At 38.8% G+C, this 144,179-nt stretch overlaps 2 long non-coding RNA genes across 3 annotated transcripts; one reads left to right on the top strand and one right to left on the bottom strand.

Moving 5' to 3' along the window:
* Positions 1-79,420: 79,420 nt before the first annotated feature.
* Positions 79,421-140,914, bottom strand: LOC123454785. Its single transcript, XR_006633481.1, has 4 exons — positions 140,592-140,914; positions 139,813-139,922; positions 84,064-84,166; positions 79,421-79,476 (listed from the first exon to the last, which is right to left on the bottom strand). It is a non-coding gene; the product is annotated as an uncharacterized LOC123454785 (long non-coding RNA).
* Positions 85,606-92,984, top strand: LOC123454786. 2 transcript variants are annotated; one of them, XR_006633482.1, is made up of 3 exons: positions 85,606-85,751; positions 86,332-86,437; positions 92,236-92,984. It is a non-coding gene; the product is annotated as an uncharacterized LOC123454786 (long non-coding RNA). The 2 variants fall into 2 exon arrangements; XR_006633483.1 differs by lacking the exon at positions 92,236-92,984 and adding an exon at positions 87,593-88,250.
* Positions 140,915-144,179: the final 3,265 nt, after the last annotated feature.

Here is a 144,179-nt window from a genome sequence, read left to right as displayed (position 1 = left end):
ACATATGAGGCTCATGTCCCTCTCCCCATTTAGACTTTGGGCTTTCACTTTGCAACTTGTAAAATATTCTAACTTCTTCTTCATCCTTCTACCCTAATCTTGAAAATCCAACCCAAACAGAACTGTCTTAAAGAGCCCTCTTTTTACTGCCATGTAATGTATGCCCTTGCCCTCTCTTCTCTTAACTATTAAGACAATTATTATGTATTGCTCATCAGGAGGAGTACTTACTGATAATACCCTTAGATGGGTCATCTAGCTATAATGCATGTATATGGAAATCAGGGCCTTGGCACCATTGTAGTCCTTGAGTCCTGCCCCAGGGGAACTGGTGATATGATGGGAGTTATGCTAATTTTTGGAAATGTTAGCCAATAAATATTTGCTAATTATTGTCACTGTGATTGAACCAGAATGCTGGTATACTTGCATTATGAGAACAGTTTTGTATTTTGAAAATGTGTCATTAGAAACTATCCATTTGCAAACTCTGCAGGGAAAGGAAAAGAATGTGTGAAGTACTGCATGAATCATAGCACTGAGATCCAAAATTTTTACCCCTCTCTTCATGGAAATATCTCCAAAACAACACCAACAGAGAATATCAGAGCATTGAGTAAAAGGTGTGGATGGAGGCATATTTTGGTTTAACATGTCCATTTGAATTTATTCAATAATATATTTTTCTTCTCCTTTTCACATCATTGACTTTTAGTTCAATAGTTTTCAGTGTGATGGCAATTTAGACATGACCATAGACAGATAAAAAGTTTCTTTGCCTTTTTATCCCATTCCTATATTTTACACAAGGTCAATAACAGGCTCCAGTGTTTTTACAATTACCAGGAGGATGGGATTTGTTATTGTGTGCAGATAAATGTGCTGATGCCGCCATTATTTATGGGATGAGATAAAAGCCATGCAGCCTTCTGAGACAACGGCAGGTATATGTTTTATATCTGTGTTTTTGATGAGTTCTCTCATAGACATTGTACCTTTCATAGCCCAGTGACTACCTAATGTAAATTTCAGGTGAAATAAAGCTGTCAGCATTTAGTATTTTTTATGGCTTGCATTTATGTAGCAAGGGAACAAACATCTTACTTTGAAAAGCTGTAGCAGGTGCAATGAAATTGTGTCATTTGTGTGTGTGTGTGTGTGTGTGTGTGTGTGTGTGTTTATTTCTAGTATTGATGGTAAAGAAAAATGGTCCATTTTGTGGTCATTTCTGAAGTAGTTTTAATGGCCTATGTGGGAAAGACTATCCTCCATGATTAAAATTCTTCTGTATTTTTTTTTTTTTTGAGGTAAACCCAACAGACTGGCCTTTTTTATGCAAAAGAGAGATGGGGGGAGAGAAAGAGAGCAAGAGAGAGAGAGAGAGAAAGAGAGAGAGAGATTAGCATGCCAGGATCTCCAGCTACTACAGTCAAATTCCAGACACGTGTGCCAACTTTTGAGTATGTGCAACTTTACATGCTTGTGTCACTTTGTGTGTCTGACTTACGTGGGATCTGAAGAGTCGAACATGGGTCCTTGGGCTTCGCAGGTGAATGCCTTAACCACTAATCCATCTCTCTAGCCCATAGAATATTTTTTAAATAGAAAGTCTAAATTCATAATTTTAGAAAATGGAGTAGTTCACCTTCATTTTAAAGCAAACAAAATATTGCTTGTTGCCAGTTACCAACAAGAATAATATTTTTGACTAATTTTTAGCAGTGACTAATCTCACTCCACACAATTTTTTTTTTTCTCTCTCCTATGGTAAATCAGGGTACAGAGATGGCTGTAGGGCAGAAAACAGGTATTTGTGTCTTAGAATTTTGTGTCTTCCCTTGTAGGACTTGTTTTCTGATTGAGAATTCCAGGTCTCCAATATCCATAACACTAAGGTTATTCATCTGAGAAATGAGAAATAACTCAGTTGTTCTTGCACTTGAGCAAAGAAGCTTATAGATTGCAATGTGTTTTGTTTACTATCCAGGCTATCTTTGCCATTAGTGTTGCCCAACCTTTTGGTTTCTCCTCACCACATTGGACAAAGAAAATTGAGTTAGAAAAAAACATCTCACCGAGGGTGATGGCACACGCTTTTAAAACCAGCACATGAGGCAGATTTAGGTTGATCACTGTCAGTTTGAGGTCACCCTGAGACTACATAGTGAATTTGAGGTCAGTCTGGGCTAGAATGAAATCATACCTTGAAAGAAATGAACAAACAAAAATCTCATAATGTTTAAACTCAATTTTTCAGTCTTGTATTAGACACAATTCTGTGCCTATCCTAGGACACAGTGAAGGAGAAATAAAATGTAGGTAATTTTTAGAAAAGCAGTCACCTAGGTAAAAGCCCCAAAAGAGAGAGTGTGGGGAGATATCACCCACCTGCCTTGGCAAAGTAGAATTCAGCAATTGATCCCCCCTCATCCCACAGCGACAGTACCAACTACTTCTCCCCTCCCCCCTGTTTTTTTTCTTTTCAGTTTGTCAAGGTACAGAGTTGCTCTAGCTCAGGCTGACCTGGAATTCATTGTGTAGTCTCAGGGTGGTCCTGAACTCATGGTGATCCTCCTACCTCTGCCTCCCAAGAGCTGGAATTAAAAGTGTGTGCTACCACATCCAGCTCTAACTATTTTTAAAACATTTATTTTTAATTGCTTTATTTTTAGAGTGAGAGAGAGAAAAAGGGAAAGAGAGAGAATTGTCCCAGGGCCTCAACCACTGTATTTGATCTACTGAAGCTTGCACCACCTGGTGGGTGCCTGGCTTGCATGGGATCTGATGAGTTGAATATGGGTCCTTTTGCTGTGCAGGCAAGCTCCTTAACCACTAAGCCATCATTCCAGCCCTTCATCCCCAGCTTGACATACCTAGGTATACTGGCCCCTCTTGGGTCAGTCCCTTAAAAACTAACCAGCTCTCAATCTGACCATAAAGACCACCCCAGTGTGGAGGCTTGCTGTGGGAAGGTATGAGTGGGGTGATAATCTGGTTTTGGCTGCTCATACTCCTTCTAACACCTGAACCTTGGGGATTGTTGTTCAGGTAAACCCTTCCCCCACTCCTGCCAGGCAGAGAAGGGGGAATTAGATTTCTTGTTTTGCTACTTTCTTGTAGGCTATGGGACCGTTGATAACTGATATCTCAGCTATTTTTTTCTAAAGTGAAGGGGAAAGGTTTACACCCTTCTGCTCCACATCCAGTGTGTGTGTGTGTGTGTGTGTGTGTGTGTGTGTGTGTGTGTGTGTGTTGTTTAAGCTCTGGTCCTTTTAAAATTTTCCTGGAAGTTCCCTTCACATTTCCCTTTACTCCCATGCTCAGCTTTCAGAATAGACTCTCAGGTCCTGTTCCATGTGGGCTGGCACTTTGTCCTCCATGCTCCACATTCCTCATGGAATGTCAGCAATTCTTTTCTCTCTCTCTCTTCCTCTCTCTCTCTCTCTCTCTCTCTCTCTCTCTCTCTGTGTGTGTGTGTGTGTGTGTGTGTGTGTCTGTTCCAGTCTTTCTTTACCTGGATACCAATTTTCCACAAATAAGTCTCACAATCAATAATTTAATTCTATATGAGTCCATTTCCTCAATTCTTTGATTTATAAATGGACAAGTTGGGATTTACAGGACAAGGGGGGGGGGGGAAGTGACACTTGCAATAAAAAAAAAATCCCAAAAGCAAGCTTTTTTTTTTTTTTACTCAGTTGCTACTTTTCCATTTCCTGAACTTGTCAGATACAACTAGTGTTGTTCTTATACTAATTAATTGTCCTGGAGAGGTACATTCAAATTCCTAGGGCCTAATAGAAGTTAATACTCTTACCACTTCCTAGACAATAATCAGGAATATAGAAGTACATGAATTATTATCTTTTATTTGTTTCTGTCTGGTACGTAAACTGTCTTAATACTTATGTACCATTATTTCTTCGGGTTATTTATTTTTTTATTGTTGTTATTTGGTTAAGCAGTATTATTTTGAATTTAAACACACATTTATACTTCTCATTTGTGTTCTTAGCATCCCAAATACTGGTGTTTTGTCTGAGATCACTTTCCTTCTATTTAAAGAAATTATTTTCATATTTCCATAGCAGCAGTCTCATGAGAACATATTATCCTAGATTTTATGTTGAAATATCTATTTTTATTTATTTTTATTCTTGAACTTCTTCTACATGTATGTTTCTAGGTTAGCAGTTTTAGCATTTTCCAGTACTTTATTGAAAATTTGCTTTCTGGTTTTATTTCTCTCTCCCTTTCTTCTCTTCTTTCACTTTGATTTCCCTCTCCCACTCTATCATTCTCTCTCCTTCTTTCTCTCTCTCTCTCTCTCTCTGTCTGTCTCTCCTTCTCTGTAGCCTTATTGTCATTACTCAGAAAATTCTGATTCTGTTTGGTTTCTCAAGACAAAGTGTCACTATGTAGCCCATGCTTGTCTAGAACTTGCAATCCTCCTTCCTTAGCCCCCTGACTGCTAAGATTACAGCCATGGACCATCCTGCCCCAGTGTATTTATTATTTTCATTGGGCTTTGAAGATCTCTAGCATCTTTTAATGTTTATTGTTTTGTTTTCCTGTTTGTGATTTCATTCATTTTATGAGCATGTGTCTGTGTGATTTTTTTCTTTTATTATTGACAACTTCTATAATTAAAGACAAAAAATCATGATAATTTCCTTCCCCTTCTTTCCCCTTCACAACTCCATTCTCCATCATGTCCCCTCTTCCTCTCAGTCAGTCTCTTCTATTTTGATGTCATGATCTTTTCCTCCTATTATGATGGTCTTGTGTAGGTAGTGCCAGGCACTGTGAGGTCCTGGATGTCCAGGTCAATTTGTGTCTGGAAGAGTACACTGTAAGGAGCCCTGCCCTTACTTTGTTCCTTACATTCTTTCCACCACCTCTTCTGCAATGGACCCTGAGCCTTGGGAGGTTTGACGGAGATGTTCCAGTGCTGCACACTCCTCTATCGTTTTTTCTCAATGCTATGGTGACTTTTGAGTCATCCCAGAGGTCATTATCATCAGAAAAGAGAAGCTTCTCTAATCAAAAGAGAGAGTAGCATTAATATATCTGTATGGACATTAAAAGGAGTGCTTACCAGGAAGTTTAGTGAGGATAATGTTTGCATTGAGCCAGAACCAGAAGACATAACACCCCTACACCTCATGACATACTCTGTCATAGGTTTTACAATATCAGGCATGTAATCCCTCCTGTGCAGCAGGCCTCCAGTCCAATTAGAAACTGGTTCATTTCCCCCATAACACATGCCACTATTGCACCATGGGCTCATTTGGCCTGACTGGCTAAACTTAAGTCTTGCAGTGTTCACTGTTGTTTATCTCCACTGATAACTTCTCTCTTTCCTGTGGAACTGTATGCAACATAACTTTTTCCAGCTTTCTGTCACCTGGTCTACACAGAAAAGGTTTTCAGCTCAGCTTTAGCAAGAATTTTCAGTGATCTTGCAGCCCAAGTATGTGAAGTCTTCAGCAATGGGGTCTTACCATCTATTCCTGGTGGGAAACCAAGGGCCTTAGCAATGGTCTATAATGCTTTGGGATCATTAGGAACTTCCTTGGCGAACTAGTCACTGGAAAGTATCCCATTCTTGACACTGAAAGTTTTCTAGTAACAATTTATGGCTCCTTGGTGCACCATTGTCCAAAAAAGTAGGTTTCCATTTGAGTTATTCATAACCTGTTAGATTTTCATTAACCTTCCCTCCACCCTTCCTTTACTCAATCTCTTCCCCTGACTTCATTTAGGCCTTTCCACCCCCAGAAATCTGTTCTTCTATTTACATATATACAATGCCATTCTCTTAAGTTCTCCTCTCTCCTCCCTCCCATATAGCCCCTTTCTAGCCTACTGGCCTCTGCTATTGAATTTTATTCCAACTAGTATGCAAGTCCAAATATTTATAGCAAAGATCAATATATGAGTGAGAACATGCAGTGCTTGGCTTTCTGGGTCTGGCTTATCTCATTAAGTATAATCATTTTCAGGTCCACCTATTTCCCTGAAAATTTCACAATTTCGTTTTTCTTTACCAATGACTGGAACCCCATTGTATAAATGTGCCACATCTTCATTGTCCACTCATCAGTTGAGGGATATGTAGGCTGGTTCCATTTTCTAGCTATTGTGAGTATAGTGACAATAAACATGAAAGTTCAAGTGTCTCTAAGGTAATGTAATGAGTCCTTAGTCCTTAGTAGTGGTAGAGATGGGTCATATGGTAAATCTATTTTTGTCTGTCTCAGGAACCTCCTCACTAATTTCCACAATGGCTGTACCAGATTACATTCCCACCAACAGTGTTGAAGCATTCCTCTTTTTCTGCAACCTCACCAACATTTATTATCATGTGTTTTCTTGATGATAGCCATTCTGACCAGAGTGAAATAGAATCTCAAAGTAATCTTAAGTTGCTTTTCCCTGATAGTTAAGAATGTAGAACATTAATTTACTCCTTGATTTCTTAGATATAATCATTTTTTGAAATCTTTTCAGAGATTTTATCTAAAACTGTCTCACTGGAGGTCATTTCTGGTGGATTTTTAATTTTTGGTGGGATTATATTGTCTCAATTTTTTTGTTTCCTGTATTATAATACAGAGATTTCTACATCTTGAGTTAATTTGAATCTTGGGTTTTCTAATTATCTGCAATGCTCTTAGCCATGTAAATACCACTTTATATATCTTCAGGATAGGAATTTAAGTTGCCATGTTTAGCTCTTATACTCCAAGAGAAATAGCAGAAGTGACCTGACATGTTGAGTTTGGCTGCTATTCAAATATTTTAGTAGACCAGGTGGAGCAATTCACTGGCCAGTTTTAAAATTCAACTGATCAGTATACACATACAATCAAAACCAGCACAGAGCATTTATTCAGGAGTGATATTGAGACAAACAAATAATCTAATACAGCTGATGCCCCTAAGAGTGTGTGTTGCCCCACACGCTCCATCCTGTTGACTGGGAGGTTGAGATTCCTGGTCTCATATGGGTTCCAGTTCAGCCTGGGGCTGAGTCAGACCCTGCCCCAATCATGAGAAGAAAAAGACAAAGGCCTTATAAATCAGGAAATGTCAAAGGCAAAAATAGTCAACACCAAAATACAGCATATTTGAGAATGGTGAAGCCAACTAAGAATATGTAACACATAACCTGCTCTGACATAGGAAGAGAGATTAGCACTTCAAATGTAAGTCTATGCACTTGCCTTTGGGTAAGTAGGCCTGTTACATTTTGGATGGCTTCCAATCTCACCAATACTGAGGACCCACCTTGATCCCGCTCTGTTGTGCTGTGGATCTGGTGTTATGATCAGCTGTGCTGTATGCCATGTGATTGGGGGGTGGTTCACTGGCAGCTCCATGGCACTGACAGTTGAGGGATGGGAGACTGCATGTTGTCTGGAGTTGAACTGCATCTGCTCAGCTGGTCCCACTTGTGATCTCTTTTAGCAGCTGCTCAGCTGGTTCCTGTTGTCTTCCCCTCCAGGTTTCTTGACTTTTCTAGGAGGCTAATGTACGTGGAAAATCCCTCCACCTGGTTCTGCTCCTGCAACATGGTGCCTGCTTGGTGGGTGGGTATGCAGATTGGTGCATGAATGGGGACGAAAGTGCCTCCATGGGACTCTGGCCAGTTTCCTCCTTTCTAAAATATCTGAGTCTCTCCTTCTCTTCTGTGGTTGATAATAACTTGTATACCTTCACTCTTCAGTAAAAGAGTGTATTATGCCATTTTTCTGCTTATTTCCCTTTCTAGGCTGATTTGAGATGGGTACTATGCTGTCATCTTAACCGGAATTATTGATTTTGCGGAATTATTGATTTTGCTGATTTTGCGGAATTATTGATTTTGCTGCTTTACTATAGTTTGTAGTTTCCCTCATCTTCATTTGTGAAAAGACCCTGCTCCTTTTCTTAAGCAAATATTACCTTTGTTCTATTATTACTCTTCTTCTCAGTACTTTCAAACATATTTGTATTTAGGTTGTCTATTTTGTTTATATAACACTTTCTCTATTTCTCATTGCTTTATCTCTTAGTGCCTTCACAACTATCTTCAACTAACCTTTCTTGTTTACTAAAACTTGCTGGTTTTGTGTTTAGTCCATATGTTGAAATTTAAATTTCTTTCCTTTTAAGTTTTTAAATTGATCATGTTATTTTGTTCATTAAAATGCAGACTAGTTCTCTGGAAAAAAAAGATGTTTCATGCATAATAATCATCATTGTTCAAAAATCTCTAACTTTGGGCTGACAACATGGTTTAGTGATTAAGGTGCTTGCCTGCAAAGCCAAAAGACCCAGGTTTAATTCCTCAGTACCCACGTAAGTCATATGCACAAGGGGCACATGCATATGGAGTTCATTTGCATTGGCTAGAGGACCTGGAACACCCATTCTTTCTCTGTCTCTCCTCTCTCTCTCTCTCTCTCTCTCTCTCTTTTTGCAAATAAACATAATAAAATAAAACTCTATAATTCTCAGAGCTGGGTCTTCCTCAGTTACATAGCAAGTTCAAGGCCTGTCTGGACTACATGAGGCAGGCCCTGTTTTAAAAAAGAAAAATCTAAATTATATTAAATACTCAGGATTTTTTGTTTGTTTGTTTGTTTTTCTTTATTTATTTGAGAGAGACTGACAGAGAGAGAAAGAGAGAGAGACAGAAGTAGAATGGGTGTGCCAGGGCCTTCAACCTCTGCAAATGAACTCCAGATGCATGTGCTCCATTGTGCATCTGGCTTACATGGGTACTGGGGAATCAAGCCTCAAACCAGGGTCTTTAGTTTTCACAGGCAAGCACTTAACCACTAAGCAATCTCTCTAACTCTAAATCCTCAATTTTAATTCCAATATATGGATCATGTATGGTTTGGTTTTCATTATTTAATTTGGAGGCATATTATGTGGTCCTGCATGTGACTAGTAATTTATTCAGTGCCAGGTATGTGGATTAAAACAAACAAACAAAAAAAAAAAAAAAACAGAAATCAGAGCCGGGTGTGGTGGCACACACATTTAATCCCAGCACTTGGGAGGCAGAGGTAGGAGGATCACAGTGAATTTGAGGCCAGCCTGAGAATACAGAGTGAATTCCAGGTCAGTCTGTGCTAGAGTGAGACCCTAACTCAAAACCAAACAACAACAACAATAAAAAATTAGAAATCAAGCCTGATGTGTTGGGGCATGTCTTTCATCCCAGCCGTTTGGAAGCAGAAGTAGGAGGTTCACTGTGAGTTTGAAGCCAACCTGGAACTGCAGAGTGAGTTCCAGACAGCCATACCACCCTGAACATACCCAATCTTGTCAGAGTACATTCCAGGTCAGCCTGGGATAAAGTGAAACCCTGCCTCAAAAAATATTGTATAGGGCTGGCGAGATGGCTTAGCGGTTAAGTGCTTGCCTGTGAAGCCTAAGGAACCCGGTTCCAGGCTCGGTTCCCCAGGTCCCACGTTAGCCAGATGCACAAAGGGGCGCACGCATCTGGAGTGCGTTTGCAGAGCCTGAAAGCCCTGGCGTGCCCATTCTCTCTCTCTCCCTCTATCTGTCTTTCTCTCTGTGTCTGTTGCTCTCAAATAAATGAAAATTAAAAAAGAATATATTTGGGCTGGAGAGATGGCTTAGCGGTTAAGTGCTTGCCTGTGAAGCCTAAGGACCCCGGTTCGAGGCTCGGTTCCCCAGGTCCCACGTTAGCCAGATGCACAAGAGGGCGCAGGCATCTGGAGTTCGTTTGCAGAGGCTGGAAGCCCTGGCACGCCCATTCTCTCTCTCTCCCTCTATCTGTCTTTCTCTCTGTGTCTGTCACTCTCAAATAAATAAATAAATAAATTTAAAAAAAAAGAATATATTTTATAAATCTTGTAAGCAGTCAGAATAAAGGCAGATCTCTTCAGTCTACTTTGTTTGTGATCATATTATGATGAAGATTTTCTTTTTAATTTTTTATTTATTTTTTTGAGAGCGACAGACACAGACAGGAAGACAGATAGAGGGAGAGAGAGAGAGAGAATGGGCGCGCCAGGGCTTCCAGCCTCTGCAAACGAACTCCAGACGTGTGCGCCCCTTTGTGCATCTGGCTAACTTGGGACCTGGGGAACCGAGCCTGGAACCGGGTTCCTTAGGCTTCACAGGCAAGCACTTAACTGCTAAGCCATATCTCCAGCCCAGATTTTTTTAATTCTATAATTGAAAGAGTCTCTGGACCCATGAAGGAGCAAATACCCTGAGTTCTTGGCAGAAGGCCAAGCTTACCCTACTTAGCTCATTCATTCTCATATATTAGCCAAGTTCTGACTGCCACAAACTTCTCTTGGTACATTACAATGTGCTTTTTTATTTTCAGCTTTTCTATATGGTGTTCTTCTCAACTGCTGCAGCTGGCTTTAGCCACAGAGAACTCACTGGATTTTTGCAAATTTCACTAGAATGTTTGCTGATGAGTTCTTCAGAACTAGGATGAACATATGGCTGTCATATAGAATTAGATCTGGTATAACATCTACTTCTTCAGTCTATAGTTTCATATTCAGAAACTGGCATGTAAGCTGGGTGTGGAGTTCAAGAAGCCTATAATCCCAGTATGCAGGAGGCTGAGAAAGGAGGGTTGCCTAAATTTGAGTCCAGCATTAAATACATAGCAAAAACCAGGCTAAACATGACTAGATCATGTGGTATGACCCTTCTCAAAAATCAGAACCAGATAATAAATAAGTAGATAATTAAATAAATTGGCATATGTATATCTGATTATCAGGCCATGAGAATATAAATTTCTGGCTTATATTTAGGAGGAATTAGACTCCTAATCCTTAATGAGGATATTTCAAGTTTCTAGGCAATCAAAATGAATAACAAGGGGAAAATTTATATGAAATAGAAAAAAAACATCTCCCACCTTAGAGTTTTAAAAATAGGTTACATAAAATAAATTGTATATGATTTTTCATAAAATTAAAGCAACTGTAGGAGTGTTTGATAAATGACTGTCATCCCAGCATTTGTGAGATCAAGGCAGGAAGGCAGGAGTACAAGTACTTCAAAGTCAGCTTTCAGCCACGTTGCAAATTGAAGGTCAACTTGGGCTACAGGGGATCCTGTCACAAACAATTCATAAACAAGGTAACATGTCTCATAATATTCCTAGGAACTTGCTACCACACAAAACAATTCATGGAAGCAAACATAGAGCATATAAATTTTCTTTAAGCAAATCTTTTAACCTAGAAATATGAGTATATAATACAGCTACAGAAAAATTTTTTCAGAAAACTTTCATTTTAGCTAAGTTTATTGTGCAGAAGCAATTCTTTGTATTCCTAAAATGTAATAGGCTTTGAGCTAAAGAAACGCATTTTTTACCAGCTATCTGGCCAGATCTCTTACTTAGCATTTGTAAGACAGTTGTCTTGCTCTCTGTTGTATTAACTTTCTTGCCAGGCAGCATCCTTTCTCCAGTTTTACTTTTAATAGCAAAAGCAGTCTGGTTTATTTGGGCTGATGGCCACTACTAAAATCTACATATCTCAGCATCCTTGGTAGTTAGACATGGCCACTTGACAAATTTGAACCAATGAAATTTGAACAGAAACTAGATATGCAAATTTATCCAAATCATCCTTTAAATACAATTGTTTGTCATAAACTTTGCTTTACTCTTTTCCTGAACACTGAAATGTTGATATGGGTTTGACTCTGTAACTCATATTTAACCACAGGGACAAACACAAGACTTTATGGGATGGCAAAACCATAAATTGCAATAGACCAGTCTCTCCAACCTGGAAAACCCTGTCTTGGATTAACTTGAGAATGACTGTGATTCAATCCATCATCTTATGAGATCATACAACAGCTAGGTCACAGCCAGAGTGGCTGTCAGGAGCCTGGAGTGTCCATCTATCAGAACTCTGGGGTGTCCATTTCACAGTGCTTCTGATCCCCTGGCTGCTATTTAAACCCATGTTAATAACAGGGAGATTTCCTTCCCACTTCTTCCCCTTTGACTATAGCCTTCCTTTTATGTTCTTACTACTTATTGCTGTTACCATTTTCTCAATCTCACCCCAAATGTTAATAGCAAATTTAACCCATTTTCCTCACAGACTGCTTCCTTTTATATTTCAGAGTAAACCTTGGCATCCTTTTAAGCTAAAAACTAATACATAATTAACTACAAAACTATCTTCATTGCTCTCCCCTTCCTCTATTCCTCCATCCCTCCCTCTCCATATCTACTTCCCCTCTCCTCTGTTCCCCTCCCCTCCTCCCCTCCTCTTCCTCTTCTTCTTCTTTTTAGCATTATTATTATTATTTTGGGTTTTTGAGGTAGTGTCTTGTTCTAGCCCAGGTTGACCTGAAACTCACGATTTAGTTTCATTGTGGGCTCGAACTCACAGTGATCACCTTACCTCTATCTCCCAAGTGCTATACATTTTTTGTTATGTATTCTATGTTATTTAAATTTTGAGACAAAGTGTCACTCCAGTCCAGATTGTGGTTGAACACATTATGTAGCCCAGACCAGCCTTGGACTTGTGATCTGCCTGCTTCCAAAGTAGCTGTGATTTTGCATTACTAGGCCTAGTTGTTTTTATTTCTTTGAAAACAAAAATAGACCCATCTTCAAATCATTCCAGACTTTAAGGGGGGAATAATTATAGATAATCTTCTGGTATGTCAAAAAATAGAAACCAATGGGCTGCAGAGATTGCTTAGTGGTTGAGGCACTTGCATGCAAAGCCTAAGTAAGGACCCAGGTTTGATTCCCCAGTACTCACAAAAGCCAGATGCGCAAGGTGGTGCATGTGTCTGGGGTTCATTTCCAGTGGCTGTAGGTCCTGGAGTGCCCATCCATCCTGTCTGTCTTTTTTTATATGCTTTTCTTTCTCTCAAATAAGCAAATACATTAAATATATTTAAAAGGGCAAAGTAAAATGTGAATCAATGGTTTTCTGTATTCAAACGGATGTCATAGCTTTCTAACTCCATGAGTTCTTTTGGATGCAGAATTTAAAGAGCATATTTCAACTAAGTAATTCATAAAATTGAATGGTATGTATCTTCTACCAGTCACTGAAAGAATCCAACAGTTTCCTAATTTCCACAGCACATTTAATAGATTTCATAAAATTGCAAATTGCTAGGGTGGGAAGGGATGTGATGGCTCATTTGCTTTGATTTCCTTGTTTTCAGGTCAGAGACCTGCAAAGAGCCCTGCAAAGCAGATTGGTTCCATGGGTTACTCAAGTTTGATTGCTCTGGTAAATATGGCTTCTCTTGCTTGCTACTTATGAAGTATAAAGATGTAACATTTGACTTCTAATATTTAAAAAAATATCAATTTATAATGCCAATACTGAAAAAGAATACAGGAGTTGAAGGTGTTAGCTTGGTGGTGGACTTGCGTGAAATGTGTTCATTTTTTAGTACCAAAAAGAAAAGCAGAAAAGGAAATTTAAAAAGAAATAAAAAAGAAGAAAATCAAAGAAATACCATTCAAATTTCTCTGGCTTTTATGATAACCAGTAAGTAAATAAAATTTTTCATTGTTTTATTGCACAGTAGGGTAACTAATGGTATCAATAATCACACTGTGTGCTATAAATACAGGCTACTATTACCTGTCATTTAGATTTTAAAAATCAAGAAAATAATTAACTTACTAATTAACACAGTTCAGAGGGCTCAGTTTATAAATTCTGGGGCTTTGAACTCTTTGCATTGTAACCATATCTCTTTAAATATGTGAACTCTTTAATTCACTGGGGCAGTGCATGCATGTAATCCTAACACCTGTGAGATGGAGGGAAAAAGATCAAGAGTTCAAGGCCAACCTATGCTACCTGGGGTGATGTCTCTAAAAACAATAAGCAAACATAATCCCTACACTCTTTAATAAGGCACTTAACTAATTCCTAATAATAATAATAAGAAGAAGAATTAATATATTTGAAATTCACAATCTAGCTTCATTTTCCTTTGTTTTCTTCTGCATTCAGTCAGGAGAATATACATTGGCTAGAAACATTTTCTATTCTTTATCTAAAGTACACATTGCAGACTTCACACCACGTGTCACTTTTATTTGTCTGTAAGAAAGCAGTAAAGATACTTTGAATCCTCTTTTCAGAACCTTGCCAGTTGTGGTAGCACAGAGGCCATCCTGTGGCCAGGTGTTTGCAGCGATTTTCTGTATTAGAGACCAAGGCTCCAGCCTGATTGCTTGAATATTCAGAGTGCCGACATGTGCATAATCTTATCTGTAATAAGCAGACCTGGCATCTTTTTTTTTTTTTTTTTTTTTTTTTTTTTTTGCCTATCCACACTTGAACCTAAACAACAGCAAACATCACTTGGCCAATTCTATTCTTTTTCTTTTCATCGCAATCATTTGCCTTTCATTTCCCAAGTCATTGGTTTCCCAGCACTTGTGAACCTAATTCAAGAGCGTTCTGAGACCATGTGCCTTACCCACCATGCTTGAATGTGTCCTTTATGAAAGCAGAAGACATACATCTTAAGATTCTTCTGCCAAGTGTTTTGTCACAGCAACAAAAGAAAAGTGACCAACACAGCCTCATTATGTAATGCTTGTTTCATCCCTTCAGGGGAAAACATAGGTAACTGTAAAGTTTGTACATCCATTGTCCACATTTCCCCAGAACTTCACTTTAACTTCTGAATAAATTAAAATCCTACAGATAAAATTAAAGTCTCTGTGACTACTCCCCTGTTCTCATCACTTACCCTCCTTCCTGAGGCAGCCTCTATCAAGGGGGAATTTACTATCATGCTGTCCCAGTTTCTATATTCGTCAAACTTAATGCTTTATTTATTTTGTTGTTTAGGACAAGGATTCATGTAGCCCAGACTGCCCACAAACTCACTCTGTTCCTGAAGATCACCTTGCATTCCTGATCTGCAGAGATTACAGCAGTGTACCACCCAACCCAAACTATTTATTGTATTTATTTTCACTTGTTATTTGGTTAAGCATATGTATACAATATTTTTATTTTTGTTAACAAGATATAAACAATACATTATTTTAGTTTAAAGATTTGTATTTTCCCAAATGGATATGTGGGATAATATCTTGCCTTTCTGTCTTTCCAACCATGGTGTTGACATCAATCTGCTTTAAAATATAAGCTATCACGTCAGCCATCGTATTGTGTGGTTCCAGCCAATTTTGCTCAATCATTTTTCTGTTCATACACATTAATGGTATTTCTGTTTTTTACTGTCACTGTGGCTCTGTAGTGAATGCATTTAAGTACACACATTTTTGAACATGTGATTCCCTAGTGTTTGTATATACAAGTAAAATAAATTGGCAATGGGATCTGAGATTTTCAGTTTAACAAGATATTGTCAAATATCTTCATAAATAGGTTATCAATTATAACTTCTATAAATTGTATATTGGAAAAGCCAATATAATTTTCAATATTAAATGTGTGAACAAATAAAATACAAGTTACAATTTGTTAAATATTTAGGTATATCAGCTTCCTCTTAGATGTAAGAAGGTCTAATTAATTCCTTCCTACATTTTTGTTTACTATATTCCTTTCAAATTTCAGATATTGTACCAATTTTTAAAAATAGAATGCTACGCAGTGGACCTATGCCCTTATAGGAATATAATGGGAGAAACAGATGCCCAAATGCGGTCACAATAAAGTCAAATGAAAGCTACCACAGAGCAAAGTTACAGATGGTACTGAACATTAGGAATTCTGAGGCAAATGCAGGTAGGAAATAGCCAAGAAGGATGTGGAGACAAGGAAGATGAAATTGATAAAGACTTGGGCAAAACTGACTCATATAGAAGATTATTTACAGATGCCTAGGGGCTTAATGCAATAGCAGACTCTATCTTTGTTTGCCACTGGCTAATTTGATCTTTTATGAATAATACAGAAAACTATTACAGGATTTTAAATAAGAGTGACATCTTCAAAATGAGGTTTAGGAGCAACAAGTTGGGAAGCACATAGGAGGAAGAGAAGAGAAGAGACAAGTCTACAACTGAGAAGAGACAAATTAACAACATTCACGAATGTACATTGTGAGGCTGGAGTGATGGTTTAGTGGTTAAGGCATTTGCTGTAAAGCCTAATAACCAAGGTTTGATTTCCCAGTACCCACATAAGCCATATGTACAAGGTGGCACATGCATCTGAAGCTCATTTGCAGTGGCTTGTGGCCTTGGGCTTGTGGCCCATTCTCTTTTCTCTCTCTCAATCTCCCCCCCACCTCTCTCTGTTTCTCATAAAAAAAAATTAAAAAGAAAATCCATTGTAAAAAGATTTAATGGAAATAGAATCAAACTCTGAGCCTTCACTTTGAGTTAGCTGCAATTCTTGCATTCACAATATTTTAAAAAATCTTCTCTTGTAGAGCTTATGAGAGTTGTAATCATTCTTTCTGTTGATTTCGTGAATGAAATCTGTGATACTGAACGTACTTTGGGGTTCAGATATAGTATAAGGAGGCTGAAGGATATTTAAGAATCATGGCCTCCTTAGAGGATACTAGTAAAGGCTCCAAGAAACCCAGAAAACTTGCTCTGGTGAGTAGATGCAATTGCCAATCACACAAGACTAATAAAGTAAGTTTGGAGGAAAAAAAAAATGTCCTTTGAGATGCTCCTAACTATTTTGTGTGTTACTTGTCAGCCTTTAGTCCTTCGTAGGATTTTTGCTATGCATGAATAGTCAATTGTGTGAAGGGGACAGACTGAGAGTGTTCAGAGGTAAGTGGATGGAGCCAGGCTGGACTGACTTCTGCTCCATGAGCTATATATTCTCATTAGGAGCTCAAGAAAATGTTTTACTGTGTTTTAATAAGAGGAAAAACTAATTTTTAGAACAAAGAAAATTTTCAATAATATTAATATATTCATTTATATGATGATTCTTTTTAGCTGAGCAGATAAGGAAATGGCTTGATTGGTAGAGTGAACAGAGACTTCAAATTGTTTCTTTCTTTTGGGTATTCCAGGCTTAATAAAATTAATCCAAGTTGTTGTCAATAACTATTGTCAAAATCCTCACATAAAGGAGCCCATTTATATATATATATATATATATATATATATATATATGTATTATAATTCCAAATACTTACCTATGTTAAAAGTGGTAAAGTCTTCTTACACATTTACTTTTTATCCTTATACTTACCAGAAATTTAGGATGTTTGGTAACATTACTGTTCTAGTCCTTAGGTATCTCCTCATGTGGCTTGATCACTTAAAATAAATATATCTGGGCTCTGTTTTGGTATTTAATTTTTATTCATAATTGTAAACTTAATTCTGCAATCCAAATAGCCTTGGAGGGGAATAAAGAAAATATGGAACCCAAAGATCTGCAGTGAGAGCACCAAGATTATAGCATATGGTGAGAAGATGGGGTGAAGGGCATGCTCCCAAGCTATGGAATGAATGGTCTGGTGGTAATTGAAATGTGCTAGAGTTCTTGTCCACAGTCAGTGATGCTGACATTCTTGCTAGTCTTGCCATCCCTGAACCTAAGGCACTGCATTTTTTCCACAACTTTCAGATCATCTTTCACTTTCCCAAAGACCATATGCTTGCATCTAACCATTTAGCCTTGGCAGTACAGGTGACCAGCTTAGAACTATTTGTGCTTGGGCTAGTATGTGCCATAGACAAGATCTCAGATCCTGTATGTTTTGGGATGAAGCTCTCATCCTCAAATTTCTCCCCACAGATGGACTTGCCATCAGCTGCATTATGTTTGTAAAGTCACCACCCTGGCACATGAATTCTGGAAAGCAGAAACCTTTATAGGTAAATCCTTTCTTTCCAGTGCTCAGAGCATGAAAGTTTTCTGTTGTCTTCAGAACTTTGTGTGCAAAACACTCAAACAGATGTGGCCCAAGAGCTCATCATTGATGCTGAAATGTACAGTTGGGTTTATGATGGATGAAAACAAGAACATACTGAGGACAGTAGTTCCTACAAAGCCAGGGTTCTTTATAAAAATAAACTATTATTACTGAATCACTAATTAGGAAATAAAGAAGTGACATCATTTTCCACTTCAGAAAAGATCTTTGTCCTCTTTTTTTCCTAGGCAGGATGGTCCAACTCACTCTTCAAATCATCTGGGAACATGTCAGAATGATATTGGGCCCCATTGAGTCCTAACTTGATTTCAATACACTAACTCATCCATTCAAACAGCAAGAATGTATGTTTCTGTCTACAGCTATGCCTTATGATGTTACCTAGGAAATAAGATCTTACCACCTTCTAATGTCCAGCTTAAAATCAGAGCATTTCCTTTTTTTGTCATAGTATATGGTAATCATAATATGTTACATCTTTCTTTCTCACTCCTCTCTAAAATCAGAGCTCTAAATAGTTACAAATCAAATTTCAGAATTAGCTTCTTACTGCTTGTTTGCATCCCAGTGTTCATCTCTAGTGAGTTCTTCTTTATAGATGGAATTGTGAGCTGCTTTTTCCATGTGTAGGTGATTTTAACTTTCAAAACCTGAACTGAGAATTTGGTACAATAATCTTTTAGAAAATCACTGTTCCCTAGCAATGGATAACCATTTAGGGATGTGGTGCTTTAAAACACATTTATCCATTCATTTTCCAAAATGTATTTCTTCTTAATGAGACAATGTAGTAAACAGGGTCCCAAATCTAGCAAAGGTTAAACTGTTTATCTTCATTATTTCAAGTCCTGAGGAACTTAATAGCCCTCAAGGCACATAGCAAATGGTTTCTGTCCTATATAATTGAGAGTACTCTACTTCCCACCAAGATAAAATCCTCAGGATATTTTTTAAAGATATTCCATGAGTGTACATTGTATTTTTAGAGGGTTGATTACTCTTGGGACTATCACTCTTTTCTGAAAATATAACATCATTTCAGATAAGTGCTCAATTCGTCCAATGCAAAATGGAAGGATTCATGTTAGCTTAAATTGAGTAGTGAATTATGCCTTGATGTTGTACAAGCTAAAAACAACTTCATTATTTTTTCTTATCTTAGTAATGATCATGAGCTGCTTTTCCTATTCAAGATGAAGATGAGACTGAGATTTGATTAAATCCAGTACAATTTTCAGGGATCTTTTTGCCCTATAGTGATGTGGAGTTCCTGTAGATGGACTCCTCTTCTTGTATAATGTGATATGTATTCCATTGCCGGTTGTGAGGAAGGTCCAGTTTTAGATGCAGATAAAAGGTGAATGACCTTCAGCATGGAACTTTTACAAAGCAGGTATCACAGGCAGTTGTATGACCTCATGTTGAATATTGGACTTAATAAAATATCCTACTCACTAAGCAAACGAGGTGGACTGACTGATATTGTTAGTATATCAATTTTGAGATGATGCGATTTTTGTAGACTCTAGATCAAATACAAGTAATCCAAGTTGTTAATAAATGCTGTGTAAAAATCCTCCAACACTGGGGACACTTGCTTGCACTTGGATCACCAAGGGCTCTTTGTGGCATCTATGTGGATGCCCTCCATGTACTATGCTTTTAGTCTGTCTGACAAACAGGAAAGGTAGGCTTTAAAGAAAATTGCATTATCCAAGAGATGATATATTCTGGAAAAAAAGGATATCTGAGGGCCCAGCGGGGTGGGGGCAGGGAGGAGGGGAATGATGCTACCAACATTTGATGTCTCCATACAAAATTTCAAATTAATAAAGGGAAACCTTTAAAGACTATATCTCTTCAAAAGTATAACAGGGCAGCTGTTATCAGCATTATCAGGAAATAATTCTTTCCAAGTCTAGAAAAATATACCTGTAATTGCAGCTACTTGGGAGGCTGAGGCAGGAGGATCACAAAATAAAGTTCTGTCTGAGACAAAAGTGCATTCATGGCCAAACTAAGCAAGTTAATGAGATCTTTTCTCAAAATAAAAAGGGAAAAGAGAGCTCATGATATAACTCAGTGGCAGAATGTTTTCCCAGCATGTGCAAAGCTCTGACTTCAAATTCTAGTACCACAAATAAATTAAAAAAAAAGAATAAAAAAAAAAGGATAGAAAAAGGAGTTTGTCCCAGGGCTGTACATAAAGGTATTTTACATAATATAATAAACCATAACTAAACAAGATTCTCCCATGGAATTAGCAAGAGAATCTAAAGGTAATGATTTCCTGGAAACACTCTAGTCATGAGTAGTATGGAAATTCAGCAATTTCAGTTTAGCTGTCTCAACATGTTGTGATACCCTTAGATCTTAGATTTCTTGTCTCTAGAACAGCGATGAGATAAAGTTCCGCAGTTTACATTTCCCAGGCTATATGGCATTTTGTTGTTTTGTTGTTTGAAGGCAGCCAAGGATGTGCAATATGAGAAGCGAAGCAGTCATTGATGCCAGGGAGGGATCAGGGAGTCAGTGCAATGTATTGAGGATCAGAGGAGCCTGTAGTACATCCATTGCTAATAATCATAATGGCTGTGCATACCGGGAACCCTAGCACTGAGCGATGCAGGGACAGGAGGATTGCTAGGGCTCACTGGTAGGCCTGTCTAACAAAATAAGAAGAAAATCAATGCACTCCAGATTTACCAAGATACCTTTCCAGAAAATAAGGACAAAACAGCTATACAGGAAAATACCTGACAACCTCCTATGACCTTCTTGCACATGCAAATGTGGTATGTGTATGTGCACACACATGCATATCCCTCATGCATGTGCACACACACAGAGTAAAAATAATATAAGTCATAAAACCTTTTGTGGCCTAAGTAAAATATATCCTGGGACTTGGCATATCACATGTAGTCAACAATTTTTAAGCTTGTTGCTGGGGCTGTTAACAATTACTTATTGTAAATCTGTAGAAAACCATGTGGCCATCCAATCATCTTTCCCTCTTATCATATCACTAATTTATGCACGTATATTTGCCTTGAGTATCCAAAAGGGATCAATTTGAATGATTTCCAACAGATATCAACATATGTGAATGCTCAATCCCTTATATAAAATGGTGTAGCATTTGTATATAACCTATGTATATTTCCCTACATACAAACATGCAGATATACTTTACTTATAATACCTCATACAGTGCAAGATCTTCATAAAATGGTTGTCATTTAGGGGATAATGACATGACAAAAAGTCTATACAAGTTTAGTACAAATGTGTTTTTATATGTGATTGGTTGAACTTACATATATAGAAAATACAGTTATAGAAAACTAAATTTGTAAACATTTTTGTACAAATAAAGTTGATCTTTGGGTTGGAGCAATGGCTTAGCAGTTGAGGCATTTGCCTTCAAAGCCAAAGGACCTGTTTGATGTCCCAGCACCATGCAAGGCAGATGCACAAGGGGGCGCATGTCTGAAGTTTGTTTGGTCTGGCTGGAGGCCCTAGCATGCCCATTCTTTCTGATTCTTTCTCTCTCTCTCACAAATAAATAAATAAAAATATTTAAGTGTTTTTTTTGAGTTGATATTTGCTATTCTGTAAAGGAAGACTATCTTAAAATATGTGATATATAACTGCCAGATCTTGACACTCTGTGTATACTGAAGGAAGTCAGAATAGCTACTCTTTAGAGTATGTCTTGCTGACTATTCCATCTGCAAATGTGGTGCCATGATTACAATCAATCAGGATAAATCACACAGCTACTCAACTAATCCATCCATAAAGAAAACTGGTAATTCAACAGTTGAAGCCATTGAGGCTGAAATCAGATACTCACAGCATCTGCATTTGTGACAGTATTCAGCTAGAAACTTTAAAAACAGCTATCTCAGCATTACTCACTACCGTACATGCACAGAATCCTCTATAATTTTCTAGGTCATACTACCAGTTAAAAATGCATTATTTTATTTTGGTGATCATTTGTAAGTTGTATGAGCTCCCTATAGGGGAAGTGCTAAATAGTGTAGCTTCTGCTGCTTGCATGTCTAAAAGCTCCGTGTTTGAGATTCCAACACCTGTGTCAGAGAATCCATTCTTGTTGGGGATGTTCTGTAGAATTCCCTGATGTAAACCTGTTAGATGATCACTTTTTAAAAATATTTTCATTTATTTATTTGAGACAGAGAGAAAAATCAGATGGAGATAGAGTGGGAGCATGTCAGGGCTTCCTGACAGTGCAAACAAATTCCTGATGCATATGGCTTTATGTGGGTACTGGGGAATTGAACTAGGGCCCTCAAGCTTTGCAAGGAAGTGTCTTTAATTGCTGATGTTTCTCTCCAGCCCCAGATGATTACTTTTTTTTATTATTCCAGTACCATTACTATTAATGGGGTTTAGGATTTATTTTAGGTTACGTGGGGAAAAAATAAACACCTTTCTCTTTGGCATGTGGCTTTGTTGTCCTTTCCTAGAGGTTTCTCAGTAACTGCCTGTGGTCTCAAAGCTTTTCAGTCTTAGATAACTATAAAATGTGTAATTACTTTTCATTTTGTGGAATATGTGTATCACAGATTTTGGGTTGAAGCCTAAATGGTACAACCTGGCAAAGCAGGTTAGCATAAAGGGCAATTTAGCGACCTGGAACACAGTTTGGCTTGAATAATAACCATACCCTTCTCCGTCACAAACAGATAGGTCCAGGATTGGACCATCATGAGGCCATCCAGCCTGGACTGGTTTGAGGTCTGTGGGCAGTAAGGCAGATCCCCTCCTCTGAATGAAGTTTTAGGGAGAAACCCCCTATCAACTGTTTTATGCCAATGTAGAACTGGGAATACCTATTAAAACCAGATGCATCATGGGAAAAACATGTGTAGTAGAGAAAACATCATATACCTAAGGCAACAATCAAAGCACAGTATCAGGCAAGCTGTGCCCCTAGCAACCGGTCCATCTTTCCATAAAACTCCTTTAAAGAGAGGCCCCAGACCACTTTCTGGGGCCCATAAGCACTCTTCACTCAAGTGGATGCTTCCTCTTTGGCAGTGTATTCAAATCTTTACTATTGCTTTGCTCTTAATAAAGTTTCTTGTTGCTTAGCTACTTGTGTGGGCCATTATTCAATTCTTTGAGTAAGATGCCAAGAACTTGTATATATATTCATGATCCTCCATCTGCTCACACCAGTTTGTCATTCTAGAATTGTCCCTTGTTTACGAGATTCTTTTATTTTATTATTTAAAAAGTATTTTATATGTTTGTTTATTTGTGTGAGAAGAGAGAGAGAGAGAGAGAGAGAGAGAGAGAGAGAGAGAGAGAGAATGGCTATGTCAGGGCCTACAACCACTGCAAATGAACTCCACATGCATGTACCACCTTGTGCATCTGGCTTATGTGGGTACTGGGGAATTAAACCTGGGTCTTCAGGCTTCACAGGCAAGCATTTTAACCACTAAGCCATCTCTCCAGCCCTAATTTTATTTTTTATTACTATTGGCTAGTGCTAAAATGTACTCAATAATTTGTGGAAATGCAGGCTTTTTCTGTGAAATTGCAGGTGTCCATACTGTCACCTGTTATGTTTTGACACACTTTGATTGAATGTTTCATTAAAATTTTAAATAACATTCTAAAACAGTAACACTTTAAAATATGTTGACTTCTCTGATCTCATCTTCTCTTGGCATTCCAATAATAATTCAGTTCATATGTTGTACCTTTTGAAATGGTCCTACAATTCTTGGATATGCTAAGTTCTTGTTTATATTTATTCCAGTATTTGCTGTTACAGTTGGAAACTTTCTTTTGAACTTTTTGAAGAATCACTGAGTCTAGTCTACTGTTGACTCTTCACATCCTTGTCAGATGTTTGTGATTTCTAGCACTTCCTTTGCTTTCTTATAATTCCTATCTCTCTGCTTTCATTGCCCATCTGATATTCTATGATGCTTTCTATTTTCCATAAGATTTTTAAGCCACCTAAATAGAAATCTTGGTGATTCTTTGACATATAACCTATGTACATATGTATTTGCATTTTCAAGGAATTAAGTTATGGACATCTTTGAAAACCATTATTCTGTGTCAAATAGATAAATAATAAATGATTGATAGATAGTAAACACATTTTTCTCTCTCATCAGTAAATTATACCAGGAAGAAAATTTTAATATGAGAGTTAGTAAATAGAAACACCTATATTAAATAAGCTTTTATAGAGAAATTTATTAGTAAAATCTAGGCTATTTGAATAGAAAGAAGGCACACATTCAACTAAACCAGGTATATTCAAACAAGTTTCATTGATGTGGACAATAAAGACTTCATAGGTATGAAGAGATGAGATGAAGTGATGAACAGAATTGAGAAAGGAAATCACATGTAAATATAGGAGTAGAACCAACTCTGTAGCAATGACTTTATTATTCATTGCTGGGACAAAATACCGAACCAGAAGCAGCTTATGGGAAGAAAGGGTTTATTTAAGCTTTACAGGGTCTAAGGAAATTCTACTCAAGGCATGGCTGAATAGAAGCTGGGCATCATATCTTGTCAAATCAGGTGGGAGGTAGTAGTAAGAATGTACCAGCTCTGGTAAGTGGGACCTGGACTATGTACACCGAAAAGTTTGCTACAAGGGATGCACCTCTTCTATCAAGGCTCCACTGCTCAATGGCTTCAATAGCTGGGGCCTAAGTAGGAAGTTTAATCACAACACATGAGGCTATAGGGGACATTTTACATTCAAATCACCACATTCCATTCCTGACCCCCATAGGACTCATGACCATATCATGCTGCAAAATACATTCAATCCAACATTAAAAGCCTCTAGTTTTTTTTCTTCTTCTTTTTGAAAAAGTAATAGCACTGTTCAAAAATCCAAAGTGTCATCTGAAACCCATAAAATCAAAACACAAGTCACATACTTCCAACACATAGAGACACACAGTAAACATTTTCACTACAAAGAAAAAAAAAAAAAAAAGAGTAACAAGAAAAGACTGGATTAATGTAACATAGAAAACCAGCAGGGCAAATATCAAATCCTACTGCTCCATTCCCAGCACATAAAACTCATGAGGGGTAGAATTTGGACTTGGGCTTCAAATTCCATTCCTCCAGACTTGTATGCTTTTTTTCTGGGCATATCCACTTGAGCCAGAGTAAGCAAGTTTCCTTGATGAACGTCCCATAGTCACAGCATCTCCAAAATCTGGGGATGTCTACTGCAACCCAGTTTATCCTCAAGGCTCCATGCCTTGGTCTCATAGGGCTTCCATGCAGGGACTTTAAGTCTGCATTGCCCAGTGGCCATCTCCATAAATACACACACTTCCTGTATCCTCTTTCCTTTTTCATATTTCAAAACCAGTTCCAGCTGTGCAAAAATGTCAAGTTTATAATCCCAGGGGAAATAAAGTCTGTGTTTGAGGAGTAGGAAATGCCTTAGAATTCTTCCTTCATGCTTCTCCTCACAAAAAATATCAAAATTCCTGCTATTGTTCCACTGCAAAGCAGCTGACCCATCCAGATTGGTGGCAATTTCTTTGCAAAACCAGCACTAAAGCTGCAGTCTATGTGCAGAGAGGATTATCTGCTCACATTTCCACTACCACACACACCAGTCCATTACTTTTTAATTTGACATTGTTAAGTCTTTTGGGACATGGAAAGAAATGGCAAGTGTATCATATGAACTGCTTCTAATTTAGTTCTGACAGAGTCTTCCCCTTTGAAATCTGTTCTCTCTACATCTAGTTCTTTTATACTCTCAAAAGAATGGTCCATGAAATTCTGCTTACCGTACCATAAGACTTCTCTAGTAAAGTTCCAAATCTTTCCACATCCCTCCCTCAATCCAGTTCCAAAAGACAAAGCTATATTGTCAGGTTTATAGCATTAAGGACCCCACTTCCTGACTTTGATTTTCTGTTGTAGTTGTTTTTTCATTGCTGGGACAAAACACTTGACCAGAAATAGTTTATGTGTGGAAATGGTTTATTTAACTTACAGTTTTACGAATGTTTGGACTTGTTTGTGAATTGTAACAAAATTCAGTAGAAGATACCAGTAAGTAAGATAGAAAAGGGCTATAAGGGAGGGAGAAGAGGGAAGAACTTAAGGTATTGTGTGTGTGTGTGTGTGTGTGTGTGTGTGTGTGTGTGTGTGTACATATATATGTGTGTGTGTATATATGTGTGTGTGTGTGTGTGTGTGTGTGTGTGTGTGTGTGTGTATAGGACTTTTTATAGTATACACACACACACACACACACACACAAATTACTGGGGGTACAAAGGACTAAGTGAGATCCAGAGAAGAGATCGAGTAAAGGAAGTGTGTGAGGAAAGAGTTAACCAAAATCTAAGAGGGCATAAATAAGTCATATGGAAACCAACTTTTTTTGGACAATGGCACACCCAGAAGCCATAGATTGTTAGTAGAAAATTTTCATTGCCAGAGATGGGATATCTTCCAGTGAGTTGTTGGCCAATGAGGTCCATGATAGCCCCAAAACATTTCAGGCCATTGCAGATACTCTTGGTTTCCCACCAGGAATTGATGGTAAGTCTCTATTGCTGAAGACTCCACATGCTTGGGCTGCAAGTTGTCTGAGAAATCTTGCTGAAGTTGAGCTGAAACCTCTTTTATGTAGACCAGCTGACAGAAAGCTGCAAAAAGCTATGCTGCATGCTGCCCCATAGGAGAGAGAGAAGTCATCAGTGGAGGCAAACAGCAGTGAATACTGCAAGCCTTAAGTTTGGCCAGCCAGGCCCAATGAGCCAACAGGTGCAATAGTGGCATGTCTGCTATGAGCGAAAGCAACTGCTCTGTAATTGTCCCGCAGGCCTGCTCCATGGGAGGGAATACGTTCCTGATACTGAAAACCTATGTTGGGGGAAGTCATGAGAACTAGAGGTATCATACCCGGTAGTGTCTGGCTAAATGCATACATTATGTTAACCAAACAGCCCAGTAAGTACTTTTCTTAATATTCATACCAATATATTAATGCTACACTCACTTTTGGTTAGAGCAGCTTCTCTTTTCAGATGACAGTGACCGTGGGATGACTCAGAAGGTATCATAGTGATGAGAAGAAGTGATAGAGGAGTGCTCAGCATTGAAATATCTCTATCACACCTTCCAAGGCACAGGGTCCATTCCTGAAGAGGTGGTGGGGAGAATGTAAGAGTGAAAGGAAGGATAGGACTTTTTATAGTATACTCTTCCAGACAATTGGCCTGGAGATCTATGACCTCACAGTACCTTGCACTACGTACAGAAGACCATTATAATAGGTGGAAAAAATGATGACATTGAAATAAAAGAGAGAGTGATAGAGAGGAGGAGAGGATATGATGGAGAGGGGAGTTGTGAAAGGGAAGGTCATGGGGGAGGAAATTATCATGGCTTATTGTCTATAATTACGAAAATTGTCAATAATAAAAAAATTAGAAAAGACTTACAGTTTTCAGAAGATTCATCAAGACATGGCCAAACAGAGGATGCATGTCACATGTTGTTACAACAGCTGAGATGTAGCAGTGAGAGTGAATTAATTCTGGTCAAGGCGTACTGAGATATATAAACCTCAAAGCTTGCCCCTAGTGAAGCACATCTTCCATCAAGGCTCTACTTTCTAAAAGCTCTACCATCTGGAGACTAAGTATGAAGCCAAATCACAAACGCATGAGGGGAATTTCATATGGAAATAACCACAAACTTTAAGGCATCATAAGGTCATGTTGGTAAATAGTGGACATGATTGGGCAAGCAAAAGAAATAAAATTCTCATTACTCATTTTTTCTTCCCAATGCTAAATTAAGCCTAATGTATGCTAGACCAGCACTCTACTATTAAGACATGTCTCTAATCGCTTCTTCTCTCCATTATTTCTTATTTTAATTTTCATTACTTTTAAAAAATATTTTATTATACTTATTCAGAGTCTCATGTAGCCCATGATGGCTTCAAACTCCATATGTAGCTCTAGATGACCTTGAACTTGGCATTGATCCTTTTGATCCATTTCCCAGTGCTGTGATTGCCAGCACATACTGTTTACGTATGTATTTTTTTTACTTTGATTGACAATTGTAATGTATGTACATACTGCATTTTGATCATAATCCCATCCTAATTCCTTCTTTTGTTCTCTTTCCCTTCATGCTTCCACTCAATGTCTTATTCTTTTCAACTATTTCCTCCTCTACTTTGACATATTTTTAAATTTATTTTTTACAAGGAGAAAGAGATTGAGAGAGAGAGAGAGAATGGGCACACTAGAGCCTCTGGCCACTGCAAACAAACTCCAGATGCATGCACTACTTTGTGCATCTTGTTTTACATGGATACTTATATTTGATAATCAAATGCATATCATTAGGTCTTGCAGGCAAGTGCCTTAACTGTTGAGCCATCTCTCCAACTCCTATTTTGACATGTTTTATCATCATCATCATCATCATCATCATCATCATCATCATTTATTTGTCAGGAGAGAGCAAAAAAGAGAAGGATGGACACACCAGGGCTTCTTGCTACTGTAAATGATCTCCAACTGTGTGTACCACTTTATGCATCTGGCTTTACCAGGATATTGGGGAAATGAACTCAGACTATATGGCTTTCCAAGCAAGCACCTTTAACCAGAGTCATCTTCTAGGCCCATTGACATTTTTTAATTTACTTATTTATGTGTGTGTGGATGAGAGAGAGAGAGGGAGAGAATGGGCAAGTCAGGGACTCTAGCCACTAGAAAGTAACTTCAGATGTATGTATCGCCATGTACATCTGGCTTACATGGTTCTGGGGAATTGAACCTGGGTCCTTAGGCTTCACACACAAGCACCTTAACCGCTGAGCCATCTCTGTAGTGTTTGTTTTTGTTTTGTGTCCTCCTCTATCATCTGTTGGAGAATATTGATGGGCCCAGGTCTTGTGCATGAAACAGCAATTGTTGTGAGGTCATGAATGAACTGCTTCATCATGTCCAGAAAATGGCATTCCAAAGTACTCTTCTCTCAACTCTGCCTCTGACATCCTTTCTGTCCCCTCCTCTATCATGTTTCCCAAGCCTTGTAGTGCTGAGCACTCAACACTCATTTATTTTCAGTACTTTGATGAGTTTCAAATCTCCCCAGTGGTCACCAGCATCATCAAAAAGACACTTCTCTGACCAAAGGTGAGAATAGCACTGACCTGCGCTGAGTTGTACAGGTAGAGCTCTTCCAGTGATCTCACAACTTGTCTAAGCTGGCTAAGTTGGAGAGTTTTTTTTAAATATAATTTGAGATAATATATCTATGAACTTGAACTTGAAATTCTCCTGCTTCAACCTACTAAATAACTAAAATTACAATCTTGTAACACCAGGCATAGCTCTGGTCATACTTAAGTAGATAGGCAATTCATTTGTCTAGTAATATAAACAAATCAAGTGAAATATGTGTGGATTATGCATTTTTGGTTTGTGTGTAATAATAGTAGTACTATTATAGTCTGGTGTATGAGGTGTGGTGTGTGGTATGTGTTTGTATACTGTATTAACATGTGTGTGCAGCTACACACGTGTGCCTGGGGTCCACTGGCTGTGCCCTTCTCAATTATCCCCCCTCTTCCTCTTGGAATCTACTATTTCAAAAGTAGACTGGCTGACCAGTAAGCCTTAGCACTTCTCTTGTCTCTGCCCCTCACCACAGAACAGGGGTTACAGGAAGGCAGGGACATTCCCAGCTTTTTTTTAGGTTCTTGGGTGCTCAAGCTCATGTCTTCACAGGTCCTCATGCTTATACACCATGGGAAGATATTATTTCCAGCCATATTAAGTAATTTAAAAAGTCAAATATGAGTGAGTTGTGCTATTGACCTTAGAACATTTGTGGATACTCATTTCTTACACATGTAGAAGAGGCTTTGCCATGATCTGAAAGTTGTTCTTACAAACTACCACAAGGGGGTGGTAAGGAATCATGCTTGATGTCTGCACACCTATGGAATGGTGGCCTTTTGCTTCAGACTCAAAATAATATATATATAAATAAATAAATAATTACTAAACTGTATCACAAGATAGAGATTTGGAGAGTCTTTCCCTTTTGTCTTACTGTTCTGCTTAAAACAGCATTGTTTGGCACCCTCGCTGCCAGCTAACATCAGTAATTCAGGGAACGCCAGTTATAAGCACATTTCTACTGCAGTGTGTTTGTGCACGTGTGTGCGAATGTGCTTAAAATGCAGAAGACCTCATATATAAATGATAAGCCCATGGTCCCTGTCAAAATTTTAATGCATGATGATGAATTAAAAAGAATTTTAAATGGATAAATCTCTCTTTTAAATCCAAACTCTTCTCTTGCTTAGGAAATGAAATGCTGAAGTGAATGTAAGGGAGTGGTTCTGTGTTCCTGGCTTACATGCTAGTCAGGATCTACTGTTTACTGTTCTAAGTGACCTTGTTCAAATTGCTCAGCCCAGCTGGGAACTGAATTGTGTGCTTAGAGGATTAAACAGTGCTGCCAGACATTTTAAAGTCAGTCACACCTACCTTAACTTGTTATGACATTAATACAGGGTTCCTTCTAACTAAACTGGCAATCTCTACCCTGCAAAGGGGAGGTCTCCTGGGCCAGAAAGGATGCTTACTCCATCTCTCATGTATTGATTTCCTTTTTCTTTCTTTATTTTCCTTCTTTATAGGTTGAAATTCCCAAATGTACTAATAAAGATCTATTTAATTTCTCAAGACTCGTTGTTATAGCTTCACCTGTTTCTATGAATACATTTCTGCTTGTAATTATGCATATGAGATATGAGTACATTTGAGTGCACACACACACACACACACACACACACATATATATGTGTATATATATATATAATATATATAGAGAGAGAGAAAGAGAGAAAGAGAGAGAGACACAGAGACAGAGAGAGACAGAGAGAGACAGAGAGAGACAAAGAGAATGTCTTTCTTATCTTAGAGTTAGCATGTATTTTTGTATAAACCTTACATGTGCATTATGTGTGAGAGGGTTGCATTTATAAGTGTGTGTTTGTCTGTATGAAGTAATTGTGTCATATATACACATATAAGTGTACACAGTATGTGGGATACACTAGCGAACTTACATGTTCACATATGTAAGCTATATGTAGCAGTGTGTTCACATGTGATATATGTGCACAAGTATGTAACAGTATGTGTGCTTATACATGCATGCATAAGTATGTGTATGCTGACGTGTATATTTGTGAAGCTTTGGGAGGTCGATAGATTCAAATGCTGTTTTCACGTATGTGCAGGCTTGCACAAAGACAAAGAAGTGGACAATTTGTCCTTAGAACCTCATTCTCAGTTGAACACCTCCTTCTGAGCAAGAAGGCTGTGTCTGGCTCACACTCCTTTGAGTTCAAAAGGAACAGCTTAGAACTCTTGTGCCTGGGAACTTTTATTTTGCCCTCCTCCTTTCACCCTACAACACTTCTCCTTTTTGTATAGTTTCAGAAAACATTCTTAAGTTCCAACCCTTCCTTCCCTTTTTACTTCTCTTCTGTAAAAACTTTGAACTTAGAATTTACAGCAGTTCCAAGAAAGTGTTCTGCAGAAAGATAATTGTTCATCAATGACAACAATCACATAGTTATTCTTCACACATCAACTATTCAGTTTGCTATTATTTGGCAGTCTTTGCTCTTGAATAATAATGTGAATGGCAAAGTTTCACAAAGATGTAAAACATCCTTTAAAATAATCTTTTTACTAGTATGTCCATTACACCAGCTTCAGTAGTTTCTTTCAAAAAGAAACTATTTCCAGCTATCTTTTTAAACCCCATTTTATTTGCATCTTTAACGCAACCTTAGTATCCTTTGGAAAAGATGCCAGAGTAGACTCTGCAAGTGCTTTTTTTTTTTTTTTTTTTTAACTTACATAGGGAAAATCGATGACCTTTAAGGTTTGTCTTTAAATGTATTCCTTATTGTTTGGCATGTAACCATTCCTCTTCTTTCTCCTCCTCCTTTTTTCTTTTCCTGCCTGTCTTTATTCCTCTCCTTTTCTTGGTTATCTAAGCTAGTTTTTCTAGTTTTTAAGCAGTGTCTTTGTGGTCAGAGAGGCCCCAACTCAGAGTAGAGGCCAAACTCACACCAGGTTCTTGACCAACAGCATCTCCTAGACTTGACAACTATTTACTCTTAACTTCTGAACAGCTATAAAATTTTGACATATTATACAATTAGGACCCTAATTATCTATATTATTTGTGTTTCTTTTCTCTCCATTTTCTTGTGAATGGGTGAATTTGGCTTCTTGATTTTATTATTCAGTATATACATTTTATGGACACACCATGAGTTGGTAACATCCTTTCCCTCCTCCCTGCCCCCATTCCACCGAGGGTCCTTCTCAGTGGGGCTGCTTGTATTCACCATGGGCTTGTAGGGTATGAGTTATGAGAACACCAGTCAGTCACTATGGTGGGATGGCAATGCCCCTGGATATTCCCTCCCTGCCTGTGGCTCTTATGATCTTTCCACCCCTTCTTCCCCAAAATTCCTTCCTTCATGGTGGGTGTGTTTTAAGTCTATTTCAATGCTGAGCTCTCAGGAGCTTCTGAATTTCTGATTTTGTATGTGTTGAGTATCCTCAGTGTTTTCTCCTTCACTCTGGCACAGGTTGTCAGGCTCCGCATGGAAGCAGCAAGCTTGCTTATCTCACTGCTTCCTCCGTAGCTTCACCTGGGCCCTAACTGATGTGGGAGGGTGGCTCATCACTAGACAGTCAGCTATCTTTTCTTGACCTGTTGATAGACTTTTCTCATCCTCAGTTCTCACTGCCTTCTGAAACAGAAAATCAGATTCTCCAATGGAGAGTGAGATCAGCATAGGCTTAAGGGGATAAGCACTGTTAATTTAGCAAAAGTTTTTGATGGAAGTGGCCCCTCTTGTTGCCAAAAACTAGTGGAATCTTGTCGTTGAAAAACCATAATCTTGGTCTCCATAGGATTCTGGCCTGGTTTCTAGTTACAGCTATGGATTCCTTTCCACTGGACTGATTTCTTAGCCAACCAAAAATCCACTGGTTACCCACCAATACTGAATGCCACCACTGCACAGGTATGCATGTCATGCCAGGCTGGTTGATTTTGAATAGCAGTGTCCCCTGATTTCTCACAACAAGTTTGGCCACTTTTCCCCAGCAGCTCATGTAGCACTTTCCAGGTCTATATGAGCTAACCATCTCAGAGCTGGCTTCCTTCCAGTTTCTAGACAGATCACTCAGTGTTCTGTATTGGCAGCATGCAGTATCTTCAGCAATAGAGTTTAAACTTTGTACTCTGCACAGCACATTGCACGATGAGTTTTGCATGAACTCTTACTAATTTTCAATAGATTTTCATGAAAGAAACCAAACATGATGGTTTCTTGACAATATCCAGTGCCCCATATTGATGTAGGTGATTTGCTAATAAGAATCATAACATAAAGGGTTCCATATTATCCAAAATGGTAAGATTTGTGTCTCAGAATAACAGCAGTGGCCAGAATGGAAAGAATAGGCACAAAGATATAGAGTTCAAGGCCCTCCTTGGCTACACAGCTAGCTACTTCCATCTAGTCAGATAGAGAATGGGAAGGGGGGAGATGGAAGGAAGGACCTTCATAGGTACTTATTTTTAACCTGTATTCACACCTACAATACTTACTGCAAGTTTGAAATTAACCTAGGCTATATAGACATTCAGCCAAGTTTAAGCTCATATTCAGTAAGTTCATGGGATGCCACTTTGAAAGAGAGGCTGGCTGATTGTACTTAGTGGTGCATGTCAAACACAAGACAGTGACATTAGAATTATTTGCTGGTTGCCTCCATATTCACCATGACTTGTTCTTCCTGATCTGTAGCTTTTCTCTCCTATCTTTTTGTCCCAGTTTGTGACTTGTCACGAACAGTTTTCTCCACCTTGAGATTAATTTATCCTTGATCTAACTGTTGTCTTTCTTTTTTGTGTGTCTTATGAAAAAAAATGCTTTCAAGTGTACCATAATGAAACTGGCTTTGAACTCCTAATTCTTCAGCCTCTGACTCATGAGTGCAGGCACTAGAGACATGTGCGGCCCTATCCAGATGATCTCATTGTTTTCTCACCCTCTTACCCTATAACTAATCTGACAATGAGCTCTCTGTGAAGGGGAGGCTTAGGGGACATCTTTGCACGGGGGAGATTTTATCTTGGCATAGGGGAGGCTTAAGGACATACAATGGGAGTTCTATTTCCTATACTTAGGATGGTGAGAAGTTCTTAGTTGTAAACAGGTAAACAATATGATCTGTAGGCATCAAATTAACTATCTTACCCTAAGATTCAGCTATTTAGAATAATAATCAAATGTAAAAATGATACTTTTAATAAAAGAAAAAAATCTACCTAACAATGTTGTTACTATTATATCTCTGTGCCTACACAGATTAGCTGATCAAAACAGGAGTAATTGTAATTAGTGAATGCTGTATGCTCTTGTGTTCATCCAGTCAGAGCTAATGCTTCTATGTCATTACTTAGCTCAGATGAGACCATGACCTTGCATTATATTCAGTCCAGTTTTTTTTAATGTATTTATTTATTTGAGAGCAACAGACAAAGAGAGAGAAATAGGCATATATAGAGAGAGAATGGGCGCGCCAGGACCTCCAGCCATACAAACGAACTCCAGTCACATGTGCCCCCTTGTGCATCTGGCTAACGTGGGTCCTGGGGAATCGAGCCTCGAATCGGGGTCCTCAGGCTTCATGGGCAAGCGCTTAACCACTAAGCAATCTCTCCAGCCCTTCAGTCCAGTTTTTAAAGAACCCTGCAAACAAGCCACACATAGTGGCTCATGGTTCTCATGTTGGCCCTTGGGAGAGTGGGACAGGGTGATTATTACACCTTTGATGCCAGTCTGGCCTACAGAGTGAATTATAAGTTAGCTTGAGCTGTAGTGTGAGTACAACTTGGCTCAGACACACAAAACTAAAATACATGCAACTAACTTAAAACAAATTTTCTTCTATTTTAGAAATGGAGAGGACAATGGGAAACATTTTAGAGGGTGTAAATATAGTTGCATGGTATATTTTCTCGAAAAAACAATTTTGAGAGTAAACACAACCAGAATCAGTAATATGCATAGAGATGTGTGTAGAGATGCATACATACAAGGGCACCTTGACTGGATTTTCTTGCCTTTGCTCCACACCTGCTTTAGCCTTGCGTTATTCTTGCTTTAGATATAACCAGTTCCATTTGGTACCAATCCACTGAGCAGCCTTGAGATGTTCAATCCTCTAATTCTTCCTTAAGGCAGCTAATGAACTATTGGATAGTATTTTAGTATTATACAATTAATACTTGATGTTAGCACCTGATCAAAAAAAAAAAAAACTGAAAGAATAAGTAAAACCATAGTTTTTTCCACACACAGATATGTCCTTATTTTGTTCCTTACTGAATTCTAAATCCACGGTTGGATGTTATTGCATTGTCAACGCTTTTGTATTTTTTCTTTGAATCATAATCTTTTCCCATTACCTTATTTTGCCTCTACTCCTCCATTACCCTACCACAAAACCCCTCTTCTTTTGTTCTCCTTCTCCATATTTTTTTATTCCCTGAGGTAGGGTCTCACTGTAGCCCAGGCTGACCTGGAATTCACTACGTAGTCTCAGGGTGGCCTTGAACTCATAGTGATTCTCCTACCTCTGCCTCCCAAGTGCTGGGATTAAAGGCATGCACCACCACACCCGGCTCTTGTTCTGCTCCTCTATCATCCATGAAAGAGTGTTGATGGTCACAATATCATGGAGGCCTTAGAATATAACAACCATTGCTATTAGGTCAAGAATGCAATGGCCACTTCATGTCCAGAAGACAACATTTCAAAGCACTCCTCCAAATCCTCTGATTCTTACATGCTTTCTATCCCCTCTTTTGCAATGTTTTTTGGCCTTGGAGAACATGATAATGATGTCTCATTTTGTGATGAACACTCAATTGTCATTTTTTTCTCAGCACTTCGGTGAACTTTAAATTTCTCCACTAGTCATTGACATCTGGGAAAAAAAAAAAAAAAAAAAAGCCCCTCTGGCAAAATTGAGAGCAGTACTGATCCATGGACAATGGCATAAATATTTGGAGGGAAACTTGTTGGACACAGCATATTCTTTTTGCCAAATCACAGTAGTAGTTTCCCCATTAGGGCTTATGATCTTCTAAGCCATACAGATTTGATGAAGTTTTCAATAAGAGGTATGCATTCCCTCCTATGGAGCATGCTTCAAATCTACTCAAAAAGCTGTTGTGATGCCCATGAGTCATGACACTTTTGTACCTGTGGAAACATCTTGCTAGGAAAGTTGCTTGTATAGCTCACAAGGTTCACTTTTGCTTAAGTCTGTTGATGACTTTTCTCTCCTACATAGCATTTCCCAGAACTATGACAACTAGTCAGCACAGACAAGTCTCCCAGTTCAGCTCCAGCTCAATTTCTCAATGTCACATAACCAAAGCATGTAGTGTCTTCAACAGTAGGGTCTTACCATCTGGTTCTGATGGGCAGCCAAAAGCATAAGAAACAGCCTGTATTGTTTCAGGGTCCTTGGGAGCCTCCATGACCAGGAACTCAGTGGAATGTATTCCACACCTGGCTGAAATTCTAATTTGTGTTGCCTCTCTACACATGCTCTGCCTATATTGCATGTCTAATTTTACCAGTATCCTCTGAAACTTTTCATCTTGCTTACTTTGCCCTTACTACTTGCTAGCTCCTTGATACATAGAAAGAATCATATGCCAGGATTTTTGGGCACAGCACATAAATATCTGCATCACTATTCATTCACTCCCTCAGTTTTGGAAGAAGTAAATATCTGCAAAGTGCTGAGCTAATCTATGCCAAGGGGCATCAGGACCAACAAAAGGAAAGTGAGAACCACCCAAACTAAGCCTTGCTGGAAGACTTACACAGTACATTATATGAATAGTCATTCTTGAAGGATCTAAAACATCCACACATTAGGGGAGTGTCAACTGCCCAATTCCTGAAGGTGATAACTTTATTTATTTAGTGCACATATGTGTGGTATGTGATGTTTGTATGTATAGTGTATGCATGTATGTGTGTGTGCAGATATGCACATCCTGTGTGCACACATGTGAACCTAGAGGAGAATTCTATGTGTCTTCCACTATCACAATTCAGTTTTTGTTTTTCCTTGATGTAGAGTCTCTCACTGAACCTGGAGCTGTCATTTTTTATCACATTGGCTGAAAAGCAAGCTCTTGCCATTCTCTTGTCTCCATTGTGATTACAGGCATGTGTGGCCAAGAACAGTTTTTATATGAGTGCTGGAGTTTGAATTCCACTAAGCCTTTATGCTGACGGGGCAAGTATTCATACTCATGAATCCATCTTCCCAGTCCTGAATGATATATCTTTTCTATTAAGTTAAATAAGTTGAAAATCATCATATTGGGTGGCAGAAATAATTTAAAATACAAAAACTGGATATGGGAGATGGATCATAGGTTAAAGGTGTTTGCATGCAAAACCTATGGGACTGGGTTCAATTTCATCCCCCAGACACTCATATGAAGCTGGAAAGATATTTGTTTGCAATGGCAAGAGGCCCTGGTACATATCTCTTCCCAAAAGTACATAAATACAAATAAATAAATAAATATTTTTAAAAAGAATATTATAATTAAAACAAAGAGTTCATTTAAGACATGAATGAACTCAAACTGAGCTACTAGCATTCATAAGAAATTTTTCAAGTACCTGAGTTAAGTGGGGAGCTAAGTATGAGTTTAATTTACTTGTTTGCATCTGTAATGTGGTACCAAATGTGTTGCCAAGGTTTTCTTTCCTTTGTAGTTCATATAGTTCCACTGAGTATGTAGCACCCTACTCAAGGTCATTTCAACTATCACCCACAGCCATAAACTCGAAGTGAACATCTCTGAAATGAATGAAAGTTTACTTTGAAATAATTCCTATTTCTGCCAGACTTTGAAACATAACAGGAACCCAATCCTGATAAACCACTGAGAACTTGACTTCATTATGAATTTATAGTCACCAGTTTTTCCTGGGAATGACATATAAAACCTCTCATCTGCAGAAAATGAGGCAGATTAATGTTGCATAAAACAGACAGTCTGGATTACAAAATCACAAAGGCAATCTCTCCAATAGAGAAGATTCCCTTTATAGATGCCTGTAATTGTAAGAAAAATTTCCCCATGGCCTAATACTTCCTACTTTTATAAAATGTCATTGTTACCTAATGGAAAGAAGCCTTGAAATAAGGAAATTTAGCAAATTGTGCTTGCTAGAGAGGAAACAGTAGTATAAATTATTTTGATTTACCCAGTTGAACACATATATTTTATCTTTAAAACTAAGATTTACTCAAAAGATTCTCAGAAAAGAAGGACTTAGAAAACTGCAATATATCTTTGTCAGCAAAGAGTAGTTTAAAAGAAAATTTTGGAGTGGATGACATTTTAGTAAAATCCCTGCCCAACTTGTGCAGGGAAAGTTGCTGTCCTGTAAGGCTGGTATGTCCTCCACTCATTCCCTGCCTCCCATCTCCTCACCTTTGCAACTGTCTCTAATCACCTTGAATGTTGTTTTTACTCTGTCAGTCCTCTACCAACATTTTTCTTACTTTGCTGTAAGGTCAGATTCTGACCTTCTCCTTGTGTCCTTGACATCTTTCCAGTTAGAGAACTGGTCTGGAAGATCAACTCTTAATGGATGAAAGTGTAAGTACAGACAATAAAGGGTTGCCTCTATCTGGAGCCACACACATGGACAAGCAATGCAAGATCTGCTTCCCTGCCCCCTGGTAGCATTAAGGATAACTAGAAAGAGAGTCTGGAGGACATTGCTGGTCATATGATCTTTCCTTCCCCCCACTATCTCTGGGCAGGTTCTATAAGCAAGTAAATGCTTCCTATAGGCAAGAAACAGTAGGGGACGAAAAGACTTCTTTATAAGCTTTTGATCCTCAAAATGTATATCCATCTGTCCTCAAACAATGAATGGGTCTTAAATAAAATAAAAATCCAACAAGACAAAGGAATTTGGTAAAGGAACATTAAAGTAAGCCATAGTATTTTGAGGGAAAACTCCAAGGCAAACTATCCCAGAATGCTGCATAATTTCAAAGACATCCATAGATACAAATTCAGTAGGGCACTTAAAATTTGTGTCTAGCTATGGTTGGGATGCTTAGGAAGGAGGATTGTTACAAGTTTCCTGTCAGTCTGGGCTACATAAGTGAGTTCCAGGCCATCCCAGTCTCCATACTGAGACCCTCCATGCCACTACCATCAAAAATAAATTACATGGAAATTTGGCTATTTGTTTTAATTAATATTATATTTACTATTATTTCCTTCTTTTCATCTATGGAAGATTCACTCTCAGAAATATGACTTGAAGTAGCAGAAAGGTAGCGCTAAAACCGGATAAAACGATGGGGAAAATTAAGGAGACATGGGAAGGAATTAGGGTCCCCAGCCCCATCCCAAATGGGACTGGCTGCAAGTTAAGAATATTTCTAGAATTTTAACAAAATTTACCAGTCTGTTATAAATAGGGCCTGCATTGAGACAAGAGTCTGTTTTGAGATATAATTCAAACAAAACTGTTAAACCAGCTAATGAAGCATGTTTAGGCCAAAATTGATGTGACCTTTGAGTTTTATGTTATCAGTACAATTTTGTCATTTGTAATTCTGTATTTTGTTAGGGGGAAAAAACCTCACAAACAAGATTTTGAAGCATGTTTACAATCAAAAAATGTCTTGAACTTTCTGTGACATATTTAGACTGAAAATTCCTTTGATGATTTTAAACCTGTGTTTTATCTTATCAACATTCCTTTTCTATCTATAAAACTGTGTAATATCTCATAGAGGACTTTACAATCTCATTTACAAAAGAAAATTTCTGTTGATGAAAATATAGCATACTAAAAACATTTCTACTCTTTTTTATATTGTTTTTTCCAGTTTATATTTTTTAATTAAAAATTTATTGGCAACTTCCATGATTATAAACAATATCTCATAGTAATTCCCTCCCTCCTCCCACATTCCCTTTTGAAATTCCACTCGCCATCATATCCTCTCCCCTTTTAATTAGTCTCCTTTATTTTGATATCATCATCCTTTCCTCCTATTATGATGATCTTCTGTAGGTAGGGTCAGGCACTGCAAGGTCATAGATATCCAGGCCATTTTGTGTCTGGAGGAGCATATTTTAAGGAGTCCTGTCCTTCCTTTGCTTCTTACATTCATTTTGCCACCTCTTCTGCAAAGGACCCTGAGCCCTTGGAAGGTATGATAGAGATATTGCAGTGCTGAGAATTCTTCTGTCACTTCTTCTCAGCACCATGGTGCCTTCTGAGTCATCCCAAGGTCACTGCCATATGAAAAGAGAAGGTTCCTTAGCCAAAATGAAAGTAGCATTAATATATGGGTATGGACATTAAGAGAAGTGCTGTTACAGTCCGGTTTACATTGCTGGTAGAAATCACACAACCAAGAGTAGCTTGTGGGAAACAGAAGTTTATTTTGGCTTACAGGCCTGAGGGGAAGCTCCACGATGGCAGGGGAAAATGATGGCATGAGTAGAGGGTGTACTGATCACCCACTGGCCAACATAAAGTGGACAATAGCAACAGGAGACTGTGCCAAACACTGGCATGGGGAAACTGGCTATAATACCGATAAGCCACAATACCGGGTAGGGTGCCAATTTGTTAATATAGGGGGGAATAAAGCAGACATTGAAGAACAGGACACTCCTTGAGCACTCAGGCCCCTTTGAAAGAGTCTGCATTCTTCCTGTAGCTCCAGCGCAGGTCAGCTGGCCCAATCTCAAAGGTTGCAATCTCTCAATTGCAGCTGAATGGACAGCAGTTCACCCAAAGATTTTTCTTTCTGTGCCATATCCCTCTGCTCATACCAGTTCATTTTTACACAAAGCAACCCTACACAACTTCTCAGGACACGGGCATAACAGCAAGCTTCTCACACAAACTGCTAGCCCAGTCCAAGCAAAGCTCTTTCTCACCCTCACAAGCCAAACCTCATAGTCCATAGTTCTTACTGCATCCAGGTCTTTTAACTCAGACCGGAATAGTCCATCAACCTGTACTTTGCAAGGCATCTCTGAGGCCAAGGTTTCAAATCCTTGCACATTTCTCTTGAAAATCAATTCCAAAAGGCCAAAGCCACACAGTCAAGAGTCTAGCAGCAACCCCACACCTTGGTACCAGTTTAATATTGCAGTCTGGTTGGCATTGCTGGTACAAATCATCCAAGAGCAACTTGTGGGACAAAGCAGTTTATTTTGGCTTACAGGTTCAAGGGGAAGCTCCACGATGGCAGGGAAAAACGATGGCATGAGCAGTGGGTGGACATCACCCTCTGGCCAACATAAGGTAGACAATAGCAACAAGAGAGTGTGCCAAACACTGGCAAGGGGAAACTGGCTATAACACACCCATAAGCCCGCCCCCAACAGTACAATGCCTCCAGCAGGTGTTAATTCCCAAATCTCCATCAGCTGAGAACCTAGCATTCAGAACACCTAAGTTTATGGGGGCACCTGAATCAAACCACCACAAGCGCTTACTGAGCAGTTTGATAAGCAGAGTATATGCATTTAGCTAGACTGCAGCAGACATTACAACTCTAGGGCTCATGACTATCCCTGTTGTAGGTTGTCAGTATCAGGGATGTATTCCCTCCCATGTAGTGGGCCTCCAGTCAAATTAGAGGGCAGTTGGCTTCCCCCATAATAGACGTGCCACTATTGCACCCATTGGCTCATTTGGCCTGGCTGGCCAAATATAAGGATTGCAGTGCCCACTGTTGAGTATCTTCGTTGGTGATTTCTCTCTCTCCCATTGAACTTCATGCAGCATGGCTTTTTCCAGTTTTCTGTTAGCTGGTCTACATGGAAGGGGGTTTCAGCTCTATTCCAGCAGGATTTCTCATGCAGCCTACGTATGCTGACTCTTCACCAATAGGCTCTTACCATCTATTCCTGGTGGGAAATCAAGGGCCTTGGTAATGGCCAGTAATGTTTTGGGGGCACCAGGGAACTCCCTGGCCAACACCTCACTGGAAAGTATCCCATCCCTGGCACTGAAAATTTTCTAGCAACAATTTATGTTTCCTGCATGTTCCATTGTCCAAAAAAGTATGTTTTCATATGATTTTTTATAACCTCTTAAATTTTGATTAGCCATCTTTCCATAGCTCAATCTCTTGTTCTGACCTCACTTAGGCCTTTTCAGCCCCATTAATCTGTTGTTCTACTTACATATATACAATACCATCCTATTAAGTCACCCCTACTCCCTTAATATCTCCTTTCTAGCTTACTGGCCTTTGCTTCTGAGTTTTTGTCCCACTCACACAGAAGTTCAATCATTTGTAGTTAGGAGAGAGAAAATGTGATATTTGGCTTTCTGGGCCTGGCTTATCTCACTTAGTATAATCCTTTCCATATCGATCCATTTTCCTGAAATTTCATAACTTTATTTTTCCTCACAATAGCTAGGAAATAGAACCAGCCTAGATATTCCTCAACTGATGAGTGAATAATGAAGATGTGGCACGTGTACACAATAGAGTACTGCTCAGTTTTATAGTCTTTTATTATTTTTTTATTAACAAATTCCATGATTATAAAAAAAATCCCATGGTAATACCCTCTCTCCCCCCCCACATTCCCCTTTGAAATTCCATCCTCCATCATATCCCCTCCCCATCTCAATCAGTCTCTCTTTTATTTTAATGTCATGATCTTTTCCTTCTCTTATGATTGTCTTGTGTAGGTAGTGTCAGGCACTATGAGGTCATGGATATCCAGGCCACTTTGTGTCTGGAGGGAGAACTTCCTTTGGCTCTTACATTTTTTCTGCCACCTCTTTTGCATTAGACCCTGAGCCTTGGAAAGTGTGATCGAGATGTTACTCCGTACTCCAGTCATTTCTTTCCAGCAGTATGATACCTCCTGAGTCATCCCAAGGTCACTGTCATCTGAAAAGAGAAGATTCTCTAAACAAAGTCAGAGGAGCGTTAATATAAGGGTATAAATATTAAGAGAAGTGCTTACTGGGCAGTTTGATAAGCAGAGTATATACATTTTTCCAGACATCAGCAGATGTTACACCCCTAGGGCTCATGACTACTCCTGTTTTAAGTTTTCAGTATCAAGGATGTGTTCCCCCCATGGACTGGACCTCCAGTCCAATTGGAGGGCAGTTGGTTTCCACCATGACAGACGTGCCACTATTGCACCTGTTGTCTCATTTGGCCTGGCTGGTCAATTATAAGGCTTGAAGTGTCCATTGTTGAGTATCTTCACTGGTGGTATCTCTTTCTCCCATTGAACTACATGTAGAATGGCTTCTTCCAGCTTTCTGTCAGCTGGTCTACATGAAGGAAGTTATCAGTTCAGTTCCAGCAGATTTTTTCAGTGGCCTTGCAACCCAAGTATGGGGAGTCTTTAGCAATAGGGTCTTACTATCTATTCCTGGTGGGAAACAAAGGGCCTCAGCAATGTCATATAATGTTTTGGGAGCATCAGGGACCTCCCTGGCCAACAACTCACTGGAGGTATCCCATCCCTGGGACTGAAAATTTCCTAACAACGATCTATGGCTCCTGAGAATTCCATTGTCCCAAACCAGAGGATTCCAAGTGATTTATTTGCATCCTTTTAGATTTTGATTAGCCCTCTCTCCATCTTTCCTTTGCTCAATCTCTTCCCCTGACCTCACTTTGGCCTTTTCACCCCCATTAATCTATTCTTCTACTTACATACATACAATACCAACCTATATAAGTACCCTCCTCCCTTCCTTTCTCTTCCCTTTATATCTCCTTTTTAACATACTGGCTTTTGCTACTGAGTTTTTTCCTTCTCACACAGAAGCCCAGTCCTCTGTAGCTAGGTTCCACATATGAGGGAGAACATGCAGCACTTGGCTTTCTGGACCTAGGTTACCTCACTTAGTATAATTCTTTCCAGATCCATCCATTTTCCTGCAAATTTCATAACTTCATTTTTCTTTACCGCTGAGTAGAACTCCATTGTATAAATGTGCCTTATCTTCATTATCCACTCATCAGTTGAGGGACATCTAGGCTGGTTCCTTTTCCCAGTTGTTGTGAATTGAGCAGCAATAAATGTAGTAGAGTATGTATGTCTAGGAAATGAGATGAGTCCTTAGGACATATGCCTAAGAGTGCTATCGCTGGGTCATATGTTAGATCAATTTTTAGCTGTCTTAGGAACCTCCATGCTGATTTCCACAATGGCTGGACCATTCCCACTAACAGTGTAGAAGGGTTCCCCTTTTTCCACATCCTCACCAGCATTTAGGGTCATTTGTTTTCATGATGGTAGCAAATCTCATAGGAGAGAGATGGAATCTCAATGTAGTTTTAATCTGCATTTCCCTGATGACTAGGGATGTAGAACATGTTTTTAGATGCTTATATGCCATTCATATTTCTTCTTTTGCGAACACTCTATTTAGTTCTATATCCTGTTTTTTAATTGGCTTGTTTGATTTCTTATTATTTAATTTTTTGAGTTCTCTGTATATACTGGAAATTAATCCCTATCAGATGTATAACTGACAAAGATTTTTTTCCCATTTTGTATGTTGCCTCTTTGCTTTATTCACCATGTCCTTTGCAGTACAAAATCTTTGTGATTTCCCGAGGTCCCAACAGTCAATCTGTGGCTTTATTGCCTGAGCAATTGGAGTTATATTCAGAAAGTCTTTGCCAAGACCAATATGTTGGAGGGTTTCCCCTACTTTTTCCTCTAGCAATTTCAGAGTTTCAGGTCTGATGTTAAGGTCTTTAGTATATTTGGATTTAATTCTTGTGCATGGAGAGAGAGAAGAAGCTATTTTCATCTTTGTACAGATACATAACCAGTTTTCCCAGTACCATTTGCTGAAGAGGATGTCTTTTAGCCAATGCATATTTTTGGCATTTTTATCAAATATCAGGTGGCTATAACTACTTGGACTTGCATCTGGGTCCTCTATTCTGTTCCATTGATCTACATGTCTGCTTTTGTGCCGGTTCCATGGTGTTTTTGTTACTATGGCTCTGTAGTATAGGTTAAAATCACATATAGTAATACCACCAGTCTAATTTTTGTTTCTAAGTATTATTTTAGAAATTTGAGGTTTTTTGTGATTCCAAATGAATTTTTGGATTGTTTTTTTTTCTATTTCCTTGAAGAATGCCATTGGAATTTTGATGGGGATTGCATTAAATATGTAGATTGCTTTTGGTAAGATTGTCATTTTCACAATATTGATTCTTTTGATCCAGGAACAAGGGATGTTTTTCCATTTCTTAGTGCCCTCTGCAATTTCTCACTTGCTTTAAAGTTTGCATTGTAGAGATCCTTTACTTCCTTGGTTAGGTTTATTCCAAGGTACTTTATTTTCTTTCATGCAATTGTAAATGGGAGTTATTCTCTGATTTCATTCTCTTTGTGTTTGTTGTTAGCATATATGAAGGCTACTGATTTTCAGCAGTGAATTCATCTGGGCCTGGACTTTATTTGTTTGGGAGATTTTTGATAACTGCTCAGATCTCCATACTTGTTATAAGTCTATTTAAGTTATTAATCTCATCTTGATTTAATTTAGGTAGGTCATATAAATGAAGGAAATCATCCATTTCTTTCAGATTTTCATACTTTGTGGAGTATATGTTTTTATAGTATGTCCCTATGATTTTTTGAATTTCTCTGGTGTCTGTTGTGATGTTGCCTTTTTCATCTCTAATTTTAGTAATTTGTGTTTCTTCTCCTTTTCTTTTGGTCAGATTTGCTAAGGGTTTATCAATCTTGTTTATACCTTCAAAGAATCAACTCTTTGTTTCATTGATTCTTTGGTTTAGTTTTTGTTTGTTTGTTTCTATTTCATTAATTACTTCCCTAATCTTTTATATTTTTTCCTGTCTACTGATTTTTGGTTTGCCTTGTTCTTTTTGCAAGGCTTGAAGGTGAACCATTAGGTCGTTTACTTGTGACCTTTCTAATTTCTTAATGCAGGCACTTAAAGCTATAAATTTACCTCTTAGGACTGTCTTCATTGTGTCCCAGATATTTTGGTAAATTGTGTTTTCATTATTGTTTGACTCTATGAATTTTTTTTATTTCCTTCTTGATTTCTTCATTGACCCATTCATCATTTAGTAGTGTATTGTGTAGTTTCCATGATTTTGTGTATGATCTATAGCTTTTCTTAGTGCTGATTTGTAGTTTGATTCCATTGTGGTCAGATAAAATGCAAGGAATTATTTCAATTTTCCTGAATTTGTTAAGATTTGCTTTGTGTCCTAATATATGGTATATTTTAGAGAATGTTCCATGTGCTGCTGAAAAGAATGTATGTTCTGCAGCATTTGGATGAAATGTCCTGTATATATCTGTTATGTCTATTCCTTCTATGATCTCATTTAATCCAGATGTCTCTCTGTTTATTTTTTCCTAGGATGTCCTGTCAATTGATGAGAGTGGGGTGTTGAAATCCCCCACTACCACTGTTTGGTGTTATCTGTGACCTTAGTTTTAATAGTGTTTGTTTAATGAATTTGGGAGCCCCCATGTTAGGTGCATATATGTTTAGGAGTGTAATGTCCTCCTGTTGGAGTGTGTTCTTAATCAATATAAAGTGACCTTCCTTATCTTTCTTGACTAACGTTGGACTGAAGTCTACCTTGACAGATATTAGGATAGCAACCCCTGCTTGTTTTTCAGGCCCATTTGCTTGAAACACCATTTTCCAACCTCTCACCCTAAGATAATGTCCATCCTTTGTAGAAAGGTGAGTTTCTTGGAGACAACACATTGTAGGATCCTGCTTTTTCACCCAGCCTGCAAACCTATGTCTTTTGGTTGGGACAATGAGGCCATTGATATTAAGAGATATTATTGAAAGGTATGTATTTATGTTTGCCTTTTTTTTTTTTGTAGTTCTGATTCTACCTTTGCTCTCTGTGTTAACTAATATTTGAGTATTGTTTGTTTTTTCCAGGTTCCTTATATGTGTGCTTTTCCTTCTCTTCAGCATGGAGGATTCTTTCAAGTATTTTCTGTAGAGCTGGTTTTGTCTTCAAATACTCCTTTAGCCTGCTTTTGTCATGGAGTGTCCTTATTTCTCTGTCTATTTGAATGGATAACTTTGCAGGATAAAGTAACCTTGGTTGACAGTTGTTATCTTTCAGAACTTGCTATACATCACTCCAAGCTTTTTTCTTCTTTGGCTTTTTCTTCACTAGGCTGCTTTGGTGTGGTTCCTAAGCCGTCATCTTAACCAGAAGTCACATTTCTACTCCTTTTTAAGCCAAATATAAATTATCCTTTGAATAATGCAACTTAAAAAGCCACAAAATCATTTATATATACATAGCCATTGTTAAAGACACATTAGTGTATCCATCTTTCTTCATGCCAAAGCTTATACCCAAGTGTAAACTGCTTTTCTTTAGTAACTCCAACTGTGTTTCATAGTGAGGCAACCTGAAAGTCTTTTCTGAGGTTTAAATCAAGATCCTGGGTGGAGGGGACTAGCTGGGCCTCCTCAGAGAAAAGAGCCTGCAATGCAGAGTTGCAGCTCCTATTTCCATTGGCAGTGGTTTATCTAGGAAACACAAAGTTAAAGAAAATGACAATGACAATGCATCCTCTTCAACCTAGATACAACTGAATCAAATTTCCTCCTCAGCTATTAATATTAACACATATGACAAGTGATAAATGAATTAGAAATAAATGGGTGGGTTTATAGATGTACATATGTATGTGTGTGTGTGTAAACACAATGTACTCTCAAGCCTAAATAGTCCTTATTATATGCCAATAAATAGGATGTGGTGGCACATGCTTGTAATCACAGCACTTGGGAGACACGGCAGGATTGCCATGAGTTCAAGCATAGCCCTTGTTGCAAAGAGAGCTGCAAGCCATCCTGGACTTATGGTGAGAAAGATTTTCTATAAACAATGACAAAACATATACCAAAAATTCAGTCAATTAAAAAGTTTATTGTTTATTTACATTCTTTATTCTCATTTATTAGTTCTTTTGTAACTTATTATCATTATCCTGGCTTCTTCATGTGGCTGACTCTGATCTGAAATGCATGTATTTTAAGGCTATATAGTGTATACATTTTTAAAGGTGTTGATTAAAAACAATATGCCAACACTTTGTATTTTGGGTAAACTTGAAGTTCAAAAACAAAACAAAACAGCAAGCACTTTGAGCACTTTCAGAACAATGTGCCAGGACACTGTTGTGTATTTTATTTCCAATAAGAAAAAGGAAAATGAATGAACATGGAAAGTGCCAGGGAATTATACCTCAACTGTTTCTACTATGTTTTGTACTTTTAAGCCTCTGGTTATCCCACTGAAGCACAACATGGCACAGTCCTTCCCCCTCTACATCCCCACACGGTAGCCTGAAATGGGCCACAGAATCAGATGCACTCAGAACCCGTATCCTCAGTCTACTATGGGTAGTACAACAGCCATTTTCCTTTCAAATGAGCTTGAGAAAAATTGGGTTGTTTTCCCAAAATGGAAGAAGTAGATGAGAGCTGCTCATTCTCTGCAAAGAAATCATGTTAATAAAATGACAAAGAAAGCCTTGTTCCTTTAAATACCATAAGGCCCATCAGAATTTGTAATAGAACACATAATTGTCTCTTTTGTATCTCAGAGAAATCTGTGCTGTGGGGCTGGTCTCTCCAGTCCTAAGGAGAATGGAAACTGGAAGGAACTCAGTTTCATGATATTTTAAAATCCTTCCTAAGGACACACACAAACTAGGAAACAGAAAAATTCACCACCATATAAATATATCTCTTTAAATTGCAAAACAAACAGAAATAACATGCATCAGAAAGAATTGTGCTACAAAAAAGTGATGCTAATGTTTACTTAGTCACATTTTCCAACTAGTTTATGATGTTTGGAATTACTTAGCTAATTATTTTTAATGAGGGTTATTTGTTCATAAAACACCACAGATTTGACTACATTTATGCCCATATATAGGCAAAAAATAGAGGGAAAATAAAACATGTTTATCTTCCTGTGTATTTCTCTTTACAATGTTCCATATTGTATATATTTTGCATAATAAATATATTTCTTTTGCTCTATGGGATAGTTCTGCCTGATTTAATTTTGAAGTATAGGACATCAACACCATTATTCATTAGAATTTTTTTCAAAATAGAAACAAATCATATTTTACTAAAATCCTTCTAAAGACTGTGTTAACCAGTCAAGTATATTTACTAGACAGAAGGCTCATGCAAGTCATTTTTTAATTGCCTGGTTATAGGGTAACAGTGACTCAGAAATTAATTGAGAGTACCTTTTCCAATGTGGCTTCTGACTTGGTAACATCAGTCTGTCAAAGGCATGTACATCTTCCAAACACATAGGAAATACACTTTCGATTTTTAAAAAAATTAAAGTCAAAATATTGGACCATAGATGCAGTCATTTCTTTTTAGCAGCTTCTGCTATTGTGCTCTGCTTCATTGCACAAAGAAACAGGTCGATCAAAGTGTTTTCCAATGTGAGTCAGTTGTGCAGCATTGTTGAAGAGACCCATTGAAAAGCTGCAGGTGTGTTTCCTTGCATTTGAAGTGGGCCTGTGGGACTGGGATGTGAGGATGGCAATGTGGGTAAATGACAGGTCTGGGCATCAGTTTCAAGGAAGTGCTTCGCTGAATATAGAAATCAAACAGAAGAAAACACAGCACTGTGTGGCTGCCTCCCTCTGAGCTTGAATTGTCTGGCCCTTACTTCTGTTTCCTGAAAGAAGCCATAAGGTCAACGGGTGACCTTTCATTGCCCTCCTTGCTGTGGTTTCTTCTGCCATTATATAAACAAACTCCATGTGTTCCTCTAAAATGCTTGGTGAGCTGCAGAGAAGTAGCGGGTCAGTTCACTCTTGCTGGGGGATTTTTCTGCAGCCTTAATCAGTAAACAGAGGGTTGGTATGTTGATTACATGTTTGCTTTGGTTCATTTGTTTTGTATTGATTTTTATAGTCGACACATAGTTTCTCTTGGCTTTGCTATCTCTCCTTCTGTCTCCTCTCTGCCACCACAGCACTGGCATCGCAGGAGGGCACCTCCACACTGGTTCCGTTTGTATGTGTATAGTAGTTTAATTCCTTTGATCTGTTTTTGTTTCTAGTCTAACCTGTGCAATGTGCTGCTTTTATTTTATAAACCAGGTTCTTTGTGTGTAATATGGCGGAACAGTACAGACACTCTCTAATGCTTTCCTGTTCCATGCTGTGAGATGTATTCTTGGTTCCTATTGGGGCTATGCATGCAAGTTCTACCAGATGCTGCTGCTGTATAAATTTGGGATGTAAGATAAAAGGGCTCACATCCTCATATTTCCACATAGCAGCTGCATTACTGGGGAATTCATTTGTTTCCTCATGTGTTAATGAAGACAACAGTCCCTGTCTCACAAGATCACTGTGCCAGGCAAGTCACTGCTCATACATCTCAACAGCATAGATCCGTTTAACACATGACTAAAAATTATTGCAACACATAGTCCACAACCCTATGGGGAATATCAGCAACCCCACTGAATAGAGTCCTCAGCAGAATGGGGGCAGGGAAGAGAAAAAGATTGGTACCAACCCATGGTGTATCCATGTAAAGTAAGTTCTTAATAATAATAATTTTAAAAAATATAGCTTTTCTTGGTTTTCTGAATATCAATTTCCCTTTCATAAATTCTGAAAAGTGATTTCCTTTTAGTAAGATTTATTATGAAAATTAAAGTAAATGAGCTAACTACCTGTACACAAAAGCCTTAAATGATGAGTTAGTCCAGAGATAGCCCAGTCAGTTAGAGTGTTTACTGCAGAAACAGAGGTACTTGAGTTCAGTCCCCAATACCCACCTAAAAAGCTGAACCAAGTGGTGAGGTAAATGGAGGCAGAAGAATCACTGAAGCTTACTAGCCAGTCTGTCTGTCTGAAAACTGGCAGCTCCAGGTTTACTGAGAGTCTGTATGGAGAGATGGCTTAGTGGTTAAACGCTTGCCTGTGAAGCCTAAGGACCCCAGTTCGAGGCTCCATTCTCCAGGGCCCACATTAACCAGATGCACAAGGGGGCACACACATCTGGAGTTCCTTTGCAATGGCTGGAAGACTTGGCGAGCCCATTCTCTCTCTCTTTCTATCTGCCTCTTTCTCTCTCTCTCTGTTAATCTCAAATAAATAAATAAAAATGAACAACAACAACAAAAAGAAAGTGGAAGAGTAATAGATGAGGATACCGGACATTCATTTCTGGCCTGCACATGCAGGTGTAAAAGGTGCATGCATCTGCACATACATGTGCATACATCACACACAGTACACAAAAACACCCCAAACACTTACACAAGAGCTACATAATGCTATTAGTCTTTATTATCATTTAAATTACTTTAGAATTCCCATGTCTTTGTTTCCCAAAGTACCCCAAAATATCTGGACTATCCAAAGTTCTTTCAGTAAACATTTAAAAAAATCAAAGGCTGAAGAGATGGCTTAGTGGTTAAGCATTTGACTGTGAATGCCTAAGGACCCCAGTTGGAGGCTTGATTCTCCAGTACCCATGTAAGCCAGATGCACAAGGTAGCGCATACATCTGGAGTTCATTTGCAGTGGTTGGAGGCCTTGGTGCATCCATTCTCTCTCTTTCTCTTTCTGCCTCTTTCTCTGTCTGTCACTCTCAAATAAAATAAAATTCAGAAAATTAAAAGTTGTGAGTCAGTTTGTAAAAACATATTAAGGAAATAATGGCAACAGTCAAATTTATTTAGTATTTATATATTCATTAATTCATTCATTCATTCATACCAAGGACTGTACCATTGTTGCATGAGAACCTCCTGCCCAACAGCAATATTTTTACCCTAAAAATGAACAATAACTATAGCAGTTACCTTCTCATTACTGGCACAAAAGACTCAACCATATGTGAGGAAAAGGTTTATTTATGGCTTGCAGTTTTGAGGGGAAGTTTTATGGTGGCAGGGAAAAGCACTGCACAAGAAGGGAGGAAACAGAAAGCCTGAGTTAGCTAGTACTAATAGCCAGGGCTTGGGCTATAAAATACTCAACCACCCCCTGTGACATACTTTCTCCATCAAGCTCCACCTCTAAAAAAAATGTTCTAGAAGGAGATTACATGTGGGGCTTACTTACATGTAAGGCTATGGGGTGTGGCAGTTTGAATGTAAAGTGGCCCCATAGCCTCATGTGCTTTTGATTAAAACTCATACTTAGTCCCCAGCTGATGGCAATGTGGAAGGTGGTTACTTGCTGGAAAAAAGGGTGCCATTTGAGTTAGACCTTCTTTTATTTTTTTTTATTTATTTATTTATTTTTTTTTAGCACAGCCCTAGGCCCAGTATTTAGTATATTTTCTACTAAGATATGGAAAATCTGTTTTCTTATGCCACACCATCCCTGGAATGTACACACTTTATGTTGAAGTCTGAAATACACCCTTCCTCCCATAAGCTGCTTTTAGTTGGATGATTTGAGCCGGGATGAGAAGACAACTACAACAGGGGGTATTTTCCATGCAGACCACCACACTGGCCTTTAGAATAATGGGGAAACTAGTCGCATGTTTACAGCAGCAGCAGCAGCAGCAATCCATGCCATGACAATGAGATTCAGTAATGGAGCTCAAGAGAAAAGAGAACTTGAATTATGCCTCATATTTTTGCAGCCTGGTTAAATGGGGTAAAGCAGAATTATTTCAAAGCAAAGAAAATAAATTCTACCAAGGTACCTGTTGTAGTCAGGTTCACATTGCTCATAGAAATCACCCAAATGAGCAACATGTGGGAAAAAGAGGTTTATTTTGGCTTATAGGCTCAAGGACACTCCCTGATAGCAGGGAAAACAATGGCATGAGAAGAGGGTGGACATAACACCCTGGCCAACACAAGGTGAACAATAGCAACAGGAGAGTGTGCCAAATGCTGGCAAGGGGAAACTGGCTATAACACCCATAAGCCCACCCCCAACAGTACACTGCCTCTAGGAGGCATTAATTCCTAAATCTCCATCAGCTGGGAACCTAGCATTCAGAACACCTAAGTCTATGGGGGACACCTGAGTCAAACCACCACACTCCCAGAACCTTCATCACAACTCCCGCCCTGCACATCCATGAAACTCAGATGCCTACCCCTCCCATACCCCTCACTGTCTCTCCTGCCCTGCTCACTGTCCTGTATTCCACACAGAAAAACACACTCTTCACCTGGAATCCTTTTACTTTCTCATTTAGGGACCATCTTCCTTTGTCTTTACAGTTACTCATTTTCTCAGACCCTACCTCAAGTCTCCACCTGAGCAATGTTTCTTATCTTTCTCATGTGAATCAATGGGGCGTGTGTTCACATGCATCTATGACTAGCCACTGTGAACATTGCGGTGTACAGCAGTCCCTCTGCAAAGTGAGTGCTTTATAAATAGTCCTTATTACATGTTTTAGACCTGCTTTTCTCACCATGCAGCCTTTCCCTTCATGAAGTGTGTGAATGACTGACTTCAGTTCTATTTTTTTGGTTCCCTAAGACAGGGTCTCACTGCCTAGTCCAGGCTGGCCTTGAAGCAGTCCTGCTTCAGCGCCTGGAGGCTGGGATTACAGGCTGTGAACCCCCACACTTGGCACAACTTTAACTGTATAATTAATCAATCTTGGTAGCAGAGCCATGGTTATCATCTCACTTTTCCTCAGCAACCTCCAAAACTAGGATATTTTGCTACCTCAGAAAAAATATGAAATTTCAAGATATGTTCATGGTATACATGGTATTTTTATGTACACGTGTTGTATCAGGAGGGTACAAATCCTGATGGATAAGACATCTGTCCATGTTTGTGCCAGTGAAATCTAATCGGATCTATCTAAATGTCTAGTTTGCATATTGCTGGTGAATAAGAAAAAAGTAAAACTAAAAATGTCTCCTTTCTCATACAGGAGTCTTTGTCTAAAACATCACAGCATAGTCATGCAGTACAGAGACCGAAGTAGGCTTACAGGAACGTAGACTTAGCCAAAATGGCATTTGATTTTACTTTTGGGGATATACTTTTCTGGAAACATCTCTGTAGATCAGCACTGCCTTGGCAAATCAAAGTCTATGGACACAAAACCAAATGTATATTCATGTAGTTTGACGGCTCACTGTGAAAAACTGCTAAATGTCTCCAAGAAACATCTTGATGTAAATTAACTTAAACTTCCTCTATAGATATTATCAATTATTCATAACATAAATTATGCAACAGAGCTGTCAGTAGGTACTTGATCCAACATACAGAATGAAATATATATGCATAAATTCATGCAGATACACATATTTATATATATCCATATGCAAATTCACATAATGCACACCCACCAATGTATGCAAATGTTTATGCATACACATATATCACATTCATGTAAATATACATATGTATATACATACACAAATACACATTTATGAATACACACATCTGTATTAATGAAACAGTGTGAAAGGATAAAAGCTTTGAACCGTGTTTAAAACCTGGACTTCAATCAATTTGTGTAAGCTGCTCACTGCTGTTCCCAGGGCCCAGTGTCCCTTTTTAGTTTAAAATGCACTTTTCCTGTGCACAGGAGCTCCTGCTTAATCTGTTATGCTGCAGATCCCTTCTAGATAAACCCAGGTCTTAAGGCAAAGGGAGGTATTAAAGTTGATCTGGAAGAGGGAGAAAGCCTTGCTCCTCTCTCAAGTGGCCCTACTCACGTGTCAGACTGACTGCCAGGTCTGCAGACTTCCCTTTCTATCTCTCCCCTTCCTTTACCTCCTCTCCTCTCCACTTTCCTTTCCTTCAATTTTAGATCCAATCAAGTTGATAATGGAGATAGCCATCACACCTTTTCAGACAACTAATTGTTTCTTTACTCAATTGCTTTGACTAGGGCTCTATAACTGGTACAGAAGAAAAGGGCCACTTGAGAAATAAGAGCTCCAGCTCATCATAAATAGGTGTTGGCAGAAAAACAAATGATAGGATAGAGAAGAAATGGAGAAAATAGGAATAAAGTATCATAACTTATGTATGAAAATGTCATCATTATGCTAATTCAAAAGTTAATTTAAAATTATGGTTGCTAAAATCACTGCAGGTAAAGGGTCAGACATAAGGTGCTCTGTATTGGAAGCTAGGGGAAAGGATCTTTGCCAAGCAATGAAGAAAATTTGCCTGAAATTTTTTGCAGTTCTGTCAAAAGTAGAGTTGGTAAGCAATGAACTGGAATATTAAGTTGAGGAGAATATCATACCAGCGGATAAAATTATAAGTTTCTTCTTAATAGCTATGATAAATGCCAGAGTAAAGAAATAAATTCAGGAAGTAACTGGTATACTGAACTACTCAGGAGGAGAAATATAAATAAATTCAAGAAAGAACTAATATGTTGAACTAAAACAGGACCCAACATTCAGTAATTTCAGAAAATTACAGTTTATCCACATTGAAAAAAATTGAAATGATAAAAGATTTAATTTTTTAATACATTTCATTTATTATTTATTTATTTGAGAGTGACAGACAGAGAGGGAGAGAAAGAGGCAGATAGGGCTGGAGAGATGGCTTAGCGGTTAAGCGCTTGCCTGTGAAGCCTAAGGACCCCGGTTCGAGGCTCGGTTCCCCAGGCCCCACGTTAGCCAGATGCACAAGGTGTCACACGCGTCTGGAGTTCGTTTGCAGTGGCTGGAAGCCCTGGCGCGCCCATTCTCTCCCTCTTCCTCTCCCTCTATCTTTCTTTCTCTCTGTGTCTGTCGCTCTCAAATAAATAAATAAAAAATGAACAAAAAAATTTAAAAAAAAAAGAAAGAAAGAGGCAGATAGATATAGAGAATGGGCACACCAGGGCCTCCAGCCACTGAAAAGAAACTCCAGATGCATGTGCCACCTTGTACATTTGGCTTAGGTAGGCCCTGGGGCATTGAGCCTCAAAATGGGGTCCTCAGGCTTCACAGGCAAGTGCTTAAACACTAAGCCATCACTCTAGCCTAAGATTTTTTTTTTTTTTTTTTTTTGGTACTGGTGTTTAAATCCAAGGCTTTTCAGATATTACATAAGAATTCTACCACTGAGTTATATCCCTAGCTCAAAGATTCCTATCTGTGGGGTTTTTTTGTTTGCTTTTATTTATTTTATTTATTTCAATAGTATCTATATAAACTGGTCTTGAAATTTTAATCTAGTGCAGGTTGGCCTCCAACCTGTGATCTGTCTGCTTCCTGCGTCAGTCTCCAGAATGCTAGGTTTAAAGACATGAACCATCACACCAGACTCTGCAAGCTAAGAACAAAATGAAGAAATCTCTGATAGAAATCATGCTTTTTTTCCCTCCAAGGTATGGTCTCACTCTCCAGCTGACCTGGAACTCATACTGTAATTCCAGGTTGGCCTCAAACTCACAGCGATCCTCATACCTCTGTTGCTTGAGTGCTGGGATTAAAGGTGTGTGTCACCATGCCCAGCAAACTGGCATTACAGGTAGAGATAGAGAAAAAGATCTGTGGAGGACGCACCAGTCTAGCGATGAGTCACTATGGCAAACATGGGAGACCCTGGTAACTTTTGAAAATACACTACCATCAGAAAACCTGACAGGGGGCACTGAAGAGGATAGATATGGGATATTGTGAAGGAAGACCTTCCGATTTCAAAACAGACTGATGGGATGGCTCAACTGGAATGGAGTGCTGTCCTTCAAATAATAAAGATAATTAAGGAAAAGAATGCCAGGGCCAGAGCCTTGAGTAAAGAGGACAAACCTACAAGCCCAGAGATAAAAGCTGAAAACAATGAAGGATTACTTTTCAGACTTGTACCCTAAATTCCTTAGTGCATTTTGTACTTGTTTGGAACCAAAAACCACTTATTCCTTTAATTGTCTTCTTTTATTAAGGTGGGGATGACTATATTTGTCATTGGCTCGTTTGTCCACCATAGTCCAAAGGCAGTTATAATAACCTAGAATATTACTGTGCCGTGGAGTCTTCCCTGTTGTCTTTAGAAAGTGTGACTGTACCAACACCTTGGTTGTGACTTTCACATTCCAAAATGAGAAATAGGTTTATTATTTATTTTATTATTGCTAGAACAAAATATCTGCTTAGACGCAACCTATGGGAGAAATATGGTTTAATTTGGCTGAGAGTTTCCTAGGAGTTTTATCATGTCAGCCTGGAGCAGGAAGCTGGCTCACATTGTAGCAGTCAGCAAGCAGAAAGAACAGGGCAGCCATCCTTGGTATAACACCTCAAGTTCTGACCCCAGTGATCCACTTCCTCCAGAAAAGCTTTTCTCTCTTTTCTTTCTAAAGGTTCCATAACCTTCCCAAACAGCTGAAAATTCAAATATGTGAGCCTTTGTGAAGAATTTTACATTCAAATCACAATAGATTTTTTGCCTTTTTTGTATTTTTTTTTTAACCTCCTGATGCTCTGGAGATTTTTGTCTTTTTAAGCTACTAAGGTTTGGGAATTTGTTAGAGTGGCCCAGGAAACAAATTCAACCCTCTTACCTCTTTGCAATTCCCAGAGAGTGGAATATGCAGAGTAAGCAGAAAAATTTTACAAAAATATCTTTATGAAATAAGTCCTCATTCACTACTACCAATTTTCAGACAATGATGGATATGATATCTAAAAAGTTTCCATAGAGAATGAAATGAAAATTTCCTATTTCCTAATTTACACTTGTCATACTATGACAGAACTCACATGCTTGTGGTATTTCTCATGAGAACAAAGTAAATTTGGCAATGGTCTATGAAGTAAAGCACATGTTAATAGCCATAGTAAATAATACTTAATAATGACAATAAATGTCTAGTATTCATTTATGTGTTTGCTATACTCTGTTTTGTCATTGTGTTACCAAGTACACTTTATACTTATAAAACAGAAAAAAGTTATATAAACTGAGTCACTATAAAATACCCTGATGCAAGTTTCCAGGAGATATTTCAGGAGAAAGTATTGTTATCAAAGGAGGCCCATAGGATCATCATATATGAAAACCTTCTAAACAGGACAAGATGTAGAGGAGGAAGGCAGAAACATTACAATTCTGATCCTGTGTAAGCCAAAAATAATGTGTTTGTTCTTTCGTTTTTTTGTTTTTTTTTTTAAATTTTATTTATTTATTTATTTATTTGAGAGCAACAGACACAGAGAGAAAGACAGATAGGGGGAGAGAGAGAGAATGGGCGCGCCAGGGCTTCCAGCCTCTGCAAACGAACTCCAGACGCGTGTGCCACCTTGTGCATCTGGCTAACGTGGGACCTAGGGAACCGAGCCTCGAACCGGGGTCCTTAGGCTTCACAGGCAAGTGCTTAACCGCTAAGCCATCTCTCCAGCCCTGTTCTTTCATTTTTAACAAAACAATTTTCTTTGTTTATTTATGTATCCATTCATTTATTTGTAAGAAAAGAGAGAGAGAGAAAGAGAGAGAGAGGGAAAATGGGCATACCAGGGTCTCTAGATGCTGTTGCTGCAAATAAATAAATAAATAAATAAATAAATAAATAAATAAATAAATAATCTCCAGACACATACATTTCTTTGTGCATCCACCTTTGCTGTGGGTACTTTAGAATCAAACCTGGGTTATTAGGCTTTGCAGGCAAGTGACTTAACCATTGAGCCATCTCTCTAGCCCAATATGATTTAAATAAAAGAAATATGAAAAAATTTAAATAGGTTTTTACCACATAGCCTAGGTAAATAGTAGGCAGTATTATCCAAGTTTATATAAATGTATTCTATAATTTCACACATGATGATGTTGGCAAATGTCACATTTCTCAGAACATGGGTGACTGTGACTCATTCTAAGATATTGTGTATAAATGACATGTTGATAATTCAAAGTCTCAGAAATGGCAAATTAGTGTCCAGGAACTTATTGAAATGTTCTCTGAGACCACATTCCTGCAGGATCAATTTTCCTTCAAATAAATGCTGCTTCTAAAACAAGTTAAACAAGTAAAAATGTTAGTTGCTCTGTGGCTCACCAGGGGCAGAACCTTCTGCAGAAACACATATTTGCATGGTCAATACACAGATTAAACACAAGCATTCCCTAAAGCCACTTGATGAACTGGTTGGATCGAAAGACACTTATGCAGTTCACAGAGGGAAAGGTGATCTCCCAGCTATGGGAGGGAACATACTACAGATTATTTCTGGCATGAAGACTTCCTTGTTAATGCTTGGTTAGGTTCATATCAGGATCACTGAAAACCTCTTGTCTGGTAGCTCTAATGCTCTGGCTTCCATCAGATGGGAGGAGTAAGCCTTGTCAGAGCCCACCAGGAATCCTTTACTTGCTTTTAATCATCTCAAAAGCAGCTGGATACTATATATCCAGCAGGAGCAGCATCTTTATTCTCACAGTTATAAAGTGAAGGGGAGGGAAGGAGCAGCTTGCCCTCCACCAGAAGCAAATTCCATTCTCAAGATCACTAGAAGAGCTGAGCCTTCCTCCCACACCTGGTGAAACACTCTTTCTGGGGATGCTCCTCCCCAGGTGTGTTATCTTGATCTGGCCCCATCTGAAATCTACGAGATGGGTAACAAAACCAAAATCTAGGAGGAGTCCATTTATAGAGCCCTATTAGGTAGCTTAAATGTTACATTTGAATGATGACTAAGTTAAGACATTAAAAAAAAAAAATCACCCTGAAGGGACAAGGGTATGAACAAGAAAAGCAAAGTATTGATAGAGTCCATGGGAGTAACCATCACTGTGAGACAAAATGGAGACTAAGTACTAGTGTACAGAACAACTGAGTATGTAAAACTTTGCTATCTTTCTCTCTGTAGGTTTCACAGAGGATTTCCTGTTTTCTGTTAAAATACATAGATAATAATGTGTAATTATGGAGGATATAGGGCAGGAAATGGAGCTGTACCCTTTTTTACTCATTATAGAGGATTATGGCTAATTCCCCTACAACAAAGAGAAAAGCCTAAGAAACTGGGTGTGGTGGTATGTACCAGCAAGCCCAGCTGCTCAGGAGGCATGCATAAGGATACAGTCATTGATGCATTCCCCAACAAATCACACACACACACACACACACACACAGAGAGAGAGAGAGAGAGAGAGAGAGAGAGAGAGAGAGAGAGAGAGAGAGAGAGGAAAAATAGAAGAAAAGACGAGGAAGAGCAGAAAAGCATAAAAAATTATTTGATCCTAGTTTTCTGGAACAGGACACAGGATAAGCTTTATCTCTGTTTGGTCAAGTGTGAGCTGCCATGTTGGAAAAGGCTGGAATCAAAGGGATGGAAATGTGAACAGGCTGGACAGGACAGAACATTCTGTCTGCTCAGGCATCTTAAATCTCTGTGTGCATAATGACTTCTTTATGCCCAAGATCCTTTCTAGAATGGAGGATTTGTGTTCCTTGTGAAGGTCTTGGTGGCTCTCCTTACCATCAAAAGTTAGGGAAAAGCTATAGTAATATTCTTAGATGTTATGGTTGATGTTGGAGAAAAGAAAGCTCTAGCTTCTATGATGGCTGTATGGAAGAGTAATTCCAACTTCTGTGGGCTTTCTATGGGGAGAATGGGGAGTGGAGAGCAGGTAAAGAAGAGGTAAGAGGAAAATATTGCTTGTGAGATTTTGAGTATCATTTTATGAACCCCAATAGGGCCATTTTACCAATGTTTTAAAGATGCGTTCTATGCCAGTTCCCTCTAACATCTATATAAGATGAAGTAAAGATAAAAACCAATACCATTTAAAAGACTTACTTTGGGCCAGGCATGGTGGTCCACACCTTTAATCCCAGCACTTGGGAAGCAAAGGTAGGAGGAGTGCTGTGAGTTCGAGGCCACCCTGAGACAACAGAGTGAATTCCAGGTCAGGTCAGCCTGAGCTAGAATGAGACCCTACCTCAGAAAACCTAAAAACAAAAAAGAAAGACTTACTTCAATCCATACAGTCCATAATCAAAAGATCTAAGATATGAATTCAGGATCATATTGTTTTCTGGTTCAACTTTAAGGTTTACCCTTTACCCCCCCCCCCAAAAAAAAAAAGATGCTTTCCTTGAGTATCATAATCAAAATAATGTGATTTTCTTTCAGCACTCTTCAAGTGAAAGTACTATAAAATTGTCAAGTCATTATACAAGGTTTCATCCAACACTCTCAGAGGCATTATCTCAGCAGTATCCATAGTCACTGCTTTAAGCTGTCTGAGGACATTTCACTCTTCAAGGCTCCCCAGACCTGAAGAAAACTAAATCATATTGCATTACAGATGCTTTTTTCAACTTACTAGAAATCTGAAATGTGTTTAATTCTATGTGCAGACAGTGTAAAAGGTATAAATGTATTAATAAGTGCCTTATTAAGAGGGAAGTTGAGTACAGAGCCCGCCTTAATTCGTTTCTACTTTTTGGAACTGGGAACATGCTTATTGGTACTATGGAGAGTAAAGAGGACCTTTCCTCATTCAGTAATATTTCTCTTGGACATTTATTTGCTTCAGAGACTGCATCAAATCCTTTAAAGTAAGAAGGAACAGCATAAATCAATGATTTATAGTTAATCAGAAGACATACATTTCAAGTAATCATGGTACAGGGGATACAGGACTAAAAGACCAAGATGACTCCACGGTTTTAGAAGAGGGAATGAAAATGGTCCCATCGGGCTGGAGAGATCGCTTAGCGGGTAAGCGCTCGCCTGTGGAGCCTATGGACCCTGGTTAGAGGCTTGGTTCCCCAGGTCCCACGTTAGCCAGATGCACAAGGGGGCACACGCGTCTGGAGTTCGTTTGTAGTGGCTGGAAGCCCTGGCGTGCCCATTCTCTCTCTCTCTCTCTCTCCTTCTATCTGTCTTTCTCTCTGTGTCTGTCACTCTCAAATAAATAAATAAAATAAAATGAACAAAAAAAATTAAAAAAAAAAGAAAATGGCCCCATCATTCATTTCTTTATTCAAAACATTGGTGGAAAAAACAGGTTCTATAATGCATGAGGGTCCCTTTTCCCACTACCCAGCCATTGCCACTTAAGCGGAATTCCTGTCTTTGACATGTAGGTTCTCACCCACTGCTTCCTGAATAGCTTCTGGAATTTTACATAACAGGATGAATAGTAGAGTGAGAACAGGAGGGATGGGACACTGAAAAAGAATACAGAGGCTTATGGGAAAGTTTGGTGTGGGGAGGTGAGGAAGAAATGGTAGCCATTAGATGACAATATTACAAGAAAGAAGGAGAAATTTAATTTGAAATTTAGTTGAATAGTTTTTCTTCTCTGAGAAACATTAACAGATCTGCTACAGTGTGTACTGAATCTGGATCCTAGACTGGGATAATCTGAGCAAAACACTACTGAAAACCTGCACTACAAAGATGTTAGCTTGCACTGTTTACAATTCTATGGTACTTTCTATGAGGATGCACTGGGAAGGGCAATGCAGTAATGATCAAGGCTAACCACAATCTCCACCCTGAAAAGAATCCAATTTCAAATGAAAAGGTAATTAAGGCTGGGCATGGAGGTGCAATCCTGTAATCCCACCTACTCTGAAGGTTGTGGCAGGAGGATTAAAAATTCAAACTCAGCCTGGGCAGTATAGAGATGCCTTATTGCAATATAAAAACTAATAGTAACTAGTATGGAAATCAATAGCAGCTTGTCTGTGCTTGCCTAGTAAGTATAAAGCCCTGGGTCCAATTCCCTGCTATGAAAAAAAAAAAAAAAAAAACCCAACAAAAAAAACAGCAACAACAAACAGAATTATTAAGTATGAACAGTAGTAGATATAATGACTGTATTTTTATAATTTATAATATTATGCTCTTTACACATGCTTAATCCTCAAATCAGTCCTGTGAGAGCAGTATTATCCTGTCTGATAGATCATACACAGGCTAGGTTTTGTTCAAAGGAGGATCAAAATTGGATCTAGAATTCAAAGCACTGACCTTTCTGGGCTGAGAACAAAAAGGAATATATTAGATGTGGAAGTAATCCAATTGCTAATATATGGGAAACAAGTGGAGACATGCAAATAACCCTGGCAAGATGCTAATATTCACAGGCTGGGAGAGGGAGGGCTAATGGGCCAAGTAAGGTGTTCAGGATGTGCCAGAAAGGTAAGAAGCTAATATGAGGTGGCTTAATATGTCCAAAAGTCAAAGAAAATAAAATTGATGATAATACTATGGAAAAACTCAGGACAATGTCTGGTCCATGAATCTATTATTTTTAGCAGTAGAAATATGAAAGATGACAGATTTCAGGAAGCTGTTGAAGGTTTGACTGACTTCCTTCAAAATGCAAGGCTAAAAGCTTATGTGTTTTGAAAGGATATGCTAAATGCACGCATTCATTCTATCAAAAAATTGATACTTCAATTCTAATATATGGACAGAAAGATTTTTAAATGAGGAGAAAATGAGTTTTCTGGATAAATATTTGAAGGAAGAAAAGAAAAGCCGGTATAAATAGAGATATTGAACATTTCTGCCTGGCATACAGTTCCATGAACTATGAGCTTTAAGATATGGCTTGGGACTGACCTTGCTGATAAATGGCAGTGTGGTCACTGTGGTACTCTAGAGATATGCAATGAAATAATTGTATGCTTCTGTACTTAGTGGAAGGCAAGCAAGGTGTCATAAAGGCCAGCATGAAAGATCTGGGAAATCACAGCATTGTGTTTAAACTACAGCTAATTCTTTGGTTCCAACAAAAATAAAATTGAGAGACTGGATTACCTGAGTTGTATCATGATTTCTAGGAATGTTCATGCTGGTCATTAAAAACCTCTCTTTACAAACTAATATACATTGACTATTAATAAGACCTCTGATAAAGTGTTATTATCTTCATCTTATTACTCTCACAATTAGCCTTTTGTTTTCCAACCCAAAGTTCAGCAAGTTTAATGAATTTGTCTATGATAGGACACTTAGTGATTCCTGGTAGCCAAAATAAAAATTTCTTCCATAAAACCCCATGTGGAAGGTTTGATATCTAGAAAAGAGTTGGAAGTCTGCTGGACAACCATATGTCAGTTGGTAATGTATTTATAGGTATCTTTTTTAAAAAAATATTAGATATAGACATATTTAGGATGTAAACAACACTTGTTGGCAACATCCTTCCCTCCTCCAGTTTCTGAAGAGACCTTACTCATTGGGGATGCAGGTCAACCCCATGGGTATTGTGGGTCATTATGGGGCAGCTGTCAGTTTTGGGGGAGAGACAAGGTCTCTGTGTAAAATGTAGCTCTAAGAATCTTTCTGCCCCCTCTTCTGCAAAATTCTCAGTGCCATGCTAGAAGCATTTTAAGTCTACTTCAGTGATGGGACTTAGAAGCCTCTGGATCTCTGTTTTGTAAGTTTTGAGTGTCCTCGGTGTCCATCTACCATTGTGCTGGCATCAGATTCACCGAGACAGCAGCACTCTTGCTCATTTCCCCGATTCCTCTGTGGTTTCAGCTGGGGTCAGGGGTGGAGTGCACCGGATCCTTTATCTCCTCAGGTCCAGCTCCCATTTGTAAAAGAGAAGCAGATTCTCCAACAGAGAATTAAGTCAGCACTGTTTAAAGGGGATAACTACTATTAATTTAGAGGGAATAAAAAGGGTGTAGACCCCCTTATAGTCGAAGGTTAATGGGAGCTTTGCCATGGAAAACAGAATAACTACCTGGATATGACTCTGACTTGTTCCCCAATTCAAGATATGGTTTCCTTTCCACTGAGCAGATCTGTTAGCCAATCAAAGAGAAGTTGGTTACCCACTATCACTGTGTGCCACTAATGCATTTGTGTGAGCATCATGTCAGGTTGTTTGCTTCAGAATCACTTAGACTTCGAGTTTCTTAGACAAATGTTGGTCATTGTCCCCCAGTAGCTCATGTAGTACCTTCCAGCACTAGATTGGCTAATTGTCTTGGGAATGGTTCTCCACATTTTAACCAGGTCTCTCTATACAGATATCTTTTAAGAATATTGGTTTCTCAAATGACAAAAACCTTTTCCCCCTCATTAAATATGGCTTTTGTTGGTTTTGTTCAAAGGCTCACAAGTTATTGCTACTTAAGTTTGCCAGCACACTTATATCTGGGTTTAAGATGTCCCCACCTTATGGTGATTTATAATTACCATATGTGGGTCCCTGGTTCATCAGGGGACCATTGCACAATGTGAAGCAGGGTCTTGACTGGCTATGAGTATGATGGGAAGAAACTCCCAGGAGACAGCTTCAGAGAACAGCTTCTTTATTTGTCAGGGGACTGAGATTGTATGAGCAGTTGAGAGAGTGCAGGAAGAGGGTCCTAAATGGTTTTATGGGTTCAAAGGTTGTTTGTTTATGCCTAGTTGGCATATAGGATGTTCATTCCAGCACTACAGAGTCAGGCGATATGCATAGTGGAGGGAAGAGGTATAGTGTGTGGTTCACAGGGGGATGAGCACTATGAAGGCTTCTAGCTGATACCATATAAGGAGTTTCCTAGGCAACTGGCCAAAGGTCATAGGGCTATGAGCGAAGCCCAAGCCTTATCAGGATGTCATGTTACCCCAGGATGGGGGGTCGGGAGGAGTGGCCCTACTTATTGTTGGCCTTGCGCTGAGATTTTTCCAGGGGTCCAGGCTCACTGCGACCCCTGAGAATGAGGGAAGGAGCCTTATTCTTCGCTGTCCTGGGATGGAGATTTGTCTGGGATTCAGGCTGTTGCTTCCTCTCCATAGCCTGGGTCCTAGCTGTGCCTGACAGTTTAGGCTTGCTTTAACCCGGGCCCTGCCTGTGTCTGACAACCACATAAACAAATATTACACTAACTACACTGTTAAAGCTCGGAGAACACTACACCAGCAATTCGAAGGGACAAAAAATACCCCTCAGTTCACTTTGTACTATTTTTTTTTAAGTTTTGTTGTTGTTGCTGTTTATTTTTATTTATTTATTTGACAGCAGCAGACAGAGAGAGGAAGAGACAGAGAGAGAGAGAGAGAGAATGGGTGCTCCAGGGCCTCCAGCCACTGCAAATGAACTCCAGACACATGTGCCCCCTTGTGCATCTGGCTAATGTGGGTCCTGGAGAATTGAGTCTCGAACCGGGGTCCTTAGGCTTCACAGGCAAGCGCTTAACCGCTAAGCCATCTCTCCAGCCCTGTACTATTTTTTTGAATACGTCCACCATGCTTTGTGATAACTTGGTCTAGGGAGTATTAAAACTGCAAGCCATATGAAATAGTAGCCATGTACTTCCTGGAGTGTGGGATCTTACTTGAGCAAACAGCAATACTTAGGTCTAGCCACACAATGTTTTGAGGGTTTATGAACAAGTGAATTCTTTGGGCCTGCTTCCTCAGGTGTGAAATGGCAATTCTACCTATCACACAGGAATTGTGTAAGTGGAATACGTAAATAAGTAGCTCACACAGTATAACATATGGTTGCCTGTGTTTAAGAGCAGCCTCTTTTATAACTCTGAGGTCAGCTTTTATTATATAGTAAATACCAGCTTGTCACATCCAGATAGAGAAAAATAAATAAATAAACACAGAACAGCCATTTTTATCATTACAAGCAGTACTAGAAGGATATAATTTATTTTTTTATTTATTTATTGTTTTTCCAGGTAGGTTCTCACTCTAGCTCAAACTGACTAGAATTCATTATGCAGTCTCAGGGTGGCCTCAAACTCACAGCGATCCTTTTACTCTGCCTCCTGAGTGCTAGGATTAAATATGTATGCCACCACACCCTGCAGATTATGACTTTCCTTATTTATTATTTTTATTTAGTTAGTTTTGGTGCCAGCAATGGAATCTAGGGCTTCTGCATGTTTTATGATCACTCTATCACAGAGCTACATCCTGAATTGTGATGGCAGTTCTTAATTGTTGATTTGAATGAATGCTGAAACAGCTAGGAAAACACAGCTCTGGCTATGTCTATAAGAGTTTCCACAGAGGTTTAACTAACAAGAAAAGACCTATCTTGAATGGGGACAGTATCATCCCTGATACAGAGCCTGTGGTGAGTCCAGAAAATTCCTTAAACCACAAATCCTGAGTTCATACCTGCATTTAATAAAAAAAAAAATTGGTAAATCAAACTAAGAAGAAGAATTAAATTATTACATTCATTTTGGGAAGTACAAAAGGGGAGGGAACATTGAAACACCCACATGGTCTGAGTCCATGTGGTAGGCCTGGAAGAAAAGTAAAAAGAGATTTATAGAGAATAGAAGAGAAAGTACAAGGTCTCCCACCATGTGGAGGGCAGGGGGAGTAGGGAAGGGTCATGGGAGTTTTCCCTGAGTGGAGAGGAGGGGAGACTTACCAGAACCTGGATGTTCAGGGGTGATGAATGAGCAGCCCAGAGACAGGATTGTCTCCTGGCATACAACTATTTATAACCTTATTGTGGTAGATTTCTCCTTCAGGTTCACGTGATCCAGACAGATAGCTGATTGTTCTGGGCTAGGGGCTGGCTAAGAAAGAGTCCAGACATGACATCAAACTTTGGAGGCTGAGTTTGACCAACCACAATGTCAGAATTAAGATTTAAATTCTGGGGCCAGGGGACCTCCCTCCCAGAAGGGATTCAGGTAGTTTGTGGATAAACAGATCTAGGGAACTACTTTAAGAAAGTGATAAGGATAAGCCAGCTTCTCTGATCTCTAGCAAAGTGGAGATTATGGGGACAGACATTCCTGCCTTTGCTTTTGGGAACCAGTCACCCTGAGCTACCTAACAAAGCTACCTGACTCCCTTTCAATCCCATGAGCTAGCATCCTAGACTGAATAAGAAAAAAAGAAAAAAGAAAAAAAGGAAACCAGGAAAAGGAAAATTGAGTGTCCACATTTATCACTCTCTGCCTTCTGAATATAGCTGCAATGTGACCAGATGCTTCACACTCCTGTTGACATAACTTCCTCAATATGATGGATTGGTGGTCCCTCAAACTGACAGCCAAAGTAAATCTTTCCTTCCTTAAAGTGATTTTGTCAAAGCTTTGAGAAAAATAACTGATGGACTAGAAGATTATTTGTTCTAATTAACTGGTCCAAAAAAAATAACCATCATAGATGGTTGTGGTAGCACTCACCTATAATTCTAGAACTTGGGCAACAGAGGCATGAGAACAGAAGTTCAAGGCCAGCTTTTGTTACTATGTAAGATGCTGTTGCAAATAAGCAATACCAAACAAGACCATAAATATCATACATATATTTATGGGCTGACACATTATGATGGTTTGAATCAGATATCCCCCATAAACTCATGTGTTTTGGGTGCTTTATCTTGACCTGATGGCTACTGAGTAGAATTGAAGGACATGTGTTGTTGGGGGCAAATGTGTAGGTGTTCTAGCCCAGCTTCCCCTTGCTTGAGCTCATTTCACTATCTTGCTGTTGTTTCTACCTGCTGCAGTAACGAAGTGATATCCAGCCTCTGCTCTACTATCTTTTCCTGCCATCATGAAACTACCTATTGAGATTGCAAACCCAGACTCGTCTCTTCCGTCCCATGAGCTGCTTTTGGTCTGGTGTTTTCACCCAGCAATGAGAAGGTAAGTGAGACACATGTGATGGGTAGGTTCATGTCTATGTTGTCTAGTGGTTACGCCAGCCTAAATATTTACCATTTGGGAGGATTTTTAAAGGAACATTTTGGCTAACATTCAAGAATGTGCTTCATTGTGATAGTTTCATTAGTATTACACTTTGTTCCTATCCATGAACCTTCCCCCTACCTTCTCCACTTCTCACCCAGTCTTGCTGGTTATCGTTTATGGTGAACAATAGTTTCAGATTCACTTCTTGCTGCTTCTACACTCCTTTTATTCCAGTTCTGGATATCAAACCCAGAGCTTCATGTATGCCTGGGAAGCCCTGGACTGTTGAGCTACATCTCTAACTGCATTGAGCTTTTTGAAATGTTCAGTACATTATTGCTATCTGTGGGCACCAGACTTTAGTTTACCCACCAGAACTTCTTGCTACTGCATAAGTCTAACTTAGCATCTATTTCACATTTGTTCTTCACTGTGTATTTCCTATGACATCATCATCAAATATTCACCTGCACGGTGTTCTAAAATATTTTATTTATTTGTTAGGAGACAGTGAGAGATAAGATGGGAATGGCAGATCCTCTTGCTGCTGCAAACAAATTCCAGAGACATGCGCCACTTTGTGTTTCTGTCTTTATGTGGGTACTTGAGAATCAAATCTGGCCAGCAGGTATTGCAAGAAACTGCCTTTAACTGCTGAGCCATCTTCATGGCTCCAACATCTGTGCAATTTTAAATGATATTTGAGTTAAAATAATTTAAAGCCAGGAGTTGTGGAGTTTGCCTGCAATCTTAGCACTACATAGGTTTAAGCAGATGAATCAGGAGCAAGCCAGTCTTAGCTATTAGATGTCAGCCTAGATTACATGAAGTCATGTCTCAGGAAACCAGACAGCTATTATTACAAATATTAATAATACTAATATCAATGATAATGATTGCAACAATAATATATTTAGAGCACATCAGTTTAACAATTATCATGTTACCTCTATGACACATATAATGCTGCTTTACATTTTGCCTATTGTCTCTATAAAAAATCTAAGACAGCTAATTTTATTATTATTATTATTTATTTATTTATTTATTTATTTATTTGAGCGTGACAGACACAGAGAGAAAGATAGATAAAGGGAGAGAGAGAGAGAGAATGGGCGCGCCAGGGCTTCCAGCCTCTGCAAACGAACTCCAGACGCGTGCACCCCCTTGTGCATCTGGCTAACGTAGGACCTGGGGAACCGAGCCTTGAACCGGGGTCCTTAGGCTTCACAGGCAAGCGCTTAACTGCTAAGCCATCTCTCCAGCCCTTTATTATTATTTTTTTTTTGAGGCAGAATATTATTCTGTAGGCTGGCTGAAAACTCACACTGCAGCCTAGTCTGACCTCTAACTGAAGGCTATCTCTTGCCTCAGCCTCCCAAATTCTGATATTACCAACATGAGCCACAGTGCCCCTCTGAGAAGCTCATTTAAATCCATGCTACTGATTCCATATATATGTGGTGGAGACAAGGTTTACTAAAATTAGGTGACAGACTTGATTGTACCAATTAGCTCTTAGGGACCTGAAGTAAATAGATTAGATTGGTTGTCTCTCTTTTTTTTTTTTTATTGTGAGTTTTATGGCCTTTGATCAATAATTTGAGAGCCCTTTCTATTAGCACACATACAGTTACTAGAAACTGAACTGAATGACATGGGTGTTGGGGAGACTGCTTGTGTTGCAAGCTGTCATTCTTTTTCAAAGTGAGTGGACCCAAGTGCCTACTTATTGGCAAAATATAGTTTAATTATGAAGCATGTAGTGTTTATTGAAAGTTACACACTTGAGTAGGAATTATCTGGGATTAAATCCTGGCACTGCCATTTACTGGTCAGGGTAAGGAATAGTAACAATATTAGTTTATAATTGGAGGATTGAAATAAATATGCTTTTCTTTTCAAAGACCAAACATACAGGATTGTAAATGAAGTTAAGTGGGGATCATGGACCCTCAAAATAACTTATATTCTGAAGCATACAAAAATGCTTTAATTCTTTTCACTTTTATCATTGTTATGATTCTTATTTATTTATTATTTAATGACTTTTAAGTACTTACCATTGTCTTCAGAGATGTTTTTGAGCCCAGTTTGGTTTCAATTACAGGACTCTAAAGACTGAGGCCAGAAAATTATTGTAACTTCTAGGTTAGCATAGGGTACATGTTGAATTCTGAGTTTGGCCTAGACTGTGAGACCTTACTTTAAATACAAAATATATATATATAGTAAAAGCAAAGCAGTGACGAACTAAAAATATTTTCTTTTTATTTGTTGATGTTTGGTGGTCTATAAAAAGTTGTTTTAGTTTCTTCTTTTTAGGTTAGAAACTTTAGTAAGCCACAACCACCAAATTTGGGCCACAGATTCAGATGAAAATAATTTTAGCTTTTAAGATAACATTTGATAAAAAGCAAAATAGTTTTAATGAGTTAAATTTTTACATGTGTATGCATGTGGTGTGCATGCATGTGTGTATGTGGGTTCATATGTGTGTGGGCACATGTGTGTGTATAGGTGCACCTGTACCTGTGTATATGTGTGTGAGGAGACCAGAGGCTAATATCTTCCTCATTGCTTTCCACCTTATTTTTTGACTCAGAGTCACACAAGGAACTTGGAGCTTTCTTCTTGGCTAGACTAACTCGCCAACTAGCTGCAGGAATCCTCTTGTCTCTACTCACCAGCACTAGGATTATAGGCATACATACTGCCATGCCTATCTTTTGCATGAAAGAGAACTCAGGTCCTCTTCCCTTTGTGGCAATAACTTCATTGACCAAACCATCTCTCATGCACCATTTTTAATAAATGTAAAAACACTGATAAAGCTGTGAAGTAGAAATACATGCTACTAATGGATCCCCCAACTTAATAGAGAAAAGCTAGTAGTAGAGAGTAAGGCATGAAGTGTTGCTGACTCTGCTCACATTGACAGCTTGGGATTTTGAAATGCTTCTCATTTCATTGGCAGAGATGAGACTATTGCCAGGCCAGTGTGTATTGAAGTCATGAAACCAGTGTTTCACATAAATGTAAGGAATGTGCTGAGGGCAAGTGAGGAAATGGCCTGTTCCAACTGCCCAGATCTTTTGGCAGCTCTACTTCCATAAACAAGACCTAGCACAAACATCAAGTCACTTCAAGTCATGTAAGGATGAGTGCTGTGGAGGAGACCTGGTACTTCCTGTGGCTCATGCCCAGTGGTTCTGAGGATAAAGAAAATCAATAGTACTAGCAGCATAGAAAGCGTTAAGTGAATTCCAAATGAATTGAAACCATAATTCAAACTGTAGTGAGTGACATATTGAGAAGAAACTCTGAACTGTGGTGGGAGTGGGATGTGACCATCAATGTAACACAACCTGTGGTCATACCTTTTCATTTAATAAATATATATTTGGTTGGTTTTTAAAATTTTAACCAGCACATTTCTACAATATGAAAGTGGGAAATGCAGAAAGAAAAAAAGTGACTTAAAGTATAAGGTCTTTAATTTATCACCTGACTCAGCCACTTTCTAACCTGGTGATCTCAACTCACTTAAACTTTAGTGCACATTCACAACTGCCCCTTCTAGGTTTTGGGACAAGGCTCAGTGGGATCTTAAACATAATCTTAACATGATGTCTGGCACACACCTTTACTCCCAGCACTTGGAAATCAGAGGTAGGAGGATCACTGTGAGTTTGAGGCCACCCTGAGATGATATCTGCATAGTGAATTCCAGGTCAGCCTGTAGCAGAGTGAGACCCTACCTTGGCAAACCAAAAAAAAAAAAAAAAAAAAAAAAAAAAAAAAGAAAAGAAAAGGATAGTTATAACAAAAAGATGGTTTATTTTCAAATCACCAACGCTCTTCAGCATTGCCCCTAATTTGTGTAACTGGATGCTAGCTAATGCTTCTGAGTGTCAGTCACAAGGTAATTCCCATCAAGTGCCCCCTGTTCACATCTCTGGATTCCATCTGGACTACCATTCTTTTTTGGTGGCATCAGAACATCACATTCTCCGATAACCTTCCCAGGCCCATAACATATGAAGCAGTACTCTAACCTGCCTATGTAATCCCTTATTGGCTCTGTCACTTCCTAGAAATGATCAAGTCTAAATTAATGCATTCTTTCCTTTACATGCCTCTCTCTCTTTCGCCTATAATGCATGCTTTGTATGGAACAGACTGCCTTGCTTGTCATTTCACTAACCTCTACTATCGTATGTGCATTTTTTTTTGTTGTTGTTGTTGTTATTGCTGTTGTTTTATTTATTTTTTTTCTGAGATAGGATCTTTCTGTGTGACACAGGCAAAGCTCAGACTTGGAATGCTCCTGCCTCACTATCCCAAGTGCTGAGATTATAGTGTGAACTACCAGGCATAGCATTTTTTAATGTTATTTATTTATTTATTTTTAATTTTTATTAACATTTTACATGATTATAAAATATATCCCATGGTAATTCCCCCCCCCCACCCCCACACTTTCCCATTTGAAATTCCATTCTCCATCATATTACCTCCCCATTACAATCATTGTAATTACATATATACAATATCAACCTATTAAGTATTCTCCTCCCTTCCTTTCTCTACCCTTTATGTCTCCTTTTTAACTTACTGGCCTCTGCTACTAAGTATTTTCATTCTCACGCAGAAGCCCAGTCATCTGTAGCTAGGATCCACATATGAGAGAGAACATGTGGCGCTTGGCTTTCTGGGCCTGGGTTACCTCACTTAGTATAATACTTTCCAGGTCCATCCATTTTTCTGCAAATTTCATAACTTCATTTTTCTTTACCGCTGAGTAGAACTCCATTGTATAAATGTGCCACATCTTCATTATCCACTCATCTGTTGAGGGACATCTAGGCTGGTTCCATTTCCCAGCTATTATAAATTGAGCGGCAATAAACATGGTTGAGCACGTACTTCTAAGGAAATGAGATGAGTCCTTTGGATATATGCCTAGGAGTGCTATAGCTGGGTCATATGGTAGATCAATCTCTATTTGTTTTAGGAACCTCCACACTGTTTTCCACAATGGCTGGACCAGATTGCATTCCCACCAGCAGTGCAGAAGGGTTCCTTTTTTTCCACATCCCCGCCAACATTTATGATCATTTGTTTTCATGATGGTGGCCAATCTGACAGGAGTGAGATGGAATCTCAATGTAGTTTTAATCTGCATTTTCCTGATGACTAGTGACGTAGAACATTTTTTTAGATGCTTATATGCCATTCGTATTTCTTCCTTTGAGAACTCTCTATTTAGCTCCATAACCCATTTTTTGATTGGCTTGTTTGATACCTTATTAGTTAACTTTTTGAGTTCTTTGTATATCCTAGATATTAATCCTCTATCAGATATATAGCTGGCGAAGATTTTTTCCCATTCTGTAGGTTGCCTCTTTGCTTTTTTCACTGTGTCCTTTGCGGTGCAAAATCTTTGTAATTTCATTAGGTCCCAGTGGTTAATCTGTGGTTCTATTGCCTGAGCAATTGGGGTAATGTTATTTATTTATGAGAAAGAAAGAAGGAGAGAGAGGGGTTGGACACTGTAGGACCGCCTGCCTCTGCAGGCACATTCCAGATGCATATACCACTTTCTGTGGAAATGAACCTAAGCTGGCAGGCTTTGCAAATAAGTGCCTTTAAACAATGAACAATCTTCATAATACACAAATATTTTGTTTTTTTTTTTTAAGTAACTGAAGAAATATTATTGGGCTAAGTTTCCACAGAAATTCTGAAGAGAGAGAGAAAGAGAAAACTCAGCAAACAAAGGAAGCAAACAAAAAGACCTAATGAAGACTTATTCAAACCTGAATCAAATAAGAAACACCAGAAGCCTTTTAATATTTATAACATGATATCTTCCTTCCTACATTAAACCTAGACAGCACCATCTTGTAAACAGCCAGAACACCTAGTAAATCAAACTTCAACTTGATGGAGGAAGAATATAGAGAAAGGAATTCAGCAGAGATGAAGTGAGGCCATTCAAGGCAATCTTCAGAGCTCCAAGGTGATTTATAGGATCAGCCTTCTTCTCCATTACCTACCTGCCACTGAATTTCAACCAGGACCTTTATAATATTGTTGCTAGAGAGGAACACCACAGTCCTGGGCTCAACATCAGCCCTGAATTTCACTCAGAAGTGATGCTTTGAAAAATGCACATACCTTCCACATTAGTGATTCAGGACTGTTGAAAGAAGGGCCTTTAGCACCAAAGTCCTGATTTTCTTGACTAAAGCTATGTTTGTGTGTTCTATGAGGAGGCTTTCTCAATATATAAAAATAAAATAACTAGTTTCAACTCATTTCTTCTCAAAGCATTCCTTTCAGCAGTTTGAAATGTTGTCGTGGTTTTGACTGGTCTCATCCAGTTATCATCCACAAATTAAAAGACACAAAAATCAATATTGAACATTGGCCATTGTCAGACCACCACACACCATTTACCGTCATTAAAAATCAGACCTCAGAGACTGTAGCAGATTCTAGTTTTTGGAGTTCACTATCGGACAAGGCAGCGGTTTTGTTCTTAGCTCCAAAAATGTCAGTCATGCTGGAAATCACTTTCCTTTCAGCTGCTGTGCAAAAGTCTATGTGTTTATGATTGAGTCTTTTTGGATGGCTCCTGTTCTCTGTATGTGTGCCAGCATCTCTGAAGAGGGCATTGTTCCTGTGCAATGAATCCCAGTCAGGACACAGAGGATATTCCTCCCCTAAATAGGCCCTCTACAGCCCAGCCTGTGGGGGAGGGTTTCTTGGGTTGCTTATCAGCTGATATCTCACTGGGTACTTTTATGTGTTTGCACACATCCCTGCATGTTTCTTCATCCTAAAGTATTGCCACTTAGCCCCAGGGGTAATCTGAGTATGAAAACATGGCAAAAGAATAGTGTGATTTCAAAATTCCCTATACTACCAATGAACAACTGCAACAACAAAAATCTAACAAAGGGAAAAGCCTTGTTTATACCAGCTCTCCCCTACCTGTTGTTTTCACACAGAAAGCCTCAAGTTAACTGCTAGTTAAAACATGAAGGACAATACAGGGTTCCCAAATGCCACCATCTTTGTAAACACATATTATTTTCATTTTAAATGTGAACAGAGCATTTTGCTCTGAACCATCAGAGGGGGGCTGTGTGGCATCCTTGGTGACAGGTTTTACCGTTCGCTACCAATAAGGGATTGTTTTGTGGTTTCTTCAGAATTTGAAACCCTCTGCCACTTTGGTTCCAGCTTTTAAATGTCTTTTTGCAAGGCCTGCCAAGAGCCAACTGGTGCTTAGGGAGCCAGTGTTTCATTTGCAACTGAAAGGCTCAGCCTATCCCTGAATGTGCTTTTCACCAGAAAAGGAAGGAGCCAAAGTTGGAAAGGAAGAGCTTAAGGAAGAATCTCTTTAACTTTGGGGAAGACATTGTGAGTGTCTTTCTTCTCGAATTTTTATAGTCACTTAAATGTTGGGCTCAGTTCCTCTCCTGGACCCACTGTCTATGATTGTGGGTGGTTTGAAGTCAAAGTTGTAAACCAGGTCACTTGCACTCAGAGTGTAGCCAGTGGCATTTTGCCATTGCTAAGTGAGAACAGTGGATGCCTCCCCACCAAGCTAGCATAAGGTCTGACCTTTAATTGATCATGGAAAGGAAGTCTGGCTTCTCAAAAGAGAAGTCAGGCCAGTTTTGACCTAAAACACTATTACCCTGCCAATAAAGCCTTGAGCAGAGGCAGGAGAACTTAACATAGGATGAGACACAGGAACATTCAATTCCTGGAGAAACAAGGTACTTGAGGTAGGGAGAGGGGTAGCAGATGGCCAGACAGAGGATTGGAGGGCTTAGCAGAGGGAACGTGAGAATCTAGCTGAAGGAAATCAAAATGTTGAGCAAATGAATCAAGCTCTACTGAAAGTATGGTCTGGAAGGGCAGATCATTCCCACAGATATTAAGGCTTTATGTTTTAAAGCCTTCATGTATCATAAAATGGTATTAGTGAAAACCATACCAATTTTTAAATACAGTTTACAATGACCAGAAAAGCAAGAGTGGCTGTGCCTTTAATTGCCCTGCTGTGCCATCTGCACGGCTAACTGAGGTGACACATTTATGTGATGTGCATGCAAAGAGCCCTGGCCCAGGGAGTGGAATGCAAGCCTGAGGGTCCTCTTGCCTTATTAACCAAGTAAGTGCCTGGGCATGGAAGTGCCACCCTCTGGGCCTCAGTATCTTTGCCTGCTGAGAAATGTGTTGTGGTAGAAAGGAAGCCATTGAGCTTCTAAGTCAGACCAGCTGGGTTAATGCCTGCTCAACAGCTGTGTGATCTCTGTGAAGAACTTCAGCTCCTTGATTCCAATTTCCTTCTCATGGTGGTAAGATTGTAAAACCTGCTTTACAGGATTGGGTGTGACATACTAAGGAAGAGCAAATCAATTAGATTCAAGCAAGTGATAGTTATTATCTAAGGCAGGGCTTCCTAAAATATTTCCATTTAGCACCTCACTTTTGTCTGAGAACTTTTTTATATGACTTTCAGTATGAACATATGTAAAATTGTATAAAATTTAGGGGACTGGAGAGATTGCTCAGCAGTTAAAGGTGCTTGCTTGCAAAGCCTAATGACCCACGTTTGATTCACCAGGGTCCACATAAAGCCAGATGCACAAAGTGACACATACATCTGGAATTTGTATGCAGTGGTCATGGTATGCCCATATTGTCCTCTCTCTCTCTTCCCTTAGAAATTAATAAATAAAAAATAAACTCAGCTTGGATTTAAAAAGTTGAAACATCTGCTTTTATTAAATCACAAAGAAATTTAGTTTAAAACAATTATTTGGCATGCATATAATTTTACCATTTCTTGCTGATTAGGACATATTTGCATGTTAATGAGATGGATGTGATTGTGTGTATTTACATAAAGACTTATTGGCTGAAGATTGGACACTGCACTATGGAGAGTTTCTTTTATGATTTTCAGTGATAATATTTTGATTTTATTATTATCAATGCTGAGAACACTGCTGCAAATAAGTACATAAAACAAAAGATGACAGAAGTATGTTTAGGGCAGTTTTAGAAATTGTTGGAAGTTCCATCTTAATCCCAATTCAAAACTCATTTAATGATTTTTTTTTCTTAAAGGAGAGTTTCTCAAGTTAGCAATGCAAATAGCACATTTTAGAGTGGTACATTCTGGACTAACATGGTCCAAAGATAATACCAATTTGAAATTTATATGCTAGGGAATGAGAAGTAGAAAGTAGTAAAACTCCATGCTTTCCATGATTAAACCATTTATCTACAACTCTATAAGAGTATAAAATGTATACATTCAATTTAAAAGAAAAGCTCCAATACAGAAAGTACGGTGGTCTGGAATCCGAGCAAAGTGTTTCAGGCTGGGTCATTGGCATTGAGCACTATGACAAGCATGGTGCAAACTGCGCATGCGGTGTGCTGAAAGGAGACCTACCCTAAGATAAAGCATGCACCTAGAAACATCTTGGATTCCCTACATGTTTGATTTTGAATTAATGTTTGGTCACTGCACATCAATAAGCCTTTTACTCTTGTCACATTTTGCATGCACACCCCACCTCACATTAGCAGTCAATTGTAGATGTGGAGAACTGAGGAAGAGCTATTTGTGAATCTTGTTAACACCTTAGAATTTTCTACTTCCCTATCAGCGCTTATGATTTTCAGTTTCTGGATATGTTCATATTCACAACGATTACGGAGCACACACGCACTTCTTCATCCCTTTATGGGACTGTGCTGCTCCTTCTCACCAGTTGGTTTTAAAAAGACAGAAATAACAGAGTCACTGGGCCAGATAAAAACAATATGTCATGAGAGAAGTTAATTCTCTGACGGGGGCTTTCCAGAATACTGCCACTGTGTTCCCATTTCACAAATGATGCAAGATTAAGTGCCATCTATCTTGGGATGTTACTTTACAATCCAATTACTTTTACTGTCAGGGAGCATTTTCTCTATTCCTTGTCAAAATTTACCTCTTTAATTTTAGCTTGTGCCATGCTAAATAATTCTCTCTTGTCTTTGTTTTGCTGTATGCATATATATTAAACATGCTCCCTCCCCCCCTCTCTCTCTCTGTGTGTGTGTGTGTGTGTGTGTGTGTGTCTGTGTGTAGGTCTCTCTCTGTCTCTATCTCCCCTCAATTGAATGCATTCTTTTAATCAGTAGCTTTCTTACAATAAACATGTATGTGAACAAACCTTCAGCATTTGCTAGGCACTTGTGTGAATTAGATGGAAACAACTAACATTCACTTGACGAAAATCCTTGAAGGCTTTGTGAATTACCAAACAATTAATAAAAGTCAAGGATACAATACATATATTTAAAGGAAAAAGAAAAATCTCCCAAGGTTCACCCAGCTCTCAACAGAGATACTTTGTGTATAGTCCTTGTATAACCAGAGGTTTGATTCAAAAGACACAGCTCTGGAAGTCCCAAAATGTGGGGTTCAGCCACTTACCCACATAAGTAACTAAAGAGAAATGATTTAAAATACAGAAAGAGGCCTGGAGAGATGACTTAGTGGTTAAGGCGCTTGCCAGCAAAGCCATAGGACTCAGGTTCAATTCCTCAGGATCCATGTTAGCCAGATGAACAAAGTGGCACATGCGTCTGGAGTTTGTTTGCAACAGCTGGAGGCCCTGGTATGCCCATTTTCTCTTTCTCTCCTGAAATAAGTAAAATATTAAAAAGAACAGAAAGAAAATGTATTGAATAGATTGTGGAGAAATCCAGTGACTTCCAAGTTTATCTTTGGGGTACTGACATGAGCTTTAAAATAGAGTTGGGGTACAAGAGATAGGCATAAATAAGCAGTTCTGTTCAAGGCATCTCAACTCTGGTTCTCAAGATGCAGATAAGAAAGTTTTCCCCTTGTCATCACTTCAGGGTATCAATCAGGTTCCTAGAAGCTGATTACTTCTGCTCAGGGTATAGCCGCCCCACCAAGGATAATTGTCCTGATCTGGAAGATGTTTTTTACCTTAAAGAAGAGTGATATAGTTCAGCAAACACTGTTTTTCCTTTCTTCAATTTTTTTTATTATTATTAATAATAATATATATGATTATAAAAAGTATTCCATTGTAATACCCTCCCTTCCTCAACTTTCCCCTGTGAAAATCCATTCTCCATCATATCTCCTCCCTCTCTCAATCAGTCTCTCTTATTTTGATGTCATGATCTTTTCTTCCTATTATGATGGTCTTGTGTAGGTACTGTCAGGCACTGTGAGGTCATGGATATCCAGGCCATTTTGATTGCAGTGCTCAGTACTGTTTTTCCTTTTTTTTTTTTTTCTTTTGGCTAGATACTCCTTAGGTGATTACCATGCCTATGTGCAGAGGTCAGCAGAGGACCCAAAGTAAAGGAGACAGATGCAAAATGCAAGCAGAGCTGCTAGGCTTCATCCTGCTTTCAGTTACTTATGGGCCAATCTGTGGGAGTCATTGTTTTTTTAGCAAAAGAAGCTTCTAGGTGCCTGTTAAACGCAGTGACTCAGTGAGTATCAACAGCATGTATATTTACGTTGTGCATTCATAAAAATACTACAATAGTTGTCTGCTCTTATTTTAGCTTTGTGTTAAGTTTTCACGAGTAAATTGGGGAGATATCCAGTGACCAGAGACTAGTGTGTTTTGATCAAAATATACTCTTGTCACCTTTGTTTGCTCCCTCTTCTCCATCCCCCTCCTACTGAACCTTTCTTCTACTTTGCAAGGGGTGCCTCTAACTGCTGAGCCACCTCCCCTGCTTGCCTATTTCTTCAACGTTGTTGTGGTTTTCTTCTTGCCCTCCTCTACCATCCATGGCAGAATGCTGATGGGTCCAGTGTTGGATAGGCCTTGTTTAGGTGTCAGCAGTTTCTGTGAGGTCACGAAAGCCATGGGGCCCTTCATGTCCAAATGACCCATTTCCACTTTCCTAGCTCATTTTATCTTTCCATCCCGTCTTCATGAGCCTGGGAGGGCATGATAGAGATGTCTCATTTAGCACTGAGCATTCAATAATCACTTATTCTCAATTTTTTGACACATCTTTGAGTTTCCACAGTAGTCAGTGCCATTTGCAAAGAGAAGCTTCTCTGACCAGAGGTGAGAGCAGCAGTAATCTATAGGCATAAACATACATATTTATTTTTATAAAATAGTTATTTATTTTCTTTGAGAGAGAGAGAAGGAGCATGAAGGTTCTCCTGCTGCTTCAAACAAACACATGTGGTGCTTTGTGGATCTGGGATCTGGCTTTTCATAGATACTAGGGAATCAAACCTGAGTCTGGAGGCTTTGCAAGCAAGTGTCTTCAACTACTGAGACATAGCTCCAGCTCAACATAAATATTTAGATGGCAATTTTATGGGCTCAGTGTATCTATTTAGACAAATAACAGTAGTAGCTTCCCTCCCAGAGCCTATGGTCCTCCTAGCCATGGGTTTTTACTAAGCTTCCAGTATAAAGCATAAATTCCTGATATTGATTCCTGTGAAGAGGATATCAAATCCCACCAGAGAGCAATTGGTTACCCCTATAATGGTCATGCAACTATTGCATCATTTGGTATGTCTTGCTTTATAGATTGGTTGTACAGCTCCAGGGTCCACTGCTTGTTAAGACTGTTAATAAAACTTTTCTCCCCCAATTTTTTTTTAGTTTCAGCCAGGGCCCTTTTGAGGTATGATGGGGTGGCTCTCTCCTCAGGATCTACATCTATCTGAAAAAGAGAAGCAGATTCTCCAGTGGAGAGTAAGTTAGCACCAGGACAAATAAGATAACCCTTACATTTTAAAAGAGAATTTAATAGGTGTAGGCCCTCTTGTAGCCCATGATTGATGGTAGCTTGATATTGGAGAGTGGGCTAATGTTTGGATATGGTTCTGACTTGTTTCCCAGCTCCAGATATGGGTCCCGGAAAGAATGTCAGAGCCACATGTTGGGTCATGATATGCAGAGACATTTATCTTACCCATAACTGTGGGCTAACTCCACAATGCGTGACCCATATACATAAACAAGAAGGGGCCAAAGGGGAGGGGGTAGGTCATGGATGAGCCTAATAATGGTACCAGACTAACTGTATTTGCTAAATACAAAACTAATTAATAAAAAAAATTAAAAAAACCAGAAATTTTTCTGCCCCAGCAGCCTGAAGAGCCCTTATAATCACTGTGACAGCTAGGAGGCAAGAGAAGGCATCCAGATCAGTTCTAGCTTGTTTTTGTTTGTGTCCTGAAATTGAAGCATTGTGGTGCCTTCAGCAGTAGGGCCTTACCATATAGTGTTGGTGGGCAACCATAAACATTCACAATAAACAAACTGTTTTGGTGCTGTGTCAAAGAACCCCACCCTTAGCTCTCAATGAAACATTATTTTATCATGTCACCTTTTAAAACTGCTAATTCTAACATCTCTTCCCATCTTGGTATTGCCATCTATTAATTTTCTGTTTTTCAATCAGTTTCAGTCTCTCTGGTTCTTTACTTGATTATTTAAAAAAAAAAAAAAGGGAACATTTCCACATTGTTTTATGAAGCTCTGGCTCTTATTTAACACCTTTGCCTTAGCTGGTTCTCTCTTCCATTGCTCTAATATGACCAGGAAGTAGAGAGGACTAATCTATTCCTGCTTAGTTGGGATAGAAATCTAGGTTTCTCTCTGTATGTTGATCCCCAAGTGGCTCCCTTGATGGGATTAATTTCAGTTCTCCAGAGAGTTTCCACTGACACTGAGGATCCACAAGGCTTACCATTTATTGGGGTACTGAAACTGATAACTCTAGATAGGTCTTTTAACAATATCCAAGGAATGGTGTTATCACATCTTGTTATAGATCTATGGAATTGGAAGTATAGACCTCATTGCCTTCATTTTTAGAGATAGGACTACTGTTCTTTTTGTGGTATTGACTATGGTAGAGTAAGAGAATGGTTCTTTCTAAAGCTTTTCTCTCTTGTCAGGATACTCCTTTCTCTTATCTTTGTCTAAAGTGAACAAGCAGTTTCTGGGATTATTTTTGACTCTGCTCGTTGGTATTTCCAGGTTGCTAGTCACTTTAGCTCTCAGTATAGAGTACATGAAACAGAAAACAAACAAACAAACAAAAAAAACAAAAAAACCCTTTTACTTTCTTTGAGTTTTTTCAGAATATAGTTTTTATATTTTATTGTTTTCCTGGATTAGATGTTCATAAATCCACTTCTGGAGACTGTTTTACAGACCATGAAACTAAGATGTCTCCAGGACCAATTCAAAAGTGTGGGATTCAAGCACTAAGATTGCATAAACACAAAGTCTGCATTAGGAGTATGTTCCTTTGCCTCTGTTTGAACATGTTTTTTTACCCATTCTTTTGTTTGCTTTTCAGGCAATCTCTCTTTCTATAGCCCTAGCTGTCCTGGAATTTGTGATAATCCTGCTGTCTCACCCTCCCAACTTTGGGAAATTACAGACCCATGTCACCAGATCCAAAGCCATTTTCTACCACTGTGCTACATATGATTCTATGAGTACCAAAAGGAATTAATGTATCAATTTTTCCAATATTCATAGAGATTAAATAGTTTGCCTGAAGGTAGCTTCTGGACTTAAAGAAAAGTAGAACTAAGCCGGGCGTGGTGGCGCACGCCTTTAATCCCAGCACTCGGGAGGCAGAGGTAGGAGGATTGCTGTGAGTTTGAGGCCACCCTGAGACCCTGAGACTACATAGTTAATTCCAGGTCAGCCTGAGCTAGAGTGAGACTCTACCTTGAAAAAAAAAACAAAAAAAAAATAAAACAAAAAAAAAAGAAAAGAAAAGAAAAGTAGAACTAAATGTTTCTAATTCATTTGCTTCCCACAGGTACAATGTGTTTTCCACTGAGTGGGATTCCAGTCATTTGCTCCAAGTTGGGGCATTGTGTGCACATGAAAGGACTTCTTGAAAATTAGTCAGTGCAGTTTATTGAAGGTGCTATGCACAGCCAGGCAGTGTGACTCATGCACACAGAAGCATTTCCAGTTATGTTAGGACTCATTTGGCAGCTGTCTCTATAATTGCCTAAGTCAGTTGGTAGACATGCAGGAAATGATAATTCACTACAAATATATTTATTCATAATTCGGTGTCAATTGTTTCACCCTCAAAAGGGACAGCTCTTCACATGCCATTGGCATTGGAGGCAGGAAGTCGTTATTTCCTCAGTCGCTGGGAGCCCTTGAACTCCCTGAAGTAAAATCTAGAGGGAGAGGAAATGGCATGAGACTGAAGTAGCACGCAAATACCTCTAATGAAATCTGGGCATCCTTCAGTGACTGCCTTTCATTTGACTGGCCCCATGCACAGGTTGTACCAGATGGTGCTCCCATGGTTTCCATCAATGCAGAACTGTGAGGGAGAAGGGGAGGAGAAAAATGGATGAGAAAAATAACACCAATGTGTACAGCTGAAAATAATTATGATTGCATACCTAATGACCCAGGGAATTAGACAAAGCCAAGCTCATTGGAACTCAGGCCACATGCAGGCAAATGTCACAACTTAATGACAAGAGATGAATTGTTTGATCTCCTATGTAGTAACTGGAGATTTGCTGGGTGATTCTTTCCGAATCACTATTTTAGAATCAAGTTGTAGAAAGATGCATGCACCATCTTTTCACCTTGAAAGGGAATTGAGCTACCAAATGCATTGGACCACTAGAAAAGTCAACTATAAAATTTGTACTGATATTCATTTTAACCTGTTGTGCCAGTGAGCAATAACCCACAAGATGTTGAAAGTGGCTTTCAGCCATAGAAATATAAACTGTGCATTCTATGGGGGAAGGATCAAATCCTGCCCTTCTTTTCTAGTCATTTAAAAGCATTTATTGAAATTCTGCCATGTATGTAGCTATGCCTAACAACCTGTGATACATAGATGAAAAAGACAGTGCTGCTGCTCAGGCAGGAGGAGTGCACACTGTGTAAATATTGATTGGGGGTGGATGACTGACTGCTATTCCCTGTGGAGACCCTGCTGAGACCCTGAAATTCCCACTTACTCCCATTCCAGCTGTGAAAGCTGATGTACAAATGCTCGCAGTTCCATTATGCATTCTAGAATTCATTTACTCAGTCACGGAGCAAATTGTTATTGAATATTGATTATGTGTCAGGCATTGTATTTGGCATTAGGATAAATTTGGGAGTAACATTTCATTATAATACATACATCACATATGTAGATAATATATATTTTTTTCTTGGTTTTTACTTATTTGCTTCCTTTGTTTTGAGTGCTGAGGATTATTCTCAGGGTCTCCTACTTGATTTAAAAGATACATAGGTCAAGGATCGCTGTGATGTGCTATGGGAGAAATTTGACTCAATTGAATGCATAGAAATTCATTGTGAATTTATTGTCTATTAGAAAGATTTATGGGAAATGGGAAGAAGTAACAATAACTCAGCTGTTAGTTACCCACTCTGGAAAAAGTATAATGCAGATGCAACTATTATTTTGAATCTTAAAGACAATGTGTATATATATATATAATATTATATTTATATATATGTATACACACACACACACATACACACACACACACACACACACACACACACACTATGTGATGGAGCTAAGTAGCTTAGAAGTTTGGCAATGAAAGAGGAAACATTTTAACTCCATGTAATTGGTTGAAATCCAGCCAAAGTTGATAAGAAATGTCACTCTCCCCATCTGCTGGTTTATGCAAATGAGTCAGTGATCTCATTTAGTCTACTAGGAGACAGGTGTCTCTATTGCTAACTCAGCTCCTCCACTGGACCTGAGCCCTAGTCTCAGGCAAAAGCCTTGAATTTATTTCCTTGTGGATCAGAATTCAAGCTAGGCTGCAGCCCTGAGGATGCCAGGACTACAAAGCAGAACGAGAAGAGGAATCACTAGAACTTGAATTCTGTTTCACAAAGGACTGTCTCGGCTATGACAGGTAAGCTTCCAGGCTGTTGTGACTACCTGATTCCACCAGAGGTGAAGGCCTGCCATGAAAAAATGCTCAAAAAAACCTTTTATTAGGATCTTGAATATGCAAACACATTGTAAATCAGTCATATTCCTATTGAGTTTTATAAATACTTTTTTTTAATTTCTATTTTGTTATTTTTTTTTTTTAGTTACGGACATAGTATGTAAATAGCACATGTTGGTATCATCCTTACCCTCATCCCTGACCCCATCCAAAGGGACCCTCCTCATTTGGGGTGCAAGCTATCCCCATGGGGATTGTAGGTCATGCATACATCCTTTCATCTTACCCCCATTCTGCTAAAGCCTTCCTCACTAGGGTTATCAGTATTCATTATGGGGTCATAAATGCACACAGTCAGTCTCTGTGGGGTGGTCATGCCTCAGAATACACCTCTCTGCATTGTGGATCTTACATTCCCTTCAATCCACAGCCTCTTATGCAATGTTTCCTGAGTCTTTTGCTAGAGGCTTTTAACCCTGAATTTTAACAGTATGAAACCTGATTGGATAGCATATTATTTACTTTTGGATTTTTCATTCAGATTACAGCAAATAAGAAGATGCAAATATGTTTTCAAACACAAGAAGGCATGGAGTATCACAGATGGAGTAAGCCAGGTGGAATAGAGGAGGCTCACTATCGGTGAGGTGAGCATCTGTTATGAAGGGAGGAGAGCCCAGAACATGAAGGTGACCCACCTGAGTCTGAATCTCCTTATTGGGGCTTATTAGTTATGTACCCTTAAAAAAGCCATTTTAGTCCTCATTTCTTCTATTGATAAATGCAGGAAATAGTCTCCTAGTTCATCAGAAAGTTAGGATGCCAGGACAAGGTAATGATGTAACATACTTTTAAAGAGTGCTGGGCTCAATGTTGTATATGTGACCTTATACAGCTGTGTCCCAGAAACTGTTAACTCCATTTTCCAAATCACATTATTTAATTCTGACATCCCTTCTTTGACACACATGACATGGTGTCACTTTATAGATGAGGATAGTAAGATTCTGAGTGAAAACTGGTGGGGGGATGCGTCTTGAATCAGCTTGATGCTGGCAAAGTCTTCTTGCCTCTCCGAGTTGCTTGAACACACATCATTGCTCATGAATAGGTGTCAGACTAGAAGTGGAGCCCAGGAATTTTGCTTCTTTGTTGAATTTGCCTTTTATGGGTAAGAGAAAACCACAGTATATTCCAATTTCTGATTTGGGGAGTGTAAAGGAAAAGTATTTACAATTTAGACAAGAATTCTAATTGCAATGATCCCTTACTATAATCAATAAAATACAAGGAGGCTTAGTTGTTCTTTCTTTAAAAAAAAATACTGCTACTAGATAGCATGTAGTATGCTACCTCCTAAGGTTATACTGACCAAAAAGAAAATATGAACAAGGTAATTTCCCACAAACTTTGAGTAGATTTTTGATTGTTAAGATCATATCTTCTGTCATTAATTTCATAAGTTAATTAGCTCTTAGTGTATACTGTTTATAGGCAAAAATATACTTGTCTATAATTATGCAATTATGACCATAACCTTGAAAAATTGATCATTCAAAGCAATTAAAGAGAGAGGTGGTTGTAAGAATTAAGCTTTGGATATTGCTATTAGTACTCGTGCATATTTCTGAGACATTTACAATGAAGGGGTTATAGGTGGGGCTAAGCTAACTCTATGACATTAGCACTCCTGATGAGGAAGCCTTTTCTGAAATCATTCCTTGGCGGTCTATGAACCAGGGTGGTGGGGTACACTGAAATTCTTGTGTCATCATTCATACTAATCTGATTAACTCTCCCAGTCTCATTTCCAGAGTGCAGGGATCAGGAATTTTGGCAAGCATCTGTGTAACAGAAGTCCTTCCCCAAGGATCTTGTAAATTTCTGCCCATATGTTCCCTGTAAAACTGCATCGCCTACAGCTCTCTTCTACAGCTCATGTCTGTGGAATGATGACCAGCCAACCGGAGCTTGTGACAGGACCCTTCAGCCTTTCACAATCATGGAAATGCTATACTAAGAGGCAGATATGTGTGACATATACACAACTTTTATTGATAATGTGAACACTGAGGACAATGACTATAATAGATATGCAAAGACATTGTATAAAAGCAATTTATTAATTATAGTCACACACATATACCAATTGCCTCTCACATCATCCAGAGTAACCTGGAGAACAGATCTCAATAATGTGGAAACTGATATAATTTTCTCCATGTGTAACCTCCAGAGGCAAGGAGAGATACAATCACCCTTTATCGAGATCATCCCACAAATGTCAATTTTACTATTTTATTGATAATTTCCATATGTGTGTAGAATATGTTTTGATCATAACCACATTCCATTACCTTCTTCATGACCTGCATTTATTTTTTTTTTGTTTTGTTTTATGTTTTTAAAACTACAGCAATCTTAGGCAGAACTCTCTTTACCTGATTTCCCTGGATCATATGACAGCCACTGGTAGGAATGTCTTACATGTACCTGCAGCTTTGCATAGGCTGGATAATAAATGAGTTTTCTTTTGGAGTAACTCAAAAGCGAATGCATGCTTAGAGTCAGCATGGTATCTTTCTATCTAGTTTTCAATTTGATTTACAACATTTACCTCCCTGAATTCATCAGAAGATACATAGGATATGTTTTACTTATTTTTTAAATGAGAGTGAAACTGAGTATTTAGTTCACATTTGTGAGCTGGGGAAAGGGATACTAATTTATTAGAATAGTCCTATTGCATGAAGACTTTATTTGTACCCACCATGTTAAAAGGGAAAAATACAATGAGTACCACATACAAAATCATCATAGTCTGTCGCTTGTACTTAGACAACCAGAAACCCACGTGTGGCAAGATGAGAATGGTCAAGGTTGGTCCTCAAGATACTTTATTCCCTTGAAGAGTAAATACTCCATGGGCTCCAGTTGTGTCTACAAGAGCTTGGTCCTGGTCTAAATGATTATAATCTTCCTCCTGAGGGTATCTACAACTACTTTATCTGATTTATAAATATCAGACTTGGTGATGTTCTTCAGGGGGCCACAGGATAGACTGCATCTACCTAGAGAGGAGTGGCACACCTTCTGGGAGAAATGGTTGGTTGTACTGGCCATCATCTGTAGATAAGTGTTGAGAGTTAAGTGACTGTTGCTATGGCATAGTAGTTCAATGTTCAGACAAGTATCATATACATGTTACCTCCTCCAAGGTTCAGAGAACATTGTGGAATTGGAACAGAGGCTGAAAGAATGTAAGAACCAGAGGACAGGGAAAGATGGCTGTAGTATGTTGTTTTTGGTTTTTTTTTTTTTCCTCCAAGTCTACCTCATCTTCATCATGAAGCAGAAATAATATTGGACTCGGTCATAGAGATGAAATAAACAAAGTAATATAGCCTTGGCTAGGACAACAGGAAATGATAATTGGAGAGAAATAAACACAGAATGCTCACATGGGATCACAAGCACAACTACATCCTAGTTGCACTTGGGTAATATTGGGAGGTGCTGGACTATACAAGAGGTAGAATATAACTGAAGTTGTAACTCCATTATGAAGGGTTTGTAAGGTCACCACAAATATATGGTGGAGATTCTCTGTTATACAGCTAATTTTTTAGTCATCCATGTTCTCAGAAGTACCCCCCTATCCCATATTCCTGTAAGTAAATTTAATAAAGTCAATGGTCATCAAACTGGACATGGTGGGACTATTTCTTTAGTCTGTCATAGTTGCTATATTTGGGTTGAACAGACATTTTCTTATGTCTCCCCAAGCAAAATAACACAAGATGAACTCACCTCTAGAATTAAATCACTTCCAATATCCTGTACTTTAAGGAGCTTGAAATGACTTGGATTTGACCTAATCACCCTAGGGATAAATAGAGATATTGCAGTAAGGATAATATGGCTCCTTGCTCAGAAGAGACAAGTAGGGATAAGAAAACACAGTAGTGGGTGAACAGGTCCCATGGTTCTACTTGGGACCATCCATAAACTATGTACAAATGATCTTAAATAAGCTAAACCTAAGTGATTTGCCAGATATTTCAGTGCTTGCAAGTCTTGTATAAAGCAGTAACTGACTCCCAGTGCTAATGTAATCAAGCAACCTGGTTCATCCCACACATCCCAGTTTTAGTGATGAAAATTCAATATACCAAGAAACCATTATGCCTGTAAAATCCCTGACACTTGTTTGCTGGCTCACAATATATTGATTTGTATATTTTGGAAGAAGGAAATGTCTCATGCACTTTTTGCATATGTATGTGTATGACATGCATGCATGTTTGTATGTGTAGGTTTATATACATGCTTGAGGGAGCCAGGAAACAACAATGGATGTCTTCCTCAATTACTCTTCACTTTATTCTTTCAGAAAGGGTCTAGCTAGCTAGTCAAGCTAGCCAGAAAGTGTGAGGAACCCAGCTGTCTTGTTCTCCACCAGTGTTGTGTTAAGATTACAGATGTGTGTCACCACACCTTGCATTTTACATGGATACTGGGGATCTCAACTCAAGTCCTCATGTTTGCCCAGCAAAAGCTTTACCAATTGAGGCATTTTTCCAGCTTGTCTCAGGTACTTTAATTCCCACCGGTTAAGCTGAGAGTTTCTTATGCCATTTGTGCCCAAACGTGTTTAAATTGCTTACTTGTTAATGTAATTACATAATGTAATTAAATATAATATAAACTGATGAAATGTCTGTGTGAAAATAAAGTTACGTTGCCCTGGAAACTAATTGGAGAGTTTTAGAAGGAGCCAATGAAGGAAATTTTGCTGAAAATATTAATTGATGTATATGAGGATGAAATTGTTAAATTCTTAGGAGAAAAATATAATCCCAAATATCCTTAAGTTCTTACCTTTATAATAGAAATTATTGTGAGTTCTTCATCATGGCTATTGTCCATGTAAGATAAATGACAGAGTGACAGAACATATATGAGTTGCATCATACATTAAGACAAGTTATAGGGGGCTAGATATGTAGATCAATCAGCTACATGCACCCAACCCTGGATTCAATCCAAGTGTGCTAGTCCATGCCTGTAATTCCAGCACTCAAAGAGCATCTATAGCTTAAGGTCATTCTTGGCTACATAGAAAATAAGTTATTTATAGAAAGATTGTTATTATGCTTGCTATAAATTTCAAGTTAAAAATAAAGCATGGCATATTAGAATCTGAAAAAAAAAAAACAAAACACAGATCAGTTGTAGAAGTTTGCACAGCTTTCACAGGACCCCAGCTTTGGCCATCAGCACCACCAAATAAAAGAAAAGAAAAAAACGTAAAAGTGTAAGGTTTGCCTAATTAATTGATGATTTCCTAACCTAATCTGCATGATCAGTTAACGGATATTACCAGTCTGGTAACTTGAAAAATAGACAAGATGTTTTCTACACTTATTTATTTTTATTTCAATTGAAACTGTTCTGTTTCTATGTGGTGCTCCAAACTGTAGGGAAGTCTTATCAACTTATTTATTCTCCAGCAGCCACTGCGTGTCGGTGCCTTGTATCGTGTAACCAAGAGGAACATAAGTTTGCATAATGAATGTGAGCTCTACCATGTTAGAGACCTGATTTGTTTGATTCCCAACTGTTCAGTACCTAACAAACTTCCTGGAACATACTGAACACCTTGTTTGAAGAACCTGGAGAAATGAAGACCCAGTGAATGACTTAGGAGATATATTTTCCCTGTTTTCAGAAACCTCCCTGTCTACACTGGAGAATGAACCACTAAAAAATATTATGAAATTCAAAAACACATTGTTTATTTAAACATTCCATGTTTTAAATAGACAATAATAAGATCCATTCTATTCTGATATCAGAGCAATTATGGAGATGAATAAGGTATACAATACACCTAATATACTCAAAATTTAATAATGAATATGATATGGCTTATATCAACCAGAACATATAACAAGATGGTTAATGTCATTATTAAGTTACAGCAGATATAATACATAATGATTTCTGAGTTCAAGAAAGTTATCCATACTAACTTAGCCTTGGCATCTACCTGAACATAGAATTGGAGGCAGGCAGACATCAATTAAAGTTTAGGCTCTGGTAATTGGAACTATTTGACATTGGTCATGTTAGCAGGCACAAACAGGCAGAGCTGTGCAAATTCAATGTCGATGTACACAGAAGAGCGAGAGAGATGGTGCCTCCTAAAGTGAGGAGGGGCTCTGCAGTATGCAGGACACAAAAAGTGCTTTAGGAGTTTGGAGAGGAAAGGAAAGAAACAGAAAGAAAGAGAGAAAGAAAGAAAGAAAGAAAGAAAGAAAGAAAGAAAGAAAGAAAGAAAGAAAGAAAGAAAGAAAGAAAAGAAAGAAAGTGAAAGCAAGCAAGTAAGCGTGCACAATCAATTCTAACCATGAATACTGAACCTGGCAATTTCTTGTTGCAGGGACACAATTCTCAACCACAAGCAGCTAAGGGAAGGAAGAATTTCTGATGTCACATCCTCACATCAGCAGGAGAGAAGTAGAGAGAACCACAAGCCGATTCTGGATGGAACACCTCAAATCTACCCCCAGGGACAAACTTCCTCAAGCAAGTTTCCACCCCAGAAGGTTCCTCAACCTTCATGAACAGCACCACTTCCTGGAGATAAAATGATCAAACACATGAGCCTATAGTGGCATTTGATATCAAACCACCACAAATGTTTAGCCTTCACTAGTTCAGAGTGTTAACACCTGCATTAGAGATCAGGTTAGAGAGAAGGGACTGGATATTGGGCAGTCTGTCCTCATGGAAAGGCAGCAGTGTTTCGTAACCCACATGATGAATGACGGAGAAAGAAGACAACTGGAAGGGAGAGAAGAGAAAGTAGAATCAATGGAATGATGCAATCATGGCATCTTTCCACTTACAAGAGTATAGGGGATTTGCAACCACATCCATTATGACACTGGCGATGGAAATTTTCCTCTTGTCTCCCCTTGATTCTGGTATAGAGTTTGCATTGCTTAAGTAATTTGATTTGAAATAATCTTTCTTCCTGTGAGAAGTGCTCTCAGCCACCTCATTAATTTTGATTTTATGCTTAGTAAGGTTTCTGTTATTTCTGTAAATTTCATATCTGGTTAGTCTCCAGGAGTTCTTCACTTTTTATCTTGTATTAACCAGTAAAGATCCTTGTCTTAATGTTCACTCATGTCTTCCCTTTACTCTGCAAGTCCAAGGAAGCCTTTCTGGTTAGATTATATTAGAAGAGGTACCTGAGAGATAAGAAGGTATCCCAGGAACATATTTTAGGTAGAGGGAACAGAGCAAAATTCATACAGCAAGATGAGTTTGCCCTCTTTGAGATATAGTGGGGAAATGGTTCTGGAGTCCAGGAGTCAAGTGGACAAGGAGGCTCAGAAAGACCTGGCCTTCAAGGTCATGAGTACAGAAATTTGTATCTTAAAGAGATCTTATTGGAAATTGTCTGAAGTAGGAGCAAGAGAAGAGAATTCTTTCTGGTTCAGAAACATTGTTTCCTATAGAGAGAAGGACAGAGAGAGAGAGAGAGAGAGAGAGAGAGAGAGAGAGAGAGAGAGAGAGAGAGAGAGAGACTCTGTGTGTGTGTGTGTGTGTGTGTGTGTGTGTGTGTGTGTGTGTTTTGGAGAGATCATCTTATTTTTAATGCATCTATTTTTGTTTATGAAGGATCTGTACTCACAACCTTACTGCTTCTCAAAGGCTTCACCTACAAATACCATCACCTTTGTATTGGAGTTTTAACATGTTAAGTTTTAATATGTAATATTTAAGATTTTGGAAACAACATAATTAGTCCAATAGCTTGTTCCATACACAGTCCAGCAGACAAATGGTCCTACTTGCCTAAGATTGGAATAAGTGAATTGAGTTGGACTGGGAATTCCATCTGAAGTTAAGGAAAAATAGCCATCAGAGAATAGGATGATAATGAAAAAGTTGAAAGAAAAAAGAAACAAATTAAGGACAAATCCTCAAATGTCCAAAGCTTTTAAACGGATAGTAGTACCTTTACTGTGGGGGAGGATGAGGAGAATGGATTCCTTGACTCTTTTTATTTTTTACATTTTTTTTCTCAATGAAACTTACAAGAATTCTGTTTATAAGACAATTTTGGGAGATACTGAGGAGATGGACAAGCTTTTAAAAGTACTTAAGGCACAAGAATGAGGACCTGAGTTTGGATCCCCAGGCACACATAGCGCCTGGCACAGTGGAACACCTGTAATCTGCTCCGAGGTAGAGACCATGGGAAAGTGGGGTAGTTAGACCAGCTTTGGTTCAGGAAGACCCTGTCTCTATAAAGAAAGTGGAGAGTGACAGAGGGAGACAGTTAGTACTGACTTCCAGTCTCCACATGTACGAGTACACATGAACATCTCCCACAGACTCACAAGTACTCTCACTGATACATCCATTCACATACACACTCATGCATACCACACATACATACATTCAAAATGGTAGTGGTAGGGAAATAAGACCTAGGTGTTCATGTTTTTAGTCCACACTGTTGTTGGGTTCTAATAAAGCTTTACTTACAAAAACAGGCATAGGGCATGGTTTTTCAACCTTCGATATATATGAATGGTTTGAAAAAGACAAACGTCACCAATTCTCCCAATTCATATAACCAGTCAGAACATATTTTATTTGAAGGTCTGAGGTTTCACAAAAAGTGATAAAATCAGTCAGTGGTCTTCTCAGAGTGCTTTGTTTCCCTCAGGAAATTCTTTAAGTATGCTACTCATTTCCAATACAGAAGAAACAGAATGAGGAAATCTGACATAAGCTGTTTGATTGAAACTTCTCTGATGTCAAATCTCAATAGAAAATGGCAGTTTCAGAGGCCATGTAAAAGTGAGTAGCAGACGTGGACATTTATTGTTAGTTCTAATTCACTCAATTATTCCAAGTGACATTTCATTCGCCTGATTTCTTTCCCGCATTACTCATCTTTGAAAAGTGTTATCCAAATTTGACAATTAACTTCTGCTTTTCAGGGGTCAGTGTTATTTACTATCTGTATCTCAGAGAAAAAAAAAAAAAAAACACTTCCCTTATGTTCTAAATGATATTCATATTTATTCCAAACTGTGATGTATGAAAGTGGCTCCTTGTATCTTGCCTTTCAAGCCCTGATAGCAGAAAGGACAGGAAGATCAATAACCACATGATGGGTAACTAATTGCTTTTGCTTCAACCAGCAACCTGCCATGCTGGCAGAGCTCATTCCAAAGTCCATTTGACACTCTCAGATATGGTTTTCAAGCCTAGATCCCAATACTCCAGGCTACAGGCTGAGCAGAAAGAACATGCTTTAAATGATCTTGTCAATAATACCTTTGTACACATAATACTCAACATTATCTACATAAAATTTATTCTAGGTAATTGCTAAGATATCTATTAAGAGCCAGGGAATTCTTCACTATGACAAGAGTGATTGTCTATTAAATGTTATGTAATCCTTTTTTTATAAGTTTAATGAATTTTTTAACTGTTGTAAAAATCAAACTTCACCCTGAAAATGCATTTATTAAGTGCTTATTTAATGCTATTAGTAGGTAACATTTTCATTAATTGCTGCAGGTCATGATCTGGTCCAACAGTTTAAGAAAATTGACTGTGGAGATTTTAAAAGTCCATAGCATAGGTACTCATATTTTCTCCACTTAAACACAGAGAAGTGCCCACAGCCTCATAATAAATAATTTGATATTTCAGGAGAAATTAATTCATATGTCTGTGCCTCAGATTTTCCATCCATGATCTGGAAGTAATACCTATCTCATTGAGGTTTTTGTTTTGTTTTGTTTTTGTTTTTGCTGTTTTGAGGTAGAGACTCACTCTATCCCACACTAACCTGGATTTCACTATGTAGTCTCAGGGTGGCCTCGAAATCATGGCGATCATCCTACCTCTGCCTCCTGAGTGCTGGGATTAAAGGCATGCACCACTACACCAGCTTAAAAAAAAAAAAAAAAAAGAAAATGAAATGAAAAAAGAAAAAGAAAAAAAAACAGGGCTGGAGAGATGGCTTCACGGTGAAGCACTTGCCTGTGAAGCCTAAGGACCCGGTTGGAAGCTCGACTCCCCAGGACCCACGTTATCCAGATGCACAAGGGGGTGCATGCGTCTGCGTCTGGAGTTCGTTTGCAGTGGCTGGAGGCCCTGGCGCACCCATTTTTTCTATCTGCCTATTTCTCTATCTGTTGCTGCCAAATAAATAAATAAATAAATAAATAAACAATAAAAAACTTATTTATTTTCTTAGGTTTTATGAGGTAGTGTCTCACTCTAGCTCAGGCTGACCTGGAATTCATTACTAGTCTCAGGGTAACCTTGAACTCATGGCGATCCTTCTACCTCTACCTCCCTAGTGCTGGAATTAAAGGCATGCACCACCACGCCCTGCTTTCATTGAGCTTTTAGTAGATAGAGTAAATCAATCTTTTAAAAATATTTTAATATATTTATTTATTTGAGAGACAGAGTGTATGTATGGATGTGTCTAGGCTCTTGCCACTGCAAACCAATTTCAGATTCATGAGTACTGGGAAACTGACAGGCTAGCAGGTCTTGAAAGCAACTGATTTCAACAAGCCATTTCCCTAGTCCCTAAATTTTAAAGCACTTGGAACCTTGTCTGGCCTATATTGAGTTGATTAATAAGAAAATGCTAACTTGTCTAAAGTTACGGGGCTAATAACATCAAGACCCTTTGCTACATTACACTGTGGGGAATACAAAGGTGCTTCCACAGAATGGGATCTGATATGTATATGGACATGCACGTTTCAGAGCACTCAGCTTGGTTTTCATTGTAGAGTAAGAAACAAAATCTGTTCATGTAAAGTGAGAAAGGTTATGCTATGGGCTATTAGTTTACATCTATGTGGCGAAGAAGCCATTTTTGATGTAATCAGTAAAGAATTAAACAGAACCTATGATTCTACATAGTTACATTTTTTTCAAGGTTTTCATTAGATTACATCTTCACATCTATTTTTCTCATTTTAAGAATTTGCTGGATTATAAACCATGGAAATTATTTATAAAAATAAACTATAATGGATTTTTCAACTGGGAGGCTGATTTTTGTTATTTTTTCATTCATTTTCTTTTGCCTTTTGTAAATTTTTAACAATATTTTAAAGTTTTTATTTATTTATTTATTTATTTATTTATTTATTTATTTATTTGTGAGATAGAGACAGAGAGAGAAAAGGGGTACACCAGGGACTATAGCTACAGCAAATGAAATCCAGATGCATGTGCCACCTTATGCATCTGGCTTATGTGGGTCCTGGGGAACTGAACCTGGGTCCTCAGGCTTCACAGGCAAAGTGCCTTAACCAATGATCCATCTCTCCAGGCCTACCTTTTATGTTAATGAGGCCTTAAACTCCTTTTGCCATTCTTACTTTACTTTACTTACCTGAGTTTTGAAAACACAAATATGAGTCACTATGTGCACTCGTTACTAACTTTGAAAATCATTTCTTATCAAAAAAATAACTATTCCCAGCATGGTTATTCATAATTAAGAGGTGGCAAAAGTCATTTATATTCTTGCTACTGCACCTTTATCTCCTCTTCACTCACATCCTCAAATGTAATCTTTCCTTTGCATTCTAAAAAGTGGCTAGTTTGAAAGCTAACTGACTTTTGCAGCACCACTCTTTTCATTCATCACCATGTCTTATCTCAATTTTGGTTGGAAACAGACTTCTTGCCTTTTCTCTTTAAGTAGAAGTGTTTCAATATTTTATCATCTTAATTTAATCCCTTAATTCATTCATTTCTAAATGTGAACTCAAAATTATCTCTTAGCCAGATGAGAAATTTTAAAAAGGAAACAAAAAGATTTCAAAAATGTTATTATCTTTCTTTATCCTTTTATACTGCATGGTAGTACTTAGAATCCTAATCAATTCAAAGGATAGGGGTATTAAAAGTTAGTTTGCACCTGTAATAGAAATGTTTTCTGTGATGTATTAACCTCTTGAGTTTCATTCCGAAGCTGTTCTTTAACTTTGCTTCTTTGTCAAGATATTAAGAGAGGGCTGAAGAGATAACTTAGTGATTAACACCCTTGTCTGTGAAGTCAATGGACCCAAGTTCAATTCCTCAGTACCCACATAAACCAGATGAACAAGGTGGCACATGCATTTGGAGTTCATTTTCAGTGGCTGAAGGCTCTGGCTCTCTCTCTCTCTCTCTCTCTCTCTCTCTCTCTCTCTCTCATAAAATAAAATATAAGTTTAAAAAAGATATTAAGAGAGAAAATTGATCAGGAATGTCTGTCACATCTCTATGCTCCCATCCTTAAGTGTAGACAAATTGGTGGGTGTGATGCTGCTGATGTGGTTTAAGAATCTCATCACGTCAAGAGCTTCTCTACTTAGAAGGGGATGGTCTTATGAGTCTCTCTGCAGAGAACTAAGCATCTGACAGCCATTTCCTCAGAATCATTTCCTCGGCTTTGCAAGTCCTGTAAAAGCTTTTTTGAATAAAGCCGATTTCTTTTTTCTGAGCCTTGTACTTTTAATGGGCTCCAAAGTGTTACAAGCACTCAGATGAGACTTCCTTTTCAGTTCCCTGAAATGCTAGATTGAGACAATTGTGACTCTTCTGGAAGTGGTTCTGAATGGAGGCAGTGAGGAAATAAGGGCTATAGAGCTGTGAGTCTTTCACCACAGGCTCCAGGCCAGCCACATTAACATCACCTGCAAACAGGTTACTGAACTTGACATACATACATACAGGTGGGAATCTGTGGTCTGAGACATTTGAGTTCCAGAAGCCCTGCTATAGAGAAAGCTTTAACCAGAAATGCATGGCCTTCTGTATGCTGTGATCAGTGGTCCTAATATTTGCCTCTGACATATAAAGAATTGCTTTAATATGGCAAATATTTCCCAGTTAGTCATCTTTCAGCATGATACATTCTTGACTCAGCCACATGACAATTTTTGATAAGATATGACTTCTGCCTGTATATCTACCAAATTGAACCAGTTGCCATCTGTTTGATTTCTATAAAAATGGAATTTCTTTTTTACAACATTCAGAAATTTTAATATCTGATTAATTTCTGCCATCTGAATTCATGAATTCCTTCAAGAAATCTCTGGAATTGGGAAGATGGGCAAGAGTGCTGCTTTCTCAGTGAACCTGATAATCATCACCAGGGTGAAGGAGATAGACACTGAAGACACTCAACACCCTACCAAAGCAGAGATCCAGAGGCTCCTAAGAGCTCATCACTGAAGTAAAATTAAAAGATGTCCAACATGGCACCGAGAATTTTGCAGAAGAGGGGTGGAATGATTGTCAGAGCCACAAGTTGGGACATTATGCACAGAGATATTGCCTCTCCCCCATAACTGACTGCTGCCCCCACAATGCATGACCCACAATCCCTGTGGGGTAAACTCCATCCTCAATGAGGAGGGCACCTTCAGAAAAGGAGCAGGGATGAGGGTAAGGATTATACCAGCATGTGTTGCTTACATACTAAGTATGTCCATAACTAACAAAAATAAATTTTAAAATATAAAAAAAAATTGAAAAAGAAATCTGTATATTTTATAATAACTTGAAGTTGTCTTAATGGCTCTAATTTGCCTCTTATTCCTACTTAAGGATAACTATAGTGAGTCTTTCAGGCTTTAGGTTAATCACTTTTAAAATGGGGGTGATAAATGTCACAGTTCAATACTTGCCCCTGTTTATTATATGCCAGAAATCAGTTTGGAGCTCTTTAGATCCATCAATCAATGTGTTCTTACCACAATCTTACAAAGTAGGCATCATTATCAATACCGTTATAGATGAGGCACAGAAGGGAAATAAAAGATGTCCTCTACAAATTCGAAGCTAGGATGTTGTGGAGTTGATAGCCCAAGTAGTCAAGAACTCAATGTCTGTCACTGAACCCAGCACTTACAGCTTTTAAACCTCATTCCACAAGGGGTGTTTGGAGGATCAGGTAGAGTAATGCATGTTCTTAACAAAGGGCCTTGATAATAGAATCATTCATAGAGGACAAGCTTTTCAATTGTTATAAGAAATGTGCATCTGTTGGTTGTGACACACATCTGTAGTCCCAGCACTTGGGAGACTTAAGCAGGAGGATCATGAATACCAGACCAGCCTGGGCTACAGGGTAAGACCCTGCAACAGAGTAAAACAAAACAAGGGCTGGAGAAATGGCTTAGCAGTTAAGGCACTTGCCTGCAAAGCCTAAGAATGTTTGTTCTAATATCCAGGTCCTACATATAGCCAGACACAAAAGTGACGCAAGTGTGCAGTGTGTCACATGCACACAAGGGGGTACAAGCATCTGGAATTCCTTCACAGTGGATGAAAGGCCCTGACACCCATTCTTTCTCACTCTCTGCCTCTTTCTCCCCTGTCTCTGTCTCTCTCTTCCCCTCTCTGTCTCTCTGTCAAAAATGAATAAATAAGTGAAACACAACAGTCTGATGGAAGGAGAAAAGCAGAGAAATAAAAAATTAATAAAATATTACTTATGATGCTTTGATTTCTCTTGTGCTGACCTGGGTAGTAAAATTTGTTTGGCTGACAATAGCCTTGGACACTCATACTCCAGTAAAACCATCTTGAGTCAAAGGAACAATTACCTTCTCGCTTGGATCAGAACGTGCTAGTTAAGGCTGGAGTATAGATAGCACAGTTTGGGATCTCAGGACCCATGTCCACTCATGATGCATCTAATTGAGATATTTTATCCTCTGCCTTCATTCACATCCACATTCACATTAACATAATGATGGAAGAGACTCTTTAGCTCAGAAGGAAAAGGAGTCCTGTAGGACGTGGTAAGGATGCACAAGGACAAACACGATTGTCTGAGTGTCAGCTATATGCTGTAGCCAGACAGACATAAAGAAAAGTTTGATGTTGTGTCTCCTATGAGAGCTTATAGATGCTAGTTTTATCATTACTATGATTCCAGAGACCTGGGAGAGAGGAGGTTGCACCTTAATCAGTCATGCCAGAAATTGAGTGGAGACACATGGACAGGGCAAGAGGTGACTGTTCTGTGTGACTTAATCGCATTTGCTTCCACCAGAGGTTCCCATCTTCAAAATGACTCAGCACAATGGCATTCTCATGTTTTCTCTGCTTGAGTTTCCTAAGCTTAGGTGTCTTACCTATGTTTCTGAGTGGATATGAGACAATCTGTTCCATTTTCCACAGTGTTGTTTCCTCTACTGATTTGAATATTAATTTGTATCATATTAACTGAGTTTCTGCTATGTATTGCACACTTGACATGGTGTTCTGTGCTTTGCAATGCAAAAGGTAAAAAGAAAAAAAAGGCTCCTCCTGTGTTTTCTGGATATGTCCCTTCGTGGAAAAGTAAACTTTGTCAAAATAAGTAAATGAATTGACAGTATAAGTAATTGAATTAAAGATTCTAGCTCCACCCCCCCACCCCCCCCCCCCCGCGCTACTGAGTGCTAAACTAGGGCAGGCACTACTGGAAATTCTATAATCTCAGTAGATCTGAAAAACAACCCTTAAAAAACAGATGACATTTGCCGTACTTCAACTCATTAGTCCAACGTCAAAAAGCACCTAAGAGTCGGAGTCAGCCTTCTGCTTCAAGCACCCATGCTCTTATGATCAGTGCTCCAATTAGAAGCTCTAAGGTGCCCAGGGAGCCTGCTATCCCTTACATGTGACACTTCCTGCAAAAGCCCCAAATCATGGCAACTGATTCCACAGCCAGGATGCATGTTGCGTCTCATCACCATGGTAATGAGATGCAGTCCTTGCTAACCTCTCCCTGGACCTCCCCAGAACTCTAATCCTCAGGGGAGCTTCTTGAAGCTCATTTAGGAAAATCAGCAGTAAGCACCAGTGGCCTTTGAAACCTCTCAGAGAGTGCTTAATGCAGTAATTGTTTACTCTGATTTGTAATGAGAGCGAGTAGCACAACGATGTTAGGGACTGATTAATTTTCTTGAACGAATCCAGAAGCAAAAGGCACCTTGAAGAGTAAGATTCATTTTCTCCCTCTGTGAATTATCCTGTCAGATTTTTGCAGCCAAACCCCATGGGCTCACCTCAAAGCACAGCTTGCCTTCGATTTGCATAATGTGAAATTGCTGAGCTAAATTATGATCATATGCAGGGCCAGTTATCACTGTCTTACTTCCAAATTGGTGGTGGTGGGGGTGGAGGGGAAGGTGCCACGGAACCAAGAATCATAAGAAAGAGGCCCAAGGGTTGCTAGTTCATTTGGGAAATCTGCAGTTCTATTTCTCCAAATTCTAACAGACAACAGAAAGTAGATAACATTTACCTGGTTTGGGATGGCTATTTTGAAATAGCTATGGAGAGAAATAAATAGGGAACAGATGCAGCAGACCTTCAAATAAATAAGACAATGCCTATAGATGCAATGTCTCTGTATCTGAGGGGGTCCTGAGATGGTTGAATTTCTTGGCAAATGCTTCTTTGTGATATTGGGTTTTGTTACAGAATGGTGGGGAGGTGTCTGTATGTGGCTTGGGAACCAGGGTCTTATAAATTGGCCCTTACCAGCTGCTTTGTCTTGTCTCTTAAATTGCTTGAAAACCTATTAAGATATATGATCCACATAAGGCAGGACTGCAGGGTTTCTGTACCGTGGGCTCTAGGGACTGGATTCCACTTTATCACCCATTAACATAGAAGGGATTTCATCAGTAAGCTAACCCTTCTCTCACCCCTGAGAGCTATAAAACCCCAAAGATTAGCCACTCTAAAATATAAGCAAAGATGTGAATACCCAGATAGCTGTTTGTTTTTTTTTTTTTCAGGTAGATATGCCTGGATTTGTGAGATTTACTTGGATGGTGGAAGTATGAGTGAAGACATGGGTCAGAGCAAAGGTGGGCAGGGAAACCTGGACGTTGATACAGACCTGTGTAATATTAGAGAATGTGACTAATTATCGGGGAGATACACAAACCTTTGTTATTATTGTTTTAAAGATGGCTGATCCTTTTATTTCTTTGCTCATTGATTGCCCCCATCTAGTAATCAATCTTCAACTTCACTAGATTTAGAACCATTGTGGACATGCAACATTGGGTGCACCTACAATAAAGTTCTTGGGATTCGTGAAAGTTTCTTAAACTCCAAACCCTGAGTTCCTGTCTGCTTTACCCAAGGATTGAAATCAAACAAGACTGAGAACAACAATTATTAAATTATTAGATTCTGGGCTGGAGAGATGGCTTAGCGGTTAAGCGCTTGCCTGTGAAGCCTAAGGACCCCGGTTCGAGGCTTGGTTCCCCAGGTCCCACGTTAGCCAGATGCATAAGGGGGCACATGCGTCTGGAGTTCGTTTGCAGAGGCTGGAAGCCCTGGCGCGCCCATTCTCTCTCTCTCCCTCTATCTGTCTTTCTCTCTCTCTGTCGCTCTCAAATAAATAAATAAATAAAAATTTAAAAAAAAATATTAGATTCATTCACAAGTCAGGATGGGTGAGGAGAGCCCTTGGACCAAGGACGGGGGAATGGATTTATCCATGTGACATAAGAGCCCATGTGGGAAATGAGCATGGGCCTGAGTCATGAAAAGGGATTCAGAGTGGAAATAGACTATAGTACAGAGGAGCCTTGCCATGTGGAGGGTAAGAGAGGGTATAAATTCATGTAGGAATAGAATGGTGGAGGCTTGCCAGGAAAGTAACCTGGAAGCTTAGGAGAGATACACCGTCACCAGGAAGGGGCTTGCCCACCTGGTAAGCCTCTACGTAGAATCTGACTATGGTGGGCTTTCTCCTCAGGCTCAGGTGAGTCTGAGAGAGAGCTGGTTGGTGTGGACTTAGGATGCAGGTTCAGAAAGAGACTGGCCATGACTCTAAGTTTTGGAGCTAAGCTTACCCAACCAAAATGCCAGGATCAGATTTAAATTCCAAGAAAGGAGAACTCCTTTCCAGGGAGGGACTCAGGATGTTTATGGGAAAACTGACCTAGGTAGCTCCTTTAGTCAAAAGATATGGGGAGGAGAGATCCTTCTCTGACCTCTAGTAAATCAGAGATTGTAAAAGCAGACTTGAGGAACCTTCTGCTTTTTATTTTCGGGGCTCAGTCACCTTAACCTACCTAACAAAGCTACCTGACTCCATAGATATACATATGCACACACACACACAAGGGTATTCCCAAAAATGTTTAACTGAGTAAGAAAGACACATCTGAAGTACTGTTAGTATTGTCCTGTGGGTTGTGATCCTACATTCATCACCAGCATTCACCTCTCTCTGATTCCTCACTGCAGACGCAATATGATAGCCACCTTACATCCCTGCCACTATGCTAACCACACATGATGGACTGTATCTCTTCCTATGACATGGACCAAAATATCTTTTGTCAGGTATTTTGTCACAGCAATAACAGAAGAAAATAATATACAGCACTTCCTGAGAGCACCCTTTTTCAGGCAGCTCTCCTCGGTGCTGGAGTCAGAGTTGCACCATGATTGTAGCAATGTAGCAAAATGTGTCAATGCTGTGTGTGCAGAAAGACCCACAGTGCCATTATTCTTGACAAGATGAACGGAGGCAAACACTTGCTGTGTGTACTCAGTGAGGATAAAGCGGAGATTCGAACCATTAGCTGATGTGTTTAATTGCTTAGGCCAAAGGTCTGAACTAGTGTCCAGCTGAGTCATTTGGAACTAAAATTATACTTTATTTGGCTTGCACTGCCTTTTAAGGCTCCTGCATGAATTGCTAGCAGAGATATAGCTTCGCAGAGCTAAAAGCAGCCGGTTTCTTCAGTGTTGTCTCTTGTTAGTAGCCTTCATTGTTCTGAGTGATAAGGCATCATCCAGCCTCATTTCTATCTGCTCCTTTCAGGCTCCACTGAACATTTTCATTTGTGATTCTGGCATGTGGCAATCATATTGCTCAAGCTTTTTCTTTATCTTTTTTTTTTTTTTGTGTGTGTGTGTGTGTGTGTGTGTGTGTGTGTGTGTGTTCTTGCCAGGGTCTCTTGTCATTGCAAATAAAACCACCTGGCTTTACTTAGGTGGCTGATGAATTGAAACTGTGTCAGCCAACTTTGTAAACAATCACCTTTAACCACTGAGGCATCTCTCCAGCTCTTGCTTCAGCTTTTCCTCAGTGGTCATGTTGGAACTATGGGTCTCTTAGCTACCTATTTTACTCAGCTTGTACGCCTCAGTGAGATTACTTACCTTTCCCCTAGCCTTGTCTGTGCCTCAGTGCCTTAGTTTCCAGCACATTCTTGGCCTTATTTCTTTTCCCTGGAAAGCCATGGGGAATATGAGAAAAGGTCTTTGGATGCCCCAAACTTCCATAAACAAAATTCACGACTGAGTCCAAACACAAGGCACCCTTCCTACTTGTGTGGGCAGCAATGTCCTGACCTCACTTCTCAGGGCCAGAGCAGGGCTACTTCTTGCTTCAGCTGCATTGCACATGCTCAGTTCATATGAAAGACATAAACATTCTCCTGTGTCCTTTCTCTCCCTACCCCACAAGATTCACAGCCCTATCTCTGCAGCCTGCATTTATTAGTGGAGAGATGACTGCCCTCCATTTTTCTGTGACTAGGTTTTGCTTAAAGAGAGTGGCTTCATGACAAAATGAGATGCATTCCTAATGAATGAACTTGAATCTGGGCCTCACGAAGTTGTCATGTCAGCCTGCAGAAGCTACTGAAGAAATGGCTACTATTCTCAAAGGTTTATATTGAATGAGTCACTTCCTTGACTTTACTTCCTATGCACATTACACCCCATGTAGATTTGTAAATTCTTATTTTATTTTCTAAAAACGGTGCTCAGGGAATTGAGGTGGGGACTAGCTAGTATGGTCTTTTCCAGTTGAGTCACAGGTATTTTGTGTGTATGTATTTTCTTGAGTTTGTGCAGAGGTGTGTTGTGAATGGATAGGGTTAGATTCTCCCACAGGTTTGAAGCAATTCTGCTCCAGTAAGAGGGAAATGAAAGTGTGTGGCTTTTCAGTCTGGGAGCAAATGCTGGGTAGAAAGTACACTATTGTGTTTCCTTCAAAGTAGGAAATTGCAAAAGTTGGAGAAATGATCACTGCAGAGATTTCTGAGCTCACCTTGACTTTTCAATCCCCTAGAAGATTAGATGGTAGGAGGGGAATGAGTCCTGAGGCTTGAGTGATTTCAGGCTGTGAAATACCATAGTGTAGTTTTCCAGAAACACGACTGATGGTTTGCAAAAACACAGTGGCTGCTAAACCAGAATTTCTGAAAAAATGATAGATCATACCCTGTCCAGTTATGAACCCAAGACTGCAAAGCCAGAGCAGCCACCTGCCTCACTGTTAACTCTTTGATTTACATATAGCAGGCTCATCTCATCTCACAGCAATGAAGTCCTGATAATGTGGTTCCTGACCTCACCAGCAAATCTCATACATCCTTTTCCCCCATACATTAACAGAACACCAGGATGAAAATTAGTGCTCTGAAGCATGGCTTTCCCAAACAGGTTCTCTGGGGACTGGAAAGAGTTAACGCTATTTTCCAGTCTGCCTAATTTACTCCAACAGGGTATTATGGTCCTCTGAGAAAATCAGAAGCCCAGTGCCTGGGGAGAAAACGGTGGGGACAAAGTTAGGGAAAATACAGGAACACAGCAGCTTCTTTCCAAAATACCACATTACAATGCACTTACATATTAGCTCTTCACTACCTACAAGTGACATTCCCACAGTCTTTCCAGATAGAGAAAGCCATTCTTTTCTTTCTTTTCCAATAGCCCCTGTGGAAAATAAAGACGCAGGGTTTAGTACCAGTTATGCTACTATCTTCAAGTCCCTTATGTGGTCACTTCTCCACCATTTCAACTGTGAACTAAATGGTGTGAATTTAACAATTTCCAAGGGTCCTTTGTTTTATGATTTAGTGTTTTAAATGTTTGCAAACACCCAGGGTTATGATACCTCTTTAAATTGAAAACTGCTTTACATGCAATAGCCTCTTTCCTTCTTGTTACTCAGGATACTGTCTAAAATAAATTTATGTATTCCCCCTTTGTAGAATACTTAACACCAAATAGAGCTTTCAGGGCTTCTGGGTCACTTTATCAGCAGCAAACACAGCATAATTGCACCAACATTAACCGCTGCCATGTGTGAGCAGTGTGAAGGCTTCAGCACTACAGAAGCATTCACCCGTGACCTTCCACGTCGCTACTCCTCCTACTTTGCCCTAGCTGGTGACCCTGATGCCTGTCAGAAGTCCTTGGTGCTTAACTATATCCCAGCAGGCAGGTAGGACGGTTGTAATTGCTGTACCCGCAGCTCACACACTCTCTCTAAAGCACCTGATTTCTCAAGTGGTTCTGGTATTGTGGGTGAGATAAGCAAGGGAAGCAGAAGGGCTTTTTCTCAGAGACAAATATGCTTATTTTGTCCTTTCCAAAGTAGGACATACATTTTTTGAATTTTTTTATTCTGAACCTATAATAGAATATATGATCGTTTAGCATAGTAGACACAAGCCATGTCTGAGGATTACATTTAAATTAAATGAACTTGTATAAAATTAGAATCTGCTTTTTTAGTCACTCTAGTCAACAGTTGAAGCCCCCAGCAGCCACATTTGGCTCTGGTCTATCATATTGTACAGTGTAGATACTAAAGATGCTTGCTGTCTCACAGATACCTGCTGCACAGGTCTGGAACATGGTGGGCTCATATTTTGCTTGGTCTTGTTTATCTTGGGTCTTTGGAAACAGAGACTCATTCTGTAGCTAAGGTTGGTCTGGAGCTGACCTTGTAGCTCAGGCTGGCCTTAAATTCAGAGCAGTATCCCTGCCCAGCATCCTAAAGTCTTTTTAGATATTGTGTGAACTCTTTTCTTGGTAGAAGCCAATGAACACATGCTCCCCCAGTCATGGCACCCCTGAGAAACTAAATACCTATTCCACCAAAATATACCTGATGAACCAATGAGTTGATTGAACTTCCTGACAGAGCATAGGGGATGGATACTTATAGAAGCGTGGAGACCTCATAGCAGCTGTATTGAAAGGCCTCATATCAACATGGATAACAACCTCCTCTTGTCTAGATAGGTGATATTCTCCACTAATGTTGTATTCACATCAGTCTTTCCACATAGCAATTAGTGCAAATGATGGGGCCTTTCTAATACATTTTTAATACATTTGTAATAACAAGTGTGAAATACCACATCAGGCTAAATGAACACTCAGAAGTATTTGTTTTTTGTTTCTGATTTTCCAGATCATTTGTTTATTCAAAATACATGAATTAAATACCATGTGGAAAAAAAATAACATGCTGATTATATGCTTTTTATATATCAGGCATTATACACAGCACTTTCTATGTGTTAGCTGATCCCTCTACGGTAGTTGTGTCATACCTTTTGTAAGGAAGGAGACACGGAGGGTCCATGCAGAGCTGGGATGCACACATGCTCTCACATTTCAAAGTTTGTGCTAATCTATAATAAATAGATATGTAAATAGATATGGGGATTAACATAATTTCTGGAATATTTTACAGAAAAAATTAAACTTCTGGGAAAGATTATCTTCATCAATTTTGAGAGGAGATTGGGGTTGTATTTATGTAGTTTTGAAAAGGATACTAGGTTTGTAACAAGGACCTTGGGTGCATATGCCAGTCTCTTTGAAGACAGATTTAGCTTGCAAGGCAATGGGTTGTGGGGAGGGCCAAAAACCAAAAGATAGAACAAAGTGAAATGAAGTCAAGTATACATAAAGATTGGCTTGTCTTCCTGTTTACTTCACTTTGAGCTGGTATAGACTTCTGTCTCCTTTTCACCCTGCATACTCCCTGGCCTTGTAGGTAAAAATAAGTGTGAGGTACTTGATATGCAGCATGTTTCTTCCCTGAGAAGCAAGACAGCTGAGAAGCAAAGCATTGCACTTCAGACTTTATACATTTTATTCCCTGGCAACGCACTGCCGTGATATTATAAACATTGAGACTGTTAGACTAATGGAAGTCAATACTGTAAAAGCTGTGAACGAGGTTGCAAAATATTCTCTCACTCATGCAAGAATAATTTATCAAGTACCCACTATGTGCTAGGCCCTCTGCTGTATAAACTCTCTACATACTATTGAAATATAGTCCCTTCACTCTAGGAGCAATGATTGGACATGGGCTGTTACACCACAAGCTTTAAAATAATATAATCAGTAGGGCAGGTAAATGTTTAACAAATAACTCTTCAGGAAAAAAAAATAACCACCAGAATTATGCCACTGGAATTACCATGGTATGAATAAATACTCCCACCAGGACTAATGTCAGGATACCAACACTGTATCAGTGAATGTGGAGCTGGGAAGATATTGCTTATTGTACACAATATAAGCCAGCTTATACATCATATACTGTGTCCTATTCTATTGTATAAACATATATACACACATAAATATATATGTTTTTTACATAAGATAATATGAAGGCACAGGAACTTAAAATTATACAGTGTAATACACTGTTAATATGAAACAGCACATAAGTTTAAAGCTTTGATTTCAGGATCAGAGCAATATGATTTTAAATATCCAATTAACTATTTATTAGCTATGCAATTTTCATGGCTTATTTTCCCTATTCACATTTGAGATTTTACATCTACTTGGTAGGAGAATGCTAGTATGCATCTATCACCTAGGGTTCATACAGGATGGACATTGACATGCTTAGTCCAGCATGGTAAAGATGCATGGTAAAGATTCAGTGTACATTTGCTGAATGCATGAGTGGGGAATGACAGGTAACAGCATCATTGCAGTGTAGAGTAAAAGGCCATAAGGACCTAAAGGAGAAGAACACAGCCTTCCAGTGACTACTAGGAAGACTAAAATCTCATCAAAGTGCTCTGAAAAAGTGATAGTGGAGGGTTCAGTACTGTGACATCACCATCACTTCCCACAAGACTCAGTGACCAATGCAGAGGAGGTGTCAGAAAGAATATAAAAGGCATAGGATGAGGAGGAACATTTTGGAATGCCGTCTTCAAGACACACCCTGGCTGCTACATTTATGGCCTTACAGGGACTGGTATACATAATAGGAGGGCAAAATAAATGATGACATCAAAATAGAAGAGATACAAGTAGGGACAGAAAACAATTTAGCATAGGGGAACTATGGGACAGGAGACAAAGGAGCATGATGGGAGAGGATTACAGTCAGGGAAAATTGTATATATATGGAGGTTGTCAATTAAAAGTAAAATTAAAATAACATTAAGTCTTCGTATGATGAGGAGATATTTAGAGAGTACCTGGAATGTCACCTCATCCATAAAGCAAGGAAGCTCTTTCCAGACAGGTGCATTGGTTTGTGGCTGTGTATTTGGTGATTTTGTTGTTGTTGCTGTTGTTTTGGGTTTTTTGTTTGTTAGTTTGTTGGAGGTAGGGACTTACAATAACCCAGGCTGACCAGGAACTCTGCAGTCTTAGGCTGGCTCCAAACTCACAAGTATCCTCCTACCTCTGCCTACCAAGTGCTGGGATTAAAGGCGTGTACCGCCACACCAGACATGATAACGGTTCTTAAAGAGATTTCATGCTCTAGAATGGTGTGCCTACTTCTTTGTCTAAAAACAAGTAGGAGCTGCCCCATACCTGCTCACATACTGTGACTCCATGGTTAACACTTCCATGATCCATGAGCCACTGTTAGTACTCTGAAGAGCATAAAACCATGTTATTGTTTTAAATTCTTTTCCTTCCTTCCTTCCTTCCTTCCTTTCTTTCTTTCTTTCTTTCTTTCTTTCTTTCTTTCTTTCTTTCTTTCTTTCTTTATTTCTTTCTTTCTTTTCCCAAAGCCTTTGTTTAAATGAAGCCTCAGAAACTGAGAGGGAGCTGTATTCATGATGGGGCCTAAACTCTATTGTGTTTTACTGAAATTCTATTTCAGCTGCAGAAATGCTGAATGCCTGCTGATGAACTGTAATTTCTTGAAGTATGACATATTAAAGCATAGTATATTTCATCGCTCCATGCCTGAGGTTTATCCAAACAAAGGAAATGGCTTGTTACAATGGAAAGTAAAACTCAACATTCCAATTATGACTGTTAAACCACATGTGAAATTACTTTTAATAATTAAAAATAGGTCTTGCCACTTCTCTATCGTGGATTAATATTTGGGCTTGTGCTATTTTAAGAAAAACTAACAATCTCTAGTAAGTTCCTATGACCTTAATTGTCTTCATGCACACCCTTCTGTGACCTTTATCACATAGACGGTTAAAATTTGAAATAAATGATCCTAATATCTCTGATGTACAAGCACACCACTGCCATTTATTTCATGCACTCATTGTTTCCTTGATGCCTTTCCTCTGAAGATATGACCAAGCTCTGGAAAACCTTCAGATTATGTTTAGTTTCAAATTCACATTTTAAAGTAGAGAGGAAATGTTAACAAGGAAATTGTACTTTGGGAAAATAGATAAAATCATAGAAAAAAGGAGAAATTGAAGGGAATGGAAATATGGAGAGAGTTAGCAATTATAGATTCCACTGACAGAATACCAATGTAGCATCCAACCATAAAGATAGCATAAGAGATCAGCAATGGGGATTTCCACAAGCAAGAAATTAATGCAAATATTTGCATCATGGATAATATTTCCTTTTGCCAAAGATCATGATGTGTCAAGAGCTGGAACCATCACAATACTTTTGGCTGCTTGCTATAAGTGCCAGATTTTATGTCTGTGTCATATATTCAGTGATATTTCACAACTAGGTCTATGGGGGTTGCATGTGCAGTATAGACATCAGAGATTTAAATGTAGCTCACATTTTGAAAAGTGGATGTCACTTTCATATCACTGTGGTCTATATTTTTTGCAAAATTATTCCCCATTCTTCTATGAAAAGAGGCTCTTTGTTCACTTACATGCATTCTTGCAGTCAACAATTTGTGTATTCATCCAAAAAGCATTTCTTAAGCATGTATTATGTTTTGGGATATTTGTTGCTTAAAATATACAGATGACATGTATATAATCTTGGTTTGTATTTAGGAATTTCTATTCAGTTGGATGCAAATGTGCAAGTGTGTGTGTGTGTGTGTGTGTGTGTGTGTGTAAGTATGCCAGGACCCTTTACCCCTGCAAATGAAAGATAAACAAATGCACTATTTTTTAGTGTCTGGTTTTACATGTATGGTTGAGGAATTGAACCAAGACTGAATGTTTTGAAAGTAAATGCCTTTAACCACTGAGCAATCTGCTCAGCCCCTCATCTTATTTTTAGAGAAAGTGTCCAATGAGTGGAGGGAGATGAGAGACTTCACAGTGACAATCAATAAAATGAAAAGTGTCAGCCATACATGATAGTATAACAAATATGACTTTTGCAGCATCATGTTAAGAGTCTGCCTGTTTTACGAAACCAGAGAGGGAGAAAGATCTTTCTTGCAGGCTCTTTATGATTTTTTAACAAAGGTTACACCAGAAGGCAACAGTGGGAGTGAGAACAGTGTACTGCATTCTAGTAAGTGCTGGTTAGGACTCACACAGGAGCTTCTGTCCATGGTACCAAAGCAAAGCTAGCAGCTCTACCTATGAGCACTCAAACCCAAACACTAATGTGTACAGCTCTACACTCTCATTCGTCAAAGCAGCCATGTGCCAATTAACCAGGGTTCACACTTTCTCCCTCATTCTAATGAATAGTTTTGTTTACGTAGGCTTTCCAGTTATAGCTATTGTTGTTTATTGACTCCGCCCCCTTTGGAGTGTGAATGTACATGGTGTGTGCACATCTGTTTCCAGGCATACAAAGGTCAGAGGAGAGATTGAAGCTCTTCCTCCCTGTATTATTCTTTCCTTGCTTCAGATGTGAGTGCTGGAGATCAAACTCCAATCCTCATACCTATGAAGCAAACATTCTTACCCACTAAGCCCTCTTCCCAGCTTTTCTCCCTTAGTTTGAAAAAAAAAAAAAAAGGCTTTTAATTCTTGTCTGCAAGTTTTAGAAGGAAGGTTTCATCTCATATTTAGTTTCCAGTGCAGTCACCAGTAAGCCAGCATAGACCTACTGATGTTTTATTCCATGTGCCCATTTGCCAGAACCCACATTGGTCTCCTTTTAACACCTCAAGTGTGTTACACTTGTGTCGAACATAAGCACAAGCTTTTACACAAGCTTTTCATTTGCCAACAGTACCCTTTAGACAGTGTCAAATGGTAAAATCCTCCTTGTCTTTTAGATTTCAGATTTAAAAACCACTTGAGAGAGAAATCGCCTTATAATTCTATCAATATGTCAGGTTTTTCCAGCTTTAGTCTCTATGCTGTTTTTCCCCTGATAGAATTTAACAAATGTATGCATGACCATTTTTTTTGTACCCATTAACCACATTTTCCTAGAGAATATAAACTCTAAAGAAGACACTTCATCCTTAGTGTTCAGCATGAAAACGTCTGCATTGTAAATAGTCTTAGGCATTTGGGTTGTTTGGAAGGCAGCTTCCAAAGTGGTGTAGTGACCCACTTTTCCTGCTCTGCACACACATGAATCATCCTCTCTGACCGACCTGTTGACCTGATGGTATACTGTGGGAATGGTAGCACACAATATCCAAGGGCAGTATACATTTATATCTACGTTTTGGGTGGTTCACTCTGGGTGAAGCCAGTAGCCTTGTCACACGTGCAATTACATAATCCATAGAGCAGCCCCTCTGAGGAGGAGCTGAGGCCTCCTGCCCACATTTAGTGTCATGTGAGTAAGATATCCTGGAAATTGATCTTCTGACCATTGCCAAGCTCTTAGGATCTGTCACCCTGATTGCTAACTAAAAACAATGTTACAAGAGACCCTGATCTAGAACCATGAGAACAGACTGTTCCTGAATTCCTGGCTCACAGCATCTATAGGAGCAGAAGATGATAAGTTTTATTCAGTTTCAGCTACCAGAACTGTAGAGTGTTTGCTGTGGAATAACCAATGCATCCATACAATGCTAATTGCTAGCTCTTTTCCCAAGCAGGCTATCAGACTTGCCTGGCTGTATTAATGAATGGTAAAGTGGTTGAAGAAAAGTCCTCCAACTCATTGCCTTGTATGCAAATAAACACTAATAATGGCTTAACTCCAAGATATAAGATAAAGGTACTGCTTTGAAAAATGGTTTACTCTGATAAAAGAGCTATGATGGGGGGCTAGAGCGATGGCTCAGCAGTTAAGGAGCTTGCCTTCAGAGCCTAAGGATCTTGGTTTGATTCCCCAGTACCTATGTAAAGCCTGGTGCACAAAGAGGCACATGCATCTGGCATTAATTTGAAGAACCTTGCCATGCCCATTCTCTCTGCCTCTCTTCTCTTTCTGTTTGCAAATCAATAAATGATTTTTTTTTAAATGGCTATGACTCATTGTCTAACCTAATTAGCAACAAATAACCTGATGTGATGCCCACACAAGTGCAATAGTGGCACACAGCCATGGTGGGGAACCAACTGCTCTCGATTTGGCTAACTGATCCCTTCAGTGGTAGAGACCCATAGCTGGAGCTGGGAAACAAGTCATAACCATACCCAAACATAAGCCCACTCTCCAATATCAAGCTACCATCAATCATGGGGTACAAGAGGGCCTACACCTATCAACTTCTCTATCAAAGAAGTAAGTGTTATCTCAATTTTCCGGGTGCTAACTTACTCTCCATTGGAGAATCTGCTTCTCTTTTTCAGATAGATGCAGATCCTAAGGAGAGAGCTGCCCCAACATACCTCAAAATGGGGCCCGACTGAAACTAAGGACAATTGGCGAAACAAGCAAGGGTGATGTTTTCCTGTGAACCGGATACCAGCACAAAGGGGAAAGAGACCAACACAGAGAAAAATCAACTCCTACCAAATCAGAGAGCCAGAGCCTCAGAGGCCCCCAACACCTCAGCACTGAAGCAGACCAAAAATGAACCCAACATGGCTCAGGGAAATTTTGCGTAAGAGGGGGCGGAAAGAATGTCAGAGTCACATGTTGGGTCATGATATGCAGAGACATTTATTGTACCAATAACTGTGGGCTAACTCCACAATGCACGACCCATTTACATCAACAAGGAGGGTCCAATGGGAGAGGGTAGATCATAGATGAGCTTAAACAATGGTACCAAACTGCCTGTATTTGCTGAAAATAAAACTAATAAATTAAATTAAATTAAATTAAATTAAATTAAATTAAATTAAATTAAAAAAAAAATAAAATGGCTATGACAAAATCAACACCAAGCACTTGAACACTTGGTTTAGCCCATGGCTGCTTTCTTTATTTTTTAAATTTTTATTTATTTATTAGTGAGTGTGTGTGTGTGTGTGTGTGTGTGTGTGTGAGAGAGAGAGAGAGAGAGAGAGAGAGAGAGAGAATGAGAGAGAAAGAGAGAAATAGAATGAGTATGCCATGGTCTCCAGCCACTACAAACCAACTCCAGACACACATGCCAACTGTGCATCTGGCTTATGTGGGTACTGGGGAATCAAACTTGGGTCCTTTGGCTTTGCAGGCAAGCACCTTAACTCTCCAGCCCCCTAATTTTTTTTATTTGTTTTTTTGAAGTTGGGTTTCACTCTGGCTCAGGCTGACATGGAATTCACTATGTAGTCTCAGGGTGGCCTCGAACTCTTGGCGATCCTCCTACCTCTGCCTCCCGAGTGCTGAGATTAAAGGCATGTGTCACCATGCCCGGCTCCCATGGCTGCTTTCTTATTTAGCACTTAGTTATCTTTGTCTTAGCAGAGCTAATGGTTTCTCTTGTTTCCCTCAATCTCTTTTTAACTTCTTTTTTGCAGGTGGTTTTACCTTCTAATATTACCCTTAATTATTTTTCCTGCCCTTTTTGTCATAATAACAGGTGTGTTTTCTTTTCTTTTTAGTTATTTTAGGGAGAGAGAGAATAGTTGTGCCAAGACCTTCAGCCACTGCAAATGAACTCCAGATGTACGCATCACCTTGTGTACCTGGCTTACTTAGGTCCTGAGGAATCCAACCTGGGTCCTTTGGCTTTGAGGCGAGTGCCTTAACCACTAAGCTATCTATATAGCTCCCTAGATGCACTTTTTGTACTAGTTCAGATCCTAGCATTTTGCTTGAGATAGAAACATAAATGATTCACCCTGATACATTTGTGGTACTCACCTGAGACCAAGATGACAAGGAAATGTAGCAGTTGCTGTAAAAAGCTGGACTACAGTCTTGCATAGCACAACAAAGAGGGTCTGACTGACCAGCATTGCCTGGGGAACAGGTCTATGGAGTCTGGAAGGTTGGTAAACCCTTGAATTCTAGACTTTAAGGCTATACAAAAATTCCCAAAACATTTAGTATACCAGCTCTGATGCAAGTTAATCCATGTTGTCCAACTGGTTGAATGCCACTTGTTTTGGTGCTCTTCCTCATCAAATACCTGGCTAGCATTTCAAACATTTGCTTTTCTGTCTACCCTTGGATGGTTTTCATTAACAATGATGAACGACTCTCATTTATTGATATGCATTCCATGAAAAGCAAGCCTCGTCAGGAAGTTGTTTAATGTTAGAAGAATGTACTTCATTCTATCACTACAGCAGGTCTTTAGTTGTCAATTTAAAATGGAGACACAATTAGAAAGCATAAGGTTTTATTTTAATGAGATTTTATACATGTGATTTTCATTTTTGTGCAGATAAAATGTGGTATTATTAAGATCACTGCCACTCTGACATCTTGCATTGTTAAATTCCAAGTGGAGAATGGTTAACCATCAGTAGTCTTGACCATGAATTCACTTTGCAAAAGAAAATATCGTCAAAGTTAAAAAAAAAAAAAGCAGCAGGTAGAAGGATAGTTTTAATTTTCACTTTTACTATTAGGAGGAAAAACAAAAATTGCAGCAATGCATCTGCTCATCTTCTTCACTTGCATTATATCAATAGGGATTTCAAATTAGATATTATCATTGGCACTAGCCTACAAGTAGAACAACAGAACGAGGAAAAGAGAGGCATTAGGGTTATTAATCTTTGATGAGGTATAGAAATAAGATGAATATTTGCCATGTGCAGTGATATTAAACTGTAATCTCGAGCAGGGTTCCACCCTGATATTGGGGTTGGGTAAATCTTCCTTGTCGGGACCCATCCTATGCAATGTTGGATATGTCCCAGTACCCTGAGCCTGTTGCTGGTATCATCATTGCTGTCCTGACAACCAAAAGTATCTCCACACATTGCCAAATATTTCATGATAGACAGTATGCTTCAGAATACCACATATCTACCCAAAAGATGCCAACAAAGGGTAACCACCAAAACTGACCCAAAGGAGAAGAGACTCTCATAAATGCAGTGGGCTTTGGGTGACAGCTGTGATATTTTTACTTTTCAGCACAATTGTCAGATACTGGTAACAGGGAGGATTTGCTCAAAATCACACAAGTGGATCTGTCAGGACTGGAATTTGATTATCTTCTATTTGCATACTGCCCTATCACCTAACAAAAGACAACTCATTATCTGCCCTGCTTGTATATAAATTTTAATTATATAGAAAATGCAGTGTTTTCATTGTGTTTTCTCATGAAAATAAATGATGGTTTTGCAAAGAAAGAGGACCAAACTCAATCTGAGCAGTTATCTATTCCTTCTGGCTGGTAAACAGTGGTATTCTAGTTATGCAATTTTATGTTTTCTGTGTCAAAGGATTATGGTACCTGTGTTATTTATAAATGTTCAAAGAATAAAACACAAAAGTACATCATGTTCACTATGACCCCACAGAACCCAATTCTATTGCTTATGGTCCAATTCTGACTCAAATAATTCACTGATTTTGTGACCTTGCCTAAAACCTTCCTCTAAGTAACTTCCCTAAGCATGCACTTTAATATTTGAGGGAGGAAAAGGAGGTCATAGAGCCTACTTTATTGAAGTTCCTTAGAGAGGAAATGGATGGTGCATTTAGATTAAGCATAATTTCCTGTGTGTAGAAAGCATTAGCTACATAAAAGTGTAGTTTCTGTGGATATGAATATTAGTAACATTATTAACAAATTGATGTTTTTCAAAAAAGGCTAATGTGTTTATAGAGATTACATTTCTTTGTAAATCACACAACAAAAAGTCAAAAACTTAAGTGAAATGTTGAAAAATTACATGTGTTAAAGAGTAGAGGATCAGAAGTTCAAGGTCATCCTCAGGTAAATAGTGAGTTTGAGGTCAGCATGAGCTTCTTAAATAAATAAACATACAAGTAAAAAAATTAAAAAATAAATACCAAGTGAGAAATAAAGGTGTGTTAGTTAACAGAGAGGTTTCTCATCCATTCTAGGACTAAAAAAGAATATGTGGGAATAAGCAAGAAGCTTGAGCCTAAGAAAATGACATCAAACTGTGAAAACATGTACAAAATTTGTACAACTTGAAAGTAGAGATTGTTAAAGAAGATCATTTTTAAAAATTTTTATGTATTTTTTATTAACATCTTCCATAATTGTAAACAATATCCAATGGTAATTCCCTCCCTCCCCTCACTTTTCCCTTTGAAACTCCACTCTCCATGATATCCCCTCCCCCTATCCGTCAGTCTCTGTTTTATTTTGATGCCATCATCTTTTCCTCCTATTATGATGGTCTTGTGTAGGTAGTGTCAGTCACTGTGAGGACATGGATGTCCAGGCCATTTTGTGTCTGGAGAAACACGTTGTAAGGAGTCCTACCCTTCCTTTGGCCCTTAATTCTTTCTGTCACCTCTTCTGCAATGGATCCTGAGCCTTGGAAGGTGTGATAGAGATATTTCAGTGCTGAGCACTCCTCTGTCACTCTGTCATTTCTTCTCAGCAACATGGTATCTTCTAAGTCATCCCAAGGTCACTTCAATTTGAAAAGAGAAGGTTTTCTAGCCTAAAGTGAGAGTAGCATTAATATATGGGTATGACTATTTAAAGAAGTGCTTACTGGACAGTTTGGTGAGCATAGTACATACATTTAACCAGATAGCAACAGACTTTATACCCCTGGGGCTCATGACTAGCCCTGTTGTAGGTTTTTTGTATAAGGGGTGTATTCCCTCCCATGAAACAGGCCTTCAGCCAAATTAGAGGGCAGCTGGTTTCCACCATAAGAGACATACCACTATTGTACCTGTTGGCTCACTTGGCCTGGCCAAGTTTAAAACTTTCAGTGTTCACTGTTGAGTATCTTCACTGGTGATTTTTCTCTCCCCCATTGAACTGCAGGCAGCATGGCTTTTTCAAGCTTTCTGTTAGCTGGTCTACATGGAGGAGGTTTTCAGCTCAGCTCCAACAGGATTTCTCAGTTACCTTAAAGCCCAAGTATGTGGAATCTTCAATAATAGTTCCTTGCCATCTATTCCTGGTGTTAAACGGATGTCCTCAGCAATGGCCTGTAATGTTTTGGGGGTATCAGGAACCTCCCTGGCCAACAACTCTCTGGAAGATATCCCATCCCTGTCACTGAAAATTTTCTAGTAACAATCTATGGCTTCTCAGTGTTCCATTGTCCAAAAAAGTAGGTTTCCATGTAATTTATTTATATCGTCTTAGATTTTGATTAGCCCTCCCTCCACCTTTTCTTTACTCAGTCTCTTCTCCTGACCTCGCTGTGATGGTTTGTGTCAGGTGCCCCCGTAAACTTAGGTGTTCTGAATGCTAGGTTCCCCAGCTGATGGCAATTGGAAATCAATGCTTCCTGGATGCAGTGTATTGTTGGAGGCAGGCTTATGGGTGTTAAAGCCAGTTCCCCATGCCAGTTATTGGCACACTCTCCTGTTGTCCTGTTGCTATGTTCCATTTTATGTTGGTCAGGGGTTGATGTCCACCCTCTGCTCATGTTGTCATTTTTCCTGCCATCGTGGAATTCTCCCCTCGAGTCTGTAAGCCAAAATAAACCCCCCCTTTTTTCCCCACAAGCTGCTCTTAGTTAGGTGATTTCTACCAGCAATGAGGACCTGATGGTAGCACTCACTTAGCACTTTCACCTCATTAATCTGTTCTTACACTTACATATATATAATAACATCCAATTAAGTAACCTCACCATTTCTATTCCCTTTATATCTCCTTTCTAGCTTATGGACCTCTGCTACTAAGTTTTATTCCTGCTCACATAGTCGTCCAATCAAAGTACACAATTTGGTTACCTTACTTATTAAAATTTGTGAGCATCTACTTGAGAATTCATGGCTGTTGATTTTTTTTGCCAAACATAGTCCCTGTATTTTCAAGGTGATTCCTTAGCAGATCATGAATAGGATTTGACCCTTTATTACAAGCTGGTAAAGGCTAGGATCCACATATGAGAGATAACTTGTGATGTTTGGCTTTCTGGGCCTGGGAGATCATTTTAATTGGATGATGAAAGGAGACAAGTTCACACACATCTGTGTGAATGGGAAAAGCATAATATAGTCTACATTTTAAAAACTTCTATGTTCAATAATTCCTATGGCCCAATCAATGTTCTTCTCCCTGGTTCCAGCCTTCTCCATGTGGACTTGGCAATGCAACTCAAATATATTACAAATTTCTTGATGCATTTGCCCTCACCCACTCCAGAATCATCCCTACATTGAGATCCCAAACTATTAATAAATCCAATTAAAATATTCCAACATGTATTCTACACAGGAAAGAGATCAAATGTTTCAACCCTTCTTGTGAATGTTCTGAGATGAGGAATTAAACAATAGGGAAGAAGGCTCAGGAACAGCACTGACTTGCAGACTTTGGAATCAATTCAAAATGTTACTATAGCCCCAAGCTATTTCAAGTAAATAAAAGAGACAGTATTGTTGATTTGATTTGGTTTGCTGGTGCAGTACAGGTGGGACTATCAAAGTTAACAATTTGGTTACCTTACTTATTAAAATTTGTGGGAATCCACTTCAGAATTCTTGGCTGTTGATTTTTTTTTTTTTTTTTGCCAAACATAGTCCCTGTATTTTTAGTGTGATTCCTTAGCAGATCATGAATAGGATTTGACCCTTTCTTACAAGCTGGTAAAATAGTAAACTGCATTCATACATACAGCAAGGAATGATACATTATTTAATATTCTTGTTATAAATATAAAGTTGTTACCATAGTTGTTGTTGTTATTATTATTATTATTATTATTATTATTATTATTATTATCTTGTTTTTTTGATGTAGGGTCTCACTGTAGCCCAGGCTGACCTGGAATTCACTGTGGAGTCTCAGGGTGGCCTCAAACTCATGGCGATCCTCCTACCACCCAACTGCTAGGATTAAAGGCGTGCGCCACCACACCCAGCTTTGTTACCATAGTTTTGAAATGAGCTACTCAAGTCCTGCTGTTCTCTACACAGAAAGTCATAATTCCTTGCAGAATTTAACAAGTCCTCAGTGTCATCTGGTTGCTTACTGCCCTGATAATTTCTCATGTGGAAACAGATGAATCCATTACTGCTTGTAAGGAAGATAAGATATAACAGAAATACCACTAAGTTTGAAAGAAAATGAACCTAATTCAACTGACTATGGCTACATTTTACATCTATACAATAGAGACAAAACTATCTGACTTGCCTGCCTTCCTCTGAGAGTCATGTTGTGAACCACATCTGAACATATGAGGATTGCTTAGTGCAGTAGGAAATATGATGCAAAGGTGAGATATTGTTGGGTAGGGGACAAGGCATCACACTGTCTATTATGAGAGCTTAGTCATGCCTGAACATGACCAACAGACGTTGCAGCAATCCTCTCAGTATGTTGCTTGCATGAGAGACAGTGTTTGTGGGAATTGAAGTCATAAAAAAAGGAAAGTCTGGCTCACAGTATGCTAGAAAGGAGATATAAACAGAATAGAAGGGGAGGGGGGAATTAATAGTATGGTATTGTATATATATATATATAAGTAGAAGAACAAATTATTGGGGGTGAAAATGCATAAGTGAGGTCAAGGAAAGAAATTGAGTAAAGAAAAGATGGAGGGAGGGCTAATCAAAAACTAAGAGGATATAAATAAGTCATATGGAAACCTACTTTCTTGGACAATGGAACATTTAAGAGCCATAGATCGTTACTAGAAAATTTTCAGTGCCAGGAATAGGATACCTTCCAGTGAGTTGTTGGTCAGGGAGGTCCACGATGCCCCCAAAACATTACAGGCCATTACCAAAGCCCTTAGTTTCCCACCTGGAATAGATGATAAGATCCTACTACTGAAGACTCAACATACTTGGGCTGCAAAGTCACTGAGAAATACTGTCAGAGCTGAGCTGGAAACTTCCTTCATGTAGACCAGCTGACAGAAAGCTGGAAAAAGCTATGCTGCATGCAGTTCAATAGAAAAGAAAGAAATCACCAGTGAAGATACTCAACATTGGACACTGCAAGCCTTTATATTTGACCAGCCAGACCAAATGAGCCAAGGGTCCAATAGTGACACATCTGTTATAGTGGAGACTAACTGCCTTCTAATTGAACTGGAGGTATGATCCATTGGAGGGAGTACATCTCTGGTATGGAAAACCTACAACAGGGGTAATCATGAGCCCTATGGGTGTAACGTCTGTTGCTGTCTGGCTAAATGTACATACTATGCTCACCCAGCTGCCCATTAAGCACTTCTCTTAATGTTAATATCCATATATTAATGCTACTCTCACTTTTGGTTAAAGAAGCTTCTCTTTTCAGATGGCAGTAACCTTGGGATGACTCAGAAGGCACCATGGTGCTGAGAAGAAGTGATAGAGGAGAGTTCAACTCTAAAATATCTCTATCACACCTTCCAAGGCTCAGGGTCCATTGTGAAAGAGGTGGCAGAAAGAATGTAAGGGCCAAAGGATGGGTAGGACTCCTTACAATGTGCTTCTCCAGACACAAAATGGCTTGGATATCCATGTCCTCACAGTGCCTGACACAACCTGCACAAGACTATCATAATAGGTGGAGAAGATCATGACATCAAAATAAAAGAGAGACTAAAAGGAGAGGGGATATGAGGGAGAGTAGAGTTTCAAAGATGAAAGCAAGGGGAAGGAGTGAATTGCAATGGGATATTGTTTACAATCATGGAAGTTGTCAATAAAAATGAATTTTTAAAAAGCAAAACAAAATCATAGTATTTTGAAAATTAAATGATTGGCCGGGCATGGTTGCACATGCCTTTAATCCCAGCATTTGGCAGGCAGAGGTAGGAGGACTGCCATGAGTTCAGTGTCGCTCTGAGACTACATAATGAATTCCATGGCAGCCTGGACTAGAGTGAAATGCTACCTTGAGAAAAAGAAAGAAAGAAGGAAATGAAATGATTGATAAGAGCTTTCATTGTTTGTCGTTTGTCCCAACATCTTTGATTTCATGTAGGCATACCATAAATAATGGTTGGAGAGGCACTCCATTCTGAAAGAAGATCCCTTCCCTTGCTTTTCCAGCTTCTAGGGGTCACTTAATGTTGCATTGTCACGGCCTCTTCCCCTTTGTCATTCCCACCTCTACATGTGCATTCACATTTCCTTTTGTAACCCTAACCCTCCTGTTTTCTCCTTAGAAAACTCTCCAATATAATTGTATCGGGCCCACACGAATACTAAAATTAGATCTTCCCATTTGAAGATATTGAAACTGCAAAGTCCCAATGTTAGAAAAGACCATATGTTCACAGGTACTGCATGTTAGAGTAAGGATATCTTTCTAAGGACATTATTTGCCTTCTAGGGATCACCATGTGGAAATGTGACCCTACTAGAATGTTATGAGCTATATAAATGTTGAGAACATTTTAAAGGAGGAAAAAGAGAGTATTTATTAATTTCTGCACATACACCATTTTTCAAACATGTGAACACCAAAGCATCTTATGTTCTCATTTAGAATAGTAAAAGTAGTAAAACCAACCAAAAGCAGAAGACATGTTGCTGAAAACCACAGAAACCATACTGGGAATAGGCACATGAGCCTAAGAGACAGAGACTCTGTTTATATGAAGATTAAATTGTTAGTGAAAGTTGAGAAATGATAAACACAAAAAACTGGGATACACTGCAAGTTTGAACCCAGTAGAAGGTACTAGTAATTATAGACGAGATGCAATAGTAAAAGAGAAATGCTAACATAAACATCTAAGACATCAATGGCCCCACACAAGATATAGGAATCATTGTGGAACCCAAATCTCCCCTGATGATGGAGCCTTGTGAAATGGGAGACACAAAAGAACACGAACAGAAGTGGGTTAAGTATTCTGCTACTAAAGAAAAAGCAAAAGCAAATAACACTCATTTGCAAAGATGGTTGAATACTCTGCTAGTCAGGAACCTATACATCAAAATTGTAGGATCATTTTTTTCCCCACAAAAATTGGGGGAAAATATGTAGTCTTCAAAATTAATGGTGTGACAATGTTGATTAAAATGCCATCTCAGTCATTAACTCCCTTTACAGAGACATCAGTTTATCATAATGAGTCTGAAGAAAGGCAGATTTTTTTTTTTTTTGGTCATCGTTGAGGAAATTAAATGAAAATTTGCATTAGCTTTTCAGGGAAAATTCTTATATTTCTTAAAATCAAATATGTGTCATTATGTAACAGTGACTACAGACTTAAATATAAAGAGAAATTATAGAAATTTAGCATTGAAATTGATTTAGACAGCTCACTGGAGTACTACCTATGATAATGGAAAAATCATAGTCAATTTAAATGACTTTTCACAGAGAATTCATTAGACTATTGATACACTTAAAAGAGTCTATAATGAGAAGAAACAGGCGCATTTATATGCACTGACATATATGGGCATTCAAAAGTAATGGAAGTGAAAATACATTTAGTATAATATATGGTCAAAGTCTTTACAAAAATCTATATACATGAGGCTGGGGAGATTGCTCAGTGGCTTAAGGAACTTATATGTAAAGCCTGGGTTTCAATTCCCTAGTACTCAAGCAAAGTCACATGCAAAAAGTGGCACATGCATCTGAAGTTCATTTGCAGAAGCAGGAGGCTCTATCACACATGTTCTCTCTCTCTCTCTCTCTCTGTTTAAAACTGAATAAATAATTGTGGTGGTTTAAATAGAATAGATGGCCCCCAATATATTCTGTTGTTTATTTGTTTGTAGTTTGCATTCTGCAGCCACCTGGCTGGAGGCAATGTCACTGGGTGGATCTTTAGGTGTGGTGGTGGGTTTCAGATTTCAATCTAAATATATGCAAAGTGTGCCTAGCTGTAGTTCCTTAAGTGTGCTGTGCTGTGGCTTTTGACCTTTAGGCTTGTGCTTCTCTCTCTGTTCGGTCCTGTGAAAGCTGGCCAGTTTCTTCTGCCATTATGGAACTTCCCCTGGATCTGTAAACTTCAATAAATATCCCTTCCTCCAACTGTGTCTGGTCTGAAAGTTCATCTCAGTTAACCTGAATCTGTCTGCTACTATAATATTTTATAATAAATTAATACTCTTTAAAATCTATAGATCCTTATGTATTTATATATGTAGGAATCATTTTTGATTAGGATGAAAATTCATGGAGGGCATTGACTATAGCTTTATTATTTGACTATTTATAAAATAATGTCATGTTAATGTAGCATTTGAATAATTAATAAAAAAACCTATAAAATATTTGTTCAATGAAAACAATGAGAATACAAGAGTGTAGGTAGATGTATAGTTGTATATGTTTGTGAAAGTGTTGTCCTTTGGAAAGAGCCTGAATTTTCTTAATAATTTGCTATTTTCTTTGTGGATGTGAAAATTAGATATATTTCAAGCAAAAAGACAGGAGAACATCTTTGAAATGCAAAGCAATGGAACAAAGAAATACTTAACAGTATTATTCAACTGCAAGGTCAATGTAAATCAATGTTAAAATGAGATTTCCTGAAAAGCTATCTTCATCGTTAGCTGCATTGAAAAAGACATGGAATTTTGAACGAGGAGAGGAAGAGCCCCTTTCTTCTAGATGCTCACAGTACCCACCGTGTTATATGTTAGTGTCCATTATGTTCAAAACATGGTTGTTACAGGACTTGAAAGAATGCACTAAAGAACAGCAAAATGATTAGAATTATTTAACTAGGAAAAAAAGAACACCCAAGTGATATATGGTGTTTGACGTGAAACAGTTTAACACAATTACAAAGGGAACAAAAAGACTTATTCTGCGTGCATGTACAGGTGGGGAAATAATGACTGGCATGGCAAAAACATGGATATGTACATCACCATTCACCTGTGTGAGGAATTATTGTCCGGTTTGACAGTTGTGAATAATCCAAAAGTTTTGTGACTACTCCATGTGTAATGTGATTTTTAAGAAGTGAGGGACTATATGAATGTGATGTGTTCAATTGAACCTTAGTGAAAGAACTGGGAACCATTTGTACCTATGACACATTTCCACACCCAGATGCCCACACCAAAAGATGCCAATATCTCCTATCCATGTGCTCACATATGTTTTTGCCCTCCTTGTTAGAAAGAAGGAAGAGTCACAATGTAACCTTAGAACCCAAAGCTAATGTGGATGCAGCCTCTATCACGCTGGCTTCCTGATCGACCATTTGGAGGAGGGCTACCTCAGCAGCCTGCTGCTCACCCACACTGTGGTGGTGTGTACTCAGAATTCAACTCACAGCATCTGCTAAGTTTGGGTCATTGTAAATCTATTGTAATCTATCAATTTACTAGACATATTTAGAAACTTAGGAGATACATGTAGAGTTTACACTCAGATAATCTAACTAACAAGTAGTTCAGTAAAATTTGAATTTAGCTCATCTCATATTGCATCCAAGTCTTCTCCCCTATAGAATCAATCATTCCATACTACACAAATTCAGAATGAGAGGGGCAGAGATTTTGAGGCAACATAAAGAATTCTTTAATGCACAAAACCTTGCATTTCTTCAAGTAAGTGTATTCCATTTCTAGAGATGTGTAAAAGGGGACATTAGAGAAAGAAAACATCAGTCAAGTGTTGGAGGCAAGCGATTTACCATTTCTTGCAACTCAAGCTTCTATGTGTTGGTGCAGTGGAAGCGCTCAGATATTTATTACACAAACAATGCACACTCAGCAGTGGTTTGAGAGTCCTGCTGTCTCCTTAACAAGGTGTAATATTGATGCTAAGGAGCTGAGCCAGAGAAAAGTGAGGAAGAATTTTAACTAGAACACATTTCTACAGGGCTTTTTCATTTGCAAAGGTTTGTACGACAAGGGGCTTCATTACAAACATGTAGATGATTGTTCCAGTTCTTGGAGATCCACCTGCCTATGGTAAAGCTTCCACACACACACAAAAGTGAAATTACATCTTGTGAATCTCACTGGGATAGGACCAAGGCACCATGAGCAAAGGAGCAAATGTTTGAAGAGATCTGTGGTTGATAGAAGTGAGGCTGATAGTGGGATGGAAGCTGTAGAGGTTAGATGATGATTTCAAGTTTAATATGCTTGACTGTAATAATGTCAGTAGCCTTTCATTATGTATTCTGAGTTTAGTTTAAGCTGGGGAGATAGTAAATTTACCTGTGCCCACAACTTCTCCCATGCCCCCACACACAAGTTCAAAGATCACAGGGATTTTGTTCGTCTAACCCTCAATAATGATCCTAAAGTACTGGCAGTTATATGCCAAAGAGAAGCTATGAAATGCATCCTTAAAGTCAAAAGGTTGATGTTAGGCTGGAGAGTTGGTTTAGCAGTTAAGGTGCTTGTGTGAAAAGTCTAAGAACACAGGTTCAACTCCCTATAACCCATATAAGCCAGATGCACATGTTGGTACATGTATCTGGAGTTTGTTTGCAGTAGCTAGAGACCCTGACATGCTCACTCTCTCTCTCTCTCTCTCTCTCTTTCCCTCCCTCCCTCTTTTTCTAATAAATAAATAAAATTAAGAACAATTTTAAAAAATGGATGCACAATGTAGTAGTTTGAGAGAGAGTACATCTATGGAACTTTCACTATGGCATATTGGGATAGCTATTCTGGTATTATTGCTATTATTTAGGGGGAATAGACTTCTCTATCTTGGCTCTAGCTCATAAAGTTCTGACACAATGTATTCTTTCAACAAATGCCATAAATGTTCTCCATGTGCTAAGGAAACAATGGAAGACAGTAACTGAAACAAGCACTAAGTCTTATAGCATACACACTGCTGGATCAGTGACAAAGGAAATAAATGATGACTGTGTATAATTGAACTAGTACAAAGGAATTTATATCAGCATATCAAGAAAATTTTGGAATTCTAATCAGGAGATGCCCAGGGGACTTGGATTTTGAATGAGTTTTTGAAGGAGCAGAAGGAGGAGTTAGAAAGGTAGTGTGGCTGGAGCATAGCAAGAACTGAGAACAAATGAGACAAATGGAGCTAATCTGAACCTATAAGAGACACATGTGGCTAGAGCAGAGGGCAGCAGGGGGAAGGGAGTTGAGAGCATGACGCACATACACATAGGGATGAACATCTAGGGAGGCTGAAAGTATCAGGAAGAGCTCCAGCCAGAACTGAAGAGGATCCAATGCAGAAGGTTGACAAGGTCTGAATGATTGTTATAGAGATCATTCTAGTGACAAGTAGGTTTGGCAAAGTGGAAACAGTGACATCAGTTTCCAGTACCCACCTTAATACATATGCACTATGCATACTTACTTATGGGTTCACTTTCTGTGGTTTCAAATACCACATTAAAAACCCCATGAAAACATTACGTTGAAAATTTCAGAGAGACTTCATAGTTCAAAACACGTTACTTTCTTTCATCTATTTATTTTGATTTCCCGAGACAAAATCTCTCTTGCAGCTCACCTAGTGTGGTTTAGGGAGATTTTCGTAAGTTGAGGCTGGATAGCCTGGCCTACATTGTAAATTCCACACTAGGTGTCCTTAGAGTCTGTCATTTTCCTAGGAGGGGATGTTTCAATTCAGAGGAAATTGCCATACAATGGATGGTAGCCCTATACATATCATGAGATAGAATGATGGTCCAAAACATATGGGAACCATGAAGTTGCTCATATTTAAGAGGAAAAGGGATGAAATGAGTCATTGCCAGCAGAAGACAGAACCCCGTGGTTCATCATCGACACACACCACTCTAGTGTTCTGTAAGCTGTCAAGTACTTTCACAGCCCCTGATGAGAGGAGCTCTTTGGGACTTGGACTCTCTGGACCCATGCATGTAGCCTCTTTCAAGGGCAATGGTTATAGCAGTAGAATATTTGACTTGGTTGAAAGAATCTGGCGGAAGGACATTAGAATGAAAGAAATATACAAAAATAAACTCATTTCAAGAAAGAAAACACATGCTACAGGCAAAATACCTGCTTATTAGTGTGTGAAAAAGAACTCAGAGGCAGTTGCAATAGATTCCTACACCTTGTTAGCTGTGTTGTTTTAGTCATTTGTTTAACTTTCATTTCTGATATTTGCTTCATTACTGAGCTATTGAGTCTTGTGTGACTGTAGTATTAAGACAACCTTTGCAATTAGAATCAAACATTTTAGATTTACTTTATTATTATTATTATTCACAACCACTTAAAGGACCCAGACAGAAGATGGACCCTTTCTGGAAGTCTGGAGAGTTCCTAGGGTGATGAGGAAGGGAAACCCTGTGGCAAGCAACACTCCATGATGGAAGAACAATGCAGAACATGAAAGCTCTAGCTTGCTATTTTTGAGGTGTGAGTGAGTCATTATCTTTAGGGTATAACATATAACCCTATAGGTCAAAATGAGGTCAGAAATATATAATTCCTTCAAATTATGCTTTCAATACACTGTGAAGGCTTCATTGGATACTTAAAATTTAAAAGCAAAAACATAGCAACAGCTCCATCGTCTATATTTTAAATCTCAGTGGGATTTTATAGAGCTTCCCTGGGAGCAAAATCCATGTTTTTAAAGTTCAGCTTACATCTCGTGTTGAAAAATTGCAATGAACACAATAAAGGATTTTTTTTAATATAATGCTATATTAAACCAAAGGAGCAAGGAGCACAGTGTATTTCACAATGTTTGCTACAGTGTTTGATCATAGCCAGAGGGAACTAATGCATCTTTAAAAAGAAACTCTCAGGGCTCCCCACACAGCAAATTCAATCATTTGTTCACCTACCTGTCACATTTCTATTGTACACTTGCCATGTGCTGGGCTCATCTCAAGAAACTAAATAGACTCTTAAAATAATGGTCTGCCAGATGAAAACCTATTCCTTTGGAAAGTAAATATAAAGAAAGGAAAATTGTGAACTAGAATTTCCCAAGGTTCTTTCAGTATACTATTACTATGTTACATAGGTATGATTATTAATGGAGCTTTAAAGCAATAATACCAAAAAAAATGAGAGTGGAATATTTCTTCTGGGAAATTGCACAACCTTTTGTATTAGAACTATTGCTTAGGTGTTATCAGGAATGCTGCCCAAAATAATTTAGGCAAAAACAATAGCAATGAAAAGTCAGAGCATATGCTAGATACTGAATGGGGTGGTTCATGTCTGTACCCTAGCATTTCAGAGCCTGAGACAAAAATACCTTCAGATTGAGGCCAGCCTGCTCTACATAGTGAGTTTTTTTTTTCTTTGATTTGTATTTAATTATTTGAGCAAGAGATTCCAACTATGGTGCACATGCAAACAAACTCCAGACATATATGCCACTTTGTGGGACTGGCTTGAGTGGGTACTGAGGAATGGAATCCAAGCCAGCAAAGTACCTTTAGCCACTGAGCTGTCTCTCCTGCCACCTGAGATTCTTTCTTTCTTTCTTTCTTTTTTTTTCTTTTTTTTTTTTTTTTTTTGGTTTTTCGAGGTAGGGTCTCACTCTAGTCCAGGCTGACCTGGAATTCACTATGGAGTCTCAGGGTGGCCTCGAACTCATGGCAATCATCCTACCTCTGCCTCCCGAATGCTGGGATTAAAGGCGTGCACCACCACGCCCGGCTTGAGATTCTTTCTTAAGACAGGCACACATCTGAGAAGCACAGAAGTAAATGTAGATTCAGTGATATTTTCCTGCAAAATGCAATTTTATCTTTCACATATACACTTCAGTGTGTCTGCACTATTATTTTGTCCTGGTTTAACTGTTTCCCATGCTTCTGAGAATGCCTGATTCTGATTATCATAGCATATCAACACAGCAATGAGAAAAAAGCTACAGCTCTTCCTTCTCCCTGAGGCTGCTTCCTGAGCCCATCACCTCCACATAAATCCCAAGAAACCTGCTGATCTCCACCACAGGTATGAGTTCCTTTCTTAACTTTAGATCAATCACTAATCTCAAAAGGATACTAGTTAGGTCAAGGTTACTGTAGCTAAAAGTTCACAATGTAGTTTGACCTATAACTCTCCAGAATTTAGATTATTGATTCCTAAAAGAAATATTAGGGAAAAAAATAAAAGCTATATTAAGTCCACGATCCCCAAGGTTGCTGGTGGAGTTGAAATAACTGACACCCAATAGGTTATTGTTGTGCAGGCAAGCAATTGGTCCATGCAGATACTGTAATTATGTTGCCTAAAACATTCCATATCTTGGAAAATGTTGACCTTGTATGACTGTATTCAAAAGCAGTTTAAAATAGTTTAAAATAGATATGTGTCCTACTTAGATAACATTCTGATATTATGGGATTAAAATGTATATGTTGTATATGTTGAGCATTACGATAGGCAAATATACTACCATATTCAGTGTCACCATCTTTGACAGTATAAATACAGGCATTACTTGTTTCTAGTCTGGTAAAATTGTTTGCTATTATTTCATTGTAAAATGTGTAAAGTCAGAGAAAGAACAATTGTATTCTAAAATGTAAAAGGAGTTTAGATGGTCCTCAAAGGTCAGTGTTTCTACGATGCATTCCTTGCAACAGTTTTCTATGGAAGGAGAGCTGTTTCAATTTTCCCCAAGGCTGACTTGGATTATGTCCTCCTGACTTCTAATAAGAGCTCTAAGGAATCCTACGTCCAGTGTGATTCCTGTGTATTTCAGAACTTCCATGATAAGATGAAAGAAGGATTAGATTCATGTCTCACAAGTGGCTTTAGTAGGCTTTTCTACAATGTAGATTCTTCTTTTGAATTGTAAGACTTTTTTTTCCAAAACATTCTTCAAAGAATCCCTAAACCAAAAGCAAAGTTTTCAGCAAGATATACTGCCTATAATTTAAAAAAAAAAAAAAAAAAAAAACAGATGGAGAAAACAAAAAGAAAGATTCATGGTAGGCTACCACTGATTAAAGTTTAATATTTTTACAGGGGCTTGAAATTATCTTTTCAGGGAAAATAGATGTTAGAGACGATGGGATATAACTGTTTTCTTTTTTGACATGTTATATAAATTTTAAAATTTTCTTACTACCCTGTGATGCTTTGATATAGAGATTTCAAAGACATATGCCTACATTAGTGTTATATCAGCCCACTTTTATTTTATGAAAGAGATGACTACTACTAATGGAATTATTTTAGTTTTGGTTTTACAAATCTCATGTCTCTGAAATATTTATTTTTTTTATGATGTCACTGATATGGGTACTATAGGATACCAATACAAGATTAGTAAGATTTTGTGTTTATAAAAAGTTTTTCTGGTCAAGGAGAAGTATCTCTTAGAACAAAACACATTTTGAATGAGGATTTAGTATTCATCTCTGGAATCACGTTAAAAATAAATTTTCTGCACACAAACACCTTCTCATCAAGGTCTGCTTTCTGGAGGAATTCAGATTAATGTACGTGTCTTGGGGCAGGCAGACCTATTTTATGTGATTTTCCTTTACTTCACAGGAAGCAGCCAGACTCAGTGTTACTGACACTGAGATGTCTACCTAATTATTAAGAAATTCAGAGTTAATTAGGGAAGACTTAAACTAGAGCATATTAAACAGGTCCCTTGTACCTTGAAGATGAGGAAGCTCACAAGGATAAAGGGATAAACAAAAAGTTTTAGGAAAAGAGTGGGTGTGTAAATTACAACCCTACAGAAGTCCAAGACATGCAAAACTGTGTGGCTTAAATCATGCAGGAAGCCCAGCTGGATTCAAATCATGAGTTTCTGAAATAAGAAGGATAGAACTCTGAGTGCCAGAAAATGAGATGAAAAAACAAAATCTATACAAGTAAGAATTCAGCAAACAAAAAATATAAATAATTGGGCTGGAGAGATGGCTTAGCAGTTAAGTGCTTGCCTGTGAAGCCTAAGGACCCTGGTTCAAGGCTCGATTCCCCAGGACCCATGTTAGCCAGATGGACAAGGGGGCACAAGCATCTGGAGTTTGTTTGCAGTGGCTGGAGGCCCTGGTACGACCATTCTCTCTCTCTCTCTTTCTCTCTCTCTCTATCTCTCTCTCTCTCTCCCTCCCTCCCTCCCTCCCTCCTTCTCTCTGTCTATCACTCTCAAATAAATAAATAAATAAAAATAAACAAACAAAAAATTTTAAAAAATATATATGAATAACGATGAATTGTATAGAAACCAGACAGTGGGCTAGGAAAGTTAATGGTAATAGAATAGAATTTTTTTTTTTTTTTCGAGGTAGGGTCTCACTCTGGTCCAGGCTGACCTGGAATTAACTGTGTAGTCTCAGGGTGGCCTTGAACTCACGGCGATCCTCCTACCTCTGCCTCCTGAGTGCTGGGATTAAAGGCGTGCGCCACCACGCCCGGCTAGAATTGAAATTTTAAACAGAGCAAGCAAGAAAAAGATACTCCAAGGACTTGGCATTTAGGTAGAAACAAGAATTACAGAGAGCATGAACTATGCAAGTATCTGGAAGCCAACCATTCTGGACAGAGAGGGCATCAGGCTCATGGGCTCTGTGGCAAGGTAAGGTTCACTATACCTGGTAAGGAACAGTGATTTCAGTGGAAACAATGAGGGGACATAGTGTTCTCAGGACAGGCCTTGGGGGAAAGGTGAGGACAGAGGGGGATGGGCTTTGTAAGTCACTGGCAGAGTCTAAGCATGTCGAAAAAAATAGTAGATGATTTTGTGCAGAGGGACAATGTGAGACAGTCATGTTTTAGAAGATTGCTTGCCTAGTGGTTGGATACTGTATAAGAGAAAGAATGTGAAAGTGAAGCAGAAAGAGCAATTAGGAGAAACATTGGCTTAGGTGATAAATTATGGGAGCTTGGTACAGAATATTCACAGTGGAGATAGTGATAAATATTTTAAAGGTAGATTTGAGAGAACTTCCTGATAGACTACAGTGGGATATGAGGCAAAGAAAGACAATGTAACTACTAAATTACAAAGCCAACCAGTATGCTAAGTCACATTTCCATGACAACTTGTAAAATGTAAGGTATCAGCCTATCCATTAGGCAATTGAAGAACATGGACAGAGAGATTAGAAACTTGCTAATGTCTCATTTTCAGGCAATGTTGGGGTTTGAAGCCAGTCACTGCTCTCCAGAGGTATGATCCTAATCACATTATCCAGGAATACCTGTAAATATCAACTGACAATACAACAGGCAGTTATATAAACCAATAGGGAACTATGTATCCTCAAGACAACATGAAATACCTAAAACCATATGACAGTGTGAAAGTTCTGAAGGAAAAGGTTGGCACATTGAAGCTGTTAAGGATTATATATTTCAAGTTCTGTTGTCCAATATTGTCTCTGTTATGACTATTCAATCCCACCATTGCATTTTGCAATGTGGTATTATACTACTCTTTTTGACAAACACAGCCACTGGAGGATTATTTAGCTTCTGTTTCTATTTTCAAGACATATGGAATAGCCAATCTTAGAGAATGAAAGAGGTTAGGGATGAAAAGGAAGTTAAACTTTACCCATTTCTAACAGTGGAGGACACTGCAAAGAAAGAGCAAAGAGACCAAGGAAGAGAAAGGACAGAGGGAGGATGATAGCCTGAGGAAAACTGTACTGAGAAGAAAGAATACTGGTCACAAGAGGCCAAAAGCATGCAAGCAAAAAAGGAGTTCTAGAATGGGAGAAGTGAGAAGTAATTTAGTCCTTGTTTCAAATATCTTTATGTTTGTGAATGAGAAAGCTTAGGACAATGGCAAGATATGATTTGCGCAGTCATTTCAGGAATATAGGTTTTCTACAACACACACAAAAGCATGTACTTTTAGCTTGGAAGAGAACAAAATAATAAATTTCTAAGAATAGCATCAGCCTGAATGAGCCTTTGAATACATACTATGGCTCAATCAATACATCTGCTAAGTCTGCAAGTTTATGTGACTGAGCTATGAAGCTAAAAGTTGCCATGGTGTTCCCAAGGGCCTTGTTGTTCAAAAGGGCATGGGGACTTTCTTACTTAAGTAGAGTTTATTTATTCATGCTTATTTATTTATACTTGTGTTGTGATGGCACCTATGGCCCCCCACATGCTAAGCAAGTGCTCTATAACTATGATATATCTACAGCGTTCATAGAATTTTCTGACAAATGCTAGTCAAGTGCTATGGACTATTTTGTATAAGTTACTTCTATGGCTCCCTCTTTGAAGTCAGATTCTCAATGTGCTAGTATTTGGAAACAGGACCCTTAGGGGTTAATTAAGGTGAAGAGAGGCCAAGGTTTGATTCCTGCTGTCTTTGTTGGAGAGAGTAGAAGACCCAAAGGAGACTGTGCTAAGAACTGAATCAACCAGCCTTTCGATCTTAGGATTCTATCTTCGAAACTTGAGAGGAATAAATGTCTGTTATTTAAACAATCCATTCTATGGAACTTTGTTGCAGCCCAATATGACTAGACAAAACATGTCTGCTGAGAACACAGGAGAGGGAAACTTCATTTATGTATTAGGGACAATTTTCTGGACAAAAGGATACCTGCAGTGTACTATAAATTTAGTTCCTTGCAGTGGGTTATGTGCTTCCTACCCATTTCTTCACTGTGCACGCAGTTACCTCTGTGTCAGTGACTCCGTGTTTCCCCTTGTCTCCATAGTGCCTTTCCACACACTTCTTAAAGACACTCCAAATTTTCATGCCCCCAAACAACACAGAGTCCATTTCCAATGAAATCACAATATGCCAAGTGAAGTAAGGCATTGCTTCTATCACCCCAGTGATCAAATAAGTGAAGGATACATTGGGAATGACCAGGCAAAGAAAGAAGAATTTTGATACTAACATATAAAAGTTACCAGAATCAAAATGGAGTCATTAGAGTCAAATCAAAATGCATCATCAAGTAGAGCTATCTCACGCATATGCCTATGATGAAGCTATGCAAGGACTCCTCAGGACTGCAGAATTCTACATAAGCCAAGAGTATAAGGGCATGAATTTTATAAAGGCCATCTCCTCTAGCAAACTGACATAGCTCCCATATCATGCCCCCGTAACCAGTGGGGTTTTGCTGTTGTTGTTGTTGTTATTTCAAGATAGCTTCTTTGAACTATTTTTTTTCCTTAAAAAGTTTTATTTCCTCGGTCAATTTGGAGGAGCCTAAGGTATCCTTTAAGCATGTATTTCCCAGATTGCCATCTCCTTCCCAACTACATAATGCTTTGAGGGGTTTGTTTCTCTCATGCTCATTTTAGTTTGACAAGAACACAAACCTATCAAGCATCAGAATGCATATAGAAAATGACAGAGAGGGCCCTGGGAGATGGTTTAGCAGTTCAAAGTGCTTATTTACAAAGCCTACAGGCCTGTGTTCAATTTCCCAGCACATTATATCCATATAGCTATAAATATATCTACTTCTGTGTCTATATCCAGGCACAATATGGTGGCATGTGCCTAGCATTTGTTTTCAGTGCAAGAGACCCTGACACATACAAAAATGTGTATGTGAGCACATATAAATAAATATTTTTTTAAAGAAAGGAAAAAATAAAAGGTAGATCTGAATACCTGAAGAAGAAAGATGCATTTCAGAAATGTATGTGAGATATTTCTCTGTACCAGATTACACCCTAAGTGCATGACTGCTGCTAACTCCTTCTGTACTCATATCAACCTTTGCAGGTAAATAATATTACAGTTTCATTTTGATACAGGAGTTTTGAGGCTCCTTATATGCCAGTGCAGCAATAATTATTGTTTCCCTGATCCTTGTCTTATGAACTCAAAATATGAAATCCACAGCCCAGAGAATAAGATTCCAAAAGATTTTATGTTATAGCTAAAAGCTTTAGGACAGTGGAGGAGAAGGGGAGCTTAAGCCAAGAATATAAGATAAGGAAGCAAGGTGGAGCTCTTGCCCAGGGGGCTAAGAAAGGTTTTTAGAAGCCCTAGAGATGAAAACAGAGCTCTTGCCCAGAGAGGCAAGACTGGGTTTGAGAAGCCCACCTGGAGACTCAGTTCTGACTTAATCTATATATGTATAGAGAGAGAGTAGCTATGTGAAGAAGACTGAGTCTACAGGTTTGTTGATGTTACTGTTTCTTCATTTGTTTCTGTGATCCATATGGATGGGTGACTGGCTTAGCTACTGTACTCCTAATGTCAGGAGTATGGGGTCAGGAATTTTGGAGAGAGGCAATCTTCTCAGAATGTCAATTCTATTTTTTTTTTATTTTTATTAACATTTTCCATGATTATAAAAAAATATCCCATGGTGATACCCTTCTCCCCCCCCCCACCACACTTTCCCCTTTGAGATTCCATTCTCCATCATATTACCTCCCCATCTCAATCATTGTACTTACATATACAATACCAACCTATTAAGTAACCTCCTCCCTTCTTTTCTCTTCCCTTTATATCTCCTTTTTAAGAATGTTAATTCTTTAGGAAGGGAATTCGAAGACTCTCTAAGGGGCACAGATAAGGAAAAGCCAGACCTTCTGACATTTTTGACCTGTAGTGAAATGGAAAGACCTGTATTTCTCCTATAGGACCAAGGACAATACTTGCACTTAACCAAGAGAAAGTTATTTACTTTAGCATCCAGCACCTCTAAGCTGTCTAGCCAGTTTCTGCCTCCTATCCATGTCAAAAAGAAGAAACTGAGGGGCAGAAATGTTGAGAACCTTGTTCTGGGCTACAGAAGCAGGGAGGAGCGAGCAAACACAAGTGCCTCCACAGAACCTGTGTGAAGGTAAGAACAAGAGAGAGAGAGATATAGAGAGAAAACAAAGACCACACTGGACATATAGATTCAAATCTTAGCAAATAGCTTTCTGAAAGACATGCAATGGTAAAAAAAAAAAAAAAAAAAAAAAAAAAAAAAACAGTTTAAGGAGGGCTATATCACTGGAGAGTTTTTTGTTTTAGTTGGGAGATCCCGGGAAGCAAAACATTAAAAGTGAAGACACAAATTTTAAAAACACTTGAAAGGTAAAACTGTCAGGGCATCATGCTATGCCAGCAGAGGCTGAAAATGTAGAAATAATATGAATCAAGGACGATAGTTTAGGCCACTGGATAAAGGGATGGTGAGAGTTTTAACAGAATCCAGGAAGAAAAAGTGAAAGGAAAGAGGATGGGTTTAGATGTGTCTATGTTAATTTAAGTTGCCTTGGGGCATTCACATGCAGATAACTGAAAGATAGGAATATAGAAGTCTGAGACCTTAGGAAGAGGTCTCTCCTAGGTTTAAAAAGCTGAGATCCATCAGCATGTAGTTAACACATGAGCTCAATGAGATTATTATTGTCAAATTTATGTGCATGAATATTACTGTTGGTGTGCATACCACTTTAGAAGGCTAATTATTAAAAATGCCTTCCACTGGGGCCTTCTGAGCTGAATCTGTGAAACATAGTATAAGGTATCAAGCTAGCTCTCTGAGTTTTAGCCTCTGAATATGTCCCCAGAAACCTCAATAAGAGATAAATCACATAGGTGTCTATAATCAATACAAAATGTGCCCATAACCAATACAAAAAATAAAACAAAAATAAAAGACAATGAATAAAAATAAAAGATCTCCCTTGCCAAACATAAATGATGCCCAAGAATCAGTTGGATTCTAATGGTTTTCTAATACTCCTTTGTAGGAATTTATCGTCCACATATAGAATTAAGCTCCCTCATAGGGCCCTGGCTCTATATGTTTGCTTAGAACTGACAAAGCTTTGCATGTAGCATTAAGAAGTTTCCTACAAAAATAGAATTAACAAATGTTTGCAGTTGTGGAACACCTTTCAGGGCTTTGGGCTGAGAGCAGGCACATGCTATGTAGGAGGCTTCCCTGTTAGGGCTTTAACAACTTGTTAGCCCCATAGCTCATGAAAGTTCTGAATTTGAGTAAAAACAAAGCAATGTTTAAACCTTTCCCCATCTCTACCTCTTTTCTTGGCTATATTACAATGAAGTGTTCTAATCAGTTCTTGTTTAGTATGCAGTGGGAAAGATGCATGTGTACTAACAGAAAACAGGGTACTACATTAATGAGCTGTGAGAAGTCAGTTCCTGTAGGATGGAGCATATGACCTTCATCCACCAGCAAGTTGACTGAGGTAGATGAAGGGGCTGGTCATAATTACAGGTTTCCTATCTGGGGCTTAATACACTTTCACAACCATTGTTCTTGTAGTGACGGAACTTGGAGATTAGGGCTGAGTCAGTAAAAGCACAACAGCATCCATGTAAATACACCAGAGCTTGGGAAGTAGAAACTGGAGGATCTCTGGGTCAGTTTTGCTAGCTAGACTATCTGAATTCAACAAGAGATTCTGTCTCATTTGGGCGGAGAGTAATAGAGAAAGACACCTGGTTTCATCCTCTGACCTCTACATACATGGGCACCCACTGCACACCATACAAGAACACATGCAAAAAAGAGTAAGGGACATGGAGACTAGAAATGAAAAGGGGAGTGTGAGGTCTGCTACAGTGATGTTGGCATATAATTTGAGTTAATCCATTTATTAATTTAGGATCCTCCTAAGACCCAGTAAACTAGAACTGAATCACTTGGCAATTGCTACAGAGGAAACCAGCCACACAATGAGGACCTCAACATAGCCCTTATTGACTTTTATTGACCATGTAATTACAGGCTACCTGAGGCTCAGATTTGGCTTGATGGAAGCAGCTATAGTTCAGGTCCCTGTGCCCTTCACCCATCACATGAGCCAATGGGATAGTCTTTCCTTCTCATGTTTCCACCGAAACTGAAATATAAAAGCACAGAAGAGCCATAAGACACCTCGTGAGGTCTAGGCACTGATCACCCAGATAGTCATTGTGGCCTCATCCCATTGATTGATGTAAGTGAGATGGTCCAAATCGGAACCAGTGCAAAGTCATGTGGCAATTAGCATGCATCCCACAAGACGTGAAGAACTGGGACTGTTCACAAAATCTATCACACTTAGGACAACAGTTGAAATGCAAAGCTACTTTCTTAACTAGAAAGAGCAGATATTATCACTAATCAAAATTCAAAGAACTGTAATTGATAAGTTAACATACCTACCTGAACTTTGAGCCAATTTCTACTTTCAATTTTGAAAGTAAATTTTCTTTCATTATAATAATGCCTTGCATTTATATATTTTAAAATATAAAAGGTCCTTGGCATTAAGAATAAAATCCTTACATACTATTTTGGCAAGACAATACAAGGTTTTCAAAGGATTTACAAAGAAAATCTCTATATCTGCTATGCCTATTAAAAACTTATCCCACTAATCCTGCTTCCAAGGAAGCCTCACCTTTATTCTCATTTTTCCCATTGTTTTAAAGGGAGAAGACCAGTGACATGTTCTCCCCTCTCTAATCATGATAGAATGCTCTGCCCTTTGGGGGCTCTATATCATTGTGGAGACAGGCTCTTTTACCTGGATTTGAGTGGGTAACCGTCATTCAGAAGTCAGAGCATCCTCCGCAGCTTTTCCCTGTAAGCAGCTTGCTCTGTGGGCATAGCTCTCTGGAAAGGACAGAGTGTCGAAGGCAGAAGCAGATTTCGGATTTTGAATGGTAGCTGGAGAGTGGCAGCAACATTCATGTCAGCCCTATTCCTGCTTTGCTCGTCTAGCTTCTGAACACATTACATACCTTTTCTCTAAAGTAAGGATGCTAATAATAATCCAGTCAGAGAATTTCTTCATATCCAATTTTGTATATCCTTCCTGTTTGCTTAGGCTGCCTTTCTGAGGATGGGGCTGGGGGAAGGGCTGTGAGCAATCTAGCCACTTCACACCAGCCAGTTTTCTTTTGAGAATGGCATTGGAAGCCAGCCAACTTGCATTGTTATCCTGCTGTCAATTACAAATGTGCCAGACACCCAAAGCACTGGGGAGGAAGTGCAATTATTAGAAGGTGCCCAAGAGAATATGCCCAATGTCATCCCTGACTTGCCAGGTGACCTTTAGAAAATCAGATGTGTAAAAGAGGGATGATAAATTGTTCTCTAGACCAATCATGCAAATGAGTAGAAGCAACAAAGAGAGAAAGAAATCAGTGCAAGGATATTTCCAAAGAATTCAAGTTTTTGTTCAGGACAGAATTGTCTTCTAATACAAAGAGGGCCTTTTCCAAATAATGGCATGGTTCTTCCACAGATATTCGTCATAATTTGCCACACAACTCCTATTCACTAGTGTTAATCCCAAATTCCTTCCTCCTGCCAAGACCCCATGTACCTAACACCCATTCTTTCACTTGTGGTGCAGCACTAATGGTTTTATAAAATAACTTCTAAAATCCCTAATCCCAATGCCCGGAGAGCCTTTGTTTTGTCTTGGATGTGGAACTGTGGAAATCAGAGTGAGAATAGATATGGGAATGCAGACAAATCTATTTACATGGTGTATAAATAGCATCTCTTCTGGTCTGATTTGGGTTCTCCTTTGAAAGGAATATAATTTCCATGTGTGTATCAAAGAAGAGAATTCTCATCCCTTGGTATTTTACCTGTTCTGAATCTATTCCAGTAAGACTTATTTTGAACCTGGATACCAGAGCCTGATAGTCAGCTTCTATAATCCCAGCACTTGGAAGGCTGAGGCAGGAGGATGAGTTTCAGTTCAGCCTGAGTTACATAGCAAGTGTTAGGTGAGCCTGGTGTCTTGTGTGCTTATGTACTTTGTGGTGTATATATGAATATATATATATATATATATATATATATATATATGCATATACATATATAATTTGTCAAAAATAATGACAGAGATAGAAATGTCTTAAATAAACAAGTGAGGGAAGAAAGGAGAAGGAGAGAAAGCTATCAAATGACATAGGAAAGCCAAAGTAAATTACCAAATATACCCACAACAGTTGATCCCCCACACTTTGGCATCTTATATATGTATCACTTAATATATAACAAAATTACTCAGCAGTTAAATTCAAACAAGACAGGAAGAATATTGGCTATATATCCTTCCTTGAGCAAAGCCAATTTAGGTATCCCTGTCAGTTGTTCTGAAAGAACAAAACATTATGAGACTGATACACATCATGCATGCTATCAGATTGTGGTGGTTATTTATGTCAGTATAATTAAGTTAAGGGGTGTCCAGACAGCTGTTGAGAGTAAGTCTGGGCGTGTCTCTGAGAGTGTACCTGGCAGAGATCAACATTTTAGTCACTAGACTATTGACTACAGTATATCCACTCTTACCAATGTTTCCCACCCACTGTGAGTCAAGAGAGCAAAGTTCCAGGATGTAAACCAAGACCTCACAGTCCTGATTCTCAGGCCTTTGGCCTTGGCCTGGAAGGTACATGATTGAATCTCCTTGTTCTCCTCAGTCAGGCTTTTGAACTCAGACTGAATGATGGTAGGTTTTCCTTATTCTCTAGCTTGCGGACAGTATACCTTGGAACTTCTAAATTTCCATAACCAGGTGCACCAGTTCTCATGCTAAAAAAAAAAAAAAAAAAAAAAAAAAAAAAAAAACCCTTGTGTGTGTGTGTGTGTGTGTGTTTCTTTGGTTATGTGCCTCTGAAAACTGTGGCTAATACACTGGCTTATCTTGTGTGTCTTCTTGCTAATACTGTGATTCCTTCCTGAAGCTGAACACCTAGTGTTATCATCAGACTTCCTGAAGATTTTAGGACATGGTTTCCAACAAAACCACATCTCTTCAGACTGTGCTTGTTGCCAGGACTCCCAAGCCATCAACATGTCTGAAAATCTGGGTATGAAGCAGAGAGGTCCCCATCTTTCTATCAGGCTTGAAGAATTCCTGGAATCAACTACACCTCAGGGAAGTTCTGGATTAGTGAGTGCACTTTCCTTCTAAGAGATGTAATGTAGCACCAGTTGAATGAAGAGGCACGCAGGGCGACACCAGCAGGGCAGCAAATGCAGGACTTCCATGCTGTTTCTTCAGGGAGTGAAAGAACCCATTCTCTCCATCAACTAAGGAGTCTCATCAAGTGTAGATGTACATGGTTTTTATGGGAGTTCACTTGCACAGGCAGTCTTCCTTGTTTCCTTACTTATAAGACTGCATCCAGTTTCCAACACTCTGTACACTCCCCAGAAGTCCAGTCTGTTCAAAGTCACAACTCTAGGAACTGAAAATATGGCTCAGTGGTTAAAGGCACTTGCTAGCAAAGACTGTCAATTACATTCCTAAATCTCTTACATAAACCAGATGCAAAAAGTGCTGCAAGTGTCAGATGTTTGGAGTCACAAGAAGACCTGATACACCCATATGCATGCACATAAATAGTAAACAAGTAAATAAAATAAAACAAAATCTCAACTCAATCTCATGCTTGGCCTTTCTGCTTACCAGTGACCACCCCAACATAGGTCATATGCTGTACAAAAACTCCAAGATTATTCAAGGGACTCACAAGTAACAAAGAACCTCCTATTCCCTAGGAAATTCCAGGAACTTAGAGCATCCCCTCAGGCACCAAGAATGAAAGCCAGTCACATTCTTCTCATAGAGCATACTTACTAGTTTACATATGTAAATAAACACACATGGCATATGTGTGTTTGGATATCTGCTTCATGTGTATTGTATGAAGCTGGAATCTGGTAGTAAATCATTAGGAAGAATAAGCAGGGGAGGCAGAGAGGTTAGCAAAGAACCAACCCAATTGAGAACATAGCGCTAACCTTTTTGTGTCAGTTGAAACAAATATTGGGCGGTGTTCCAATGATCCCATTACATCCCAATCTCAGCAACTTGCTTGAGAGCCCCCGAAGATCTAATAGCAGGTTGTGCACATGGCTAAGTTTTATTATAGTAAATGGAACAGTTTAAAAACAGCAGGGAAAGATATTCATTAAGCATGTTTCCAAGTATTAAGGCACAACCTGACTACTTTCCCATCTGCTGCTACACAGGATATATGTTTCCTCTAACAGGAAAATATAGGAACACTCTCTGGAATATTTCTGCCCAGAGAAATCCAGATGAGTCTCAGGGTCAGAGATATTTGTTGATTCTAGTTGCATC

The sequence above is a fragment of the Jaculus jaculus genome, chromosome 14 (assembly GCF_020740685.1).
Source record: "Jaculus jaculus isolate mJacJac1 chromosome 14, mJacJac1.mat.Y.cur, whole genome shotgun sequence".
Lineage (NCBI taxonomy): Eukaryota > Metazoa > Chordata > Mammalia > Rodentia > Dipodidae > Jaculus > Jaculus jaculus.
This window is presented reverse-complemented; position numbering and strand designations above follow the sequence as displayed.